At 46.6% G+C, this 144,179-nt stretch overlaps 1 protein-coding gene across 5 annotated transcripts; it reads left to right on the forward strand.

The window, feature by feature from the left end:
- Nucleotides 1–5,515: 5,515 nt before the first annotated feature.
- On the forward strand, nt 5,516–115,841 carry tbkbp1 (TBK1 binding protein 1). Of its 5 annotated transcripts, none has more exons than XM_055656954.1 (10): nt 5,516–5,982; nt 23,466–23,713; nt 32,753–32,872; nt 34,648–34,809; nt 40,461–40,611; nt 42,246–42,451; nt 43,678–43,733; nt 105,207–105,325; nt 109,228–109,655; nt 114,453–115,841. In XM_055656954.1, exons 2-10 carry the CDS (start codon nt 23,486–23,488, stop codon nt 114,579–114,581), a joined length of 1,599 nt encoding a protein of 532 aa, XP_055512929.1. In that variant the 5' UTR covers nt 5,516–5,982; nt 23,466–23,485; the 3' UTR covers nt 114,582–115,841. The 5 variants fall into 5 exon arrangements, with proteins under 5 accessions (XP_055512929.1, XP_055512926.1, XP_055512928.1 ...); XM_055656951.1 differs by having other exon boundaries at nt 5,517–5,982; nt 23,463–23,713; XM_055656953.1 differs by lacking the exon at nt 5,516–5,982 and adding an exon at nt 6,062–6,270.
- The last annotated feature ends 28,338 nt before the right edge of the window (nt 115,842–144,179 follow it).

Genomic DNA, 144,179 nt, shown 5'->3' on the forward strand with positions numbered 1-144,179 from the left:
TTCCCCTTTGCTCTACCTATTGTACTTCAGTATGGCTTGATTGTATTTATGTGTGGTATCATCTGATTTGATTGTCTGGCATCTATATATTACTAAAACTCTCATCTTGTGTGTGTGTGTGCATGTGTGTGATTCATTGGCTGAATTACTCCAAAACCATACACAATAGTGCTACAATTTTTGGACCACCTTACTCACCATTGTCCTGTGGTGTGGTGCATCAAGTTTCCTTCAGATTGATGGTAAATTTTACACGTTATTCACATTTAAAACTTTAAAAAATTTACTTTTCACTTAACTTCTCAGTGTCAAAAATCCAAATCCCTGCTGGCCCAGCCCGCAGCAATGTTGCAATCACAGACACTGAGTCCTGGCTGCAAGTGAAATCCAATTTTCTTCCTGGCAGCATTTTTTTTTAAGTTTAAAATGAGGGAGGGTGAATAAGAGGAAATGAATCGCCCTTGCCCAGTTGGGGCCTATGGGTGAGTGGTGGAATATTGTGTTGGGGAACAGGTTGCGTTGGGGGACCAGGCCTCCCGTGTGTCAGGGACCCAACGGGTCCCACTTGGTCTAGTGTAAAATAAAGCTTTTCATTGTGCCTTGGTACATGTGGCAATAATAAACCTAAACTTTGATTAGTACGGGTGTCGGGGGTTATGGGGAGAAGGCAGGAGAATGGGGTTGAGAGGGAAAGATAGATCAGCCACAATTGAATGGCAGAGTAAACTTATTCTGGTACAAAAGACTTTCGAATTATGAACCTAAAAAATAGAGGCAGCACTGTGGTATAGTGGTAGAGTTGCTGCCTTACTTAAGGAGTGTTTGTGAATAAATTACCAGGAGGTCAGTGCAAGAAGAGGAGAATCTAGGACCAGAACTCATGGCCTCAGAATAAAACGATGTTCCTTTTGGAAGGAGATGAGGAGGAATTTCTTTAATCAGAGGGTGATGAATATGTGGAATTCATTGCCACAGTAGGCGGTGGAGACCATCAACGAATATTTTGAAGACAGAGATAGATAGATTCCTGATTAGTATGGGTGTCAGAGGTGATGGGGAAAGGCAGGAGAATGGGGTTGAGAGGGAGAGATAGATCAGCCACCATTGAATGGCGGAGTAGACTTGATGGGGCAAATGGCCTAATTCTGCTCCTATCACTTATTAATTAATTTGTGTTTAAGAAGGAACTGCAGATGCTGGAAAATCGAAGGTACACAAAAATGCTGGAGAAACTTAGCGGGTGCAGCAGCATCTAGGGAGTGAAGGAAATAGGCAACGCTTCGGTCTGAAGAAGGGTTTTCTTCACTCCATAGATGCTGCTGAACCCGCTGAGTTTCTCCAGCATTTTTGTGTACCACCTATTAATTCATGATGGGATTACACAGAGAACAGCCATGAACTCAATGGGCTGAATGGTCTTCTATGTCAAATGGAAATATGAAATACAAAATGAAATAGGTTAAAAACCATTCTTTCAGCTCACAAACACATTCTTTGATTACCCACCCCTGCAGTGCCTACTGTCTTGTTGACTGGTTGCTAAGGAGATGCAGATTTCAACTGAGTGCAGTATATGTCCCTCGGCCTTTCGAAGTCATTTTTTCTGCGTTTGGTTTTTCACAGCGTTCCTCTCCGCTGCCTCCATTTATGATTTTATTGTCCTGTTTATTGCTCCGGCAGCATTGAAATAGAAAGGAAAATGTAAAAATAGATCAGAGAACAAGAACAGAGGACTGAGAGGGGGGGGGGAGAACAGCGGAGTGGGCAGATAAAGAGGTGTTGCGGGAAAGCACCGCGGTGCAGTGTGAAGCTTTAAAACATATAAGATTATAAAAGGTTTGGACACGCTAGAGGCAGGAAACATGTTCCCGATGTTGGGGGAGTCCAGAACCAGGGGCCACACAATTTAAGAAAAAGGGCTAAGCCATTTAGAACGGAGATGAGGAAACACTTTTTCACACAGAGAGTGGTGAGTCTGTGGAATTCTCTGCCTCAGAGGATGGTGAGGGCAGGTTCTCTGGGATACTTTTAAGAGAGAGCTAGATAGGGCTCTTAAAGATAGCGCAGTCAGGGGATATGGGGAGAAGGCAGGAACGGGGTACTGATTGAGGATGATCAGTCATGATCACATTGAGTACTGGCTCCAAGGGCCGAATGGCCTACTCCTGCACCTATTGTCTATTGTCTCATATCACCGGCGAGCCAAGTTCAATCCTGACTTCTGGTGTTGCCTGCATGGGGCTTGCATGTTTTGGGCTGGGAAGAAACTGTCCCTGAATCTGGTGGTAGGCAAAAAATGCTGGAGAAACTCAGCAGGTGAGGCAGCATCTATGGAGAGAAGGTATAGCCGACTTTTCGGGTCTTTGGAGCGTGGGAGGCAACCATGGATGGATCTTGGATAAAACCTACGTGGTCTCGGGGAGAATGTACCAACTCCTTCCAGACAGCACGCATAGTTGGGATCGAACCCGGTTCTCTGATGCTACAAGCGCTGCAAGGCAGTAACTCTACCGCTGCGCCACCTTGCCACCTTGCCACCCGGTAATGATCTTAACTTTCTGTTTCCGTGCTGTTGGACTGTCAGACTCAATAAATAATTGTGCCAAATCTCGAAAGCAGTAGAAAAGTTATTTGTAATAACTATCTCCAATGCTGTGAAACACAAAGCAACAGAATGTGGTGAGAACAATCAAAGTTATTTTTGAAGCTTTATCTGCTGATTAAAATGTTTTCAATTATAGATTAACTGCTTGTTAGAAAAAAAGCTCAGTCTTTTTTGGTCATAATTTTTAAGCAAGTTGTTAAACATGGCAGATTCCGTTCCGTGAAAAACAAAAACGGCAGCTGCTGGAAATCTGAAATCGAAACGGGAAATACAGGAAATACTCAGAGAAACAGTCATCATAGCCGAAATGGTAGCTGTTTTTTCTTTCCACAGAAGCTGATAGAAAAGTCCCAGCATTTGTTGTTTATATATATTAATATAAACCTGAAGGGTAACTTTTTTTATACAAAGGGTGGTGGGTATATAGAAAGAGCTGCCAGAGGAGCTGGTTGTTGTAGGTGCTGGCTCGAAGGGCTGAATGGCCTCGTTCTGCACCTATTTTCTATGTTTTTTTCTATGTAATAGTGCAACGTTTAAGAAACATTTAGACAGGTACATGGATAGGACAGGTTTAGAAGGATATGGGCCAAAAGCAGGCAGATGGGATTAATATAGATGGGACATGTTGGTCGGTGTGAGAAAGTTGGGCCAAAGGGGGGTTTCCACGCTGTAAGACTCGATGACTATCATAGTAGATACGATGAGAATAGTGGAACTGGGAGATTAGAGTGACATCGCTGCAGGAAGCAGAGCTAGTGGAAGTGTAGTCCACCTAAACAACTTGCCTATGGACAAATATGTTCAAGTGAGGACAAACGGACGGGCAACCTTAGTGATTGAAACATTGCTTTAGATTTTAGATTAGATTAGAGATACAGCGCGGAAACAGGCCCTTCGACCCACCGAGCCCACGCCGACCAGCGATCACCCCATACACTAACTAGCACTATCCTACGCACACCAGGGACAATTTACATTTTTTTTACCGAAGCCTATAAACCTGTACATCTTTGTAGTGTGGGATAGGACAGGAAACAAGAGCACCCTGAGAAATCCTGGGTCACAGGGAGAAAGTACAAACTCCGTACAGACAGCACCTGTGGTCAGGATCGAACCCGGGTCTCTGGCGCTCGCTGTAAGGCAGCAACGCTAGTACTGCGCCACATTTGCTGTCCAAATTGTGGCACCTACCATGCACGTAAAAACGGTTCCTTTTTACCCTTTTAATTTTAAATTACAAATTTCCTTCTACATTTCCTTTCTCTTTCTCACTCCTTGTAATCCCAACTTTCAACATAAAAATTCATTGAATGGGATAAAATTAGGATGTCTAGAAAAATAAGTTCTGCTTATTTCAGTCTACATATCCGTTTAAATACCGCCTGTCGGCTCTCAAGCATTAAAATTAACTGTTACATCACTCCAGCGGCATCTCTTGAGATCTTAATTATCGTTTCAGACGATAAGATGTCAACAGTAAGTTAAAAATGTTCCTTTTTGACATTTCTTTTCAGTTTCTTTTCTCTTTCTCTAAACCCACTGTTTATTAAATTTTCCTTGCTCTCCTAAAGGCACGTGCTTTGATAGGATAAAGTGTAGCAAGGAGCAGCAGATGCTGGATTAAACCGAAGATACCCAAAATACTGGAGTTACTCAGCTGGTCAGGCAGCATCTCTTGAGCAAAGGAACAGGTGATGTTTCGGGTCGAGACCTTTCTTTAGACTGAGAGTCAGGGGAAAGGGAAACGAGAGATATAGATGGTACACAGAACAAATGAATGAGAGATCTGCAAAAAGTAATGATGACCAAGGACAGGTGGAGCCCACAATGGTCCATTGTTGGCTGTGGGCGAGATGAAAACGAGTTATACAGACAATGAAACTCAAAAGCAAAACTAGTACGATGACTAGGGTGGGGGAGGGACGGAGGGAGAGGGGATGCAAGGGTTACTTGAAATTGGAGAAATCAATATTCGTCGTACCACTGGGGTGTAAGCTGCCCATGCGAAATATGAGATGCTGTTCCTCCAATTTGCGTTTGGTCTCACTCTGACAATGGAGGAGACCCACGTCAGGAAGGTCAGTGTGGGAATGGGAGGGGGCGTGAATGCATTTCACTTAGAGTCTGCAAACAGAGGGAGGGGGTGAAGAGAGCGGCTTTTACTTGAAATTGGAGACTTCAATGTTCATGCCTTTGGGTAGCGATTTTTTCAGACCAATTGACGTCATCCACAGCGATTGATTCTGGATCGAAGGGACTTGGCTGCGTTTTGGATATTGACTGCCCAAGGCAGGAACTGGCTCTGGCTCTGGCTCTGGCTGACCGAACCCCCCACCCACCACACACACACACACACACCATACACAAATATCAATGAATATACCCGACGGCTAAAATGGTTCGTTGCTGCTCTCGTTTCCCGAGTTCCCATCTCAGACACCCAGTATTGATTCTACCTTGAATTTCAAACATTTGCAACATTCGCTCTTTCCTCTCCAATTTCAAATCTCCAGCTTTGAAATTACGACAAACAACAAGTGTTTTAACTGCAAATTTCCCACCAGACAAATCACAGGGCGCCGGTAGACTCCCTGAACCCCAATGTGAATGGAACCACTCCGGCGATCAGCAGTGGGCGAGAAGCGAGACTTCGAACCCTGTATCTTAGTGCAGTGAAATCAATCAAACAGCGAGGCGTGTTAGAAATATTTATTTTAACCAACAGTGAAACATTTCGGAAAAAAAATCCAAATCTACCCACTCGTTTTTTTTTGTTAACGCTGCAGTTAAAAAAACCCTAAAACGACAACATCTGAACAGATGATTTTTCTAAATGAACAGGGTTTTTTTTTTAACATTAGTTGTGACGCCCCCTTGTTTTGTTTAAAGGGGCCGCTTTCTTTACCCAGAAACTGGTGAGCTACTATCGGTTGGCAAGTGGACAAGAATTAATATCCTGTCCATAAAATATGCAAAGTACATTGTTATGTACAGTGTGTGAACAGTTTTGAAGAGCGATCTAATCCGGATATTGATGTGGTTTACTGATGTAGTCCTTTTTGTTTTAACAAAAAAAAACCCCACACAATATACTTGGTTGTGGCAAATGGTGATTTGTAAAAGAAAGATATGCATTCTTAAAGACGGAAATGCCTCTTTAAAAGAGGGATTGCTGGCGAGAGCAGCCGCCTTGGAAATCCCTGATGTCAACAAACCTCCCACTTGTATCAGTATGTCGAAGATGGCAGCCCGCTGCCCCAGCGATCTGTTCAAGCCAGGGTTTTTGCCAGAACATTGGCTTGCGAGAAATTCTCACCTGCCCGTCCGAGAAGCCGCCGGGACCGTCGTCAGCAGCGAGGTACAATTGTAAAAGAAAGGTAAATAGCCATGAAAGGGGAGAGGGAAATAGCCCGAGCCGGTGCGGAAGCGGATTGGAAAGGATACAAAGAGAACATGTATCCGTGGATTGATACTGTACTGTAGAGGTTTGCGCCACCACGTGGTGCTTCTGCGGGGAGTGAAATTGCAACATTGTTCAGTTTGGTGTAACTTACAAAGAGGACGAGCCTGGATAGTGTGAGTGAGTGTGTGTGTGAGAGAGAGAGAGAGAGAGAGACAGAGACACTACCACAGCCAAATGGGGTCCCAGGATCAACCACCAACACGTGAGTGCAACCTTTCACCCACACACACCCACCACCAGCGGCTCAGAAACCACAATCAACCTCTCTCTTCCTCATCTTTCGCCCTTCAGATAAGGCACAAACACACACACACACACACAGCCATATTTTTTCCCCTTCTCTCGATTGGACTCCCGATTTAATTCTCCGCTTAAACTGTGCATTCTGACATTTACTTCAATGTTAACACGTGTACTTGACAATCGTCTTATAAAAATCGGCAATGATTTTTTTTTTTTGGTGTGTGTGTGTGATCTTGCCTTGTGTTACTGTTCGAGGCGAGATGCTGGGTTGGATTAGAACAAGTGCGCAGGCGTTTCCATCCGCCGAGAAAATGAGGCTGAATCTACCGTGGCCAACATGAGCAGATGCTGGTTTAAACCGAAGATAGACACAAAAAGCTGGAGTAACTCAGCGGGACAGGCAGCATCTCTGGAAAGAAGGAATGGGTGATGAGACTGAGAGTCAGGGGAAAAGGAGACGAGAGATATAGACGCTGATGTAAAACAATGAATGAACGATATGCAAAAAAAAGTAACGATGATAAAGGAAACAGGCCATTGCTCGCTGTTTGCTGGGTGAAAACGAGAAGCTGGGGTGGGGAGGAATGTAGAGGGAATACTTGAAGTTAGATAAATCAATATTCATACCGCTGGGTTGTATGCTTCCCAAGAACCATGAGATGCTAATATTCAGCTTTAATATTTTCTGAAGTCTGCTTTGGTATCGATTATTCTGTGGGATTTCTCCATATTGCAATAAATCCCCTCTAATAATTCCTAATATTTCAAAGAGCAATTTAGCGGGGTTTCTTTGACACTGCCTGTTAATGCAAACCATTTATTCCGAGCAATGAAGAAACTTTAGATAAATTATACACCATTTTTAAGGTCGCCATGATAAATAGCTTAGCATAAATTTTACTTTTGTGAAAGTTCCCAGGATCGTAAACATAGATGCTCCACTGAATATTATGAATGAGATCCCCACACTAAGATAATCTTGAAGGAAATATTTTCATTTATAGTTGAAGATTATACTCTCCAGATCTTGTATCCAATGGTTGAAAGGAGCGATGGGATACAATGTATTTCATGACATTTCATGCCATAAAGATCAACTGGGCCTGGTGGGGTTTATTCCTGTAGATAGAGTGATACAGTGTGGAAACAGGCCCTTTGGCCCAATTTGCCCACACCGGCCAACATATCCCAGCCTGCGTTTGGTCCATATCCCTCCAACCCTGTCCTATCTATGTACCTGTCTAACTGTTTCTCAAATGTTGGTATAATCCCAGCCTCAACTACCTCCACTGGCAGCTTGTTCCATACACCCACCACCCATTGTGTGAAAAAGTTACCCCTCAGATTCCTATTAAATCTTTTCCCCTTCACCTTAAACCTATGTCCTCTGATCCTCGATTCACCCAGCCTGGGCAAGAGACTCTGTGCATCTACCCGATCTATAGATCTCATGAGTTTATTAACCTCTATAAGATCACCCTTCATCCTCCTGTCCTCCAAGGAATACAGTCCCAACCTACTCAACCTCTCCCTAAAGTTCGGACACTCTAGCCCTGGTAACATCCTTGTAAATCTTATCTGCCCCCTTTCCAGCTTAACAACATCTTTCCTATAACACAGTGCCCAGAACTGGACACAATATTTTAAATGCGGCCTCGCCAATGTCTTGTATGACTGCAACATGACCTCCCAACTTCTATACTCAATACTCTGACTGATGAAGGACAATGTGCCACACACCTTTTTGACCACACTATCTACCTGCGACTCCACCTTCAAGGAACTATGCACCTGCACTCCTAGATCCAATGAGACAGTTCTCGCATCCAACACCATTATAAGGTTTAGGAAGTATTCCTGCTCTCCAGAGATGCTGCCTGTCCCGCTGAATTACTCCAGCATGTTGTGTCTATCTTCACCATTATAAGTTAGAATTTACTACCTGATCTGAAAATTAACCAATGCTCCAGGTTTCAGCTCCGATCTACTATTCGGAAGAATATCTGCATTTGTCTAGCACTCATCATGCCCCAGTCAGGATTGCCAAAGCAATTTACATCCCAAAGTAGTTGTTAGAATGCAGGGAGCACAGCAGTAAAATTGTGAACAGCAAGTTCTTACCAATAACAATGTAATCATTATAATATAATCTGCTTTTCCAGTGATGTTGAAGAACAGATAAACACTTACCAGAAGACCAGACATGTTACCAGACAGAGAGGCACAGCTTCTCCCCCTCTGTCATCAGGCTTCTGAATGCTCTGTCCACTGTCCAGTTTGCCTCTACCCCATTGCGGACATTGGACCTTGTGTGTGGAACCGATGTGCTTCAATGCTGAGAACAATATTCTGTACTCTGTATCTTTCCCTTTGCTCTACCTATTGTGCTTGAGTTTGGCTTTATTGAATTCAGATAGAAGGGTCTCCACCCAAAACATCACCCATTCCTTCTCTCCAGAGATGCTGTCTGTCCCGCTGAGTTACTCCAGCATTTTGTGTCTATCTAGAGTATTATCTGAAGAGAGACACAAAATGCTGGAGTAACTCAGCGGGACAGGCAGCATCTCTGGAGAGGAGGTATGGGTGACATTTCGGGTCGAGACCCTTCTTCAGAGAACGTGTCAAATCTACACAGACAGCACCCCATCATGAGTGCATGGCTGTCTCTGGTGCTACTCGTTTTCATCACGTGGGGGATTTCCAGTCAGAGTTTGAGTTTAGTTTATTGTCACGTGTACTGAGGTACAGTGAAAAGCTTTTGTTGCGTGCTATCCAGTCAGCGGAAACACAATCGAGCCATCCACAGGGCACATGATAAACGGAATAAGGTGACTAACGTTCAGTGCAAGATAAAATCTGATCGAAGATAGTCAGAGGGTCTCTAATGAGGTAGATAGTAGTTCAGGACCGCTCTCTAGTTGTTGGTGGGATGGTTCAGTTGCCTGATAACAGCTGGGAAGAAACTGTCCCTGAATCTGCAAGGTGTGCGTTTTCACACTTTTATACCTCTTGCCCATGGGAGAGGGGAGAAGAGGGAAAGGCCGGGGTGTGACTCTTCCTTGATTATGCTGCTGGCCTTGCCGAGGCAGAGTGAGGTGTAGATGGAGTCAATGGATGGGAGGTTGGATTGTGCAATACATTTAAGCACCTTAAGTGCTCGTGCTCAATGGTCAATTAGGAGTGAGAACATTTACCAATCAATACCTGAGACCAGTGGCGGACTGGCCAGGCTGTCAGCTTGCCCGATGGCAAGTGGGCCCCTGATGAAGTGGGCCCCATTTGTCCCCTGGCAACTAATATTTTTAGACCCAGTCCGTTACTACCTGAGACCTGCGTATGTTTTCCCCGGGATGTCCGGTTTACCCCCACACTCCAATGACATGCAGGTTTGGAGGTCAATTGGCTTGGTATTGTAAATTGTCCCTAGTGTGTGTAGGATAGTGTAGATGGGATCGCTGGTCGGCGCGGACTCGGTGGGCCGAAGGTCCTGTTTCCACGCTGTATCTCTAAACTAAACTAATATTAAAAACATGATAGACACTGATTTATTTGGCATTTCTTCAGGTACCTGACCAGTGATGAATAGCTGCAATGCCAAAGGTGCCACCTTTTTGAACGTAGAAATAATATAGCACAGGAACTGGCCCTTCGGCCCACAGTGTCCATGACGAACATAATGCCAAGACAACTAACCTCGTCTTCCTGTATGTGAACCATGTCCCTCCATTCCATGCATATCCATGTGCTAATTGTGTCTTACACACTACTATCGTATCTGCCTCCACCACCACCACAGCCAGTATGTTCCAGGCACCCATCGGCCTCTGTGTATGAAACAAAAACCTGCCGCTCACAACCCTTTTGATACTGATACTGATACCTTTGGTTTGAAGGACAAAAGTGAGTGTTCTGTCTCCCCTCTGTTAAAAAATAATTCCGCTGATATTCCCTGTACCAAGTACCATGACAGCAGATGATCTGGTCATTTATCTCAATTATGTCCTGGTCTTTTTAATGGGCTGCCAATTTGCCTGCAAAGAATGAACTGCACTTAAAAACACAAACCTTTTACTGGCTGTAACTACTTGGCATGTTGGGGGCTGCGAAAGATTCCAAATGCTATCCATGTACCTGTCTAAATGTTTCTTAAATGTTGTGGTAGTCCCTTACGTCACCTGAGACCACATCATGAAATCCAAAAGAGATATTGTACGTAGACAAAAGTGCTGGAGAAACTCAGTGGGTGCAGCAGCATCTATGGAGCGAAGGAAATAGACAACCTTTTCGTGCCGAAACCCTTCTTCAGACAAATATATTGTACGTTAGTTATAGGTTAACATGCTGGGCGATAATCCCTTTAGATTGGGTAGTTTTAAACTTCACCTGATGCTTATTTTGATATTGAATAATATAATTGAGCAGAATAGAAAATGAACATTAAAACCAAACCTGTTGGATTATGGTGGAAAGATTCAGATTCAGATTCAGATTCAATTTAATTGTCATTGTCAGTGTACAGTACAGAGACAACGAAATGCAACAGAAAGGAACTGCAGATGGTGGTTGACACCGAAGATAGGCACAAAACGCAGAATAAGGGTCTCGACCCGAAACGTCACCCATTCCTTCTCTCCAGAGATGCTGCCTGTCCCGCTGAGTTGCTCCAGCATTTTGTGTCTACTGTTGGATTATCAGTGTGCAAAGTAGGTTAAATGGCTTCAATGTGTGAATGTAACACTTCAGCTGTGGCTCTGCTCACTTTATCTGTTATGTATTTCTCTTCAGTTCCCAGCACCATGCAGTAAGCCCTATATTTGTTGTACAGTGTTTGTTCCTGGATAGATGCCCTAATCCCAATATTGTCAGTTAATGCTGCCACACAACCCTCTTTATGGTGGTCATAGTGGACAGATTTCCATTGCTACAGTTTGAAATGCACAGGGCTTTTAAACAAATCATCTAATCCACTCGGGCTGATTATCAGTCAATGCTGTCATTGTGGTGTCCCAGATTTACTACTTAAAATCTGTTTACATTAAGTTTATGAAGACTTGCGTCACAGTGTGAGTGGTGGAGTTTTCAGGCAGTTGTTTTATACATGTTTGTACACTAGACAACTCCCACACCAATGATGAAAGGCACCAAGTGCTGGGGTAACTCATCGGGTCAGGCAGCATCTCTGGAGAACATGCATAGGCAACATGGGGTAGGGAGGAACTGCAGATGCTGTCTTAAACCGAAGACAGACGCAAAAGGCTGGAGTAACTCAGGCAGGCAGCATCTTTGGATTAAAGGAATAGGTGATGTTTTGGGTTGAGACCCTTTAGTTTAGTTTAGAGATACAGCGCGGAGACAGGCCCTTTCGGCCCACCTGGTCCGCGCCGACCAGCGATCCCCGCACATTAACACCATCCTATTACTCACTAGGGACAATTTTTACATTTACCAAGCCAATTAACCTACAGACCTGTGCGTCTTTGGAGTGTGGGAGGACACCGAAGATCTCGGAGAAAACCCACGCATGTCACATTGGATGGACGTACAAACTCCGTACAGACAGCACCCGTAGTCAGGATCAAACCCGGGACTCTGGCGCTGCATTCGCTGTAAGGCAGTAATGCCACCGTGCCACCCTTCTTCAGACTCTGGGGGGGGGGAAGGGAACGAGAGATATAGACATTACTTAGGAGAAGATACAAGATACAAGATACATTTAATTGTCATTTGGACCCCTTGAGGTCCAAACGAAATGCCGTTTCTGCAGCCATACATTACAAAACACATAGACCAAAGACACAACATAATTTACATAAACATCCATCACATCGCTGTGATGGAAGGCCAAATAAACTTATCTCTCCACTGCACTCTCCCCCCCCCCATGTCAGAGTCAAAGTCAAAGCCCCCGGCTGGCGATGGCGATTGTCCCGCGGCCATTAAAGCCACGCCGGGTGATGCAAGGTCTTACACCGGGTCTTGGTGTTAGAGCCCCCGGCGTGCGCTCGCAGAGTCCCGCGGCCATTCCAAGCCGCGTGGGGCAGAATGAATGGAAGATGCAAAAAGTAACGAAAATGAAGGCACACGAGGCCATTGTTGGCTGTGGGGAAGATGATAAGGAGTTGTACAGACAGATAAACTCAACAGGGCAACAGTAAAAAAACTAGTATAAAGACTAGGGTGGGGGAGGGATGGAGAGAGAGGGGATGTAAGGGTTACTTGATGTTAGAGTAGTCGTTGTTCTTATTGCTGGGGTTGTAAGCTGCCTAAGGGAAATATGAGGTGCTGCTCCTCCAATTTACGTTTGGCCTCGCTCTGTCAGTCGAGGAGGCCCAGGACAGAAAGGTCAGTGTGGGAATGGGAAGGGGAGTTAAAGTGTTTGGCAACCGGGAGATCATGTAGGCTGGGGCAGCATTTTGGGTAAGGACTGTTCTTCAGACTGAATAATTTCTATCCATATTCTCCAGGGATGTTGTCTGACCCGCTGAGTTATTCCAGCACTTTGTGTCTTTTTTTTGTCAGCAAGCATGTGCAGTTCCTTATGTCTAGAGCAGTGAAGGTGGTTTACAGACTGATCTATCATTACAAATATTTGCCACACATTCCTTCGATAAACTCAAATGTATACACAAGGAACTGCAGTTGCTGGAAACTTGAGCAAACCACACAAAGTGCTGGAGGAACTCAGCGGGTCAGACAGCATCTATGGAGGGAAATGGATAGACCATGCTGTCTGTCCATTCCCTCCCCCGATGTTGCCTGGCCCGCTGAGTTCCTCCAGCATTTTGCGTTTCGCTCTTGAACTCCGAGCCTGACACCCAAGAACTTCTTAAGAACTCTGTGGGAAGGAACTGCAGATGCTGGTTAAAACCATAGACACAAAATGCTGGGGTAACTCAGCGGGGCAGGCAGCATCTCTGGAGAGAAGGAATGGGTGACGTTCCAGGGCGAAACCCTTCTACAGAAAGGGAAACGAGGGATATAGACAGTGTTGCCAATTTCCTTTATCATCTTTACTTTTTGCATATCTTTCATTCTTTTCTTCTATATCTCTCTACATCGCTGTCTATATCTCTCGTCTCCCCTTCCCCCAACTAGTCTGAAGAAGGGTCTCGACTCAAAGTCACCCGTTCCTTCTCTCCAGAGATGCTGCCTGTCCCGCTGAGTTACTCCAGCATTTTGTGTCTATCTTCTTAAGAAAACTGATTCTTTTAGAGTCTTCGGCGAGGAACATTGTGAAGCCTTGTATTTTACCAGTGATTCGGCTGTGATTTGGAAAGGGAGGCACAAAAGCACAATGGCAGAGATTTCTGATCCTTCGACTCTACGGACGGCTGTAGTTGGCAGATTTTTAATGACCTGCGTGTAATCTATTCATGGAGATGGCAATGATTTCTGCCACTCAGATTTTCAAACAGAAACCAGGAATTGATCAGTGGGAAGAAATAATCTGGCCATCACGGCTGTGCCTAAGTCTTTGAACCAAGTATCCAATTAGTCTTGCACCCTGCTGTGAGTCCTCAGCGCTACAATATTTTCCTTTTTAAGTATAATGACAAACCTCACATCTCGACCTTAAAGAGATGAATTGCTAAATTATATGTTCAAGAAGGAACTGCAGATGCTGGAAGATCGGAGGTACACAAAAATGCTGGAGAAACTCAGCGGGTGCAGCAGCATCTATGGAGCGAAGAAAATAGGGGACGTTTCGGGCCGAAACCCTTCTTCAGACTGATGGGGGGTGGGAGGGGAGAAGGAAGGAAAAACGGGAGGAAGAGGAGCCCGAGGGCGGGGGGATGGGAGGAGACAGCTCGAGGGTTAAGGAAGGGGAGGAGACAGCAAGGGCTAGCAAAATTGGGAGAATTCAACATTCATGCCATCAGGATGCAAGCTGCCCAGGCGGAATATGAGGTGCTGTTCCTCCAATTTCCGGTGTTGCTCACTCTGGCAATGGAGGAGACCCAGGACAGAGAGGTCGGATTGGGAATGGGAGGGGGAGTTCAAATGCTGAGCCACCGGGAGGTCAGGTTGGTTATTGCGGACAGAGCGGAGGTGTTCGGCGAAACGATCGCCCAACCGCCGCTTAGTCTCCCCGATGTAAATCAGCTGACATCTAGAGCAGCGGATGCAGTAGATGAGGTTGGAGGAGATACAGGTGAACCTTTGTCGCACCTGGAACGACTACTTGGGACCTTGAATGGAGTCGAGGGGGGAGGTGAAGGGACAGGTGTTGCATTTCTTGCGGTTGCAACGGAAAGTGCCCGGGGAGGGGGTGGTACGGGAGGGAAGGGAAGAATTGACAAGGGAGTTGCGGAGGGAGCGGTCTTTGCGGAAGGCAGACATGGGGGGAGATGGGAAGATGTGGCGAGTGGTGGGGTCACGTTGGAGGTGGCGGAAATGGCGGAGGATTATGTGTTGTATTTGCCGGCTGGTGGGGTGAAAGGTGAGGACCAGGGGGACTGTCCTTGTTGCGAGTGCGGGGATGGGGAGGGGGGGGGGGGGGGGGGGTGGCGCAGCGGCACAGTGGTAGAGTTGCTGCCTTACAGCGTCAGAGACCTGGTTTCGATCCTGACCAGGGTGCTGTCTGTATGGAGTTTGTACGTTCTCCCCGTGACCGCGTGGGTTTTCTCCGGGAGCTCGGGTTTCCCACACTCCAAATATGTATAGGTTTGTAGGCTAATTGGCTTTGGTAAAAATTGTAAGTTGTACCTAGTGTGTGTGGGGTAGTGTTAGTGCACGGGCTTCGCTATTCGGCACGGGCTCTGTGGGCCGAAGGGCCTGTTTCCGTGCTGTATCTCTAAACTAAACCATAAGGCCTGTAGATCATTAACATTTTAAATAATTTTCTTATTTTATGATCAATAAAACTAATTATTGAAAATGTTATTAATGAAAAAAACGAACCTAACCCCAGATAGCGAGTAATAACTGAGAATAATTTTGTGTTTGTTTTTTCTTTTCAATGAGATTTCTTATTGCACCAGTTATTGCAAGGTCAGAGCTTCTCCAACTTGGGCCCTTGTAAAATTGTAAAATTGTCCATCATGTGTGTGCGTGTGTGTGTGCGTGCGTGCGTGTGTGTGTGTGTGTGTGTGTGTAGGATTGAGCTAGTGTAATGGGTGATTGATGGACTGGTCGGCATGGACTTGGTGGGCCTGTTAACTTGCTGTATCTCGCAAGTAAATTCTGGTTATAATTCACTGGAAAGTTTTGAATTGTATATGGTTGGTTTTCTTTGCTCACCTTTAAGGATTCAGAGAAAACATTTGCGCTTGTCATTGTTTTGGTGCCTTTAGCTGGTTAATCACCTTGAAGAAAGCCCACAATTATGTGGCATCTGGTCTCGGATGAAATACTAACTTGCTGTAAGGAAGCTAAATCATCTGTCTCCAGCCCTTCATCACACTGTCACATTTCTTTCTCTGGCCACTGTCTCAGGCAGGTTCCGGTTCGATTCTGGCGTCTGTATAAACTCCTATTTCCTTCCCATTAAACCTGGATCATCACAAACATCCGACCAATCGGCCTCAATACAACAAAACAATTAAAATATTTATCTTTGCTTTTGCTACACGTAGACTTGTTTACAGAGTCATAGAGTCTTACAGCGTAGAGACAGGCCCTTCGGCTAACTTGCCCACACCAACCAACATGTCCCATCTAGACTAGCACCACCTACCTGCATTTGGCCCATATCCCTCTAAACCTATCCTCTCCATGTACCCGTCTAAATGCTTTTCAAATGTTGTGATAGCCCCAGCCTCAACTTCCTCCTCCGGCACCTCTTTCTTTATACCCACCACCCTTTGTATAAAAAAAAGTTACCCCACAGGGTTTAAAAGCAAATGCTGGAACTTTTCGATCGTCTTCTGTGGACGGAGAAACCAGTTTACATTTTGGGTCCCAATACATTATCTGGCTTATTTTTCCATGTATGCTACTTAACTATCAAACCCAATGACAAAGTCCAATGTCCACAATGCGGAAGAGATGAATTGGACAGTACCCTCACTTATGGAAGGACCATTCAGAAGCCTGATAGCAGTGGGGAAGAAGCTATTCCTGAGTCTGGTGTTATGTGGTTTCTATGCCAAAATATCTAAACCAATACCGGAAAATCATTTTCGTGTTCGTTTAAAAATAAATAAATACATTTAAAAAAAAAGATATATATATATATATATATATATTTAAATGATTTTTTTTTTTAAATGAACAATTAGATTTCTGGTTTGGCGACCAGTTATACCAACCCCTTTGCCTCTTACTGACCTTGGGCCCTGCCCATTTAGTTTAGTTTAGAGATGCAACATGGAAACATCACCAAGTCCACGCCGACCATCGATCACCCAATCTCATGTTCATAAGTTCTAGCAGCAGAATTAGGCCATTATGTCTACTCTGCCAATCATGGCTGGTCTATCTTTCCCTCTCAACCCCATTCTCTTGCCTTCTCCCCATTACCCCTGACACCCATACTATTGAAGAATCTGTCAAACTCCACCTTTTAAAAATATCCATTGACTTGGCCTCTACAGCCAATGCATTCCACAGATTCGCCACCCTCTGACTAAAGAAATTACTCCTCATCTCCTTTCTAAAGGAACGTTCTATAACTAAGTCTCTGGTCCTGGGCTCTCCCACTATTGGTGACATCCTCTCCACATCCACTCTATCCAGACCTTTCACTATTGGGTACGTTCGAATGAGGTCCCCCCTCATCCCTCTACTTCACTGATCCTTCCTGTACGTCCTTCACTACCTTCCTGTCTGCTTCAGTGTCTGATTTTTTATTTTATTTTTCCTATCCCTTTGCTCGAGGGTCTGCATGGCTCAATTTCCACCCAGATCAGACTGTATATAAGTTTGCTTGCTATGTGCAGTTTCTTCAATATTCTGGAGTTTTGGTTAGTGAGAACCGAGTCACTGTAAATCCGCAACCAGGAAGTGAAAGTGTAAGAGGAATAGCTATGGTGCAACTGAAACCACAATCGGTATCAAACCCTGAGCCTGGCTTTTTGCAGTGAATAACATTGGGTTTGACTAGATGCCTGAAGACATCAAAACCTTTCTTGGAGAATCCCAGATGGGTTGTGGAGAGATGGATGATCAAGAAAGGTTTATGAAACATTTTGTTCACAAATTCATAAGTGATAGGAGCAGAATTAGGCCATTCGGCCCATCAACTCTACTCCGTCATTCAATCACGGCTGATCTATCTTTCCCTCTCCACCCCATTTTCCTGCCTTCTCCCCGTAACCCCTGACTGCCATACTAATCAAGAATCTATCAATCTCTGCTTTAAAATACTTGTGGTGCCAGCAGCCTCCACCTACAGCCCGGTATCTTTTTGTTTTTTTGTTTATTTAGTTATGTTAAAAGTGTATTTTTTTGTGTTTTTTGGTGTTTTTATGTGGGGGAAGAGGGCACTGTGCAGGGGATACCGTCCTTCAGCCGCTTCCTGGTGAGGACGCGACTATTATTCGAGTCGCGTCCTCGCCCCCCCCCCCCTCCCCCCACAGCGGCCTACCTACCTGGATTGGCGCGGCCTTTCCTGCCGGGATCGACTGGAGCTCCAGCAGCGGCGGGACAGCGCTGGAACATCGCGGGGCTGGCGATGCCTTACCGGGGGTCGCCGTCTGGAGCCCGGAGTGCTGGACCTGCTGCACCAACATCATGGAGCTGCGGTTTGCGGAGCTCCCAACGCGGGCGGCGCTGACTAACAACGCGGGGTCCTGCGACTCTGCCCAGCTCGGCCTGTGGACTCAGGAGCTGCAGACTCCGGCAGCGGGAGGCGGCTGATCAGGAGGTCCGGGCCGCTGAGGAGGAAGATGCTCACCGTCGGGGTTCGGCGTCAGCGTTCCACCAGCCCGGCGTGAGGGCCTGAACATCGGGCCGCCCGGGGCGGCGACTGCGGGTGCTCGGAAGGCGCCGACCACGGATGGACACGGAGGGGAGGCTGGCTGGACTATGGTGCCTTCCTCACCTGGGTGCCATTTATGTTATGTTGTGTTGTGGACTTTCTGTGTTTGTGCTTTTGTTAAATTTTTAATTCAATTTCAATTTTATTTTTAATATGTTTTATTATTTATTTATTATTTATTTTTATTATTTTTCTTGTGATTTTTTTTAACGATACTGCTGTACGGGAAATTTATTTCGTTGTCTCAAAGTGAGGCAATGACAATAAAATTTGAATACAAGAATACAATACAAAATATCCATTGACTTGGCCTCCACACCCTTCCGTGGCAATGAATTCCACAGATTCACCACCATGTGACAAAATAAATTCCTCCTCATTTCCTTCCTAAAGGTACGTCCTTTTATTTTGAGGCCATGGCCTCTGGTCCTAGACTCTCCCACTAGTGGAAACATCCTCTCCACATCTACTCTATCCAGGCCTTTCACTATTCAGTAAGTTTCAGTGTGAAACTCACCCTTCTAGACTCCAGTGAATACAGGCCCAATGCTGTTCTTATGCAGATTTTATTCAAACATGCAGGAGAGATGGGTGGTGGCAGGAACCTTGTATGCAAACCTATTGATTTATGGTCACCAAGTTGCAGTACTTGGTATAATGTGTAGAAAGGAACGGCAGATGCTGGTTTAAACCGTGATAGACACAAAATCCTGGAGTAACTCAGCGGGTCAGGCATTTTCACTGGAAAAAAGGAACAGGTGATATTTCGGGTCGAGACCTTTCCTCAGGCTGTGACACACAATGCTGGAGTAACTCTGGTGCATCTCTGGTGAAAAGGAATAGGTGATGTTTTTGGGTCAGACCCCATCTTCAGACCAGATTGAGGAAGGGTCCCGACCTGAAATGTCACCTTTTCTTTTTATCCAGAGATGCTGCCTGACCCACTGAGTTACTCCAGAATTTAGTGTCTATCTTTGGTATAAACTAGCAGTGAATAGTCAAAGGTACACAAAATTGCTGGAGAAACTCAGCGGGTGCAGCAGCATCTATGGAGCGAAGGAAATAGGCGACGTTTGGGGCCAAAACCCTTCTTCAGACTGATGGGGGGTGGGGGGGGGAGAAGGAAGGAAAAAGGGAGGAGGAGGAGCCCGAGGGTGGGGGGATGGGAGGAGACAGCTCGGGGGTTAAGGAAGGGGAGGAGACAGCAAGGGCTAGCAAAATTGGGAGAATTCAACGTTCATGCCATCAGGACGCAAGCTACCCAGGCGGAATATGAGGTGCTGTTCCTCCAATTTCCGGTGTTGCTCACTGGCAATGGAGGAGACCCAGGACAGAGAGGTCGGATTGGGAATGGGAGGGGGAGTTGAAGTGCTGAGCCACCGGGAGTTCGGGTAGGTTATTGCGGACTGAGCGGAGGTGTTCGGCGAAACGATCGCCCAACCTCCGCTTAGTCTCCCTGATGTAAATCAGCTGATATCTAGAGCAGCGGATGCAGTAGATGAGGTTGGAGGAGATACAGGTGAACCTTTGTCGCACCTGTGAATAGTCAAATATTTGTGGATCAGGCAGCATCTGGGGAGGGAATGGACGGATGACTCTTTGGGTGGGGACCCTTCTTCCGACTCCCCTGTAACTCTGAGAAGTTTGAGATTGGTGATTAGGATTTAAAGTTGCAATGGGAAATCAACTTCAAAGGTCTATTTTTAATCATTATATACAGAAAGGAAACCATCAGCAAAGTCAGGAAAAAGCTTGTATCTCTGCCAATTGTGGATAACTCTTTCGTTCCCAAATGAATTTATTTCTAACTTAGGAAGAATTTACCTTGTAGTACAAAATATTAGTTACAGTGGAGAAATAGGGTGGGTGACGTCTGAATTTTAACTTTTAGTAAGTTTTGTTGCGATTAATGGCAGTGACTGGCAGAAGAGTGGGGAGGCTGGAGCAAAGGGGAGTCAAATGTTTAGTTTAGATTAGAGATACAGGGAGGAAACGGGACCTTCGGCCCACCGCGTCTGCGCCAATCAGCGATCCTACACATTCGAGACAATTTTTTTACCCGAAGCTAATTAACCTGCAAATCTGCACGATTTTTGAGTTTGGGAGGAAACCGGAGCACGCGGAGAAAATCCATGTGGTCACGGGGAGAACGTACAAACTCCGTACAGACAGCGCCCGTAGTCAGGAATGAACTCTGGTCTCTGGCGCTGGAAGGCAGCAACTCTACTGCTACGCCACTGTTCTGTCCAAATTGGCAGGTTAAAATACAGTAAGATAATATCAAAGACAACGACGCAAGGCTCACTGGGTGGATATTTAATATCTCCCTGGCTTCATTTGAAGAGTAGACCCGTGAAGATGTAGAGACTCTTTCTCTCTGGGTTGTGTATGGATGGAATGAGACTGATCGAAGTGACGCAGATCTAGTTTCCTTTGTCAGCCCTGGAATGGGAAGAGTTAAAAGCAGCAAACATCATTGTGAGCTTTGCTTTCGGTTTGAATCTAGCGGGATTGCAACGTTACTGAGGGAGAGCTGTACCATCAGGGCTATCAGCCTTGAAACGGGACGTTAAGTGGGCACAGGTTGTATGGCTGTTGTCTCGAAACTCTGAGTGAATGATCCTGATATCCGGTGCTGTCTGTGTGGAGTTTGTACATTCTCCTTGTGGCTGCATGGGTTTCCTTTTAGTTTCCTCCCCCATCGCAAGGACGTATGGATGGGTAGGTCGATAGGCCGCTGTAAATGGCTCCCAGCGTGTAGCTAAGTGGTAGAATGCGGGGGAGATAATGGAACATGGGACTAGTCCACTGGCTGCTTGGTGGCCAGTGATTTCTCAGTGGGTTGAAGAAACTTGTGTAAAACTCTGACTTGAACTTGACTCTGCAGCAGAATGTAATAGCCCTGTCCCACGGTACGAGTTCATTCCAAGAGCTCTCCCGAGTTTAAAAAAAAAATCAAACTCGTGGTAAGCACGGAGAATGAACGTAGCGGGTACGTCGGAGCTCGGGGACGTCTCTTAGCGGCTCGTAACGCTAACGGCAGGCACTCGGGAAGACTCGCTAACTGCAGGTAAGCACGGAAAGACTTGTGAAGATTTTTCAGCATGTTGAAAAATGTCCACGAGAGCCCCGAGTACCGACGAGTGGCTATTACCGTAAATCTCCGAGTTCGAATCAGGGCAAACTCGGGAGAGCTCTTGGAATGAACTCGTACCATGGGGCAGGGCTTTGAAAGTTTAACCTGAGCGTTAATTTTTTTTACACAAAGGGCGGTGGGCGTATAGAACGAGCTGCCAGAGGAGGTAGTTGAGGTAGTTGAAACATCATTATGTTTAAGAGATATGTGGACAGTTACATGGATAGGATGGTTTAGAGGGATATGGGCCAAGCACGGGCAGGGGGGACCAGTGTGGTTGGGACATGTTGGTCGGTGCGAGCTAGTTGGGCCAAGGGGCCTGTTTCCACGTTGTATGACAAAGACTGTATGATTGACCGCCACGGTCAGGCAAACGCCTCCGTTGCCATGCAGTGAGAACGGAGAGGTTGAGAAGGACTTTCCTCCCAGAGGCAATTCGGACTGTAAACGCCTTTCTCACCAGGGACTAACTCTACAGAACGTTTTTCCTTCTATTATTTATTATGTAAAAGAATATGTGTGTTACGATTGTGTTTATAATTTGTTTGGTTGTTTTGTTGTTTGTCTTTTGCACAAAAGTCCGCGAGCATTGCCACTTTCATTTCACTGCACATCTCGTATGTGTATGTGACAAATAAACTTGACTTGACTTGATTCCTATGGGATAAGTTTGTGGAAGTTCTCCAAGTGTTCTGGGCAATCTCCATCCCTCAACAAACATCACGAGCAGAGATGATTTGGCCCTTATCACATTCCCGATTATTAGCGTTTACTGTGCATGTATCATCTGCTGCATCCTGTGTGGAAAGATTGGACAGACTGGGCCTGTATCCATAGTTTAGAGGAGTGAGAGTGAGCGAGAATGAGTGTATGAGATTCTGCGGGATGCATGTGGACTGGACGTCCACTCTTGTGGTCAACTCCACAACCAGCGGTCACTATTTTAGAATAAAGATTTAGAGATACATCATGGAAACAGGCCCTTCCATCCATGGAGTCAGGCTGACCCATATACTAGTTCGGTCCTACACACTAGGGACACTTTTACAGCAGCAGATTAACCGACAAACCTGCTCATCTTTAGAATGGGGGAGGAAGCCGGAGCACCGGAGAAAACCCACTTAGTCCCAGGGAGAAGGTGCAAACTCCACACGGCCAGGATTGAACCCAGTGTCTCTGGTGCTGTCAGGTAGCAACTCTACCGCCGTTTAAGACAAAGTTGAGAATTTGTTTTTCTGGAACTGCCGGTGCTGGTTTATACTGAAGATAGACACAAAATGCTGGGAGTAACTCAACGGGTCAGGCAGCATCTCTGGAGAGAAGGACTCTATCTGAAAGTTTCTGATCTGAAATGTCACCTATTCCTTTTCACCAGAGACGCTGCCTGACCCGCTGAGTTACTTCAGCATTTTGTGTCCATCTAAGAATGTGAATAGTTGCTTTCCGAGAATTATAACTACTATTAATTCTAATTCACACATGCACTGACTTCACTGCCCAACACGGACTTCCATCTGTATATATGTATATATGTATGTAGCGCCGCAGAAATTGTGCACCTATTCCCACCCCCATCCCCCCCCCCCTTCTCCCTTCTGTTTTTTGTTTTTTCTGTTTCTTGTTTTTTGTGCTAAATTGTATGTATGCACTGAGTACGAGCAGCTTTCAGTTTCACTGTACATGTATAGTGACAATAAATGGCATATCTATATCTATCTTGTTTTGTTGATAACAACAGGGAAAGAGGCCCTTCGGCCCACCTAGTCCATGCCGACCAGCGATCACCCCATTCACTAACACTATCCTACACAATAGGGACATTTACAGTTTTTACCAAAGCCAAATTAACCTACAAACGTGTCCGTCTTTGGAATGTGGGAGGAAACTGGAGCACCTGGGGAAAACCACGCGGTCACAGGGAGAGCGTACAAACTCCGTACAGACTGCAAGCACAGTCATGATGGAACCTGGGTCTCTGGCACTGTAAGGCAGCAACTCTACCACTGCGCCACCGTGCCGTCCCAAACTAGAACACAGGATAGGTTTTCTGCTTGAATAAAGGGGAGGCTGATTTGTAATTGTCTCTCACTTGTAGCAGTTTCCCGATGACGGCCTACTATGGATTCTTACAACTTCTTCGAAGAAGATATCAGTATTCTGGAGCAGGAGGGACTCCACGATGAGGAGCTCTGGGTGGAGACGCCCAACACTGACCTTACAGGAGAGGAACACTCCGCGTCCCACTTTGCCCTGATCACCGCCTACAACGATATCAAGCAGAGGTTGATCGGGATGGAACGGGACAACTCCACTTTGAAGAGGAAGCTTCGACAGTACGATCTCAAGGTAAATCTCCTCTCCGCAGCAGATTTTGTGATTTAGAAAAAAACAATTTTTTTTTTTGTTCGTTGCTGTGAAGCCCCACAGATGAGGATGTTTGGTTTTTGTAAAAGTGGGTGGTTTTGCAGATAGTGAAGATGGCTGTGAAAAATTGCAACAGGACCTTGATCGATTGGCCAGGTGGGCTGATGGAATTCAATACAGAGAAATGTGAGGTGTTGCAATTTGAAGGTGTTGCAGTTCTAATCTAAAGTAGGTATGAATGGTAGAGCTCCGGGTAGTGTTGTGGAGCAGAGGGGTCTAGGTGTGCAGGTGCATGGGTCCTTGAAGGTAGATCAGGTAGTCAAAAAGGCACATTGGCCTTCATCAGCCAGAGTATTGAGTATAGAAGTTGGGAAGTTACGTTGCAGTTGTATAAGGCGTTGGTGAGGCCGCATTTAGAGTATTGTTTTCAGATATGGACACTATGTTATAGGAAAGATATAGTCAAGCTGGAAATGGTAGAGAGAAGATTTACGTGGATGTTGCCAGGACTAGAAGGTCTGAGCTATAAGGAGAGGTTGAATCGGCTGGGACTCTATTCCTTGCAGCGCTGGAGGATGAGGGGTGATCTTATAACAGTGTATAAGATCATGAGATGAATACATCGGGTAGATGCACAGCGTCTCTTGCCCAGAGTAGGTGAATCAAGGACTAGAGGACATACAGTAGGTTTAAGGTGAAGGGGAAAAGATTTAATAGGAATCTGAGGGGTAACATTTTCACACAAAGACTGGTGGGTGTATGGAACAAGCTGCCAGAGGAGATAGTTGAGGCTGGGACTATCCTAACTTTTAAGAAACAGTTAGACGGGTACAAGGATAAGACAGGTTTAGAGGGATATGGCGCAAATGCGGGCAGGTGGGACTAGTGTAGCTAGGACACGTTGGCCGGTGTGGGCAAGTAGGGCCGAAGGGCCTGTTTCTACGCTGTATCACTCTATGACATTTTGGCTTTCTTCCCAACCAATTGTTCAAGCGCTTTTGATTGCAACATGCGCCTTAATTTAGTTCAACAAAGAAACTGACAAGTTAATAAAGAACTTATTGCCGTGAAGTGTCCTATCTCAGTTGAATATTCCTCTGTGTATTAAAACATGAGCTGCCCATGTGCTTTTATTTTTGGCAGCACGATCGTGGCAAACCTAAATGCAAGGTTTACAGAGAATGATAAGTTATCTAGGGCGGCGCAGTGGTAGAGTCACTGCCTTACAGCGTCAGAATGATGGGTCTGAAGAAAGGTCTCGACCTGAAACGTCACCCATTCCTTGTCTGCAGAGATGCTGCCTGTCCCGCTGAGATACTCCAGCTATTTGTGTCTATCTTCAGATCACATATACCATACATAGGTACAATTAGTTCAAATTCAAGTACAATCGATAGAGCAAAGGGGAAGACACAGAGTGCAGAATATAGTTCTCAGCATTGTAGTGCATCAGTTCCATAGACAAAATGTGGGGAAGTCCATCAGTTTGATGAAGGGCACTGATCTGAAACGTTACCTGTTCATGATCTCCAGCCTTTATGTATAACCTGCCAGGTACCTAGTCCAGCTATTTGCGTCTTAAATGACATTGAACGGGTTTGATTGAGTTTAGAGATACAATGCGGAAACAGGTCCACCGAGTCTGTACCGACTAGCGATCACCCCATACACTAGTGCTATCCTACACAATAGGGGAAACTTACAATTTTACCAAAGTCAATTAACCTACAAACCTGTGTTTAAGAAGGAACTGCAGATGCTGGAGAATCGAAGGTTACACAAAAAAGCTGGAGAAACTCAGCGGGTGCAGCAGCATCTATGGAGCGAAGGAAATAGGCAACGTTTCGGGCGGCCCGAAACGTTGCCTATTTCCTTCGCTCCATAGATGCTGCTGCACCCGCTGAGTTTCTCCAGCTTTTTTGTGTAACCTACAAACCTGTACTTCTTTGGAATGTGGGAGGAAACCGGAGCACCCGGAGAAAACCCACGCGGTCATGGGGAGAACGTACAAACTCCGCACAGACAGCACATTGTCAAGATCGAACCTGGTTCTCTCCCTATGAGGCACCAATTTTACCACTTGAAAAGAATAATTGAGAAGAAGGCTCTCGAACCGAAACATCACCCATGCCTTCTATCCAGAGACACTGCCTGGCCCGATGAGTTGCTCCAGCATCTTGTGCCTATCGTTGCTGCCCCTGATCGTGATGAGTTGATTTGTTTGAGTTGAAAGTTTGGGCAAAGTCAGTAATATACCAGCAAAATTAATGGACTGAATCACCACTCATATTTAGTCACATTGCTGTCCTCCACATGGAGCTCCATGTCACGCAGGGAGTTTGGCCTCTGCTTCAGCAGAGCGGTCACGGTGGCGCAGCGGTAGAGTTGCTGCCTTACAGCGAATGCAGCGCCGGAGACCGACCGGGCTTCGATCCCGACTACGGGTGCTGTCTGTACGGAGTTTGTATGTTCAGAAACAGCTTTTCCCCACAGCCATCAGGCTATCGAACTCAACTCAAACAAAACTCTGATCATTAATAGCCCATTATCGGTTTATTCGCTGTTTTATTTATTCATGTGTGTTTATACAATGGAATATGGACACACTGATCTGTTCTGTAGTCATGCCTTCTATATTCTGTTGTGCTGAAGCAAAGCAAGAATGTCATTGTCCTATCTGGGACACATGACAATAAACTCTCTTGAATCTTGAATCTTGAATCCCCATGACCTGCATGAGTTTTCTCCAAGATATTCGGTTTCCTCCCACACTCCAAAGACGTGCAGGTTTGTAGGTTAATTGGCTTGGTGTGGGTACAGGATAGCATTAATGTGCGGTGATCGCTGGTCAGCACGGACCCGGTGGGCCGAAGGGCCTGTTTCCGCGCTGTATCTCTACACTAAAGTTAACAAAAAAGCAAGAGGTTCCTTTGTTAGAGTTGAAGCTACAATTGAAGCACTGGGGGCCAGCAGGGGAGCTGGTGCTCAAACCTAAATATAGCACGGTGTATGTGAACGGGATACGCTGTGATCTGTGTGAAAGTGGGTCAGTTTGTGAACTCCTCGATTACCTGAGACATGAGGATCACCCAGCAAACCCGGGCAATCAGCCAGTCAAAATCTTTTTCTCCTGAAGGGGAGTTTTAGCGCGAGGGAATGAGCAAATAGGTGTTTGGGTAAGCAGTAACCGAACTGCACAAGCAAAAAAATTTTTAATTCACAAACACATTCAAAGCCAGAATAGCCAAAGGGCTCAGAAGATCATGGCTCCAGTTCGTGCAGCTTTCGATTGTAGCATTAACATTCTTATTGTCTGATTTCAAACTGTGTCTTATCAATGAATAATGAAACCTTCACCAGCCATCCTCCGATATCTCTATTCTAAAATTCTCACTGCCATTGAAAATGGCTTTGAAAGCTGAGAGTTGAGTTTGTTTTGGTCTATTATGGTCACGTGGACGGAGGTACAGTGAAAAGCTTTTTGTTGCGTGCTATCCAGTCGGCAGACGAACGACACTGGGTACCGAAACTCAGCGGGTGAGGCAGCATCTATGGAGCGAAGGAATAGGTGACGTTTTGGGTCAAGACCCTTCTTCAGACTGATACCTCCCTTCCCTGAGATCTATAAACACAAGGCAAAGGTTTAAGCTGAGAGTTAGGAGATTGATAGGGCATTTGGAGAATAATTTTTTTCATCCACTGGGTAGCTGAAATTTGAAACGCATTGCCCGAGGGGGTGGGGCAGGCAGCAACTTCATAACATCTGATTGGTATTCAGATGTGCACTTGGAAAGCCGTGGCATAAAGGCTGCCATCTGAGTGTGTTTAGTTTAGATATGTTCTTCAAGACTAGTCAAGGGTGTTTCATTTTTCCGTTCCATCCACAGATGCCGCCTGACTCGCTGGTTATCTATATCGCCAGCACTTTGTTTATGCTCAAGATTCTAGTATCGACTGTCCCTTGTGACGATCAGTTTAATTTAGATTAGTTTTATTATTGTCATGCGTACTGAGGTACAGTGACAAGGTTTTTGGTTCTGTGCTGTCCAGTCAGTGAAAAGACTATACATGATTACAGTCAAGCCTCCAACAGTGTACAGATATAGGATAAAGCAAATAACATTTAGTGAAAGGTAAAGTCTGATTAAAGATCGCCCGAAGGCCACCAATGAGGTAGATAGTAGCTCAGGACTATTCTCAAGTTGTAGATAGGATGGTTCAGTTACCTGATCATCTTCTTAAGGGGCTGTCCCACTTGGGCGACCTAATTGGCGAGTTTTAAAGAGTTAAAAAAATGACATGTTGAAGACCTCCTTCGACTATAGAAACATAGAAACATAGAAATTAGGTGCAGGAGTAGGCCATTCGGCCCTTCGAGCCCGCACCGCCATTCAATATGATCATGGCTGATCATCCAACTCAGTATCCCGTACCTGCCTTCTCTCCATACCCCCTGATCCCCTTAGCCACAAGGGCCACATCTAACTCCCTCTTAAATATAGCCAATGAACTGGCCTCAACTACCCTCTGTGGCAGAGAGTTCCAGAGATTCACCGCTCTATGTGTGAAAAAAGTTCTTCTCATCTCGGTTTTAAAGGATTTCCCCCTTATCCTTAAGCTGTGACCCCTTGTCCTGGACTTCCCCAACATCGGGAACAATGTTGAAGACTAGCTTCGACTAACTACGACTAACTTCGGGAAAATTGGATACCGAATGGTGGAGAGTGAAGATGACCTCCTTCGATCTCCCTTCGACTATGATGAAGACTATCTATGACTGCCGACCAACTACGACCTATTACGACTAAACCTACGAGTAAAAATATAATCGATTTTTTTCCATGGCAACCTTATTTTACTCGGGGGCATTTTTTAACATATTGAAAAAAACGCCGCGACTTAGCCAATGCCTCGAGTACGCGGAGACCACTCTCGAGCATGAAGGAGAGTTACGAAGGCCTCCTACGACCTTGTGTCGACCATGCTGTGAGTATGAGTCGAGGGCAAACTCGCCAGAACTTACGGATTAGGTCGCCCAAGTGGGACAGGCCAGGCCCTTATCGAGTCCAAACACAAGATTAGTTGTTGTTCAGCCAGAGCTGCACACACATCTTGGCATCTGCACACAATGGTGTCTGTCTTGTCACTTCTTGTGCTTCTTGTGCGTGCTGGTGGAAAGATTGGTGGAAACAGGGCCGCGACGTGAACGCTCTTTCCTTGACCCCAGTTCCGTGATATTTGCTGGGAAAAAACTATCTGTGAATCTGGAGGAATGCATTTTCAAAGTAGGGTAAACAGTGAAACACATTTCCCTTTGCTGAAGCTAGACAAAAATGCTGGCAAAACTCAGCGGGTGAGGCAGCATCTATGGAGCGAAGGAATAGGTGACGTTTTGGGTCGAGACCCTTCTTCAGACTGATACCTCCCTTCCCTGAGATCCATAAACACAAGGCAAAGGTTTAAGCTGAGAGTTAGGAGATTGATAGGGCATTTGGAGAATAATTTTTTTCACCCACTGGGTAGCTGAAATTTGAAACGCATTGCCCGAGGGGGTGGGGCAGGCAGCGACTTCATAACATCTGATTGGTATTCAGATGTGCACTGGGAAAGCAGTGGCATAAAGGCTGCCATCTGAGTGTGTTTAGTTTAGATATGTTCTTCAAGACTAGTCAAGGGTGTTTCATTATCTCACGCACTGGGACCAGAAAAATGAAATTCCTACGCGCTGCAGTTTTATAGGCATATTAATGCAACAATAGAACAAATGAATATACACAGAGTGCTGGAGTAACTCAGCAGGTTGAGCAGCATCTCTGGAGAATATGGACAGCTGATGTTTTGGGTTGGGACTTGTAACGTCATGTATTCATGTTCTCCAGAGATGCTGCCTAACACGCTAGCACCTTACGTATTTTTCTTTTGTAAACCTGTATCGGCAGTTCCTTATTTCTGCAAACAAATATACAATAAACTATAATAAAACAAATTATACTCATAAAAGTTACCCAGTATAACTTAAAAGTTACATAGAAACATAGAAAATAGGTGCAGGAGTAGGCCATTCGGCCCTTCGAGCCTGCTCCGCCATTCAATATGATCATGGCTGATTATCCAACTCAGTATCCTATACCTGCCTTCTCTCCATACCCCCTGATCCCTTTAGCCACATGGGCCACATCTAACTCCCTCTTAAATATAGCAAATGACTTAAAAGTTATACTACCTATTTTTTGTAAGTATAATGACATAATATAGGTTATACATAGAAACATAGAAATTAGGTGCAGGACTAGGCCATTCGGCCCTTCGAGCCTGCACCGCCATTCAATATGATCATGGCTGATCATCCAACTCAGTATCCCATACCTGCCTTCTCTCCATACCCTCTGAACCCCTTAGCCACAAGGGCCACATCTAACTCCCTCTTAAATATAGCCAATGAACTGGCCTCAACTACCCTCTGTGGCAGAGAGTTCCAGAGATTCACCACTCTCTGTGTGAAAAAGTTCTTCTCATCTCGGTTTTAAAGGATTTCCCCCTTATCCTTAAGCTGTGACCTCTTGTCCTGGACTTCCCCAACATCGGGAACAATCTTCCTGCATACTAACTATGTCAGACTATAATAGTACAGGCCCAAGTAGTTTGAGGTTTTTTTATTTGTCACATGTATCGAGGTGTCGACTATTGACTGCAAAATTAAACAAACTCTATAGTGGTCTGGTGCTGAGGTAGGGTTGTGGTTAGGGATGTACAGGGTGATTCAAGAATGGGAAGAAGCTGGGGGTTAGGGTTCTCGGGCTCCTGAACCTACTTCTCAATGGTTACGGCCAGATGACGCCATGGTCAGGGTGGTGTGGATCTGCCTTCTTGAGGCGGCGATTCCCGCGGAGTTAAGCTGGGATAGACATGTTGGGCCGAAGGGCCTGTTTCCGCAATGTATGACAAAGACATTCAGTGCCTCTTCAAACAGTGCAATGGAAACACACGAGAGGCCGAGACATGTCCCTGGTTGGAGATCTTATCCAAGAAAGATTCCCGTCCAACCTCTTAACCCCCCCTTTGTGCTCGAGTGTCAGTTGGCATATGATGAAAGAACGGGTCGACTGGGCTTATATTCACTAGAATTTCGAAGGATGAGAGGGGATCTTATAGAAACATATAAAATTTTTAAGGGATTGGACAGGCCAGATGCAGGAAAAATGTTCACGATGTTACATAGAAACATAGCAAATAGGTGCAGGAGTAGGCCATTCAGCCCTTCGAGCCTGCTCCGCCATTCAATATGATCATGGCTGATCATCCAACTCAGTATCCTATACCTGCCTTCTCTCCATACCCCCCTGATTCCTTTAGCCACATGGGCCACATCTAACTCCCTCTTAAATATAGCAAATGAATTAACCTCAATTACCTTATGTGGCAGAGAATTCCAGAGACTCACCACTCTCTGTGTGAAAAATGTTTTTCTCATCTCGGTATTAAAAGACTTCCCCCTTATCCTTAAGCTGTGACCCTTTGTTCTGGACTTCCCCAACATCGCGAACAAACTTCCTGCATCTAGCCCGTCCAACCCCTTAAGAATTTTGTAAGTTTCTATAAGATCCCCCCTCAATCTTCTAAATTCTAGGGGGAGTCCAGAACCAGGGGTCATAGTTTAAGAAAAAGGGGTAGGCCATTTAGGACTGAGATGAGGAAAAACTTTTTCATCCAGAGTTATGAATCTATGGAATTCTCTGCCACAGAAGGCAGTGGAGACCAATTTACTGGATGTTTTCAAGAAAGAATTAGATAGTGCTCTTTGGGCTAACGGAATCGAGGTATATGGCGTGAAAGCAGGAACAGGGTACTGATTTTGGATGCTCAGCTATGATCATATTGAATGGCGGTACTGGCTCGAAGGGCCGAATGGCCTACTGCTGCACCTGTTTTCTATGTTTCTATGTTTCCATGAGATGCTTGTTCTGAAATCTCGTAAAGTGTTGCTGCAACCTGCAGCTTCCTTATTGCACTCAGAATTGTTACTAACTAAGCTGCGATTGCTGGAGAGAAATAAAGTTAGTGGGTGGATGGTGTGGGGAGAATTCTCCCGCTCGGATGTCAGTGGATGCTCAATGAACCAACCTGAGGTGTTTGAAACAACCAGACGGCTGGCAATTGTAGCGATCAAAATGTTATTTGGTTTAGATTGTAATTGCCACGTGTGTCGAGGTTGTGAAAAACTGTTTGCTTGGTGCTACCCAGTCAGTGAAAATACAATACATGATTACAATCAAACCTTCCACAGTGTACAGATACAGGCTAAAGGGAATAACATTTTGTGCAAGGTAAAGTCAGATTAAAAGGTACACAAAGAATCTGGAGAAACTCAGCGGGTGCAGCAGCATCTGTGGAGCGAAGGAAATAGGCAACGTTTCGGCCCGAAACGTTGCCTATTTCCTTCGCTCCATAGATGCTGCTGCACCCGCTGAGTTTCTCCAGCTTTTTTGTGTACCTTCGATTCTCCAGCATCTGCAGTTCCTTCTTAAACAAAGCCAGATTAAAGTTAGTTTGAAGGCCTTCACTGAGGTCGATGATAGGCCAAGTGCTCAAATAGGTGATAGGATGGTTCAGTTGCCTGATAACAGCTGGGAAGAAACTGTCCCGGAATCTGTACGCATTTTCAAACTTTTGTACCTCTTGCCTGATGGGAGAGGGGAGAAAAGGGAGCGACTTGGGTGGGACTGGTCCTTGATCAACTGACGAGAGACACAAAAATCTGGAGTAACTCAGCGGCACAGCCAGCATCTCTGGAGAGAAGGAATGGGTGACGTTTTGGGTCGAGTCCCTTCTTCAGACTTGATTGTGCTGGCGGCCTTGCCAAGGCAGTGTGAAGCGTAGATGGAGTCAAGGGAAGAGGGGTCGGATTGCGTGATGGTCTGGGCAGCTTCCCACAGCTCTCGGCATTGTGATTTAACGGGTCGGGTTCAAGGAGCTGAATTGTCTTTGATCTCTGGCGTTCCATCTCTCCTCTTCACTTCCCAGTTTTCCTTCTCCAACGAATGTGCAGATGATCGGAAATCGCCTCAAGGCCTGCTGGATGTCACCTTGCTTCGCAACGAGAACCGGCGTCTGAGGGAACAGCTGGAGCATCTCCGGAATCAGGTTCGAGCTGCGTTTAAAGTCCGTCGCCTCTCCCTCCGAACCTTCCAATCTTTCAGCGCGCTCTTTTAGAAAGGAGGTGAGGAGGAGCTTCTTTAGTCAGAGGGTAGTTAATCTGTGAGAGGAATACTCATTGCCATAGAGGGCTGTGCAGGCCAAGTCAGTGGATATTTTTAAGGTAGTGATGGATAAATTCTTGATTAGGACGGGTGCCAAGGGTTTAGGGGGAGAAGGCAGGAAAATGGGATTAGCCATGATTGAACGGCGGAGTAGACTCAATGGGCCGAATGGCCTAATTCTACTACTATGACTTGTAAATGTGAACCAAAGGGGCGCAGGTTTAATGTGAGGAGGTAGAGATTTACAGGGATCTGAGGAAGAATATGTTCACCAGAGGATGATTAGTGTTTCAGTTCGGTTTTGTATATTGTCACGTGTACCGAGCTACAGTAAAAAACACTTGTCGTGTGCTAACCAGTCAGCGGAAAGACAATAACATGATGACAATCGAGCCATTGTGCAGGGTGTAGATACATGAGTCGTAGAGCGATACAGTGTGGAAAAAGGCCCTTCGGCCCAACTCGCCCACACTGGCCCACAATGTCCCATCTACCCTAGTCCCACTTGCCTGCGCTTGGTCCATGATCCTCCAAATCTGCCCTATCCATGTACCTAGGGTAGGCAAAAGTGCTGGAGAAACTCAGCGGGTGCAGCAGCATCTATGGAGCGAAGGAAATAGGCAACGTTTCGTCCCGAAACGTTGCCTATTTCCTTCGCTCCATAGATGCTGCTGCACCCGCTGAGTTTCTCCAGCACTTTTGTCTACCTTCGATTTTCCAGCATCTGCAGTTCCTTCTTAAACACTATCCATGTACCTGTCCAATTGTTTCTTAAACTATGGGATAGTCCCAGCCTCAACTACCTCCTCTGGCAGCTTGTTCCATACACCCACCACCCTCTGTGTGAAAAAGTTACCCCTCGTATTCTGATTAAGTCAGTGGGTATTTTTAAGGCAGCGATGGACAAATTCTTGATTAGAACGGGGGGGTCAAGCGTTTAGGGGGAGAAGGCACGTCTCGCCCTCTAACATTACATTTTGTAGCTCCTCTTTTTTTACCACGTACTATGTTTATACATTCTGTTACTTTGTTGCGTGTCTTTCATTCATTGTTCTTTATCTCTCTACATCATCGCCTAAATCCCTTTCCCCCGACCAGTCTGAAGAAGGGTCTCGACCCGAAACATCACCCATTCCTTGTCTCCAGAGATGCTACCTGTCCCGCTGAGTTACTCCAGCTATTTGTGTCTATACTTCGCAAGTAAGAACTTCATCGTTCTGTCTGGGACACTCTTGACTCCCCTTATCTGTCGCCCTTTGGTCTTCTTTTCACCTTTTACTCCACCCATCTGCCAAACACCCCCTCCCCCCACCCCCCCACTCAACTGTACCCACCAGGCTTTGCCCCACACTCACCTCTCTTCTGCCACTCCATCAGTCTGAAGAAGTGTCCTGACCCTAAATGTCAACTGTCCATTTTCTCCCCAGATGCTGCCTGACCTGCCGAGTACCTCCAGCACTTCTGTGTTTTGCTGAAGATTCCAACATCTGCAGTTTCCTGCAGCTCATTCCCTCGAAATACAGTAAAAAATATGCATTCAGCTGAGATATATAATAATGAAGGAAATGCAGTACAATGCTTCTGCCCCCTCCCCCTCTGAGAAGATAGACCCCCCCCCTTGCATCTCATCAATCACATGATTTTTCAATTAATTTCCAGCTTCAAGACAGCAAAGAGAGAGAGGACCACCTGGACGAGGTTATTCAAGCTTACGAAAAGATAAGTGTGGAGAAAGAAGACCTCAGTCACCAGCTTGAGGAAATGGTACATCACCTCTCTGACTCTATCAGTGCTGTGACTGATTCATTATTTTGCACCTCAGTGAGTTAACATACCCGTCATTTTCTGATTGGGTCAGCTGGCAGCAATACCTCGGAGAACTGCCACCGACTGCTTAAATAGGGGTGAACCTTTCACAGTTATCCACAAAGGTTGCAATCGGAATAAAGAATAACTGGCGATGTGTTATATTACTGTGCAGAAAGTCCAGTCAATCTATTTGAGAGCTCTTGTGAAGAAGTAACAAGCTGGGGTTAAAGAGGAGCAGGGACTGTAGGGGGGGGGGGGTTAATATGCGGGCGTAGTTAGATTTATGTTTAGTCTTTAGGCTTGGGTTTGTTATTGTCACATGGACCGAGGTACAATGAAATATTTAGCATGTTATCCGAACATATCAGATATACTAAAGATAAACACAAAGTGCTGGAGTAACTCAGCAGGTCAGGCAGCATCTCTGGGGGGAAAATTGGATGGGTGGTGTTTCAGGTTGGGATTCTTCTTCAGACCCTTCACCAGATCCTCCACCCGAAACATCACCCATATATTTTTTCTGAAGAGGGGATCCCGGAAGAAGGCTTTTTCTTCTTCTGAAGAAGAAGGGTCCCAACCCAAAACGTTACCCATCCACTTTCTCCAGAGATGCTGCCTGACCTGCTGAGTTACTCCAGCACTTTGTGTCTGTCTTCGGTATAAAGCAGCATCTGCAGTTCTTTGTTTCTACAAGATCAGATATACCTTACATCAATACAATCAAGCCAAACTCAAAGGCAATAGATGGAGCAACAGGGAAGATACAGAATGCAGAATCTCGTCCTCAGCATTGTTAAGCATCAGTTCCATAATTGCCGCAGAACGCACTTGACATAAATATTTATCTTCTAGTTTTGTAAGATGTAATGACTGCCATGCCCCAGGGAGTACTGTTTGTGCCTCTGCTTTTTACTCTTGATATAAATAACTCAGATGAAGGCATCAAAGGGTACTGTATTTGCTGACAGCACAAGAATAGGATGCAAGTAAAGAAAGGGAACTCAAGGCTAGCATTTATTTTAAGAGGGCTTCTATTCAAAAACAGGGATGTAATATTGAGGCTCTATAAGGCCGCATTTGGAATATTGTGAGCAATTTTGGTCACCATATCTGAGGAAGGATGTGCTGGCACTGGAGAGAGTCCAGAGGAGGTTTACAAGAATGATCCCAGGAATGAGTGGGTTAACCTATGATGAGCGTTTGTCGGCACTGGGCCTGTACTCGCTGGAGTTTAAAAGAATGAGGGGACCTAATTGAAACATACAGAATAATGAAAGGCTTGGATAGAGTGGATGTGGAGAGGATGTTTCCACTAGTAGAAGAGTCTAAGACTAGAGGTCTTAATTAAAGGACATTCTTTTTGGAAGGAGATGAGGAGAAATTTCTTTAGTCAAAGGGTGGCCAATCTGTTTCAGATAAATGTTGGAGGGATGTGATGCTTTAGAGTGGAAATATCAAATACTGGAGGGCATAGCTGTAAAGGGCCTGTCCCACTGTACGAGCTAATTCAAGAGCTCTCCCGAGTTAGAAAAAAAATCAAACTCGTGGTAAGCATGTAGAATGTACGTAGCGGGTACGTCGGAGCTCGGGACGTCTCTCAGTGGCTCGTAACGCTAACGGCAGGTACTCGGGAAACGCGGTAAGCTCATGAAGACTCGTGACAAATTTTCAACATGTTGAAAAATGTCCACGAGAGCCCCGAGTACCTGCGAGAGGCTATTACCGTAATTCTCCGAGTTCGAATCAGGGGAAACTCGGGAGAACTCTTGAATTAGCTCGTACAATGGGACAGCCCCTTTAAGATGAGAGGGCAAAGTCTAAAGTCACTGTGCTGGGCAAATTTTGATTTTTACCAGGAGGGTGGTTGGTGGGTGACTGGAACGCACTGCCAGGGATGGTGGATGAGGCAGATACGATAATGCATTTATGAGCCCTTTAAATAGGCAGGGAATGCAGGATATGGATCACGTGCAGTCAGATTAAATTAGCTTATGGTAGACACAAAATGCTGGAGTAATTCAACTGGTGAGGCAGCGTCTATGGAGAGAAGGAATTGGCGACGTTTCGGAAATTGACGAAACGTCGCCAATTCCTTCTCTCCATAGATGCTGCCTCACCCGCTGAGTTACTCCAGCATTTTGTGTCTACTTTCGATTTTACCAGCATCCTAAGCTTTAAATTAATTTATCCTGGCTTCATGTTCAGCATGGACATTGTGGACCGAAGGGCCTGTTCCTCTGCAGTGCTGTTCTATGTCCTATGTTGTTCTAAACGCCGTTATCACTGCCAAGTTTTTAGTTTCAGAATTTATTTTGCATAAAGCGGAATTGAGTTGATTAAATCAAGCCAAATTTATGGCTTGCATCCCCTGACTGCCGATGCAGCCTTGTGAATTGTTAAAACTGGACTTTCAGTGTCACCATACCCCCCTGAAAAGCTGGTCAACATTTTGAGATAATCTTGGAACAGCTGGAGCTGCTTTTTTTTTTTTTTTTTTTTTTTTTTTTTTTTTTTTCATTTGATTTTTTGCAATATTCATGGCTTGTTCCGTTCCACTGCACAAGAGGCATGCGAGAAATTGTTTTCTCTTTTGCCTGCTGCTTCTATTTTCAGCAGCTGATGCCCCAAGGGGGCTTCTGAGCAAGAGTTTCGAAGCGTTAAGACATGCTTCCTGTGATCTCTGTGTACGCTGGGATTTTGAGCTAACCTGCTTCAAGGGTTCAGCCCGTGTGCTTGACATTGGGGCCCTGTCGAGGTTGTTACACTGAAGCACGCTGACCCTGAGGCTAGAGATGATTGTTTGCAAAAATAATGTAATTCCGATCACAACGTAGCCAGCTTCTCCACTTGCCCGGTTACAGTCTCCATCTAGACCTTTGAACTGATTGTGTTAAGGCCACAATGTACAATGTCCTCTGATTGTCGATTTCCTTTAGAGACGAAGCATCTTAAGGGCAGAGCAGATGTTGTTCCAGCAATCCTGTGGGATATCAATCCTGAGGGGATCTTACAGAAACATATAAAATTCTAAAGGGATTGGACAGGCCAGATGCAGGAAAAATGTTCACGATGTTACATAGAAACGTAGAAAATAGGTGCAGGAGTAGGCCCTTTGAGCCTGCACCGCCATTCAATATGATCATGACTGATCATCCACTCAGTATCCTGTACCTGCCTTCTCTCCATACCCCCTGATCCCTTTAGCCACAAGGGCCACATCTAACTCCCACTTAAATATAACCAATGAACTGGCCTCAACTACCTTCTGTGGCAGAGAATTCCACAGATTCACCAGTCTCTGTGTGAAAAATGTTTTTCTCATCTCGGTCCAAAAAGATTTCCCCCTCATCCTTAAACTATGACCCCTTGTTCTGGACTTCCCCAACATCGGGAACAATCTTCCTGCATCTGGCCTGTCCAGCCCCTTAAGAATTTTAGGGAGGCAGACGTGGATTCTGGACAGTAGTCGACACACTGCGAACAGTAAATTGTTGCTTTTTGACTTGGTTTAGTTTCGAGATACAGCATGGAAACAGGCCCTTCGGCCCACCGGGTCCGCACCGACCAGCGATCCCCGCCACACACACGCACACACACACGCGCACACACACGCACGCACACACACACACACACATGCACACGCACGCATGCACACACACACACGCACGCATATACGCACATACACACACACACGCACGCACACACTACGCACATACACACACACACACACACACGCACGCACGCATATACACACACACACACACACACACACACACACACACACACACACACACACACACACACACACACACACACACACACACACACACACACACACGGGACAATTCACAATTTTACCGAAGCCAATTAACCTGCAAATGCTTTTGGAGTGTGGGAGGAAACGGAAGATCTCGGAGAAAACCCACGCAGGTCGCGGGAAGAATGTGCAGACTCCGTGCAGACAAGTCAAGTCGAGAGAGTTTATTGTCATGTGTCCCAGATAGGACAATGAAATTTTTGCTTTGCATCAGCACAGCAGAATATAGTAGGCACGAATACAGAACATATCATATCAGTGTGTCCATACCCCATTATATAAATATATACATACATCAATAAATAAGCAGATAAAGTGCAAATAAACAGATAATGGTCTATTAGTGTTCAGAGATTTGTTTCAGTTGAGTTTAATAGCCTGATGGCTGTGGGGAAGCAGCTATTCCTGAACCTGGACATTGCAGTCTTCAGGCTCCTGTACCTTCTACCTGAAAGTAGTGGGGAGATGAGTGTGTGGCCAGGATGATGTGGGTCCTTGATGATGCTGCCAGCCTTTTTGAGGCAGCGACTTTTTGAGACAGCACCCATAGTCGGGATCGAACCCGGATCACTTGCGCTATAAGGCAGCAACTCTACCACTGCGGCACCGTGCAGACTTAGTCGATAATGTACATTTTACACAGAGTCCTACAGCATGGAAACGGGACCTTTGGCCCAACTTGTCCATGCCCACCAAGATTTTAGTTTAGTTTATCATTGTCACATGTACTGAGGTACAGTGAAAAGCTTCTGTTTGTGTGCAATTAGTCAAAGAAAATCCTATACATGAATATCATCAAGCGGTCCACAGTGCACAGATAAAGGATCTTTTTGATGTAAGGGTGGCACGGTGGCGCAGCGGTAGAGTTGCTGCCTTGCAGCACCAGAGACCCGGGTTCAAACCTGACTACGAGCGCTGTCTATACGGAGATTGCACATTCTCCCTATGACCAGGTGGGTTTTCTCCGGGCGCTCCGGTTTCCTCCCACACTCTAAAGACGTGCAGGTTTGTAGGTTAATTGACTTCGGTAAAAATTGTAAATTTTCCCCAGTGTGTAGGATAGTCCTAGTGTATCACTGGTCGGTGAGAACTCGGTGGGCCGAAGGGCCTGTTTCCATGCTGTATCTCTAAAACAAAAAATAAAAGTAATCTTAAGGGCATGACAGGTGTTATTCCATAATCCTATGTGATATTAAACGGTTATAGTCTCCAACATATATTCTGTTCCCGGTAAGTATCTGTCGAGAACATTGACAGATGACGTTATTGGTCGAAACCCTTCTTCCGACTGAGAAGGGTCTTCATCATTCTGAAGATGGGTCCCGACCCAAGATGTCGCCCATCCATGTTGCTCCCAGGAATGCTGCCTAATCTGCTGTTACTCCCACACTCTGTGATCTACGAGGAGAACGGGTGACGGAATTTGGACGATAATGCAAACAAACAATGCTTTTATCCAGCCGACTGAAATGTAACTTTGTAAACTGTAACCACCATGGTGGCACGGTGGCGCAGCGGTAGAGTAGCTGCCTTACAGAGCTTGCAGCGCCAGAGACCAGGGTTCCAGACCTGAGACTACGGCTGCTGTCTGTACGAGTCTGTCTGTGACCAGTGTGGGTTTTCTCCGAGATCTTCGGTTTCCTCCCACACTCCAATGACGTACAGGTTTGTAGGTAAATTGGCTTGGTGTATGTGTAAATTGTCCCTAGTGTGTGTGTGTAGGAAAGTGTTAATGTGCGGGCGGGGGGATCGCTGGTCGGCGCGGACTCGGCGGGTGGAAGGGCCAGTTTCCGCGCTGTATGTCTAAACTAAACTAACATTTCCACGGTGGTTTTCTCCCCCACAGACAGTCCTGGTGGAAGATCACGTGTCAACGATTCGGAGGCTGGAGCAGGCTCTGCGGCTGCGGGACAATTCCGTTCAGATACTCAGCGACCAACTGCAGGCGAAGGATGAGCGGATCGTACAGCTGAGCCCGCTGCCGGGAAGTCCGCACGGTAGATTTAGGATTATTATTATCACCTGTACCAAGGTGCAGTGTAACGTTTGGTTTTGCATGCTGTCCATGCAGATCAGATACACCGTACACAAATACAATCAAGTCAAACTCAAGTATAATAGATAGAGCCAGGGGGACGATGCATAGTCGATGCCCGCCAGCAATCCCCGCACATTAGCACTATCTCATTGAAACATAGAAGATTGTTAAGGGCTTGGACACGCTAGAGGCAGGAAACATGTTCCCGATGTTGGGGGAGTCCAGAACCAGGGGCCACACACAGTTTAAGAATAAGGAGTAAGCCATTTAGAATGGAGACGAGGAAACACTTTTTCTCACAGAGAGTGGTGAGTCTGTGGAATTCTCTGCCTCGGAGGGCGGTGGAGGCAGGTTCTCTGGATGCTTTCGAGAGAGAGCTAGATAGGGCTCTTAAAAATAGCAGTCAGGAGATATGGGCAGAAGGCAGGAACGGGGTACTGATTGGGGATGATCAGCCCTGATCACATTGAATAGTGGTGCTGACTTGATGGGCCGAATGGCCTACTCCTACACACACACACACTAGGGACAATTTACAATTTTTACTGGAGCCAATTAACCTACAAACCTGTACATCTTTGGAGTGTGGGAGCAAACCGGAGCTCCCGGAGAAATTCCACGCGATCACGGTGAGAACGTACAAACTCCGTACAGACTGCACCTGGATCGAACCCGGGTCTCTGGCGCTGTAAGCGATGTAAGGCAGCAACTCTACCGCTGCGCGCTGCTGTGCAGCCCACATTGTATTCAGGATTAAAAAGTGTGTTCAAAAGGCTTGCAGTTGTATAAGATGTTGGTGAGGCCGCATTTAGAGTATTGTGTTCAATTTTTGGGCACAGTGTTCTTGGAAAAATGTCAAGCTGGAAAGAGTGCAGAGAAGATTAACAAGGGTGTTGCCAGGACTAGAGGGTGTGAGCTACAGGCAGAGGTCGAGTAGGCTGGGACTCTATTTCTTGGAGCGCAGGAGGATGAGCGGCGATCTTATGGAGGTGTATAAGATCGTGAGAGGAATAGATCGGGTTGGTGCACACAGTAGGTGAATCGAGGATCTGAGGACATAGATTCAAGATGAAGGGGAAAAGATTTAATAGGAATCTGAGGGGTAACTTTTTCACACAGTGTGGGTGATGGGTGTATGGAACAAGCTGCCAGAGGAGGTAGTTGAGGCTGGGACTATCCTAATAATTTAAGAAACAGGTACATGGATAGGACAGGTACACAATGGATAGGAATGGATAGGACAGGTACACAAAAATGCTGGAGAAACTCAGCTAGTGCAACAGCATCTATTGAGCGAAGGAGATAGGCAACGTTTTGGGCCGAAACCTTCGGTTTCGACCCGAAACGTTGCCTATCTCCTTTGCTCCATAGATGCTGCTGCACCCGCTGAGTTTCTCCAGCATTTTTGTGTACCTTCGATTTTCCAGCATCTGCAGTTCCCTCTTTAACAGATGGATAGGACAGGTTTGGAAGGATGTGGACCAAACGCGGGCAGGTGGGGACTAGTCTAGCTGGTGTGGGCAAGTTGGGCTGAAGGGTCAGTAGCTCTACGTGGCTGGGTTTGGGCGCTAACGGTCTGCCTTTCCATTGCAGCGCTGGAGAGCCCGCGCCGGCGGCAGAGTCTGCAGACCCTGGGGCATCAGCTGGACGAGCAGGAGGTGCAGCTGCTGCAGGACCAGGTGGACGAGCTGCAGCGGAAGCTGCGCAACTGCCAGTGGCGGGAGGGGCAGTACAAGGAGGAATGCGACCGTCTGCAGTCGCAGCTGAGCCAACACAGCCTGCAAGAAAGCTGCACACCGGTCAGTGCAGCTCAACTCCCCCATCTCCCCTCCACCCTCCTCCCCCATCTCCTCCCCCATCTCCTCCCCCATCTCCTCCCCCATCTCCTCCCCCATCTCCTCCCCCATCTCCTCCCCCCATCTCCCTCTCCCCCCCTCCTCTCCCCCCCCCTCCTCTCCCCCCCCCTCCTCTCCCCCCCCCTCCTCCCCCCCCTCCTCTCCCCCCTCCTCTCCCCCCCCCCTCCTCTCCCCCCTCCTCTCCCCCCCCTCCTCCCCCCCCCCCCTCCTCTCCCCCCTCCTCTCCCCCCCCCTCCTCTCCCCCCCCTCTCCCTCCCCCATCTCCCCTCCCATCTCCCTCCCCCATCCCTCCCCCCCCATCTCCCCCCCCCATCTCCTCCCCATCTCCTCCCCATCTCCTCTCCCCCCCCCCTCCTCTTCCCCCCCTCCTCCCAGTTCTATCGTATTGTATCGTTATGGGTGGAAACATCCGACCCAAAATGTCACCCATTCTTTATCTCCAGAGATGCTGCCTGACCCGCTGAGGCACTCCAGCACTTTGTGTCTATCTTCGGTATAATCCAGCATCTGCAGTTCCTTCCTACACATATAGCAAACAGTACAGCACAGGATCGGTCCCTTTGACCCACAATGTCTGAGCCAAACACGATGCCAAGTTGAACTGAAATCTAAGATAGACACAAAATGCTGGGGATAATGCATTTCGTTGTCTCTGTACTGTACACTGACAATGACAATTAAAATTGAATCTGAATCTGAATCTGAATAACTCAGCGGGTCAGGCAGCATCTCTGGAGAAAAGGAATCGTTGTTTTCGGAAGTCGCAGCCTCCGGGAAGGGAAGCGGCCGTTCCAGGGTTCCCATGCCGCTGAGAGGATTCTCCCGACACCTCTTTGCGATGTGGGAGGAAACCGGAGCAACCCGGAGGAAACCCATGCAGTCACAGGGAGAGCGTGCAAACTCCACACAGACAGCAGCCGAGGTCAGGAACAAGCCTGGGTCTCTGGCGCCATGAGGCAGCAACTCTACCAGGTGGGGCTGTTGTGGAACCTCGTTATAACCGATTGAAAGCCGATCAGTGGCGATCTTCCTGTTGAGGTCATCACGCCCAGGACGGGAGGGTGGGATTAGATCAGCCAAACAGTGATGTGTTGCCCCGGTTTTACAGCAAACCGCCTATCCATAGTTCTCCCTTAATAGGTGTTTTCCTTAATATCTCTCCCCTCCAGGAGCTGACCTGTGACCCCCATGACATGGAGTGGGTAAAGATCACCGAGGAAGAGCAGTAAGTACTCGATCAGAATGTCTCCGCGACTGGACTGAATGAATCTGCTTTACTTTGTACTATGTTGGTATGGTCCTGCAGTGGGGATAATATCTCTGGCGTTAGAGGTGGCACGGTGGTAGAGATGCTGCCTTACAGCGATGACAGTGCCAGAGACCCGGGTTCGATCCTGACCATGGGTGCTGCCTGTATGGAGTTTGCACGTTCTCCCCGTCACCTGTGCGGGTTTGCTCCCATGCTACAAAGACCTACTAAATTCTTAAGGGGTTGGAAAATTCTTAAGGGGTTGGACAGGCTAGATGCAGGAAGATTGTTCCCGATGTTAGGGAAGTCCAGGACAAGGGGTCACAGCTTAAGGATAAAAGGGGAAATCCTTTAAAACCGAGATGAGAAGAACTTTTTTTCACACAGAGAGTGGTGAATCTCTGGAACTCTCTGCCACAGAGGGTAGTTGAGGCCAGTTCATTGGCTATATTTAAGAGGGAGTTAGATGTGGCCCTTGTGGCTAAGGGGATCAGGGGGTATGGAGAGAAGGCAGGTACGGAATACTGAGTTGGATGATCAGCCATGATCATATTGAATGGCGGTGCAGGCTCGAAGGGCCGAATGGCCTACTGCTGCACCTAATTTCTATGTTTCTATGTTTCTATGTTTGTGGGTTAATTGGCTTGGTATAAATATTATTTGTCCCTAGTGTGTGTTGGACATGCAGGTATCGCTGGTCGGTGTGGGCTTGGTGGGCCGAAGGGCCTGTTTCCCACACTGTATTTCTAAAATCACTAAACCACTTAACCGTGCAAGTGTTGTAGGTTAATTGGCTTCGGTAAAATTGTCCCTGGTGTGTAGGAGGGTGGTGCTAGTGTACGGGGTGATCATTTGTCGGTGTGGACTTGCGACGAGGAACTCAGCCGGTCAGGCAGCATCTGCGGAGGGAATGGGCAGATGATGTTTCGGACCGGCACCCTTCTCCCGGGTGATCAGTTCCTCCAGCACTTTGTGTTTTGTTCTGGATTCCAGCATCTGCAGTTTCTTGTGTCTGGAAGTTGGTGTTAGTGGGGGTGATGTTGGCAGTGTGCTGCTCCACAACTCACCCAGTGCCCCATGGTCTCTCTGGTGACCCCTGGCTAGTCCGCGGGTGAGGAGGTCTTGGGGACCTGCAGATGCTATGGGTCGAAGGGCCTGCTCCTGCACTTTAGTTTAGTGACACCTTTTTTATCTACCTTCGTTGCCATGTCCAATAAATCATTCTGTTGCCTGATGCGATGAGATAACTCAGAATGAGTTGGTCACAGCTCAACAGGAAGACATTTTGTGTTTTAGCCCAGCCATTGGAGCTCGAAGTTGGAAAAACAAGGACCACATTGACACACTAGATGCAGGAAAAATGTTCCTGATGTTGGGGGAGTCCAGAACCAGGGGTCACAGTTTAAGTATAAGGGGTAGGCCATTTAGGACTGAGATGTGGAAAAACTTTTTCACCCAGAGAGTTATGAATGTGTGGAATTCTCTGCCACAGAAGGCACTGGAGGCCAATTCACTGGATGTTTTCAAGAGAGAGTTAGATATAGCTCTCGGGGCTAACGGAATCGAGGGATATCATATGGGGAGTAGGCAGGAACAGGGTACTGATTTTGGATGATCAGCTGTGATCATATTGAATGGCGGTGCTGGCTCGAAGGGCCGAATGGCCTACTCCTGCACCTATTTTCTATGTTTCTCTGTTTCCATGAAAACACACAATGATGATGTGAAGATGTTGGTTTTGGGCAAAGGCACAAGATTCATCCTTGAGAATTATTAAGGATCAGTATCTATCATGCCCAATTTTGCCAATTAATTCATATCTTCAAATCAGGAAACCAGCGAGCAACTACACAAAAGGAAAAGCAAAGAGAAACAGATGATGTTAGAAATGTCAACGTTGGAAAAGAATTGAAGAACACCAAGAAAATGATAATAGCAGTAAGTCGGGCCAGACGGATTTGGAAAAGGGCAGTCATATTTGATTAGTCTGATGGAGTCCTTTGAAGACCTGACAATAGAATTAATCGGAGTAGATTTAAGTTTTTGAAGGCTTCGGATAAGGTCTTATCAGTTTAGTTTACTTTAGAGATACAGTGGGGTAACGGGCCCTTCGGCCCACCGAGCCCGTACCGACCAGCGATCACCCCGTACATCAGCACTATCCTACACATTAGGGACCACTTACAATTTCACAGAAGCCAATGAACCTAGTAGGTATGTGGACGGGAAAGGAATGGAGGGTTATGGTCTGAGTGCAGGTAGATGGGATTAGGTGAGAGTAAGTGTTCGACACGGACGAGCAGGGCCGAGATGGCCTGTTTCCGTGCTGTAGTTGTTATATGGTTATATGGAACCTACAAACCTGCACGTCTTTGGAATGTGCGAGGGAAACCTGAGCACCCGGAGAAAACCCACGCGATCACGGGGAGAACGTTCAAACTCCGTTCTCTCTTTAGATTCTGGAGTCTTTAGAAACTCTTTAGATTCTGGAGTAGTTCCAGAGGATTGGCAGGTAGCAAACGTAACCCCACTTTTTAAGAAGGGAGGGAGAGAGAAAACGGGGAATTACAGACCAGTTAGTCTAACATCGGTAGTGGGGAAACTGCTAGAGTCAGTTATTAAAGATGGGATAGCAGCACATTTGGAAAGTGGTGAAATCATTGGACAAAGTCAGCATGGATTTACGAAAGGTAAATCATGTCTGACGAATCTTATAGAATTTTTCGAGGATGTAACTAGTAGCGTGGATAGGGGAGAACCAGTAGATGTGGTGTATCTGGACTTCCAGAAGGCTTTCGACAAGGTCCCACATAAGAGATTAGTATACAAACTTAAAGCACATGGCATTGGGGGTTCAGTATTGATGTGGATAGAGAACTGGCTGGCAAACAGGAAGCAAAGAGTAGGAGTAAACGGGTCCTTTTCACAATGGCAGGCAGTGACTAGTGGGGTACCGCAAGGCTCAGTACTGGGACCCCAGCTATTTACAATATATATTAATGATCTGGATGAGGGAATTGAAGGCAATATCTCCAAGTTTGCGGATGACACTAAGCTGGGGGGCAGTGTTAGGTGTGAGGAGGATGCTAGGAGACTGCAAGGTGACTTGGATAGGCTGGGTGAGTGGGCAAATGTTTGGCAGATGCAGTATAATGTGGATAAAGGTGAGGTTATCCATTTTGGTGGCAAAAAAAGGAAAGCAGACTATTATCTAAATGGTGGCCGATTGGGAAAGGGGGCGATGCAGCGAGACCTGGGTGTCATGGTACACCAATCATTGAAGGTAGGCATGCAGGTGCAGCAGGCAGTAAAGAAAGCGAATGGTATGTTGGCTTTCATAGCAAGAGGATTTGAGTATAGGAGCAGGGAGGTTCTACTGCAGTTGTACAGGGTCTTGGTGAGACCACACCTGGAGTATTGCATGCAGTTTTGGTCTCCAAATCTGAGGAAGGACATTATTGCCATGGAGGGAGTGCAGAGAAGGTTCACCAGACTGATTCCTGGGATGTCAGGACTGTCTTATGAAGAAAGACTGGATAGACTTGGTTTATACTCTCTAGAATTTAGGAGATTGAGAGGCGATCTTATAGAAACTTACAAAATTCTCAAGGGGTTGGACAGGCTAGATGCAGGAAGATTGTTCCCGATGTTGGGGAAGTCCAGGACAAGGGGTCACAGCTTAAGGATAAGGGGGAAATCCTTTAAAACCGAGATGAGGAGAACTTTTTTCACACAGAGAGTGGTGAATCTCTGGAACTCTCTGCCACAGAAGGTAGTTGAGGCCAGTTTATTGGCTATATTTAAGAGGGAGTTAGATGTGACCCTTGTGGCCAAGGGGATCAGAGGGTATGGAGAGAAGGCAGGTACGGGATACTGAGTTGGATGATCAGCCATGATCATATTGAATGGCGGTGCAGGCTTGAAGGGCCGAATGGCCTACTCCTGCACCTAATTTCTATGTTTCTATGTTTCTATGTTCAGACAGTGCCCGCAGTCTGGATTGAACCTGGGTCTCCAGCGATGGTAAGGCAGCAACTCTACCGCTGCGCCACCATGATGTACCGTTCCGTGTTATATCCGGAGCTGGTGTCAATCTCTGATTATGAGAACAAATCGGCCACATCCCTGTTTAGCGGGATTAATGAGGAGGAATTTCTTTGGCCAGAGGATGATGAATCTGTGGAATCAGTCATTGGGTATTTTAGAAAAAGAGATTGATAGGTTCTTGATTAGTAAGGGTGTCGGGGGGTTATGGGGAGAAGGCAGGAGAATGGGGTTGAGAGGGAAAGATAGATCATCCATGATTGAATGGCGGGGTAGACTTGATGGGCCGAAGTGCCTAATGCCCCTGTCCCACTTAGGAAACCTGAACAGAAACCTCGGGAGACTTTGCGCCCCACCCTAGGTTTCTGTGTGGTTCCATTAGGTTGCAGGTAGTTGCCGGAGGTTGCAGGTAGTGGAAGCAGGTAGGGAGACTGACAGAAACCTCCGGGAACCGCACAGAAACTTTGGGTGGGGCACAAAGTCTCCAGAGGTTTCCGTTCGGGTTTCCTAAGTGGGACAGGGGCGTAATTCTGCTCCTATGTCTTATGGAAGCATACTGGCTGCATCTGCCAGTGAATGGCACCTGCTGACTGCTGTTGGGACACCAGTGCAACACAGGGAACATCAGTCACAGGCAGGATATTACACACAGCGAATGGAAACCAACCATCAGTTTCTGCTGCCCCCTCCTGGTTATCATAATCTATTACAACCCTTCCCGACATGATGCAATCGATTAGTTTAGAGATACAGTGCAGAAACAGGCCATTCGCCCCTTCGAGCCAGCACCGCCATTCAATGTGATCATGGCTGATCATCCGCAATCAATACCCCGTTCCTGCCTTCTCCCCATATCCCTTGACTCTGCTATTTTTAAGAGCTCTATCTAACTCTCTCTTGAAAGCATCCAGAGAATCAGCCTCCACTGCCTTCTGAGGCAGAGAATTCTGCAGATTCACAACTCTCTGGGTGAAAACGTTTTTCCTCATCTCCGTTCTAAATGGCCTATCCCTTATACTTAAACTGTGGCCCCTGGTTCTGGACTCCCCCAACATCGGGAACATGTTTCCTGCCTCTAACGTGTCCAATCCCTTAATATTCTTATATGTTTCAATAAGATATCCTCTCATCCTTCTAAACTCCAGTGTATACGAACTCAGTCGCTCTATTCTTTCAACATATGACCGTCCTGCCATCCCGGGAATTAATCCTATGCTGCACCCCCTCAATAGCAAGAATGTCCTTCCTCAAATTTGGAGGTCAAAACTGCACACAATACTCCAGGTGTGGTCTCACCAGGGAACAATCCAACGAATTCCACTCCCGAGTGGCTGCTGATCTTTTATTTAATGAGTGGCAGCATTTTAATATCTTAAAGAATTATTTATTTATTAACAACTCTTTGCTCCTATACTCAACTCCTCTTGTTATGAAGACCAACATGCCATTAGTTTTCGTCATTCTGGAGTGTGGGAGGAAACAAGAGCTCCCGGATGTCACAGGGAGAACGTACAAACTCCGTACAGACAGTACCTGTATTCGGGGTTGAACCCGGGTCTCTGGCGTTGTAAGATGGTTTCGTACTAATGAAGGGTCTGAAGTAGGGTGTCGACTTCAAATGCCTACTATCCATATTCTCCAGAGATGCTGCCTGACCCGCTGAGTTACTCCAGCACTTTGTGTCCTGTACTGTTGTCACTGGAGCTTGTATCTCCAATTAGGTAGAAGGTAGGTCAGGGCCGCTCTCGAGTTGGTGATGGGATGGCTCATTTTCCCGATGACGTCTGGGAGGAAACTGTCCCTGAATCTGGAGGTGTGCGTTTCCACACTTCTGTACCTCTTGCCCGATGGGAGAAGGGAGAAGAGGGAGTGCCTGGGGCGAGACTGACCCTTGTTTATGCTGGTGGACTTGCCGAGGCAGCGTGAGGTGTAGATGGAGTCAATGGGAGGGAGGGAGGTTGGTTTGCCCGGATGATCAGGGCTGCGTCCACAATTCTTTGCAGTTTCCTGTGGTCTTGTGTGGAGCTGTTGCCAAGCCATGCGGTAACGCATCCCAATAGTCAAGTCAAGTCAAGTCAAGTCAAGTTTATTTGTCACATACACATACGAGATGTGCAGTGAAATGAAAGTGGCAATGCTCGCGGAACAACAAAACAACCAAACAAATTATAAACACAATCATAACACATATTATTTTACATAATAAATAATAGAAGGAAAAACGTTCTGTACAGTTAGTCCCTGGTGAGAAAGGCGTTTACAGTCCAATAGAATCTCTGCTTACCTTAAAGCTGTGTCCTCCAGTCTTTGACACTTCCACCCAGGGAAAAGGTTCTGACAACCACCCTGTCTATACCCCTCATCATTTTATAAACCTCTATCAACACTCTCCTCAACCTCCGAAGCTGCAGAGAAAACAATCCAAGATAGACCAGGCTTCCCTTGTATCTAATGTCAAGTCAAGTCAAGTCAAGTTTACGGGACGAAACGTTGCCTCTTTCCTTCGCTCCATCGATGCTGCTGCACCCGCTGAGTTTCTCCAGCTATTTTGTCTACCTCCGATACTCCAGCATCTGCAGTTCCTTCTTGAACATACACAGACGAGATGTGCAGTGAAATGAAAAGTGGCAATGCTCGCGGACTTTGTGCAAAAGGACAAACAAACAAACAAACAGCCAAACAAACTACAAACAGAATGGAACAGAATCACATATTCTTTTACATATTAAATATTGTGGGCGGAAGGAAAAAGGGAAAAAAAACGGCACTTTTAAAAAAAGCAGCAGAGTGGTTCAGTAGAGTTAGTCCCTGGTGGGCTAGGATTTACAGTCCTAATGGCCTCTGGGAAGAAACTCCTTCTCAACCTCTCCGCTCTCACTGCATGGCAACGGAGGCGTTTGCCTGACCGTGGCAGCTGGAACAGTCCGTTGCAGGGATGGAAGGGGTCTCCCATGATTTTATTGGCTCTGGAGTTGCACCTCCTGATGTATAGTTCCTGCAGGGGGGGCGAGTGAAGTTCCCATAATGCGTTCGGCCGAACGCCCTTGAAAACAGGCACCCATCACCCTCCCTTCACCACCTCCAGTTTAAATTCCATTTGGAATATTTTGGAGGACCAAGAAACCAAGAACCCTGCTGGTAACACCTGAGCTGTGCTCTCTCCAAAGCCTCCACATCCTTCCTATAATGGGGCGACCAGAACTGTGGGCAATGAAGGACTGGTGAGGCGGTTTCAAATCGGGATGGTACCTGACTTCTTCTTATCGAGTCCACATACAAGATTAGAAGGTAGACGAAATTGCTGGAGAAACTCAGCGGGTGCGGCAGCATCTATGGAGCGAAGGAAAGAGGCAACGTTTCGTCCCGTGGGACGAAACGTTGCCTCTTTCCTTCGCTCCATAGATGCTGCCGCACCCACTGAGTTTCTCCAGCAATTTTGTCTACCTCCGCTTCTACAGCATCTGCAGTTCCTTCTTGAACACACGCAAGATTAGAAGCAGTTCAGCCCAGAGCTGAACACACACGTCTCGGCATCTGCATACAATGGTGTCTGCCTTGTGCTGCTTGTGCGTGGCGCTGTAAAGATTGGTGGAAACGGGGTCGCGACGTGAACGCTTTTTCCTTGACCCCGCTACCTAACTCAGAGGGAGCAGTGCCCCATGTGTCTGCTCCCCCAACCTTTGGTGAAACCTGTGACCTGTTTGAAAATAACCACTACGTCTTGTGGTGATGACTGGGCAATGCGGTCACAGAGTGGTAGACTGGAGATTATAGTCATAGAGTGATACAGTGTGCAAACTGGCCCTTCGGCCCAACGTGCCCACACCGGCCAACATGTCCCAGCTACACTAGTTCCACCCATAAGCATTTGATCCATATCCCTCCAAACCTGTCCTATCCATGTAGCTGTCTAATGCCCCTGGTCCCACTTAGGAAACCTGAATGGACTTTGTGCCCCACCCAAGGTTTCCGTGCGGTTCCCGGAGGTTTTTGTCAGTCTCCCGACCTGCTTCCACTACCTGCAACCTCTGGGAACCGCACGGAAACCTTGGTTGGGGCGCAAAGTCTCCAGAGGTTTCCGTTCAGGTTTCCTAAGTGGGACCAGGGGCATAACTGCTTCTTAAATGTTGGGATAGTCCCAGACTCAACTGCCTCCTCTGGCAGCCTGTTCCATACACCCACCACCCTTTGTGTGAAAAAGTTATCCCTCTGATTCCTATTCAATCTTTTCCCCTTCACCTTAAACCTATGTCCTTTGGTCCTCGATTCACCTACTCTGGGCAAGAGACTCTGTGCGTCTACCCGATCAATTCCTCTCATGATCTTATGCACCTCTATGAGATCGCCCCTCATCCTCCTGCGCTCCAAGTCAAGTCAAGTCAAGTCAAGTCAAGTTTATTTGTCACATACACATACGAGATGTGCAGTGAAATGAAAGTGGCAATGCTCGCGGACTTTTGTGCAAAAGACAAACAACAAAACAACCAAACAAATTATAAACACAATCATAACACACATATTCTTTTAAATAATAAATAATGGAAGGAAAAACGTTCTGTAGAGTTAGTCCCTGGTGAGATAGGCGTTTACAGTCCGAATTGCCTCCGGGAAGAAACTCCTTCTCAACCTCTCCGTTCTCACCGCATGGCAACGGAGGCGTTTGCCTGACCGTAGCAGCTGGAACAGTCCGTTGCAGGGGTGGAAGGGGTCTCCCATGATTTTATTTGCTCTGGAGTTGCACCTCCTGTTGTATAGTTCCTGCAGGGGGGCGAGTGAAGTTCCCATAGTGCGTTCGGCTGAACGCACTACTCTCTGCAGAGCCTTCTTGTCCTTGGCAGAGCAATTCCCAAACCAGATGGTAATGTTCCCGGACAAGATGCTTTCCACCGCCGCTGCGTAGAAGCACTGGAGGATCCTCGGAGACACTCTGAATTTCCTCAATTGCCTGAGGTGGTAAAGGCGCTGCCTTGCCTTACTCACGAGTAAGATATCACCAGGGGATCACCAGGGAATAGAGATCCAGCCTACCCAACCTCTCCCTACTTTGACAAAATGAAGCAACTGACAGACAGGAGTTTTCTTGTAAATGAGGAAAACGTATTTTTCTTTCAGCTCCCTGTGATGGAATTTCTTACTCCTCTGGTATAAATATTTTCAAATTGTACTCGGAGAAGGACGTATTTTGTTCACCATTGTGTAGAGCATATCTCAAATACCCTAATACAAGCAATAACTCAACGTTGACAACATTGTCAGTTGCTCTAGACCTGGCGACATCCTCGTGTTGGGATAGTTTCCCTCCTCTTGCTGTGAGACTGGTGGGTGTGTGAGAGAGTCTGGCATGAAATGTGTGACGGGGTCAGATGAGTGAGCACAGGCCTCGAACGGGCCTGAGATCATCATCAGCCCGTCTACTCATACACTTCTTCCTCAGATGAAAACTCTGTGGCTGTTTTCAGGGTTAGTGATTGTTCCCTCAGTAAACTTGACAAAGACTTGGGCCATCAAGGCGTACTTAGTGCACATGACAATAAAACCCCCTCCAGCTTGTCGAGAAAATAGCAAGAATAGTTTGCGATAACGCTGTTTAGAATCTGAAGGGGCAGGAGGAGGGATCTTTGTCAAACTAAAAGAAGAAACAAAGCCTTTCTCAATAGTGTGAGGGGAGAAGGGAGGAGCTGTGATTGTAACGGTTCTGTAAGAACCTGGGCCTAAACTCTCTCTCCTTTCCAGTATTGATCCAAGCCAGCAGCTGCCGGTGCAGGTAGGGCCAATGTGAATTTTAATGCTGTAACTGTGGGCAGTGTAAGGAGGCAGAGAACTGCCCGCTGATATTGGACAGGGTACATTAAGTGGGGTAAACCACACCAACGATTGTCGGCTTATCAACACGTGGTTAACTAGAGCAGTTTGTACAGTGGCTGAACAGTGTTGCAGTTTATGGTTTAGTCTCGAGAGGTACATAGATACATAGAAACATAGAAATTAGGTGCAGGAGTAGGCCATTCGGCCCTTCGAGCCTGCACCGCCATTCAATATGATCATGGCTGATCATCCAACTCAGTATCCCGTACCTGCCTTCTCTCCATACCCCCTGATCCCCTTAGCCACAAGGGCCACATCTAACTCCCTCTTAAATATAGCCAATGAACTGGCCTCAACTACCCTCTGTGGCAGAGAGTTCCAGACATTCACCACTCTCTGTGTGAAAAAAGTTCTTCTCATCTCGGTTTTAAAGGATTTCCCCCTTATCCTTAAGCTGTGCTACCTTGTCCTGGACTTCCCTAACATCGGGGACAATCTTCCTGCATCTAGCCTGTCCAACCCCTTAAGAATTTTGTAAGTTTCTATAAGATCCCCTCTCAATCCCCTCCCAATCTCCAAAACGGCAGGGAAACAGGCCCTTCGACCGACCCAGTCCGTGCCGACCAGCGATCCCCGCGCACCGACACTATCCTGCACACACCAGGACAGTTTTACATTTACACCAAGCCAATTAGCCCACAAACCTGTACGTCTTTGGAACGTGGGAGGCAGCCGGATATCCCAGTGAAAACCCACGCAGGTCACGGGGAGAACGTACAAACTCCGTACGGACAGCACCCGTAGTCGGATTCGAACCCAGGTCTCTGGCGCTGTGAGGCAGCAACTCTACTGCTGCGCCACCGTTGAAGTTCAAGAGAGTTTATTGTCATGTGTCCCTGATAGAACAATAAAATTCTTGCTTTGCTTCAGCACAACAGAACATAGTAGGCATTTACTACAAAACAGATCAGTGTGTCCATATGCCATTATATAAATATATACACACATGAATCAATAAACAGATAAAGTGCAAATAACACATAACCGTTAGCTAAAGAAATATAGTCCTGGCCATCTGATAAGAGTTCATTTTAGCTTATTGTCACGTGTGCTGAGGAACAGCGGAAAGCATTGTGCTGTGTGCTAACCAGTCAGTGGGAAGACAAGACATGATTACATCCATAATGTACAGATACATGATAAAGGGAATAACGCTTAGTGCAGGATAAAGTCATACAGTCCGATTAAAGATAGTCGGAGGGTCTCTTATGAGGTAGATAGTAGCTCGGGACTGCTCTTTAGTTGGTGATAGGATGGTTGAGTTGTTCAGGTTAAGGAGTTCAGGATTGGGTGTGTTTATTGTGTGTTTATGTGTTTATCCGGTCACCACTTTACAGGAAAGATGCGGAGGCTTCGGAGAGAATGTGGAAGAGGTTTACCAGAATGCTGCCGGCGTTGAGGGCATTAGCTACATGGACAAACTTGGATGGTTTAAGTGTTGGATGTTTAGGGGAGACCTGATAGAAGGGCATAAAATTGTGAGACATTAGGTGCAGGAGTAGGCCATTCAGCCCTTCAAGCCAGCACCACCATTCAATGTGATCATGGCTGATCATCTTAGATAGGGGAGATGGTCAGAACCCTCCCCCCCCCCCCCCCCCCCCCCCCCCCCCCCCTCCCTAAGAGTAAAATGTCAGAGACTAGAGGGTAGAGCTTTAATGTCAAAGGGAGAAAGGTTAAAGGAGATGCGTGATACAGCCACACTGGGTGGTGAGTGCCTGGACTGGGCTGCCAGGAGCAGCAGTGAAAGCAGATGGGCAGCACAGTGGCACATCGGTAGAGTTGCTGCCTTGCATTGCTTGCAGCGCCGGAGACGGGGTTTCGATCCCGACTACGGGTGCCATCTGTAGGAAGTTTGTACGTTCTCACTGTGACCATTAGACAAGTACGTGGATAGGACAGGTTTAGAGGGATATGGGCCAAACGCAGGCAGGCGGCACTAGTGTAGATGGGACATGTTGATCAGTGTGGGCAATGTGGGCTGAAGGGCCTGTTTCCACACTGCATAAGTCTGTGACTCTTCAATCCTTTTGTCTCGCGCCTTGTCTTGATGTGTTGACTGTATGTTAATTACAGTTATTGAAGTTTTGTCCCTCGGGAAGCAGGAGACTGGGAAGTGAATGGATGCAAGAGGGAGAATGGGATTGGGGATGGATGAGGGGCTTTTGGTCGGCTTGGGCGCATCAGAAGTAGATAGAAGGCGTACTGAATTCTCCAAGACAGTAAAATGAGCAAAAAAGACTATGCAAAAAACATCCCGTTAGGGCAAAATCACATTAAGAAATTACAAGTCCATAGTCGTGTAAGAAGAGGTGTAAGAATGAACTGCAGATGCTGGCAAAATAGAAGGTAGACACAAAATGTTGGAGTAACTTAGCGGGTGAGGCAGCATCTATGGAGAGAAGGAATGGGCGACGTTTCGGGTCGGGATGTCTGAAGAAGGGTCTCGACCCGAAACGTCGCACATTGCTTCTCTCCATCGTGTAAGAGGTGGACCGTGGTGTTCTGTTGTTGAGGTACCACTAGTTGATAATGAGCACAGAACAATTCTAGGTTTCTTAGTTTTGTTCAGACTGGGGTTTCGAGGCAGTGAGGTGTATAATTTCAAGCAGTTTCTTCACGTGTTGCAATTGCACCCTAGTTCCACTTGGAGGAGCTGGTGAGCTTGAACTGCCTACAGCGGGCAGCTTCGACATCCTGCATCAGCTGATCACGTCCAAGATAGAGCTACCATCTTTCTGGCTAGAAGGATTAGGGCAGCACGGTGGCGCAGCGGTAGAGTTGCTGCCTTACAGCACTTGCAGCGCCGGAGTCCCGGGTTCGATCCCGACTACGGGTGCTGTCCGTACGGAGTTTGTAAGTTCTCCCCGTGACCTGCGTGGGTTTTCACCGGGATCTTCGGTTTCCTCCCACGCTCCAAAGAGTTTGTAGGTTAATTGGCTTGGTAAATGTAAAAATGGACCCTAGTGTGTGTAGGATAGTGTTAAGGTGCGGGGATCGCTGGTCGGCGCGGACTCGGCGGGCTGAAGGGCCTGCTTCCGAGCTGTAGCTCTAAAACTAAAAAAACTAAAGGATGAGGGGGGAACCTCATTGAAACTTACCGAATAGTGAAAGGCCTGGATAGAGTGAATGGTGAAAGGATGTTTCCACTTGGACCAGAGGCCATAGCCTCAGAATAAAAGGCCGTTCCTTTAGAAAGGAGATGAGCCCTCCAGCACAGCTTATCCTTGATGCCCAAGGTGCCACCTCCTAGCTGGTCACATTTGCCCGCTTCTGGTCCATATGCCTCCAAACCTACCCTGTCCATGTAACTATCTGTGAGTGTCTTTTAAATGTAAACTTATTGCAAAGTCGGCACTGAACAATCCAACGCAGAATTCAGAAGAAACTTCTCCACCCAAGGAAGAGTTTGAAGTCATGCGCATGGATGCATATTAGGGGATTGTGGACAAGAATATAAGGAGAAAGGAATAAAGGGCCACTTGGATGATGAAATCCAGCGGCGACCAGAACAAGGTACGACTCTTGGGCGACTACTCACGACCATACAGGCGTCACCCCGCGACATGTCGCCAGGTTGTCGCCTGTACGGTCGTGAGTCATCTCTTCAGTCGGCCAAAGAATCGTAGCGTCTTTCTAATCGCCGCTGAATTTTCAACACGTTGAACATTTTTGGCGACCTGCAGCGACCTATGACGGGTGCCGGCAAGTCGCCGGAAAAAATGGCGTAATTGGGACAGGCCCGTTAGCTTTCTGTGCCCACTTCTTCATTCAACCAGGGCTATTTTTTTTTTACCTCAGGAGCAGGACTGATGGTCCTCACACCATCTAGCTCTGAGATGGATGAGGTCTTTCACATCCATAGCTGAGATAGCTGTATACGTCAGCTACATCCGAGGTAGAGTTGTCACTCTACTCAACAACGGCTGTCTACTCTACTCAACCGGCGGCTGTCACTCTACTCAACAATGTACCTCGGTGACTGCCAATCAGCGCCCGGGTCTCTGGCGCTGAGAGGCAGATGTTCTACTGCTGCACCACAGTGTTGCCCTAAAGTTTTGATATACTTAAGGACTGCCAATCACCACCACCCCCCCCCGGACACTTATTATTATTATTTTTTAATCAAATCGTTTGCTATGTCGCTCTTCAAGGGAGATGCTAAATGCATTTCGTTGTCTCTGTACTGTACACTGACAATGGCAATTAAAATTGAATCTGAATCTGAATCTGAGAGTTCTAGCTACATATTCATTGGTGGGTATCTGGCTTCCGCGAGAAGAGGTTCTGAAAGAGGTGGCTCACAGTTCCCAAGGTCTCATGGAGGGCCAGCGTTGTGCAACTGGAGGATGTTGAAGAGGATCTCAGATATATGGATGAAAAGTGTCAAGACCACCATTTCATGAATGACTCAGCCGTGACTTGGATGTCAGCCTCTGAATAGACACAAACACAAGAGGTGTGTGCACACTGAAGCACAATGCAGAAAGCTAATGTGACCTTAGCTCTGGAAAGGAGACCAAGCAGGTTTTACCAACGACCTATGACGGGTGTCTGCCCTCTTGGGTGGCTGTAAATAAAACAAAACTAGTTACCAATCCAGTAACCACTTCTTCAATCTCGACCCCTTTCTTCTTGCGTATGGCGTGCAAAACCTAAAGTTGTAGGACAACGTGTCCTATTTGATCTATTTGTTTGTGCACGTCGAGTTGATTGCATCCAATAGATCACCCATTCCTTTTCTCTGGAGATGCTGCCTGACCCGCTGAGTTACTCCAGCTTTTTTGTGTCTGTTTTCTGTTTAAACCGGCATCTGCAGTTCCTTTCCTACTCGTTGAGAATACAATCTATTGCAGGCATCCAGTACAATTCTAACGTCCCACCAGTCAGTAATCCCTTCAGTACATGGGTGGCCATGCCCTCTGTAAGTGATGTCAGACTCGCATACACATTGAGCAAGGGACATGGTTCAAAGGTCAGTCAGGGACGGACGCTAAACATCAGAGGCGCTTTCACCTTGGAACAAGCACCTTTGTGCTCAATGTTCTGCTACTGCTTGGAGGCGGAGGTGGCATCTGCTGCGGCAGGTGCGATAGAGACTGCTGGCTGTTGCGAGCTGGGTTGCGTAATGTGTTGTTTGTTGGCCAGTTTCCATGGCTGGCAGCATGAGGACGGGTACTTCATGTGGTCACCCCAACCGCTGGCCACGTCCTTCTGCGCTCTCCGCACCCGAGTCACACTGCGAGCGTCCGGTGGCAGCACAGGCCTGTGGTCAGGTGAGCGTGCGGCGCCTCAGCAGAGGACTAAGGGTCCCGTCAGCTGGCAGCTGTGGCTCTCAGCCTCGTGCTAAGCAAGTATCCGGGCTCAATGAAAATACCAGCTTCAGGTTGACCACAAATGCAACGAAACGCTCTGGGGGGAAAGAGCACACCGTGAGGTGGCCTGGCACCCAATGTAAAGGACTGCTTGCTGCAGTACGTCTCAAACTGATTTACTTCGCACCATAAATTCTAAGCACCATTTTAAATGAGGCAGCGAGCATTTAATAGACACAAAAAGCTGGGGTGGCTCAGTGGGACAGGCAACGTCTCTGGAGAGGAGGAATGGGTGACGTGAGATTGGGCCTGAAGAAGGGTCTCGACCCGAAACGTCGCCCATTCCTTCTCTCCAGAGATACTGCCGGCCCCGCTGAGTTACTCCGGCTTTTTTGTTCTATCTTTGGTTTAACGAGCATCTGTAGTTCCTTCGTATAACGCAAGTAATCAAAATTGGTGCTAGATGATAATAATGGCAATAATGGTTCCTCTGCCTACCTGTGAGTTACTGCCATATTCAATGGGTAGTATAATCTCCTTTCTGAGTCAGTGTATATTAGTGTCACTCATAGTATACATGCTGAGATGAAAGCTCTTTGAGTTACCTCTGCAGAGTTGCTAGTAAAAGACTATGGATTCTAATCACTTTGTGTAAGTCTGATCTCTATCCAACAGTCAGAGAGTGGGGGATTTGTCCCAGTATAAAATGCAGGCTAACTTTCCCAGAGTAGAACCATTGGAGCGCTACGCTGAAAGAGGTGCTCTTATTCCGATCCAATGCACGCTGAGTTATAGAATTATACCGTGTAGAAACAGGTCCTTTCTGCCATCTTGTCCATGCTGACCAACATGCCCCATCTACACTTGTCCCACCTGCCTGCGTTTGGCCCGTATCCCTCTAAATCTCTCCTCGACATGTACCTTTAGATTAGTTTGGAGATACAGAGGACCTTTAGTCCACCGAGTCCACGTTGGCCAGCGATCCCCGCACACCAACACTACCCTGCGCACACACACTTCACCGGGTCCGCCATGTTTCGATGAATGCAATCAGCCCGGCGTGCACAATCAAATAGGATGAAATAGAACAAGTTGTCCTCCAACGTTGGGCTGTGCACGCCATACGCAAGAAGAAGAAGAAGATGTCAAGGGATATGAAGCTAGAACTAATGGTCCTGAGGTAAAGGATCAACGATGGTTGAATGTGTACGAAGGAACTGCAGATGCTGGTTTGTACCAAAGGTAGACACATAATGCTGGAGTAACTCAATGGGACAGGCAGCATCTCGACCTGAAACGTCACCCATTCCTTCTCTCCAGAGATGCTGCCTGTCCTGCTGAGTTACTCCAGCATTTTGTGTCTAACCATGTTTGAATGGCGGAGTGGGCACAGAGAGCCAAGATGTCTTCTCCTATATGTGTTTTTTTTCTTGTGTTTTAAACCAAGGTTGGGTCTGCCCTCTTTGGGGTTTAGTTTAGTATTAGTTTAGCTTAGAGATACAGCGCGGAAACAGGCCCTTCGGCCCACTGGGTCCGCGCAGACCAGCGATCCCCGCACACTAACGCTATCCTACAACCACTAGGGACATTTAACCATATAACCATATAACAATTACAGCATGGAAACAGGCCATCTCGGCCCTACAAGTCCGTGCCGAACAACTTTTTTTTTAACTTAGTCCCACCTGCCTGCACTCATACCATAACCCTCCATTCCCTTCTCATCCATATGCCTATCCAATTTATTTTTAAATGATACCAATGAACCTGCCCACACCACTTCCACTGGAAGCTCATTCCACACCGCTACCACTCTCTGAGTAAAGAAGTTCCCCCTCATGTTACCCCTAAACTTCTGTCCCTTAATTCTGAAGTCATGTCCTCTTGTTTGAATCTTCCCTATTCTCAAAAGGGAAAAGCCTGTCCACATCAACTCTGTCTATCCCTCTCATCATTTTAAAAACCTCTATCAAGTCCCCCCCCCATTTATTACATTTACCAAGCCAATTGACTTACAAACCTGTACGTCTTTGGCATGTGGGAGGTAACCGAAGATCTCGGAGGAAACCCACACAGGTCACGGGGAGAACGTACAGACAGCACCCGTAGTCGGGATCGAACCCGGGTCTCCGGCGCTGCATTCACTGTGAGGCAGCAACTCTACCGCTGCGCCACAGCGACCGCCTATATATAAAAAAAAAACTAGAATTCTCAAGTGATACACAGTGCTGTCCATCTTTGGTGTAAACCAGCATCTGCAGTTCCTTCCTACGCTCCATTGTACAGGGGTGGGATATTCGGGTCCATATTGTGCTCCAGCATCAATGGAACATTCCATTCCAGCATACTTACAGAACAAGCAGCTACAATAGCATTGCACATGAAGTGGTTTGGAGCACTGCTGAGACACCTGAATTAATGCATGACTTTATTTCTAAGTTACACTGTGGTATTTGAATTTAAAAGAAAAACGTTGCAAGTTCCGTAACCTACAGAGGCGGCATGGTGATCCAATAGACAATAGACAATAGGTGCAGGAGTAGGCCATTTGGCCCATCGAGCCAGCACCGCCATTCAATGTGATCATGGCTGATCATCCCCAATCAGTACCCCATTCCTGCCTTCTCCCCATATCCCCTAACTCCGCTATCTTTAAGAACCCTATCTAGCTCTCTCTTGAAAGCATCCAGAGAACCTGCCTCCACCTCCCTCTGAGGCAGAGGATTCCACACTCACAACTCTGTGAGAAAAAGTGTTTCCTCGTCTCCGTTCTAAATGGCTGACCCCTTATTCTTAAACTGTGGCCCCTTGTTCTGGACTCCCCCAACATCGGGAACATGTTTCCTGCCTCTAGTGCGTCCAAGCCCTTAACAATCTTATATGTTTCAATGAGATATCCTCTCATCCTTCTAAACTCCAGAGTGTACAAGCCCAGCTGCTCCATTCTCTCCGCATATGTCAGTCCCGCCATCCCGGGAATTAACCTTGTAAACCTACGCTGCACTCCCTCAATAGCAAGAATGTCCTTCCTCAAATTAGGATCGAGTGGTAGAGTTGTTGCCTCGCAGCCCCAGTGACCCAGGTTCGATCCTGCCTACGGGTGCTGTCTGTATGGAGTTTGCACGTCCTCCCTGTGGGCGCGTGCGTTTTCCCCGGGTGCTCCTTTTTTTTCTCCCACCCGCCAAAGCGTACAGGTTTGTAGGTTAATTGGCTTTGGTAAAATTGTAAATTGCCCCCAGTGTGTGTAGGATGGTGCATGCAAATATTCAAATGTGACTGCTTCTGAAGTGGCGACAAGCATGCAAATAGTGGGTGCAGGCGTGCAGTGCTTAGCATACTTGATGGATATTAGGCGCGGGTGTGGGGAAGACCCTGTGATAGCCAGCGCTCCATTATGAACACAGCTGCCATCTGCAGAGGGTGCTTTGTGTTAGTGTTGCACTTCAAAAACGTGGTTGCACTTGCAGCGCAAAAAACACAGCAGTTGAAGCTCCCAGAAGCTTCCCATTTCTTACCCACATTGACCTTTCTGTCCTGGGTCTCCCACAGAGACAGACTGATACCACACGCAAATTTGAGCAACAGCATCTCGTATTCCTCTTGGGCAGCTTACGACCCAATGGTATAAATATTGAAGATAGACACACAATGCTGGAGTAACTCTGCAGGACAGGCAGCATCTCTGGAAAGAAGGAACGGGTGACGTTTCGGGTCGAGATCCTTCGTCAGACTCTAAGTAACCCTTGCATCCCCTCTCTCTCCATCCCTCCCCCTCCCTGGTTCTCTGACTAGTTTCACTTTCATGAATAATTTTACTGATTGTACCTTGTCACCTTCCCCTCAGCTAACAATGAACCGTTCTATGTTTCCTTATCATTGTCCTTGCTTTCCCTTCCTCTCCGTCCCTTCCCCACCCACGTCATCAAACTAGTTCCACAACCGACCTGCTCGTTTCTATCCCCTTCTCCACAACCAACAATGGACCATTGTGGGCTCCACCATTCCTTGATCATCATTGCTGGCTTTGATTTGCCGACCTTTCATCCATTTGTCCTTTGTACCTCTTCATATCTCTTAGTTTAGTTTCCCTCTCCCCTGGCTCCCAGTCTGAAGAAGGGTCTCGACCCAAAACGTCACCCATTCCTTTTCTCCAGAGGAACTGCCTGACCCGCTGAGATACTCCAGCACTTTGTGTCTATCACAGAAGTAAAGTCGAGGGGGAGGACTCTGACAAAGAGCAATCCAACCAAGACCTCAACGGTGGAACAAGCGGAGGACGATGGCTGACCTTAGTGGACCGTCACAACGGCTGGGAAGGCGGATGAAGGCTGCAGCAGAAAAGGGTCTCCGGTCGTCTTGGACTCCATGCCACTGGATCCTGACCCAGATCTGTCAAGGACCGTGGGGTGTGGTGGCTGTCTGTGCACCAGTCTCCCCACGTTAAACAAAGTCACGCACAGGCATCCTACAACCCTGGAGACACCCATGGTCAGCTCTACCACTGCCATCCGTCATTTTCAGATCTTCCTCTACCACTGCCATCAGAGATGCAAAGTTAGGGCATTCCTCAATTTGATGCTGCAAGCTGGCATTGATTCCTGAGGCCTATATTTTTTATATTTCATAAATAAACAAAAGGCTTTTGACTGTACCTAGGTCTGTACACGTGACAATAAACCAAACTAAAACTAAACTTTATTCATAGTTAAATATACACACAAAAAAAACTCTTAGTACCTTCTTAGTTTAGTTTAGTGTAGGGATATTGCGTGGAAACAGGGCCTTCGGCCTACTGAGTCCACATCGACCAATGATCCCCGCACATTTACTCCACCCTACACACACACTAGGGACAATTTACATTTTTACCAAGTCAATTAACCTACAAGGCTCTACGTCTTTGGAGTGTGGGAGGAAACCGAAGATCTCGGAGAAAACCCACGCAGGTCACGGGGTAAACGTACAAACTCCATACAGACAGCACCCGTAGTTGGGATTGAACCAGGGTCTCGGGTGTTGTAAGTGTGTTCTAGTACAATACTCAGTCGTATTAGCACCTGTCTTTGCACAAAACACCCTTGCCATTCATGTGGCCTCCTGGGGTGATATTATTTCCCTTGTTTGAGGGGTGTCCCCACCAGATTCTGCCCCTCAATGTCCAGCAGCGGAAGGACCCTAGACTGTGGTCCTCATCCCACAGAGCCTTGGCGTTGGCTGCCCCGAGTTTCAGTCGGTCCCTCAACAGATACTTGAACCTTATGGGTGGAAACATAGAAACATAGAAAATAGGTGCAAGAGTAGGCCATTCGGCCCTTCGAGCCTGCACCGCCATTCAATATGATCATGGCTGATCATCCAACTCAGTATCCTGTACCTGCCTTCTCTCCATACCCCCTGATCCCTTTAGCCACAAGGGCCACATCTGACTCCCTCTTAAATATAGCCAATGAACTGTGGCCTCAACTACCTTCTGTGGCAGAGAGTTCCACAGATTCACCACTCTCTGTGTGAAAAATGTTTTTCTCATTTCGGTCCTAAAAGACTTTCCCCCCTTATCCTTAAACGGTGACCCCGTGTTCTGGACTTCCCCAACATCGGGAACAATCTTCCTGCATCTAGCCTGTCCACCATCTAGACTAAAGAGATGCAGAGGGCTATTGACACAGGGGACTCAGGATGGTATCGTGCGGGTTTTATTTATAGCGGGACCAATGTTAGAGCGCAGGCGTTAAGGAATTGACAGGAGGGAGAGGGAGGGAAGCCACTGGCCCTCGCCCCAGGTTCTGGTCTGAAGCTTTACAGGTCTGCTCCAGAGAGCAGCCTTATGGCACAGGCAGTCAAGGTGAGCTTTCACACGTCTCTCAACCACTTTCAACCCTGTCTGGTGAGACTTATCACCTTTTGTGAGTGAGAACGTCAACAACACATGCCCTCGTCTAGAAGGCATCCCAGTCTGTCGATGACAGCCCTTCAGTCCGAGCGGCAACCTCACTGCATATCTGCTGAGATCAACATGTACACTAGACAGGAGGTGGCGGAGAGCACACCACCAGCGTTCTGGAGAACGTCGAGCCTTCCTCAGCAAGGACTGGGTGACTTGGTCTGTATGTTACACCTTTGGCATTTTGCTCAGTGTTAGTTACTGTTCTGTATAACATTTATACCAGGCAGCTGTTGTTGCCCACCACCAGTTGTGTCCATGTACGGCACGGTGGCACAGCGGTAGAGTTGCTGCCTCACAGCGCCAGAGCCCCGGGTGCTGCCTGTACGGAGTTTGCACGTTCTCCCTGTGACCGCGTGGGTTTTCTCCGGGTGCTCCGGTTTCCTCCCGCACTCCAAAGACTTGTAGGTTGGCTTGGGTAGAATTGTAGATTGTCCCTAGTGTGTGCAGGATGGTGCTAGTCTAGGGGGTGATCGCTGGGTCGGCACGGACTCGGTGGGCCGAAGGGCCTGTTTCCGCTCTGTATCTCTAAAATCTAAAGATGGCATTAATCTGTGGTTCATCTCCTGCCTGCGTCATGTGATCGCCAGTAAATGGACCATGAGATGAAATAAAGGGGTGTCATTTAAAAAAAAAACACACAGCTCTGTCCAAAACAGGTGAAATAAGCAAAAAATGTACAGAAGCGAAGCTAAATATAGTCCGGAAATTCCAAACACCTTAGTGACCCCAGCATTTCCTCTGCCACTGTCGCCGATTCTAAACTGCTATCATCAGTTCAGGAGCATTTAGAGATGGACCATCAATGCCAGCGGTGTCTGAATCTCATGAGTTTACAGTGAAATTTAACCCTGAGAGAGTTTTATTGCTGCAAAGTTTCTTTGTTGGTTATGCAAGATAAACCAACACCCCTTTCCGGCTCAAACTAAAACTCCACTGTGCAAAGTTAATTTATCTCACCATAATTCATCCGATGGTTAGATTATTATTATTTTTTTGCACGGGGCAAATTGGCACCCATATTTGGAGCAGGAGTTGTCGTGGGGATAGATAAAGGGTGGTGGGTGGGGGTGTGGTGATATGGGGCACGGAGTGCCTGCCACCGGTTCTGGTGAGATACGATGCTATGCTTGTCGCCGAGCAAGTTTCCGTTTTGCAGTTTCACACAACCTGCTTGTAAAACTGCTCACGGTTCAGGCAAGGTGCGCGGAAATCTCACCGACCGCCTGTGGAATCACAAACCATTTATTAAAAATCAATAAATGGTCACTGGAAACTTGCTCCACACATGGTCCTGTACTTGCTGGAGTTTTAGAAGGATGAGCGGGGGTGGACCTCATTGAAGCTTGCTGAATAGTGAAAGGCCTGGATAGAGCGGTTTGTGGAGAGGATGTTTCCACTCGTGGGAGAGTCCAGGACCAGATGTCGTGGCCTCAGAATTAAAGGACATTCCTTTAGGAGGGAGATGAGGAGGAACTTCTTTAGTCAGAGGGTGGTAAATCTGTGGAATTCATTGCCACAGAAGGCTGTGGAGGCCAAGTCAATGGGTATATTTAAGGCAGAGATAGATAGGTTCTTGATTAGTACGGGTGTCAGGGGTTAAGAGGAGAAGACAGGGGAATGGGGTTAGGAGGGAGAGATAGACCAGCCATGATTGAATGGCGGAGTAGACTTGCTATGCCAAATGGCCCAATTCTGCTCCTATCATTTTTGGCCTCATGACGTGAGTCGCTCTGCTTGTTGGGACTTGCGTTGTCCAGAAGAATGGACAAATGTTTCTCTTTGTGATTTATGTTTCACGTTGCACCTCAGCCGGCTTTACTGACACGGACTGTGCCAAGTCGTACATTGCAATAGGAATCCTGACCTTTACAACTTTACTGTTGTGTGTAGGAAGAAGCTGCAGACGCTGACTCATACTGAAGATAGACACCAAATGCTGGAGTAACTCAGCGGGTCAGGCAGCACCTCTGGATAGCAGGACTGGGTGACGTTTTGGGTCAAGTCCCTTCTTCAGAAGTCTGAATGTCTCGACCCGAAACGTCACCCATTCCTTCTATCCAGAGATGCTGCCTGACCCGCTGAGTTACTGCAGCATTTTTCACACAGAGAGTGGTGAATCTCTGGAACTCTCTGCCACAGAGGGTAGTCGAGGCCAATTCATTGGCTATATTTAAGAGGGAGCTAGATGTGGCCCTTGTGGCCAAGGGGATCAGGGGGTATGGAGAGAAGGCAGGTACGGGATACTGAGTTGGATGATCAGCCATGATCATATTGAATGGCGGTGCAGGCTCGAAGGGCCGAATGGCCCACTCCTGCACCTAATTTCTATGTTTCTATGTTTCTATTCTATTCTATCTTCAGCTTTACTGGCATCTTGTTCAAACTAAAATCCCGTCTCTTTCTCAGCATCTAAAGCCAATTTTCTTGAAAGAACAAATCTATCTGACAGACAGATTCCCTTGCGACAGGAATGTTCTCGAGGCATCCCAATGCACTGCATGCTTGATGATTAGTTGGGTTTGGTGCTGTCACGTGTGCCGAGGTGCAGTAAAACAGCTTGATGTTGTAATGTAGGAAATGCCATGGTCAATTAATTTTTTTATTTTTTAATTTTTTTAATTATTTTTGTTAGAAGTACAATAATGTGGAACCACAGTACCTAATACTTATTGACATATTACATTTCATATACAACTTTTTATTTTTACTTTAATAATAAAACAGTAGGGAAGAAAAGAGTTGAATAAGAGAGATTGTCATAGATTGGTGCATGAGATTGCCTGAGAGAAGAGAGACGTCCACAACAAGAGAGAGAGATAGAAAAGAAGAAGTAAAAAGAAAAAGAGAAAGAAAAGGAGATTGAAAGAGATAAACCTATTTAATGTTGTTGGCCACCCGTCACCTGATTCTGCCATGGTCAATTTATACCCAACAAGCTAGCACAGGCAGCACAGTGTAATTATCTTCAATTTACATGCAGCTTGTTGTGAAATGAATATCCAGCACCATTCCCTGCGCATTGAGACTGTTCTTCAGATGAGGGTGGATCTTGCTTAGCTTAGACAAGACTCCATTTGAAGTTTTGTCTGAAAGATGGCAGCTTTAGCTGTAGCATGTTGCCTCCGTACTGTAGTGGAAGAACTAGGCCAAGTCAATAGACAGAGATAGATAGATTCTTGATTAGTATGGGTGTCGGGGGTTAAGGGGAGAAGGCAGGAGAATGGGGTTAGGAGGTGACGGAGTTTTGCATTTGAGCTGGACCACGAGACATGTTTTTAGGGTCACAGAAAAACAGAAAGCAGATTATTTGTTCCATCAAAGAGAGGAGGAGAAGTTCTTCAAAGTAGGCAAACCTTGAGAACCTTCTCCAGAAGGGTCTCGACCCGAAATGTCACCATTCCTTCTCTCCAGAGATGCTGCCTGTCCTGCTGAGCTACTCCAGCATTTTGTGTCTATCTTCGGTGTAAAACCAGCATCTGCAGTTCCTTCCGACAAACCTGTTCCATCTAGTCCATTGAGAGCAGTTGGTGATCAATAGGATATTTAAGTCAAGTCGTCCAGAGTGTTTAATTGTCGCTATGTTCTGACAACGGAATGATGATATTCGTACTTGCCACAGCTTAATAGGCTTTAGGTTTTTTTAGGTTAGGGATACAGCGTGGAAACAGGCCCTTCGGCCCACCGAGTCCACGCCGATCACTGATCACCCGCGCACTAATTCTGTTATGTCACTTTCGCATCCCACGCACTAAGGGCAATTTACAGAAGGCTATTAACCAACAAACCCGCACGTCTTTGCAGTGTGGGAGGAAAGCTGAGCACCCGGAGAAAACCCACGTGGTTCCGGGGAGAACGTGTAATCACCTCACAGGCGCACATGATGTCAGGGTCGAACACGGGTCTCGGGCGCTGTAAGGCAACAGCTCCAGCACTGTGCCACCGTGCCGCCCATATATACACACATATATTAAATATATATTTTTTAATTGAATAAACACGGGTCTCTGGCTTGGTGAGGCAGTGGCTCGGCCAGTTACACTACTGTGCAATGATGTGGAAATCTAAATCAATGCAAAGCTCAGGGTAACTCCTCCACTGCAGTAACAGTTGGAGCTTCCATTGGCCAGGTGCTTTTAAATGGAAAAAGTCTGACTTCAAGTTCAAGTGAGTATATTGTCATGTGTCCCTGATAGGACAATGAAATTCTTGCTTTGCTTCAGCACACAGAACATAGGAGGCATTTGCTACAAAACAGATCAGTGTGTCCTTATACCATTATATAAATATATACACACATGAATAAATACTGATAAAGTGCAAATACAAGATAATGGGTTATTAATAATCAGAGTCTTGTCCGAGCCAGGTTTAATAGCCTGATGGCTGTGGGGAAGTAGCTATTCCCGAACCTGGTTGTTGCAGTCTTCAGGCTCCTGTACCTTCTACCTGAAGGTAGCGGGGAGATGAGTGTGTGGCCAGGATGGTGTGGGTCTTTGATGATACTGCCAGCCTTTTTGAGGCAGCGACTGCGATAAATTCCAGGATGGCCATAAAGAATCTGGCACCACCTCAATAAAGAGCGCGGTGCAGTACGGTGGCACAGCGGTAGAGTTGCTGCCTTACATCGCTGGAGTCCCGGTTTCGGTCCTGACTACCGGTGCTTGCCTGTACGGAGTTTGTACCTTCTCCCCGTGACCTGCGTGGGTTTTCTCCGAGATCTTCGGTTTCCTCCCACGCTCCAAAGACGTACAGGTTTTTAACTTAATTGGCGTGGTATAAATATATATATTTAAAGCGTCCCTAGTGTGTGTAGGGAAGTTTTAATGTGCTAATGTGCTTTGTGGGATTGGCCATGCACAAGTTGGCCACTGCAATTTCTACAGTTTAACAGAGACTGTATCTCCTTAGCTGTTCAAAACTTTTAAGATATGAATCTGTGGAAGGTTATAGTGAGATACAGCAAGAATACCAGCTCTTTGGACCACTGCGTGTACTGAGGTACAGCGGAAAGCTTTTGTTGAGTGCTGTCCAGTCAGCAGAAAGACGATACATGATTACAATCGAGCCATTTACACTGTGCAGATACATGATAAAGACTGATCCATGCCTTCATCTCCTCCCGACTGGACTATTGCAACTCACTTCTCCTTGGCATCAGCTCCACCTACATCAACCGACTCCAACTGGTCCAGAACGCAGCCGCCCGACTCATCACCCACACCAAATCCTGGCATCACATCACTCCAGTCCTCAAACAACTTCACTGGCTTCCCATCTCCCACCGGATCACCTACAAAATCCTGGTCCTCACCTACTCATCATCTGGCCCCCCCATATCTCACTGACCTCCTCTCCCCCTACCAACCCTCACGGTCCCTCAGATCCACATCAGCCGGTCTCCTCTCCATCCACAAGTCCAACCTCCGTAGTTTTGGGGACAGAGCCTTCTCCAGGGCAGCTCCCAGGCTCTGGAACTCCCTCCCCCAACTGATCCGCAATTCCGTGTCCCTCACCATCTTCCAGTCCCGCCTCAAGACCCATCTCTTCACCTCTGCCTATCCTTAGCCCCACGTCCCCCTCCCTTTTCATCTGTGCATTAATTGCCTCATATTGTGTATTGAATTGAATTATGTCTTTACTTTGTGTACTAGTCATGTCTCTACTATTTATTTAATTCCCCTTACATGTTTTTCCTCTACCTGCTAAATTTTTGTAAGGTGTCCTTGAGACTCTTGAAAGGCGCCCATAAATAAAATGTATTATTATTATTATGATAAGGGAATAAAGTTTAGTGTAAGGTAAAGCCAGTAAAGTCTGATCAAAGATAGTGCGAGGGTCACCAATGAGGTAGATAGTAGTTCAGGACCGCTCTCTGGTTGTGGCAGGATGATTCAGTTGCCTGATAGCAGCTGGGTAGAAACTGTTGCTGAATCTGGAGGCATGTGTTTCACACTTCTGTATCTTTTGCCCTGTGGGAGTGGGGGGGGGAAGAGGGAACGGCCAGGGTGCGACTCACCCATGATTATTTTGCTGGCCTTGCGCAGGCAGCGTGGAATCAGCTGGAGCCTGATGAGGCGTACGTACTCCTGCCTCTCAGTTAAACGTTTCTGGGTCCGAGGGCCTCAGTGAAAACCAGAGAACAAAACAGTACCAGTGGTGGCATCTGAGTGTGGTAATGAGAGACGGCCTCACTGCCTCACCTGCTGTCTTTCACGTTAAGGCAAAGCCCTGCCTTCTCACACAAAATGTAAAGAATTCCCTCAGTAAATTTCAAAGAAAGCAGGAAGGGAAATATCCACAGCGCGCACATTGTTTAACCAGTATTTTTATTTCTACTATCTTGCACTATGACCAGATGCTAAACTGCATTTCGTTGTACTCGTACTCGTATTTGTGCAACAACAATAAAATTGAATTGAATTGAATCTAATAGCCCTGTCCCACTGTACGAGTTCATTCCAAGAGCTCTCTCGAGTTAAAAAAAAAAATCAAACTCGTGGTAATCACGCAGAATGAACGTAGCGGGTACGTCGGAGCTCGGGGACGTCTCTTAGCGGCTTGTATGGCTAACGGCAGGTACTCGGGAAACACTGGTAAGCTCGGGAAGACACGTGAAGATTTTTCAACATGTTTTGAAAAATGTCCACGAGAGCCCCGAGTACCGACGAGCGGCCATTACTATAAATCTCCGAGTTCGAATCAGGGGAAACTTGGGAGAACTCTTTGAGTGAACTCGTACAGTGGGGCAGGGCTTTTAGTGTCCTTTCACCAGGTTAGTGAAAACGAGAACACGAATCGAGAGTTAAAGGAGTCAAGAGTGTTTCATTGTCAGAGGTGCCGACAATGGAACAATGAAACTCTCATTTGCAGCAGCTTAACAGGACCGTAAACACAATGCTCACAGATTATATAATGAATGAAAAAATTAAATAAATTAAAAGCCCCAATTGTAGTGGGAAAAGGCCAAAGTCCTTCGTGCGAGTAAGACAGATCATGGTTCAACATTGCCAGTCAAGTACTTCTACAGAGTGTTCACTGGTGTACAGTTTTAAGAATGATGTTGAACTTGCGATTTAAATGCACTCTTCAATTCAATTAAGAAGCAGGTCGATAATTCACAATAGAACATATAAACCCACCTATCTGCAACTGTAAGAATGACATAGGTGTGAATTACAACTCCCATTGACATCTTGCTTTGGAACTTTATAAATTATGATATTAATTAAACTTTCAAATGTGTTTGGCTTGGTTTAAAAGTTTGTCGCTTAATTATTAAATTCTCCATTTCATGAAAACCAAGTCACAAATATAAAATACTAACAGTCGGATTGGTTGCTCTATTATTGTGCGGCTTTAAGCAACTTAGTGTGGGAGTATTTTTTTAATAAAATGTTCTCGCTGTTATTTTTTTGCAACGAGTGAGCAAACTGCCCCGCTAAAGGTGTTAGTTGGCTCTTCCTGTATCAATGTGTCGGTCTTTGTGGTTATCGAGACCATCTCTGATAATGAGACAGATATCAGAAACATTTCCCTTAATTTACACCATTTCATACAGGATTAGACACTCTCTCTTTCAAACCCAATCATAAGAATTCACCATAAAATATATTTTTGTTTCTAGTCTTTCTTGATTTTATCTGGGCGTGCGTGAATAAACTTCCCGTGCTTCGTGTGCTTGTATCAAGTTGAGTATACAATCTAGGACGCTCCTCTAGTGCCCTCTTAGTGTAAACTTTCCCAGGATTTGATGGCGAATACAATGCTGGCATTTATTTCAAGAGGGCCAGACCTCACTGTGACCATGTGGGTATTCTCCGGGTGCTCCGGTTTCCTCCCACATCACAAAGACATGTGGATTTAACGTGTGTAGGTTAATTGGCTTCTGTAAAATTGCCCCTAATGTGTAGGGAGCGGATGAGAATGTGGGATGACATCGAAGAATTTAGTCCCTAAATCTCTTAAACTGGGCCTCGCAAAATGGTTCTGCTTTAATGCAACTTTTCTAGTCCCTGATACACCACTCGGTGTGAGGTTACTAACTTTTTTATTTTTTTATTTTTTTATTAGAAGTTAATACAGCACAAAACAGTACAGTGGAACCTAATTTTAGGTGCCAACTATGTAATACCGTAATCCATTATATGTACAACCTCTAGTTTTATGTTATGAGAAGGAAGTAAGCAAGACAAGCAAAAGAAAACAATAGAAAGAGGAAAAAGTAGAAAAACAGGTTACTAACTTAATGCCGATTTGTAGCATCTTACACCTATAGGTGCAAAAGTCTCTTTGTTTTTTGTCCTACCTGTAATAGAATAGAATAGAATAGAATAGAATAGTTTCTTTATTGTCATTGTAACATGGGCCATGTACAACGAAATTTAAAATGTCAGCCAGTCAGTGCAGCATTCAAACATTTCTAAAGCTAACGAAACATCCACGGTAAAATAATAAAGGTAAGCAAATAAATAAATATCACAGACAAAGCACGCATACACACCCAACCCTCCATCCTTCTGTCGATTTCACCGTTACCACAGTCCCTTAGTCTGTATCGCCCCTGCGTTCCTTGGCGGCTACATTTAGTGCTTTTATAGCAGTGGGGTAAAAACTGTTTTTTAGTCTATTTGTCCTTGTCCTTGTGGATCTGTACCGTCTGCCTGACGGCAACAGTTCAAACAGGGAGTGTCCGGGGTGGGAGATGTCCTTTATTATATTCTGGGTTTTTTTGGTGCAGCGGGAACTGTGTAGGTCCTCCAAGGTAAGGAGAGGGCAGCCGACAATCCTCTGGGCGTTGTCAATGGCCCTCTGGAGCGCTTTCCTATGAGCCGCAAGGTTTGGTTTCACACCTAGACTTTTTTTTAGTGTGAAAAAAACTTTACAGACTGTGCTGCGCCTTAGCCAAATCTAAAGATGAATGGGGAAATCTACGGGAAAATACCCAATGTGTCAATGAAATTTATTATTGCATTATCTAGTATGTTTGTGTGGGCAACTGCCAGTGAAAATGCAGGCTAATATTTCCACTGGGCAAACGTGAAGGGGATGAAAAATTAGAAGTGAGTCAAGTCAAGTCAAGTCAAGTTTATTTGTCACATACACATACGAGATGTGCAGTGAAATGAAAAGTGGCGATGCTCGCGGACTTTGTGCAAAAAGACAAACAAACAAACTACAAACAGAATGGTACACAATCACATATTCACATATTACATATTTGTGGGAGGGAAGAAAAAGGAAAAAAAACAGCAATTTTAAAAAGACACCACACAACAGTAAAATGGTTCAGTAAAGTTAGTCCCTGGGGAGATAGCAGTTTACAGGTCCTAATGGCCTCTGGGAGGAAACTCCTTCTCATCCTCTCCGTTCTCACAGCATGGCAACGGAGGCGTTTGCCTGACTGTAGCAGCTGGAACAGTCCGTTGCAGGAGTGGAAGGGGTCTCCCATGATCTTGTTGGCTCTGGAGTTGCACGGTAGAGTTGCTGCCCTACAGCGCCAGGGACCCGGGTTCGATCCTGACCAGGGGTGCTGTCTGTACGGAGTTTGTACGTTCTCCCTGTGACCGCGTGGGTTTTCTCCGGGTGCTCCGGTTTCCTCCCACACTTTAAAGATGTGCAGGTTTGTAGGTTTGTAATTGGCTTCTGTAACATTGCCCCACGTGTGTAGGATGCAAAACTCGGATCCAAGAGAAGAATTGGTCTTGGGATCTTGTTTGGCGCAAACATTGAGGACCGAAGGGCCTGTTCATGTGCAGTACTGTTCCATGTTTTATGTTCTCATTTGCTTCCAATAGCAGCTTTATGCTCATGATTCCAGCATCTGGAATTTCTTGTGTCTTTGGTCAACCTTGCAGACCATAAGGCCCATCATCACCAGAGTGTCTAACTTGAAGACTTGTATACTTACACAGCATGGAAGGAAACAAGCCCTGTGGCCTAAGTCATCAATGCTGACACAAAGTGCTGGAGCAACTCAGCAGGTCAGGCAGCATCTGTGGAGAACGTGGATAAGTGACGTTTTTGTACGAGACCCTTCTTCAGACTGACCAAGTTGCAAACCTTAGCCAGTCAGGGAATGGAGGTATATGAATCATTTGCAGACAGCGGTGATTAGTTTACCTGTAGGGTAGCACAGTGGTACAACTGCTACCTCACAGCGTCAGAGACCCGGGTTTGATCCAACCATCTGATGAATCCAACCTTTGTTCAACCATCTGCTTCCTGACCCACTGAGTTACTTCAGCACGTTGTGTCTTTATTGAGGGGTAATTGCTGTTGCAAATGGCAAGTCTTGCCCTTTCAACATGTCATAGATTCATAAAAACGATTGCCTCCATCAATTCCATAGTTTACCTTGTGGGGGGTGATGGGGGTGTTTGGCTTTGGGGGGGTGCCTGTCTCTGGGGGTGAGTCCCCCCCCCCCCGGGCATTGGGGGACACGGCCCAACAGAACAGGTCCCACTTGGTCTAGTAGCTTAATAAAACTCACAAAAACCGATGGGAATGAAGGTACAAAATGTTATAGTGTTGAAGAATTGTAGTATGTATTGGGCATTAATCACAAACCTTGATTGGGCTAGAAAGTCAACATAATCGTTTGCAAGATCACCAGCGCTGATATCCTGCATTCAGTTTGCGGCCCTTTAAGAGTTAATTCCTTTTGCATATTGATATACAACCAGATGCGAAATATGCAAAGAATATAATAATTCAAATGCATTGCAAAGTTATTATCCACTATCAACATCCAACATCACCATCCTACCTTTTCACTATGCTAAGTATGCCCAGGTTAAGCATGACTTCTGTTCACCATCCGGTTCTGTGTAATAGCTGCCAATAAGGTCTGTGGTTTCAATAGATTGTACTCAACTCAGCAGATTTGTTTTCAAGCAGCAATTGCTTTTGACTCTCGAAAGAAATAATATGATAGGTATCCAGTTATATTTCCAACCACTCCTTCCTATGTACAAGCACCGTACAGTAAAAATCAATCTGTTGCCAACTGCGTTCTGTGTAAGGTTATCAGGGGGGCAGAGACTGAGAGATTGGGGACATATTTGTTTGTGGATTGTCACGTACACTAGGACAAGGAAGATCAGGAAGTTTAGTAAAAGATCGGGGTCTTAACAACAGCAAGAAAAGGCAAAGTGCCGGAGCAACTCAGCGGGTCAGGCAGCACCTCTGGAGAACATGGATAGGCGACGTTTCAGGTCTGGACCTCTCTTTGATCTCACCCTGAAAGGTCACCTAGCCATGTTCTCCAGAGATGCTGCCTGACCCGCTGAGTTACTCCAGCACTTTGTGTATTTGTGTTGTTGTAAACCAGCACCTGCAGTTCCTTGTGTCTGCAGTAAAACATAAGTTTATTTAGCACCATTACCCCAATGAAACACTGCAACTGGCCAATCAGAAGAGACGCAAGCACAATTAGATGCTGAGTCACACTTAGTCGTGAATATTTGGATTGATGTCCCAGAGGGATAGTAGCTAAGGAACTAGAGGGGAGGGGGCCAAACGGGGGGGTGGGCAGAGAGGGGAGGGGGGCAGAGAGGGGAGAGAGGGGGGGGGGGGGCAGGGAGGGGAGCAGGGGAGGGGGGCAGGGGGGCCAGGGGCAGGGGGGGGGAGGGGGAGAGGGGGCAGAGAGGGAGGGGGGGGTAGGGTGGGGGAGTGGGGCAGGGTGGGGGAGGGGGGGGGAGGGGGGGCAGGGGGGGAGAGGGGGCAGGTGGGGAGGGGGGCAGGGGGGGAGGGGGGCGGGCGGGGGGCCAGGGCCAGGGTGGGGAGGGGGGCAAGGGGGGGGGCAGGTGGGGAGGGGCAGGGGGGCAGGGTGGGGGAGGGGGGGGGGGGGAGAGGGGATGGGAGGAGGGGGGGGAGGGGGGCGGAGGGGGGCAGAGGGGGGGGGCAGGGGGGGCAGGGTGGGGAGGGGGGCAGAGAGGGGAGGGGGCAGAGGGTGGGGAGGGGGCGGGGGAGAGGGGCAGGGGGGGGGGCAGGGAGGGGAGGGGTCAGGGTGGGGGAGGGGGGCAGGGGGGGAGGGTGGGCAGAGAGGGGGGAGGGGGGCAGGGTGGGGGAGGGGGGGGCAGGGTGGGGAGGTGGGCAGGGAGGGGAGGGGGGCAGGGTAGGGGAGGGGGGCAGGGTGGGGAGGGGGGCAGGGAGGGGAGGGGGGGCAGGGGGGGGGAGGGGGCAGGGCCAGGGGGGGCAGGAGGGAGGGGGGTGCAGGGTGGGGAGGGGGGGGAGGGGGGCAGGGTGGGGAGGGGAGGGGAGGGGGGCAGGGTGGGGAGGTGGAGGGGGGGAGGTGGGCAGAGGGGAGGGGGGCAGGGTGGGGCAGGGTGGGGATGGGGGCAGGAGAGGGGCAGGGGGGGGCAGGGTGGGGGAGGGGGGCAGGGTGGGGAGGGGGGCAGGGTGGGGAGGGGGTGCAGAGAGGGGGGGAGGGGGGCAGGGTGGTGAGGTGGGCAGGGGGGGGGGCAGATGGGGGCAGGGGGGCAGGGAGGGGGGTGGGCAGAGGGGGAGGGGGGGGCAGGGGGGGGAGGGGGGGAGGGTGGGGAGGGGGGCAGGGTGGGGAGGTGGGACAGGGGGGGGGGGGCAGGGGGGCAGGGTGGGGAGAGGTGGGCAGAGAGGGGGAGAGGGGATGGGGCAGGGTGGGGAGGGGGCAGGGGGGGGAGGTGGGCAGGAGGGGGGGGGGGCAGGGGGGGGAGGGGGGCAGGGGGGAGGGGGGGGGCAGGGTGGGGCAGGGTGGGGAGGGGAGGGGGGGGGGGGGGGCAGGGTGGGGAGGGGGGCAGGGAGGGGAGGGGGCAGGGTGGGGGGGGCAGGGTGGGGAGGTGGGCAGGAGGGGAGGGGGGCAGGGTGGGGGAGGGGGGCAGGGTGGGGGGGGGGCCATGGGGAAAAGGCAGAAGAGGGGAAGGGGCAGAGGTGGGGAGGGGGGCAGAGAGGGGAGGGGGGCAGGGTGGGGAGGGGGGCAGGGTGGGGAGGGGGGCAGAGAGGGGAGGGGGGCAGGGTGGGAGGAGGGGGGCAGGGTGGGGGAGGGGGGCAGGGTGGGGATGGGGACAGAGAGGGGAGGGGGGCAGGGTGGGGGGGAGGGGGGCAGGGTGGGGGAGGTGGGCAGGGTGGGGATGGGGACAGAGAGGGGAGGGGGGGCAGAGAGGGGAGGGGGGGGAGGGTGGGGGAGGTGGGCAGGGTGGGGGAGGGGACAGAGAGGGGATGGGGGCAGAGAGGGGGAGCGGGGCAGGGTGGGGGAGGTACAGCCTCGTCACCAATAGTGGATTGAGAAACATCCAGGATATATGAGTGACAACCTGTGTTGTTCAATAGAATTAGGCCATTCGGCCCATCAAGTCTACTCCGCCATTCAATCTTGGCTGATCTATCTTTCTCTCTCAATACTGTTCTCCTGCCTTCTCCCCATAACCCCTGACACCCGTACTAATCAAGAATCTGTCAATCTCCGCCTTAAAAATATCCATTGACTTGGCCTCCACAGCCGTCTGTGGCAATGAATTCCACAGATTCACCACCCTCCGAGTAAAGAAATTCCTCCTCATCTCCTTTCTAAAGGTGTTGTATCTTGTCGGTCTGCTATACTGCATGAGCGATGTCAGGTGTTCTGGATTACCTTTTATTACGGAGCGTTAAAGAAGATGCTGGCTGGATAATAACCAGTCCCTCGATGTTCAACCCAGGTCGGTGGGTCTCAAGGTGCCAGAGGAGTGGGTACAATCATGATATTTAAGAGACACTTGGACAGGTACATGGATCGGAACTATTTGGAGGGATGTGTGCCAGGCATGTGGGACTGGCTCAGATAAACAACTTGGCGGGCATTGGACAATTGGGCCAATGGGCCTGTTTCTGTGCTGTATAGAAATCACAGAGTCTTTAACCGAGAACCAGAGGAATCAACAAAGGAGGGCCCCGTTCTGTGCGATATAGAAACCTGAATTTTTCACAGAGGGTCAGAGGAAGTTTTGAAGCAGGTACTTTGATGTGGCCAAAATTTTTAAGGGGTGTGGCTAGAGGGAAACGGTTTCCCGATCAGAACAAGGGGTCATGGATAAGGGGGAAATCTTTTAGGACCGAGGTGAGAAAAACATTTTTCACACAGTAGTGGTGAATCTCTGGAATTCTCTGCCACAGAATGTAGTTGAGGCCAGTTCATTGGCTATATTTAAGAGGGAGTTAGATGTGGCCCTTGTGGCTAAAGGTATCAGGGGGTATGGAAGAAGGCAGGGATGGGATACTGAGTTGGATGATCAGCCATGAACATGGCGGTGCAGGCTCGAAGGGCCGAATGACCTACTCCTGCACCTATTTTCTATGTTTCTATGTTTCTATGTTTCTATTCAGACAGGGAATGGGTTGTCCCATTAGAGGAAGTATGTGGATGCTTTGGAAAGGTGCAGAGGAGGTTTACCAGAATGCTGCCTGGAATAGAATCAGTTACAAGGAGAGGCACTGGGTAGGTTCATGGATGGGGAAAGTCTTGCAGGTAAATGGCCCAAATGCTGACAGGTGGGACTAGTGTAAATGGGGTATCATGGTCGGAATGTTTCCGTGCTGTATAACTCGATGATTGTAGCTTTATAACTTTTATAATGTCAACTTCATTGCATCAAAGTCATTAAAACCACACAACATACTTGCCGCCACTTGCAGGCACTGCACTTCCAGGAAGTGGAATTTACACCACAGTGGACAAGCCATAATGTCCAGCTGGTCTGGACTGATTTACCCCACTTAAACCATCTCTGAACTTTTCTCTCCCTTCCACCACTTATCTCTGTTTCCTTCTTTGACTTGGGTTAATCTACTGTATCTTGCCCTTAAACATTTCGGTGCCATTTGCAGCCAGCGCGGTGAGTTCTCAATAGTCTCCGGGTCGGGAGATTTGCTCGGCATTTGTTCGTTGATGACTATCTTATTAACTTTGGACTTGCATAGTGCTGAGAACTGTGGCTTGTGGGTTTGATAAGATCATGCTGAGAGAGTGGTGCACTTGCAGAAATGCTCCTCTGCAGGTGAGATGCTAAAGGAAGCCTGGTATTGGAGAGGGTCGCGATTTAATAGGAACCTGAGGAACAACCTTTTCCACGGAGGAGGGGAGAGAATCTATTGAATGAGCTACCAAAATGTTGGAGTAGTTCGGTGGGTCAGGCAGCATCTCAGGAGAACATGGATGGGCCACATTGCACGTCAGGACCCTTCTTCAGACTGATGGAAGGAACAAAGACTGGATAGACTTGGTTTATACTCTCTAGAATTTAGGAGATTGAGAGGGGATCTTATAGAAACTTACAAAATTCTTAAGGGGTTGGGACAGGCTAGATGCAGGAAGATTGCTCCCGATGTTGGGGAAGTCCAGGACAAGGGGTCACAGCTTAAGGATAAGGGGGAAATCCTTTAAAACCGAGATGAGAAGAACTTTTTTCACACAGAGAGTGGTGAATCTCTGGAACTCTCTGCCACAGAGGGTAGTTGAGGCCAGTTCATTGGCTATATTTAAGAGGGAGTTAGATGTGGCCCTTGTGGCCAAGGGGATCAGAGGGTATGGAGAGAAGGCAGGTACGGGATACTGAGTTGGATGATCAGCCATGATCATATTAAATGGCGGTGCAGGCTCGAAGGGCCGAATGGCCTACTCCTGCACCTAATTTCTATGTTTCTAAGACCTGAAACGTCTGAAGATCAAGTCAAGTCAAGTCTATTCGTCACATACACATACCAGATGTGCAGTGAAATGAAAAGTGGCAATGCTCGCGGACTTTGTGCAAAAAGACAAACAAACAAACAACCAAACAAACAGAATGGAACAGATTCACATATTCTTTTCCATGTTAGATTTAAGAGGGTTTCCCTGCCATACTTTGTTAGTGCTAGGGAGTTAGAAATAATTTGAAAAGGAACATGAAAGTTAAAAACGCACACATTTTCCGCGCATCTGCCACAACGGCGACTGGACAGGGCTGGGCCGCACCATATTCTGTATTATTATTTTATTTATTTCTTTGGAATGATGGATACCGACCCAAAATATCACCCATCCATGTTCTCGTGCGATGCTGCCTGACCCGCTGAGCTACTCCAGCACTTTGTGTGTAACATTGAACGATGAATAAAGATTTAAGATCACAAACCTACACTGATCTTCCATCATTGAGAAGTGTTGCATCAAAGACGAATCTGTTTGAAAACTTCAGCTTAAACATGGTTCTATTTAACTGAATGGATGATTCTTGTTTAGGCATAAACACACAAGCGAGGCTTGTGCTCTAATGGTAGATTTATTTATATGGATAAATATTCAGGGTGATTAACAACAGCTGACGCATTTGCAAGAGGCGCAGCCACTAATGTCACCTCGTTTTCATTTATCTTCAGAAGTCGGTGAATTCATGTTTTATTGAGTTTGTTCTGTCAGGTATCTGTGGGTAGCACGGTGGCGCAGCGGGAGAGTTGCCGCCACACAGCGCCAGAGACCTGGGTTCGATCACGACTACGGCTGCTGTCTCTGCGGAGTTTGTACATTTTGCCCGTGACCTGCGTGGGTTTTCTCCACGATCTCCGTTTCCTCCCCCACTCCAAAGATGAGCAGGTTTGTAGGCTAATTGGCTTAGCTAACATTGTAAATTGTCCCGAGTGCGGGGAGGACGATGTTAGTGTGCAGGGAATTGCTGGTCAGCGGGGACGCGATGGGCCGAAGGACCTGTTTTTCTGCGTTGCATCTGTAAACAAAACTGAACTAAACTAAACTAAAAGGCTGGGTCGATTCGTACTGGAATCTAGGAGACCTTAAAGCAATGTCCTCTGGTCTGCTTGCCACACTCCTTCTATGTTATCCCAATATCTCTGCCACACTAGTGGCCATTTTTCGGCGATCAATTCACCTACAAACTGGGATAATAATAATAATAATGGATGGGATTTATATAGCGCCTTTCTTGATACTCAAGGCGCTTTACATCGCATTATTCATTCACTCCTCAGTCACACTCGGTGGTGGTGAGCTACTTCTGTAGCCACAGCTGCCCTGGGGCAGACTGACGGAAGCGTGGATGTTAATCTGCGCCTACGGCCCCTCCGACCACCACCAAACACTCACACACATTCACACACAATCACACGCAGGCAAAGGTGGGTGAAGTGTCTTGCCCAAGGACACAACGACAGTATGCAGGGATGTGGCAGGTAACCAAAGAACCAACAGACGAGGGCATTCGATCCAATTTGTGATCCCAGCTACAAAGACAGACGTGTACAGCAATTCGTTCTTCCCCCGCACAATTAAAGCATGGAAATAATCTCCACCCAACTATAGTTACCCAACCAGATGCAACTAAATTTAAAGTAGCTCTTTCATCCCAATAACCATTTCTGGCTTAATCCCTCCCTCCACCACCTCCAGTTTAAATTCCATTTGGAATATTTTGGAGGACCAAGAAACCAAGAACCAAGAACCTGGAGGAATCCCACACGGTCACAGGGAGAACGTGCAAACTCCACACACACATACACACAACATCTGGCTGTAGAGGACAAGTCAGTGGATATTTTGAAGGCAGAGATAGATAGAATCTTGATTAGGACAGGTGTCAGAGGTTATGGGGAGATGGCAGGAGAATGAATGGGGGTTAGGAGACAGAGATAGATCAGCCATGATTGAATGACGGAGTAGACTTGATGGGCTGAATGGCCAAATTCTACTATTCCTTGTGACCTTCAGACTTATGACCTTGTGACATCCGAGTTCAGGATTGATCCTGGTCTCTAGCGCTGCCGTTCCTTCCTACACATAATTGTATTTGTTTATTGTCTCTATGTTTGGCCTGTGATTGAGGGGGGCATTGTTTGAATTATCCTTAGGTGGCATTATATTGGAGGGAAAGGGAGCAATACTGTATTTTTCAGTTCTGAAGGGGTCGGTGGCAAGCAGGCTTTAATGTTGCGTGGGTACGCGTTTAATCTTCACGAAGGTACTTTGTTTTCCACATCTAAAGGATAAAGAGTCAAACCTGACCCATAACAGAAAGCCACAGTCTGGAGCATGATTAATACCAGTGACAATGACAAGTACAGCGTGGCACAGCCAACCATCAACGGATGACTCACTCGTCATTTCTTCTAAACGTGTTGGCTTCTTTGAAACATTTTCAGAAGCTTGGCACCAACTGTTCCTTGCAGTACTGATTTGTTTTTTTTTTTCATAACAGTGTTTAAATTAACGCAGGGAGCCGCGCAAATTTAACCCCGAGCAGCCTTCGAATGCCAGCGCAGGAACCAATAAAGAGAAGATAGAGACAAAACGCTGGGGCAGCTCAGCGGGACAGGCAGCAGCATCGCTGGAGGGAAGGCATGGGTGACGTTTCGGGTCAAACCCTTCTTATTCGGACTTCAGGAACGCCACCTAATCCTTTTCCCCAGAGTTGCCGTCTGACCCGGCTGAGTTACTCCAGCTTTTTGCGTGTACCTTCGGTTTAAAGCAGCCTCTGTAGTGCCACCTTACACAACAAATAAAGAGAGACGAGAATGGAAACAAGATCGGCAAAGGAAACGAGACCAAAAGAAGAGACTTGCTTCATGAAAAGACTCGTTTGTTTGACTGAATTGCCTTTCGTAGGAAATCACACAAAATCATCTAAAATTAAAGTCAAAATAGCAAAATAATAATAATAATAATAATAATAATAATAATAATAATAATAATTTTAATAATATATTTTATTGTCATTGCACATAGGTGCAACGAGATTTGGTATGCAGCTTCCATCCGATAGTCATAACTTAAATAACTAATAAAATTTAGATACCCCGAGAAACATGATTTATATTAAAAAAAACAGTAAAACAGTAAAAGTCTAAAGTGCACATATGTCTGTGCCGGGTCGATGTGCGTGAGACAGTTCATGGGGATGGGGGGTACTCAGCAGGGCCGGTTCAGAGCAGCTTTAGCTCTGGGGATGAAGTTGTTCCTGAGTCTGGAGGTGCGGGCGTAGAAGGCCTTGTAACGTCTGCCGGAAGGTAGGAGTTCGAACAAACTATTACAAGGGTGTGAGGAGTCTCTGGATGCTGACGACCTTCCTGAGGCACCGTGTGTAGTAGATGCCCTCCAACATAAACCATTTTAAAAAAAAATCAATCTTATAAAATAACATTTAAAGCAATATCGATTTTTTTTTAAAAGAGTGGAAATTGCATCTAAAATGTTAACCTGCAGACAGATCATTGGAGAAAATAAAATAATTGGAATCTTACTGAGAGCATTGCTGCAGCTGTAGTTTAAAGCAGCTCCTACATGCGGGATCAGTATTGGCTCTTGGTTTCTTGGTCCTCCAAAATATTCCAAATGGAATTTAAACTGGAGGCTAATTGGGGGTAGACACAAAATACTGTCACTGCCAGAGACATGGCCCTCAAACCCAATGACGGGAGGTGTCAAGCGAACTTCGGCACAGTGGGGCAGCGGTAGAGTTGCTGCCTCACAGCGCCAGACACCTGGGTTTGATCCCGACTATGGGCGCTGTCTGTACGGAGTTTGCACGTTCTCCCCGTGACCACATAGCTTTTCTCCGAGATCTCCCGTTTCCTCCCACACTCCAAAGACGTACAGGTTGGTAGGTTAATTGGCTTGGTATAAATGTAAATTGTCCCCAGTGTGTGTAGTATAGCGTTAATATGCGGGGATCGCTGGTCGACGCAGACTTGATGGGCCGAAGGGCCTGTTTCCCCGCTGTATCTCTAAACTAAACTAATCATGCACGGTTTCTTTGATAATACGTTACTTTTCCAATTGGTCCCGGGAATCGCTGCCCGATTCCTGTACAGAATGGAGAAGGAGCATTTAGCAAAGAGGCAGAACACATCAGGTCTCTGCAATAAGAGTATGCAGAGGTTGTGTGAACAGTGCAAGGGGCCCATGATATCCAGGCACATCCACCCCATCCACTCCATCTCTGACAGACTGCTTGGATGCCACATGGGTCTATTTAGGTTAGTTTACTTTAGAGGTACAGCGTGCAAACTTGCCCTTCAGCCCACCAAGTCTGCACTGACTAGCGATCCCTGCACACTGACGCTATCCATACACACATTAGGGGCAATTCATACTTACACCTACGAACCTGAACGTCTTTGGAGTGTGGGAGGTGACCGAAGATTTGGTAGAAAATCCTCGCGGTCGGGGGGAGAACGTACAAACTCCGTACAGACGGCACCTGTAGTCAAGATCGAACCTGGGTCCCTGGCGCCGTAAGGCAACAACTCTCCCTCTGCGCCACCGTGCCGCCCTTGAGCTACCTCAGAAACCACAGCAGCGTCAGACTGAGCGTGGAGTAAGTCGTTCCCAGTCCCATGTAACTGTAAGTAGCAGAATCACTGTAGCTGTCGACTCATTTGAAATGACCACTTTGCAAAGCAAGCCCTCGACACATTTGGCACACTACACTACATGTTTCCTTTGCAAAGAGCCCTTGCGATGGTTTGTATTTCCACATCTTGCGGTGTTAAAAGTGAGGATCAAGACAAACCATTTTGCTTTCCTGTTTGGCTACATTTTTGGAAGGACGTTTATTTCCTTCGGAGCTCAACGCTCGATTCTTAGTTAGTGAGAAAAGTCAGACTAGCCTTTGTGTAGGGTCTTTTACAACTACAAAGTACATAGGCAAAAACAGACTTCTGTTGAAGCAAGGGAAGTGTGAGAATCTATCAGTGGTAACTATCGCAAGAGTTACCTGCATCTGCTGCAGGTAAATTGTACACAGCAATTCATCACCAATGGCAGCAATTTATACAGTGAAGGCAGCATTAGTAGACATTGTGCAAATAATCAACTGGTTTTGGTCTTGTTGGGCAAGATATGGATAGGATAGGTTTAGAATGGATAGTATAGGTCCAGACTGGATAGGATAGGTTTAGGTACTTTCCCCCGCAACTGCAGGAGATGTAACAACGGTTCCTTTACCTCCCCCCTCAATTCCATCCAAGGACCCCGACAGTCTTTCCAGGTGAGGCAGAGGTTCACTTGCACCTCCTTCCAACTTCATCTACTGTATCCGCTGTTCCAGGTGTCAACTCCTGTACGTTGGGTGAGACCAAGCGCAGGCTCGGCGATCGTTTCGCTGAACTCCTCCGTTCAGTCCATCTTAACCTGATCTCCCGGTGGCTCAGCACTTCAACTCCCCCTCCCATTCCCAATGAGACCTTTGGGTCCTGGGCCTCCTCCATTGTCAGAGTGAGGCCCAGCGCAAATTGGAGGAACAGCACCTCATATTTTGCTTGGGCAGCTTACACCCCAGTGGTATGAACATTGATTTCTCTAACTTCCAATAGCCCTTGCTTTCCCCCTCTCTCCATCCCCTCCCCCTTCACAGTTCTCCCACCAGTCTTACTGTCTCCGACTACATTCTGTCCCGCCCACTCCCCTGACATCAGCCTGAAGAAGGGTCTCGACCCGAAACGTCACCCTTTCCTTCCCTCCAGAGATGCTGCCTGCCCCGCTGAGTTACTCCAGCATTTTTGTGTGTATCTAGGATAGGTTTAGAATGGATAGACACAAAATGTCGAGGTAACAGCAAGTCAGGCAGCATATCCAGCATTTTGTGTCTAACATTGGTGTCTACCTTTCCGGCATCTGCGGTTCCTTCCTACATACCTAGAAGGGGTAGGATAGGTTTAGAATGGATAGGTTATGTTTAGAATGAGTAGGAGAGATAAAATAGAATAGATAGAGTCATGGGCTAAATGTGGGCAGGTGGGACTAATGTAGATGGGGCATGTTTGTCGGCATACGCTAGTTGGGCTGAAGGGCCTGTTTCCACGTTGCATGGTGCTAAATCTCAATATCATGGAACCCTTCCTGTCCTTGTAATATCTGACTTGATCCAATAAAACATAATGTAACAATGCATCAGTCCCTTAGTTCTCCACTGGACTGAGTCTCCAGGTTAATATTTTAATTGTTCCCCCCCAAAGAATATCATAAAACCAGCCATTGAATTCAATTTTTCATTGATAATTTTAGTGTTTGGAGAATTATGTTTCCTTAAAAATAGAACTCAAACAATTGCTCTGTTTAAGCAGTACTTTGAAAAATGTATTGGCAGACGTATAAATAGTCTTCAGTCTTCTTCTAAATGATTGTAACTAACGACTATAGAATTCACATGGGTTCCAGTGCCAACAAATGTGTGACTACAAATGATAGAGATTTAAAACTAAAAGTAAAACCTAAATCGTGAACCAGTTAAAGCAGTAGTGAGTGTCTCACTCTCTGCCAGTCTGAGAGTTTCCAGCTCAAAAAATCAGTCTCTCAATTTGAGTCGTCTATTTTTGCATTTCTGCATATTCCTCAATATCAGTCTCACGACTCGCTTTCTCACCACACAAAGGGCACCGCAGGGCTTTTAATCTGTCTGAATTTCTGTCTGTCGAAGTCTGAGTGTGATGAAAGAGTCTCGACCCAAAACGTCGCCCATTCCTTCTTCTCTCGAGGTGCTTCCCGTCCCGCTGAGTTACTCTGGCGCTTGGTGTGGGGAGATTGCAACCTTCACGTGGTCTTGTTCTTGGTTTCTTGGTTTCTTGGCCCTCCAAAATATTCCAAATGGAATATTTTGCATTTCGTTGTACTCATACTTGTATTTGAGCGATGACATTAAAGTTGAATTGAATTGAATTGAATTGAATTGAACTGGAGGTGGTGAAGGGAGGGATTAAGCCAGGAAGGGTTATTGGGAAGAAAGTGCTACTTTAAATTTAGTTGCATCTGGTTGGGTAACTATAGTTGGGTGGAGATTATTCCATGCTTTAATTGTGCGGGGGAAGAATGAATTGCTGTACACATCTGTCTTTGTAGCTGGGATCACAAATTGGATCGAATGCCCTCGTCTGCTCCTAATTGGTTTGGGTTTGGTGTAGGTCTTCTAATCTATGTCGAGCTGACCATTTAACATTTTGTAAAAACAGGTCAAACGGTGAGCTTCACGGTCTGTTTGTCTTGGAGAGGGTTCCACCCCAGAGAATTCAGGAGTTTGGTGACACTCGCTTCTCTCTCATAGGTGTTAGTAACAAATCGAGCTGCCTGTCTGTGGACACGTTCGATGGATGAAATGTTTTTATTTGTGTATGGGTCCCATGCTGCAACTGCGTAGTCCAAATGAGGTCTAACGAGGGTTAGACTGGTCCATCCTGTTTCGACGAATGCAATCAATCCGGCGTGCACAGATATAAGATCACACAGAAAAAGTTGTCTTACAGTCTAGCGACACGCCCAAGAAGAAGACTCCAGCACTTTAAGACTATCTTTTGAATTTCTGGGATTTTGCGTGGGCCATTAGCTCATAATTAATGGAAATTAAGATGCTTATACCTCGTTTAGTTTAGTTTAGAAATACAGCACTGAAACAGGCCCTTCGGCCCACCGACTCTGCACTGACCAGCGATCCCCGTGCACTAACACTATCCTACACACAATATCCAGGGACATTTTACATTTCTTACCAAGCCAATTAGCCTACAAACCTGTACATCTTTGCAATGTGGGAGGAAAATGGAAACCGGAGCACCTGGAGAAAACCCACATGGTCACGGGGAGAACGAACAAACTCCATACAGACAGCACCCATAGTCAGGATTGAACCCAGGTTTCTGCCGCTGTCAGGCACCAACTCTACGCCCATAATTCTATTCCAATTCTATTTTTCTTGCAACAGACTTCTTTCCATCCAGGCATTCAGTAGAAACTAAATGCAATTGGCTATGGTGAAGATGGAGGCCATATGAAGAGCTCCTTTATATATATTAATGGCTTTGGAGTTAGTGCAGGAAAGTGGCACTGAGGTTATTCATCGGTCATGCTGTGGAGCATAGGCACAACTATTCCTTTTCTCCACAGATGCTGCCTGACCCACTGAGTTAATCCTGTACGTTGCGTCTATCAGTGGGGAGTTTATGCCACGTGAAGTCTTGGATTAGTGGAGAGCGGAGTCTTCAGGCGAGCGTATACCGCGAAAGCCACAGAGTGCTGGAGTAACTCAGCAGGTCAGGCAGCATCTTTGGAGAACATGGATAGGCGAGGTTTCGGTGTCTCAGAGTATATAATGGCTAGTTGATTGAGGAAGGAATGTAAGGCCAAGCTCCCCATCTCACCCCCCCCCCCCCCTCCCCCTCTCCCCCCTCCCCCTCTCCCCCCCCTCCCCGAGGAACTGGGGAAGAAAAAGGAAAAAACAATCCAACCACCAGACACAAAATTAAATAAAACACTCTGCATGTGTGAAAGTTTCCCATCAGAGGAGCACCTGCTGCCAACCAGCTGCTGGAGTCTGGCATGTGAATTAATTTGGAGAATAATGAAGGTGAGAAAATGCAAATTTGTCAGTGTTTTGTTCTTTACAAGCTAGATGGCACAGACTGGTACTGAGTGAGTCCAGTCTCAAAGTGTGGGCGTCCCAAATCCCACACACTCTCCCCTCACTCCTGCAGTCAGAGGGCTCTCCTTGGGTGAAACATTGCATGACTGGACGTTTTCAAGAGAGAGTTGGATTTAGCTCTTGGGGCTAAAAGAAATCAAGGGATATGAGGGGGAAAAAGCAGGAACGTTGTGAATGATCAGCCATAATCATATTGAATGGCGGTGCAGGCTCGAAGGGCCAACTGGCCTACTCCTGCACCTATTTTCTATACTTCTATGTTTTCCATGATGGTTCAGGGAATAATTGCTGCACAGAAGTTGGAGTGGCTCGGTGGTGCAGTGGTAGAGTTGCTGCCTTACAGCGCCAGAGACCCGGGTTCATTCCTTACTATGGGTGACTGTGTGGGTATTCGCTGGGTGGCCCGGTTTCCTCCCACACTCCAAAGACGTACATGTTATAGGTTACACTTGGTGTAAAGAAGTGCTCTGAAACCCTGAAGCCCATTGACAATAGATGTCCTTTTTTCACATTTAGTGAAATGGGCACTTGGTGCTCTCCTGATCCATGGTCCATTAGATGGTCGTGTTGCAATGCATTTTACAGCTAGAACATAAAACGTGGTTCTAACGCAGTCTGAAAAAGGTTCCTGACCTGAAGCATCACCTGGCCTTTTCCTCCAGAGATGCTGCCGGATCCGCTGAGTTACTCCAGCACTCTGTGTCCATCTTCGGTATAAACCTGCATCTGCAGTTCCTTTCAACACATATGATTCGTGGTATTGGATTACAAATTAGTGTTATGCTTCGCGTAGAAAAGGTCAGACTATGTTCATGTTGGCCTTTATAACAAGAGGAGTCGAGTATAGGAGCAAAGAGGTCCTTCTGCAGTTGTACACGGCCCTAGTGAGACCATACCTGGTGTATTGTGTGCAGCTTTGGTCCCCTAATTTGAGGAAGGACATTCTTGCTATTGAGGGAGTGCAGCGTAGGTTTACAAGGTTAATTCCCAGGATGGCGGGACTGTCATATGCTGAGAGAATGGTGCGGCTGGGCTTGTACACTCTGGAGTTTAGAAGAATGAGAGGATATCTTATTGAGACATATAAGATTGTTAAGGGTTTGGACACGCTAGAGGCATGTTCCCGATGTTGGGGGAGTCCAGAACCAGGGGCTACAGTTTAAGAATAAGGGGTAAGCCATTTAGAATGGAGACAAGGAAACACTTTTTCTCACAGAGTGGTGAGTCTGTGGAATTCTCTGCCTCAGAGGGCGCTGGAGGCCGGTTCTCTGGATACTTTCAAGAGAGAGCTAGATAGGGCTCTCAAAGATAGTGGAGTCAGGGGATATGGGGAGAAGGCTGGAACGGGGTACTGATTGGGGATGATTAGCCATGATCACATTGAATGGCGGTGCTGGCTCGAAGGGCCGAATAGCCTACTCCTGCACCTATTATCTATTGTCTATTGTCACAAGTATCTTGGTTTAAATCAGTGGCGTTGGTGGTTGAGGGGAGGGTTGGAACAACCTATTGTTGCATCTGAGGAAGGAAACTACTGCAGATTTCCATGACTCACCAATGAAGGCCATTGATTTTTTGTTTCAAAAATTGACTTAAGAATGCAGCGCTGTCTTTCACAGACGCAGGCACCTGCACAAAATTACTGAAGGGGAAAGTTGTACGAAGGAGTTTCATTTTTATCCTGCCTGCAGTTTGGAGAGACGCCTATTTTGTGTGGGCCATTAGCACTTAGACAATAGGCAATAGGTGCAGGAGTGGGCCATTCCTGCCCTTCGAGCCAGCACCGCCACTCACTGTGATCATGGCTGATCATCCACAGATTCACAACTCTCTGGGTGAAAAGGTTTTTCCTCATCTCCGTTCTAAATGGCCTACCCCTTATTCTTAAACTGTGGCCCCTGGTTCTTAATTAGAATTACTCTGCACTTGAGTAGCAAAAAACACAGACAATTGGTTTAAAACTGTAATAGCCTTTCTATATTTATGTAGTTCCATGTACAGTTGGATTTAGCTCTTAGGGCCAAGGGAATCAAAGGATATAATAATAATAATAATAATAATGTTTATTTATATAGCACTTTTCAACAAAACCAATATTTGAACCAAAGTGCTTTACAGAGATTGATTAAATTAATTGAACAGATCAAATGTCAATAAATCCATACAAAAAGGAAAAAGAAAAAAAAAAAAAAAAAAGACACAGAACAGTACACTATAGAAATCAACATGAAACGTCCCCCCACAGCAGAATTCACTGTGAGGGAAGGCACTAAAAATATCCAGTTCTCCCCCTCATTGTCCACCCGAGGTCAGGGCCTATATCTGGCCTCCTCAGCCAACCCGGGGAAAAAGCCGGAACGGGGTACTGATTTAGGATGATCAGCCATAAACATATTGAATGGCAGTGCTGGAACGAAGGCATGGCCTACTCCTGCACTTATTTTCTATGTTTCTAATTGACAAAAAGAGAGATACGAAATGTTAAGACGTATCTGTATTTCTCCCGGTAATGGGAGAGTCTAGGACTAGAGGGCACAGCCTCAGAATAAAAGGATGCACCTTTAGAATGGAGATGACGGAGGAATTTTGTTAGCCAGACGGAGGTGAATCTGTTGAATTCATTGCCGCAGACGGCTGTTGAGTTCATGACATTGGGTATTTTTAAAGCGGGAATTAGTAAGGACATCAAAATGACGAAAAGGCCATACACGTTCAAACCTTCCACAGTGTACAGATTCAGGATAAAGGGTATAACGTTTAGTGGGGTCAAGGAAAGAGTGTTCACGTCGCGGCTCTGTGTTCCACCAGTCTTTCCACCACCAAGCACAAGAAGAGCAAGACAGACACCATTGTGCAGATGCCGAGAAGTGTGTTTGAGAAGGGCCGAATGGCCTACTCCTGCACCTATTTTCTATGTTTCAGTTCTGGCTGAACAACTTCTAGTCTTGTGTGTGGACTCGATAAGAAGATAACGTTAGTGCAAGTTAAAGTTCAGTAAAGTTAGATTTAGGATAGTTTGAAGGTTTCCAATGAGTTCGATGCGAGGTGCCTGTCATATGCTGAGAGAATGGAGCAGCTGGGCTTGTACACTCTGGAGGGATCACATTGAATGGCGGTGCTGGCTCGAAGGGCCAAATGGCCTACTCCTGCACCTATTGTCTATTGTCTATTGTCAGGACTGCTCTCTAGTTGGTGATAAGATGGTTCAGTTGCCTGATAACAGCCGGGAAGAAACTGTCCCTGAATCTGGAGGTACAGTATGTGTTTTGAAACTTCTGCACATCTTGCTTGATAGAAGAGGGGGTGGCTGGGGTGAGACTAGTTCTTGATAATACTGGTGGTCTTGCCGAGGCAGCGTGAAGTGTAGATGGAGTCAATGGAAGGGAGGTTGAGGTTGGTGTTGGTGTGTGTGTGATGGTCTGGGCCGCGTCCACAACTCTCTGCAGCCACAATCACACCGTCTATTGCGAACCCCTGCCTTGGAACCATCGTTATAATCAGAATACAACCTTGACTCATGGCAACAAATGGTTCTGGATGCTGGCCAAGCTTCTGGCTAACATGTAATAGGTCACACATCTCACACCTCAGACTCCAGACATGAAGTGCTGCATGTGGTGGCTTAATAGGTCGTGTGAAAATAATTGTAACGTTAAAATAAGAAATGAAACAAAAGCAGGAGCCTAAGAGACGTACAGTAATTTATTGACCCCCCCACCCCCCAGCCAAATCAACACCCAACCTCCCCCCATGGGTAATTGTGAGATTCATCGCAAAATCTAATTTCACCAAAGAGTCTCCTTCATGTGTGCAGAGAGTCACAGGATGTGGGTTAGCTATCCTGAATGACACTTGATCTGAGTGCCTTGATAATCCATCTGAATGAGGATGTTAAGAGTAAAACATATGCTTGTTGGGAGGAGAGGCTTACACGGGCCAGACCAGGGAAAAACGACCAGCGCACAAAATCCATTTAAAATTACTAATCTGCCGAAATAGGATTTGCAAACAAATTGCTATCAATAATGGCAGAGACGCAGCGGGTGGAGCTGCTGCCTCACAGTGCCAGGCACCCAGGTTCGATTCTGAACTTGGTCTGTGAGGAGTTTCTCGTTCCCTCTGTGACCGTGTGGGTTTCTCCCGGGTGTTCCGGTTTCCTCATTCATCCAAAGAGTTGCTGGGTTTGCATGTTAGTTGGCTATAGTCATAGTCATAGAGTCTTACAGCATGGAGCTAGGCTCTTTGGCCCAACTTGCCCACACCCACCATCTACATTAGTCCCACCTGCCTGAGTTTGGGTCGTATCTCCCTATTACCTGTCCTATCCATGTACCTGTGTAAATGTTTCTTAAATGTTCCAGTGGTATATTGCCCCTGGTGTGCAGAGAGATGATGCAAGTGTGGGATAGCATAGAACTAGTGCGAACAGGTGATCAGGTCGGCATGGACTCTATGAGCTGTAGTCTCTGTTTCCATATTGTTCAATCAATTAATTTCCACTACAACGATATTCCCATCTACAGCAATCGATATTCTCTGCCAAATGTAGCATTAAATGTTAATGCGAGGATATCAACTCAAATCACAAGCGGCGCGGTGACACAGCGGTGGAGGTGCCTACCCTACTATCGCTCACAGCGCCAGAGACCCGGGTTCGATCCTGGCCACGGGTGCTGTCTGTACGGAGTTTGTACCTTCTCCCCGTTCTCTGGGATCTCTGATTCCCTCCCACACTCCAAAGACGTATTGGTTTGTACGCTAATGGGCCTGGTATAAATGGAAAAGTTGTCCCTAATGTAGGATAGTGTGAATGTGTGGGGATCGCTGGTCGATGCAGACTCGCTGGTTTCTGTGCTGTATATCTAAACTAAACTAAACTCAACAGCCAGAGGAAGTTAGACGGGGGAATGATTGCATACTCAATGTTTAATTATTTTTCATATATTTTATCGATCTAGGTGTGTAGAGGAAGAAGATATTGTCAGGGGTATTGATTGGACTGAGAAAGGAACAGGGAGATTGGAATTGATTTTACTATGCTTGGCGTGTATTAATTCCCCAAAGGTTCCTTAGTTCAGTTTAGTCTAGACTAGAGATGCAGCATGAAAACAGGCCCCTTGGCCCACCGACTCCATACCAACCGTCAATCAGCCCCATTCACACTAGTTTCTATCTCACCTTCGCATCCACTCCCTACACACTAGGGGCAATTTACAGAAGGTAATTAAACCCACGTGTCTTAGAGATGTGGGAGGAAACCCACGAGGTCACTGGGAGAACGTGCAAACTCCACACAGACAGCACCCAAGGTCAGGATTGGACCCTGGTCTCTAGAGCTGTGAGGCAGCGGCCCCTACCAGCTGCACCACCGTGCCACCCACTGCTTCCCGCATGTGCGTGCCACTTACAGTTTGGATCAGCGGTACAGTTCATTTCTTTCAGCTGTTTCCTAGTAAATCTCCTCTGTACTCTCTCTATTTTGTTGACATCCTTCCTATAATTAGGCGACCAAATTTGTACACCATACTCCAGAATTAGCCTCACCAATGCCTTGTACAATTTTAAACATTACATCCCAGGATTGGACCCCGTTCTCTAGAGCTGTTGGGCAGCGGTACAGTGGAAGTATCACAGGTCTCCCTGGAGCTCTGAAATGATGTAAATCTTATTGAATTAATTTCACGGTTTAGAAATGGACAATGAGATCTCAGGTCAGCTAACTGCGATGCTTCACAGGTATCACCGACTGGCATGAACACAGGAGACTTAGATGCTGAAACCTTGAGCAAAATACAAAATGCTGGAGAAACTCAATGGATCAGGCAGCTTCTGGATAGAGAATTACTGTGTCGGTGTTTCCTGAAACAGGGCCCGGACCCAAAATGTTACCCGTCTATTCCCTCTCCAGATGCTGCCTGTCCCGCTGTGTTCCTTCCTACAGCCCTTTGTGTTTTGCTCAAAGATAAGGTTTCATAGAAACACCTAGAAAATAGGTGCAGGAGTAGGCCATTCGGCCCTTCGAGCCTGCACCGCCATTCAATATGATCATGGCTGATCATCCAACTCAGTATACTGTACCTGCCTTCTCTCCATACCCCCCTGATCCCTTTAGCCACAAGGGCCACATCTAACTCCCTCTTAAATATAGCCAATGAACTGGTCTCAACTACCTTCTGTGGCAGAGAGTTCCAGAGATTCACCACTCTCTGTGTGAAAAATGTTTTCCTCATCTCGGTCCTAAAATATTTCCCCCTTATCCTTAAACTGTGTGACCCCTTGTTCTGGACTTCCCCAACATCGGGAACAATCTTCCTGCATCTAGCCTGTCCAACCCCCTAAGAATTTTGTAAGTTTCTATAAGATCCCCCCTCAATCTTCTAAATTCTAGCGAGGACAAGCCAAGTCTATCCAGTCTTTCTTCATATGAAAGTCCTGACATCCCAGGAATCAGTCTGGTGAACCTTTCAGAATTGTACATGTGGACCAATCTCATTTGGCACATTGGCCTTCATCAGTCAGAACAATGAGTATAGAAGTTGGGAGAACATGTTGCAGTTGTATAAGACATTGGTGAGGCCACATTTATGTTGTCAAGCTGGAAAGGGTGCAGAGAAGAATTCCGAGGATGTTGGCAGGACTCGAGCTGTAGGGGGGAGGTTGTGCAGGCTGGGACTCTATTCCTTGGAGCACAAGGGGCTTATGCGGGTGCGATCTTATAGAGATGTACAAAATCGTGAGAGGAATAGATTGGGTCGACCCTCAGAGCCTCTTGCCCATAGCAGGGGAATCGAAAAGCAGAGGACATGGGCTAAAGGTGAGAAGGGAAAAATTTAGTAGGAATCTGAGGGGTAACATTTTCACGCAAAGGGTGGTTGGGGTATGGAACGAGCTGCCAGAGCAGGTAATTGAGGCAAGTACTATTACAACATTTAAGAAAACATTTAGATAGGACAGATTTAGAGGGATATGGACCAAATGCAGGCAGATGCGAGAAGCGTAGATGGGACGTGTTGGTCGATGTAGGCTAGGTGGGTCGAAGGGCTGGTTCCCACACTGCAGGACTCTATGACTCTTATCACACCCACCACCTCCTTGCAATTTAAGCCGCTATGCGACCACCCTCTCTCCCCCCCCCCCCCCCCCCCCCCTCCCTCCCACCACCACCTACATCAGGACACTGTGGTCACCGTAGTAGGTGTTCAGTTTTTAAGTATTTTGGTAACCAGATCATTTTAATTTCCAATTTCTAAATTTCCAATACCCACACACTTCCTCTTCCCCCGGCCCCCCCGCCTCCTCCCCTTGTAGGCAGCCTAGTTGTGGGGAATCAGTTTTATAAACAGGAAAGGCCTGTGTTAAAATAGTAGAGAGATTGAACGCCCAAATGCCATAAGCATCTGCCGTTCAACATCACCAAATGGACTACGAAAGCTAAGAAATGTGCTGTGGTTTTAGTATTCTGGAGCAATCTCGCCCAAGGATCAAGAAAAAAAAAGTGTCTGGTTCATCAGTCTGACAGTAATCTAGTCACGAGATTCCCAGTCAGTTTAGAACCCAAGAGCATTAAGACAATGGAGCTAGAGAGTGCTCTTAAAGATAGCAGTTGTACAGAGCCCTAGTGAGACTACACCTGGAGTATTGTGTGCAGTTTTGGTCCCCTAATTTGAGGAAGGACATTCTTGCTATTGAGGGAGTGCAGCGTAGGTTAACAAGGTTAATTCCCGGGATGGCGGGACTGTCATATGCTGAGAGAATGGAGCAGCTGGGCTTGTACATTCTGGAGCTAAGAAAGATGAGAGGTAATCTCATTGAGACATATAAGATTGTTAAGGGTTTGGACACTGAAGGTTGGAGGCAGGAAACATGTTCCAGATGTTGGGGGAGTCCAGAACCAGGGGCCACAGTTTAAGAATAAGGGGTAAGCCATTTAGCACGGAGACGAGGATACACCTTTTCTCACAGAGAGTTGTAAGTCTGTGGAATTCTCTGCCTCAGAGGGTGGTTCTCTGGATGCCTCAGAGGCAGGTTCTCTGGATGCTTTCAAGAGAGAACTGGATAAGGCTTTTAAAGATAGCAGAGTCAGGGGATGTCGGGAGAGGCAGGAACGGGGTACTGATTGGGGATGATCAGCCGTGATCACATTGAATGGCGGTGCTGGCTTGAAGGGCTGAATGGCCTACTCCTGCACCTATTGTCTATTGAATAAGCTGCTCAGCGCTTCAAGTGCATCCGCCATTCAACGAGTGGCCTATTCCTGCTCCATTATCTGCATGTCCTTGGGTCCCATGATCATGGCTTATCTCCCTCTGTGTCAGTCCTCCCCATTTCCATTTACTTCCCCATTTCCATTTGGGCCTCTATCCCTCTAAACATTTCCTAACCCTGTACCTCGTTTGAGATTCTCCCACCACTAGAAACATCTAGACTTTGTCCAATCAACCAGTGGACTCATGCTTAGATGTGTTCATCATTTCTCATACAATCTGTTCAGACTTGATATCTGTTTCCAAACAGGTAGATTTCCAGCATTTTCTTTGATATTCTGTGTTATCTTAATTTTCTCGGATCGTTCTAGTTCTCTACTAGAACTCTGAATCTCTTACCCCCCAAAAAGGATGCAAGTAGCTGGAGTAACTTAAAGGGTTAGGCAGCGTCCTTGGACAACATGGATAGGTGACGTTTTGGGTTAGGATCCTTCTTCAGAATCTTTAGAAGATTGAGAGGGGGGATCTTATAGAAACTTACAAAATTCTTAAGGGGTTGGACAGGCTAGATGCAGGAAGATTGTTCCCGATGTTAGGGAAGTCCAGGACAAGGGGTCCAGCTTAAGGATAAAGGGGAAATCCTTTAAAACCGAGATGAGAAGAACGCTTTTCACACAGGGAGAGTGGTGAATCTCTGGAACTCTCTGCCACAGAGGGTAGTTGAGGCCAGTTCATTGGCTATATTAGAGAGGGAGTTAGAATCTGCCCTTGTGGCTAATTTTCTCAGGGGGTATGGAGTTCTCTAGGTACGGGATACTGAGTTGGATGATCAGCCCCAATCATATTGAATGGCGGTGCAGGCTAACTTAAAGGGTTAGGCAGCCTACTCCTGCACCTAATTTCTGATGTTTCTATGGTTAGGATCTATCTTCAGACTCCACAAAGTGATGCCCGCGTCCCACTTGGGCGTTTTTTTACAGGCGACTAGCCTGTCACCACGTGGGTATCGCCTGTATGGTCGTGAGTCGCCTCCTCGGTCGGCCAAAGAATCGTAGCATTTTTTCTGGTCGCCGCTGGGTTTTGAAATGTTTTGGCGGCATTTGGCTCGATGCCAATGAGCGTAGCGTGACTTCTCCCGACGTAGGTGCTGTCGGAGGTTGTCGCCGGTGCGGACTTGGTCTTTTTTTTTTGGTTGTTAAAGTATGATTCTATTTCAAATTTTATCTCGAAGGGGGGGGTCTATCGCCGGTTTTTCAACGACCTGTTACGATCATGACAGTCGCCTAAAAATAGCCTAAGTGGGACAGTCCCATAACTCAGTGTAAGGCGGCAACTCAACCGCTGCGCCACTGCGGCAGAATTAATGAGAGTAACTTACAAGAAGAATGAATGCGGGGGGAATGGGAATGCTCCCTGAGGCAGCGTAGACTGAATGGGTTGAAGGGCCTTCTTCAGGAAACTATATGGATGTGACTGTGAGTCCATTTGGCCACTTGTGGTTCAAGCAGTTTATAAAATCTCTTCTACATAAGTCACAAAGAGCAACATTTTTCCATTGACAACGCAAGTCCCAACAAGCAGTGACCGGACATTCATCAAGTCATAAGGCCATAGGTAATAGGAGCAGAAATAGGCCATTCGGCCCATCAAGTCTATTCCACCATTCAATCATGGCTGATCTGACTCTCCCTCCTAACCTCATTCTCCTGCCTTCTCCCCATAACTCCTGACACCCGTACTAATCAAGAATCTATCCATCCCTGCCTTAAAAATATCCATTGACTCGGCCTCCACAGCCTTCTGCTGCAAAGAATTCCATTGATTCACCATCCTCTGACTAAAGAAATTCCTCCTCGTCTTTCTAAAGGAACATCCTTTCATTCTGAGGCTATGACCTGGTCCCGCGACTCTCCAACTGGTGGAAACATCCTCTCCACATCCACCGTATCCAAGCCTTTCGCTATTCAGTAATTTTCAAGGAGGTAGTATCATATCTTGATGCTGCTATCTCTAGGCACAGCCTATTGGTGTTGCTGCCAACATTACATTTGCAAGTCATAAGTGAATCACAGTAGGTGGCGTCCTTGGTTCAGTGGTGGCGTTCTCTATTCTCAGTCGAAAGATCGCCGGTTTGTGGCTTGATCAAAGTTGAGCAAGTCATCGCGGATGGTGTTTCTGTGCTGAGAAATGTAAAATCATGGTGATTTGCCCAATTGATCCGAGTTTTGTTTGAAGAAGTACTACCGACTTCCAGAAGGCATTTGATAAGGTGCAGAAGAGAAAATCTCACTGCGGGAAGTATGATATTGGCAGAGATGTAACAAAAAAGATTGGCTGACTAATAGGTATCAAAGAGTCAGTCTGAAGAAGGGCCTCGACCTGAAACGTCACCCATTCCTTCTCACCGGAGATGTTGCCTGTCCCGCTGAGTTACTCCAGCATTTCGTGTCTTGTCTTAGGTGTTGAGGTTTGCTTTGTTTCGGGATCTGAGCAACTGGTCCAAATGTGTAGGGAGGAACTGCAGAGGCTGGTTTAAACCAAAAGGCAGAGACACAAAGCTGGAGTAACTCAGCGGATCAGGCTGTATCAGGGTCTCGATCCGAAACGTCACCTATACCTTCTCTCCGGAGATGCTGCCTGTCTCCAGCATTTTGTGCCTATCTTCTGGATGAAAGGATCTGTTCCTGTTGATAAGATTTGCAACAGGGATTGGCGTAAGGACATCAACATCTTACAATTTGTGTCGGTGACTTGGATGATAGCACCAAAGGTGTGGTCGCTAAATCTGCTCATGCCATGAAGCTCAAGAGCAGCCTCCAGGGGTGATTGTATAGTCCCGTTTAGGAAAAGTGTCTTTGGGCAGTCAGTATTTTCATATCGAGCGTCGCAGACCTGGAACGCGATACCATGCGTCATACGGGATCTGCCAACCCTTACCTCATTTACCAAACATCTAAAAACATGGTTACTGCAAAATCAAAACTGCAATCATAATCTACCTTAACATTATCCTATGGTACTCTTTTATTGATACTTTTTCACTTTATTGTTTGTTTTGTTTTGTTTTTGACTTCTGTTTTGACTCTTCTCTTATTGATTGATTGTGCTGTGATGTGTTTACCTTATTTACCAGAGGGACTAAAGATGGAAATTAGATACTGGCTACAATCTTGCGTATTACATGTAAATGTTTATTAATATGCACTGTCCCCAAAATAAATAAATAAATTACAAAATTACAATTACAATGGGAAAGTAAGTTGTGAAGTCTTACTCAAGAGTCAAGAGTGCATTATTGTCATATGTATCGGAATGGAACAATGAAATTCTTACTAATAACCATATAACAATTACAGCACGGAAACAGGCCATCTCGGCCCTACAAGTCCGTGCCGAACAACTTTTTTTCCCCTTAGTCCCACCTGCCTGCATTCATACCATAACCCTCCATTCCCTTCTCATCCATATGCCTATCCAATTTATTTTTAAATGATACCAATGAACCTGCCCCCACCACTTCCACTGGAAGCTCATTCCACACCACTACCACTCTCTGAGTAAAGAAGTTCCCCCTCATATTCCCCCTAAACTTCTGTCCCTTAATTCTGAAGTCATGTCCTCTTGTTGGAATCTTCCCTATTCTCAAAGTGAAAAGCTTGTCCACATCAACTCTGTCTATCCCTCTCATCATTTTAAAAACCTCTATCAAGTCCCCCCTTAACCTTCTGCGCTCCAGAGATTAAAGACCTAACTTATTCAACCTTGCAGCACAATAAGTTTGTAAACACAGAACTCAATAGCTAAGACCACCAAATAAAATTTAATATAAAGAAAAACAATTTAGCGCAAAAATATAACAGACGCAAAGTCTGCAGTTATCAAGGAGGAAGTGTTGTTGCTAATCCTAATGAATTTAAAAAGGAAAGTGGCTTTATTTAGTTTATTGTCACGTGTACTGAGGTACAGTGAAAAGCTTTTGCTGCGTGCTAACCAGTCAGTGGAAAGACTATATATGATTACAATCGAGCCGTCCACAATGTAGAGATACATGATAAAGGGAATGACGTTTACTGCAAAGCTGCCACAGCCAGACATAAAAACAGCTTTTTTTTCCACGATTAGTAGCTCTACGCAATAACCAAAAATCTGTAGCCTCCTTTCGCTCTGGTATTTTATTTAATTCACATGTTTAATCAATAATGTCTTGTTATTAATGTTTAATTTTTTATGTGTCATTCCTAAATGTCACTGTACGTCATGTTGTCACTTGCGGGCGGAGCACCAAGGCAAATTCCTTGTATGTGAATACTTGGCCAATAAACTTATTCATTCATTTATTCAATCATGGTAAAGTCCAGTAAAGTCTATTCCAGCTTTCTCCCACACAAAACGTCGCCTGCCCATTCCTTCCTGACGCTGCCTGACTCGCTGAACTACTCTAGCACTTTGTGTCTATCTTGGGTTAAACCAGCACTTGCAGTTCCTTTCTACACATTAAACGGGAGCCCTCTCGGATAATGTAAGCGATCCCTTGACCGGTTCAAATGATAGCTGTCTCCGGGGTCCTGGCAAGACCAATCTCAGTGATGCCTGTGACAAATAAACTGCAACCTTGTACCTTGAAACAGAGTCCGACAAATTTGATTGTCATTTTAGCCATGGGTGTTTGTGGGAACTTGCTGTGCATTAAATGACCAACATGTTTTTTTTTCCTGTCATACAATGCAGTTCAAAATCATTTCATTGATTGAAACATGCCCTGAGAAAGACTGGAGAAATGCAAGCACTTTCTTTCGAGGAATTTGGCAACCATTTGAGATCTGTTTGCCAAAAGACTCTACACAATGCGTTAGCTGGCATCAAAGCGTTTCATTACAGGGCAGAAATTACCACTGTCACTCTCATATGAACATTTAATCTGTTTTACACCAAAACCCCGACTGTGCTATTTTGACACGGGCTCTGACATTTTAACTCTGTGCCTCAGTAGCGAGCAGGAGTTAAATGATTTTACCAAGTACAACAGATCAGATTGTGGGTCAATGCAATATTGTCCCTCGCATCAGAGAAATTAAAGTTGTAAATTATAGTTATTGATGTTACACGAATAATATTTGTAACTGTTCTGCAGTAGACACTTGAACTGGGTACCATTAAATTAATGGGGGAAGAACCTGTTATGTGTGGACTATTCTCATCCTAATGGCCCTGTCCCACTGTACAAGTTCATTCATTAAAAAAATCAAACTCGTATTGAACGTAGTGGGTACGTCGGAGCTCATGGACGTCTCTTAGTGGCTCGTAACACTAACAGGCAGGTACTCGGGAAATGCGGTAAGCTCGGGAAGACTCGTGAAGATTTTTGCAACATGTTGAAAAATGTCCACGAGAGCCCCGAGTACCGACGAGCGACTGTTACCGTAAATCTCCGAGTTCGAATCAGGGCAAACTCGGGAGAACTCTTTGAATGAACTTGCACAGTGGGACAGGGCTTTTACACCATTGCCACGCTTTCTTTGGTTTAGTTTAGAGATACAGGCCCTTCGGCCCAGCAAGTCCGCACCACCCAGCGATCTCCAGGCACTAGCACTGCCTCGAGCACGAGGGACAGTTTATAATTTTAGTGAAGCCAATTAACCCGCAAAACCTGTACGTCTTTGGAGTGCGGGAGGAAACCGGAGCTCCCGGAGAAAACCCACGCAGGTCACGGGGAGAAGGTACAAACTCCGTACAGACAGCACCTGAGGTCAGGATCGAACCTGGGTCCCCGGCGCTTTAAGGCAGCAAGTCTACAGCTGCGCCATCGTGCCGCCCACATGCCATCCACTGAACGGCACAGGCACAAGCATTTCATGGCGGCACGGTGGCGCAACGGTAGAGTTACTGCCTTACAGCGAACGCAGCATTGGAGACCCGGGTTCGATCCCGACTGCGGGTGCTGTCTGTACGGAGTTTGTACGTTCTCCCCGTGACCGCGTGGGTTTTCTCCGAGATCTTCGGTTTCCTTCCACACTACAAAGACGTGCAGGAATGTAGATTAACTGGCTTGGTAAATGTAAAAAATGTCCCTAGTGGGTGTAGGATAGTGTTAATGTGCGGGGATCGCTGGTCGGCGCGGACCCGGTGGGCCGAAGGGCCTGTTTCCGCGCTGTATCTCTCTAAACTAAACTAAGGGTGGTCCCCAACAGCAAGTGGATGTGATGAATTATTCATTCAATACACATTTGATGTGAATAAGAGTCAAGACTTTTATTGTAATCACCATTTATGATTATTGGAAGTGGTGGTGATAGCGATCAGAAAATCTGAAAACAGTTGTAACAAAAATAACCTGTGGGTGGTCTGTGTGTGTTGTGAGTGGTTGAATGAGACCTATTTAATCTAAAGGAAGAAAAGCACCCAGCTTTCTTATAAATCTCACCACAAGAGCTTATCTTTTATCATTTTTATTTTCTCCCTACAATCTCATTTCCTTGCGGCGTTAGTTGGTGCAGGGTTTATTTCCACATGCTCCCCCACTGGCAGATACACCACATCCACATGATCATATTGAATGGCGGTGCTGGCTCGAAGGGCTGAATGGCCTACTCCTGCACCTATTTTCTATGTCTATGCTTCTATTCCTTTTCTCCAGAGATGCTGCCTGACCCGCTGATCTACTCCAGTATTTTGTGTCTATCTTCGGTGTAAACTAGCACCTGCAGTTGCTTCTTACACAAGGCCATCGATGTTGTTCGGTGGTTCAAGTTTAAGTTCAAGATTCAAGTGAGTTTATTGTCATGTCTCCCTGATAGGACAATGAAATTCTTGCTTTGCTTCAGCACACAGAACATAGTAGGCATTTACTACAGAACAGATCAGTGTGTCCATATACCATAATATAAATAGATACACACATGAATAAATAAACTGATAAAGTGCAAATAACAGATAATGGGTTATTAATAATCAGAGTTTTGTCCGAGTCAGGTTTGATGGCTGTGGGGAAGTAGCTATTCCTGAACCTGGTTGTTGCAGTCTTCAGGCTCCTGTACCTTCTACCTGAAAGTAGCAGGGAGATGAGTGTGTGGTCAGGATGGTGTGGGTCTTTGATGATACTGCCAGCCTTTTTGAGGCAGCGACTGCGATAAATCCCCTCGATGGAAGGAAGGTCAGAGCCAATGATGGACTGAAATGTGCACGCCCAGGAATTTGAAGCTCTTGACCCTTTCAACCATCGACCCGTTGATATAAACGGGGCTGTGGGTCCCCATCCTACTCCTTCCAAAGTCCACAATCAGTTCCTTGGTTTTGCTGGTGTTGAGGGCCAGGTTATTGCGCTGGCACCATATGGACAGTTGCTCGATCTCTCTTCTATACTCCGACTCATCCCCATCAGTGATACGTCCCACAACAGTGGTGTCGTCAGCGAACTTGATGATGGAGTTCGCACCGTGACTGGCTACGCAGTCATGAGTATAGAGTGAGTACAGCAGGGGGCTGAGCACGCAGCCTTGAGGTGCCCCCGTGCTGATTTGTTATCGCGTCTGACACATTTCCACCAATATGAACAGACTGTGGTCTGTGGTCTGGTTGCCCAAAGGCCCCCTTAATACCTCGTTTACATGGACCTGGTTGTTGAGAGTCTCCAGCCCTTTGCTCACTGACTTCTCTTCACTTTCTCCTTTCAGGCAAAGGCTGTTGCTGGCCTACAGCAAGTTGGCCCAGGAGTTCTGCCGTTTGCGTAGCCTGACAGAAGCGCAGACCGAGATCCTCACACGACTCTCTGAGGAACAGTCAACGAATAACGGTAAATAACAAATTAAACGACAGGCAGACCTGGGCACTGGTGGAGGCGCGGATGGTGTGAGTGCTGGTGGAAGATGCAGAATGCAACATACATACCTTGACGGGTGTAGGAAGCAACCGCAGGTGCAGGTTTAAAGCGAAGATAGACCAGGATGTGCTAGAATTTAGAAGATTGAGGGGGGGATCTTATAGAAACTTACTAAATTCTTAAGGGGTTGGACAGGCTAGATGCAGGAAGATTGTTCCCGATGTTGGGGGAAGTCCAGAACAAAGGGTCACAGTTTAAGGATAAGGGGGAAATCTTTTAGGACCGAGATGAGAAAAACATTTTTCACACAGAGAGTGGTGAATCTGTGGAATTCTCTGCCACAGAATGTAGTTGAGGCCAGTTCATTGGCTATATTTAAGAGGGAGTTAGACGTGGCCCTTGTGGCTAAAGGGATCAGGGGGAATGGAGAGAAGGGAGGTACAGGATACTGAGTTGGATGATCAGCCATGATCATATTGAATGGCGGTGCAGGCTCAAAGGGACGAATGGCCTACTCCTGCACCAATTTTCTATGTTTCTATGTAAAAAAAAAGCTGGAGTAACTCAGCGGGTCAGACAGCATCTCTGGAGAGAAGGAATGGGAGACGTTTCAGGTCTGAAGAAGGGTCTCGGCCCAAAACGTCACCCATTCCTTCTCTCCAGAGATGCTGCCTGTCCCGCTGAGTTACTCCAGAATTTTGTGTCTATCTAAGTTTTAAACCAGCATCTGCAGTTCCTTGCCACACAGAGATATTGACTGTCCATTCTCTCTACAGATGCTGCCCAATCCACAGAGTTCCTCCAGCACGTTGTCTATTGCTCGAGATTTCAACAACGGCAGTTCCTTGTGTCTACACTATTCATATAAATATCCAATTCGTTAAGTGTTTAAGAAGGAACTGCAGATGCTGGAAAATCGAAGGTACACAAAAATACTGGAGAAACTGAGCGGGTGCTAGCAGCATCTATGGAGCGAAGGAAATAGGCAACGTTTCGGGCCGAAACCCAAAGGGTTTTGGCCCGAAACGTTGCCTGTTTCTTTTGTTTCCAATTCCTTCGCTCCATAGATGCTGCTGCACCTCCTGAGTTTCTCCAGTATTTTTGTGTACCTTCGATTCCTTAAGTCTTGCTTCTGCTATTCTATATAATATAGTATAGTTTAGTTTATTGCCATGTGTACCAAAGTACAGTGAAAAGCTTTTTGTTGCGTGCTATCCAGTCCGTGGAAAGACTATACATGTTTGCGATCACGCCGTGCGCAGAGTACAGATACAGGATGAAGGGAATAGCGGTTAGTGCACAATAAAGTCTGATGAAAGATAATCTGAATGACTCCAATGAGATAGATGGTAGCTCAGGGCCGCTCTCTAGTTGGTGGTAGGATGGTTCGGTTGCCAGATAACAGCTGGGAAGAAAGTGTCCCCGAAGTGGGATTGTGTTGTCGTTGGCATGGACCCGGTGCGGGCATTTTCATGCTGGATCTTGGATAGACATGAAGTGGTGGAGTAATGCCCCTGTCCCACTTAGGAAACCTGAACGGAAACCAATGGAGACTTTGCTCCCCACCCAAGGTTTCCGTGCGGTTCCCGGAGGTTGCAGGTGGTTGCCGGAGGTTGCAGGCAGTGAGTGGAAGCAGGTAGGGAGACTGACAAAAACTTCCGGGAACCTTGGGTGGGGCGCAAAGTCTCCAGAGGTTTCCTTTCAGGTTTCCTAAGTGGGACAGGCAGCATCTCTGGAGAAAAAGGATGGGTGACGTTTTGGGTTCGGAACCCATTCTCCAATCATGGCTGATCCTTTATCTCAACATCTATGTACGTTAAAATGTTCAGTGATTTAACCATTGTGGCCTCCATGATAGAGGATTCAATCCGTCATCCCTGTTGAACTTACCAACCAGAAACCATTGCATCTTTTGCACCATCTATCTATCCCTTACTCCATTGCCTCCTGCACCATAAAGATTGCCCCATCTTCAACTCAACTCTGGCACGATTCCCCCCCCCCCCCCCCCCCCCCCTTATCATTTTTGGTCCCACAGATGTAAATGTCCTGTTTGGATGATATATTAAAAAGACCAACGTGCTTGAGTAATTCAGCACCCAAGGCAGCATCTCTGAAGAATATGGACAAGTGACATTTAGGGTTGGAACCCTTCTTCAGACTGAAAGTAAAAGGGGGAGGAGCGGGGGGGGGAGAGAATTTGGGGGAGAGGCATAAACTGGACTCCTTGCCCACTACTCAATGGCTTTACAGTTTAGTTTATTGTCACGTGTACTGAGTTTTTGTTGCGTGCTATCCTGTCGGTGGAAAGACAATACAAGATCAGTACTCAGTGCCGGATTTACGTATAAGTTAAACAAGCTATAGCTTAGGGCCCCCACTTTCTAGGGGGCCCCCCGAAAAAATTGATGGGCCTCGAGGTCTAGGGGGGCCCCCGGCCAAGGCAGAACACCTACCGTTCAACTCTGGGCGGCCCCCCTCTCTATCTCTCTCTCTCTCCATCTCCCCCCGCTATCCGTGTCCGGGCCGCCGGGCTCCGCTCGCTCCTCATCCGCCGGCACGGCACGGCCGCCTTGCACATGCGCACAACCACGGCCAGCACATCATCGGCCGCTCTGCGCATGCGCACTGCAACGGCAACTGGTCGGCGCGCTGGGCACTTTCTCCCTCGCTTTGAATTGTGGGAGATTTGGCCGCCATGGCTGTCCGGTCGTTGGGGGCTTCACAAGTGGAACAGCTTAGGGCCTCTCTTCATCTAAATCCGGCACTGTCAGTATTGGCCATCGGGCCATTTACAGTGTATGATACATGATAAGGGAATGATGTTTAGTGCAAGGTAGAGACAGCAAAGCCCGGTCATGGATAGTCCGGGGGGCGCTCACCAATGAGGTGCATGGTAGTTCAGCACTGCTCTCTGGTTGTGGTGGGATGAATCAGATGCCTGATAGCAGCTGGGAAGAAACTGCCCCTGAATCTGGAGGTGTGTGTTTTCACACTTCCATACTTCGTACCTAATGGGAGAGGGGAGAGGGGAGAGGGGAGAAGAGGGAGTAGCCGGGGGGGGAAGATTTGTCCCCGATTATGCTGGTGGACTTGCCGAGACAGCGTGAAGTGTAGATGGTGTCAAATGGTCTGAGCTACGTCCATCAGGCAAACCAACCTCCCTTCGTGACCAGTCACTGGCCAGTGTAATCTTTTTTTTTTTTAATCAAAAAATTTATTCAATTATTAAAAAATAATATTTACACTACAATAAAACAAGCCAGAACCCACCACCATAATACAATACAAACATATATCCATAATAAACTATTATACAATTATGATACAATCCTTATTGAGGATACATTCAACACCCTGCGGAGCCCAGCAGTCCCGGAACTCCCTCAGGGTGCCCACAGACAGGGCGTATTCCCTTTTCTAATCCCACCCGGGCACGGACGTAACCCCGGAAAAGGGGCGGGCAACTGGCCCGGGTAGAGCCCTCCGCCGCCTGGCGCCGTGACTCGCGGATGGCCAGCTTGGCCAGGCCCAGGAGCAAGTGTAATCTTCTTGTCGAGACCACACTCGAGATTAGAAGTTGTTCAGCCAGAGCTGAACACACTTCCGGCATCTGTACACAATGGTGTCTGTCTCGTGCTTCTTGTGCTTCTTGTGTGTGGTGGTGGAAACAGGGCACGCGACGTGAACGCTCTTTCCTTGACCCCAGCCATTGCAATGATACACCTTGTAGTTGCCCCAGTACTGCAGAATTTCACCTGAATAGACCTGAAGAAGGGTCGCGCCCCTATTCCTTTTCTTCAGAGTTACGCCTGTATTTTGTGTCTGTCACCGTAACCAACGTACGCCTTAAATGTGATGTTTTACTCTTGCAGCCCACCCCCAATCCTCAGCTTACATGAAGCAAGAAGCCTACTCCAGCTACCCCAGGAGCTCAAGGCATCTTCTCCGAAGCAGCTTCCGGGGCCGTCGGAGTTATTCCGAGATCAGCGATGCGAGCGTGTACCGCCACACGATGCCGGCGGGGCAGCAGGAGGAGGAGGAGACCTCGTCCAGACTTGGGCAGTACCACCCCAGCGATTACCTCAAGGTGCCGGACAGCACGGACGATGGGCCGTACAACGACGGGCAGCTGGAGTCGGACGAGGAGGACTGGATGACCCACAGCCCGCCCGGCACGTTGGACAGGGGAATGAGGAGCACCTCGTCCTGCACCGCGCTCCCCATCCCCGACAGTTCCAGCGGCAGGAATTCCACCGAATACTCCAAGTCGGAGCACGCTCAGTCCTGGCCTTCCATCAACGTAAGTCCACACTTTACCACCCCCTGTCACCCACAACGTACGTTCTTCCTGAGTTCCAGGAGCAGGATGCGGCCATTCGGCCCATCAAGTCTACTCCGCCAATCATTCACGGCTGATCTAGCCCTCCCTCCTAACCCCATTCCCCTGCCTTCTCCTCATAACCCCTGACACCCGTACTAGATTCAAGATTCAAGATTCAAGAGAATTTATTGTCATGTGTCCCTGATAGGACAATGACATTCTTGCTTTGCTTCAGCACAACAGAATATAGAAGGCATGAATACTAATCTAGACTAACACTAATACTAATCAAAGAATTTGACAATCTCCACTTTAAAACTGGGGGCCACAGTTTAAGAATAAGGGGTAGGCCATTTAGAACGGAGATGAGGAAACAGTTTTTCACACAGAGAGTTGTGAGTCTGTGGAACTCTCTGCCTCAGAGGGCGGTGGAGGCCGGTTCTCTGGATACTTTCAAGAGAGAGCTAGATAGGGCTCTTAAAGATAGCGGAGTCGGGGGATATGGGAAGAAGGCAGGAAAGGGGGACTGATTGGGGACGATCAGCCATGATCGTATTGAATGGCGGCGCTGGCCCGAAGGGCCGAATGGCCCACTCCTGCACCTATTGTCTATTGTCTAAAACATCCATTGACTTGGTCTCCACAGCAGTCTGTGGCAAAGAATTCCACAGATTACAGCCCTCTGACTAAAGAAATTCCTCTTTTTCCTTCTTCACTGGGTTTTAGTGAAGGCAACGTGGCAGTTCTAGCATTCACTTCTGCACGCTTCATTCTTATACAGCGCAGAGAATTGCAATACAAATTGTGGGTATTTAGAATCAGAGAACATTGAACAAATGTTACAGGGAGAATGTGTAGGAAAGAACTGCAGATGCTGGTTTAAATCGAAGGTAGACACATTCAGACCGTTCTGAAGAAGGGTCTCGACCCGGAACGTCACCCTTTCCTTCTCTCCAGGACTGAGCTTGTTCCTGCCTTCTTCCCATATCCCCTGACTCCGCTACCTTTAAGAGCTCTATCTAGCTCTCCCTTGAAAGTATCCAGAGAACCGGCCTCCACCGCCCTCGGAGGCAGAGAATTCCCGCCGAGTTACTCCAGCATTTTGTGTCTATCTTTGGTTACGGGGAAAAGGGCAGGAGAATAAGGCAGAGTGGGGAAAAATGGATCAGCCATGATCGAATGGTGGAGTAGACGCGATGGATCGAATGGCCTATTTCTGCTCCTATACCTTGTGATCTAACAGTACAGCATTGGAGCAGGCGCTTTGGCCCTTACTGCCTTTGCTGAACATAGTGCCGTGATAAACTACACATCTGCCTACATATGATTCGCACCCCTCCCTTGATTATTAAGGGCGTCCAAGGTTACGGGGAGGAGGGGAGGAGAATGGGGTTGAGAAGTTTAGCTTAGTTGAGTTTTAGAGATACAGGGGGGGGGGAAATAGACAAAAATGCTGGAGAAACTCAGTGGGTGAGGCAGCATCTATGGAGCGAAGGAATAGGTGACGTTTCGTCCCGAAACGTCACCTATTCCTTCGCTCCATAGATGCTGCCTCACCCGCTGAGTTTCTCCAGCATTTTTGTCTACCTTCGATTTCTCCGGCATCTGCAGTTCTTTCTTAAACAGGGGGAAAAAAATAGGTCACCCATGATCGAATGGCAGAGCTGACTCGATGGGCTGAATGGCCCTATATCTTATGGTCATTCCCCGCTATTCACGGCTTCTCCATGTGCCTACAGTATCTAAACAACACTTCCATGCCGAGTAAGGGGTCACCGGTCTCTTGTTGATTCAAAATGAAACAGTTAACTTATCTGACAGAAGTTCAAGTTCATGTTCACATTTGTTGTCACGTGCCCCAATTCAATTCAATTCAAGGTACAGTGATACAGGATCAACTACAAAATCCTGGTCCTCACCTACAAAGCCCTCCACCATCTGGCCCCCCCATATCTCACTGACCTCCTCTCCCCCTACCAACTCTCACGGTCCCTCAGATCCACATCAGCCGGTCTCCTCTCCATCCACAAGTTCAACCTCCGCAGTTTTTGGGACAGAGCCTTCTCCAGGGCAGCTCCCAGGCTCTGGAACTCCCTCCCCCAACTGACCCGCAATTCCGTGTCCCTCACCATCTTCCAGTCCCGCCTCAAGACCCATCTCTTCACCTCTGCCTATCCTTAGCCCCACGTCCCCCTCCCTTTCCATCTGTGCTTGAATTGCCTCATATTGTGTTTTGAATTGAATTCTGTCTCTAATTTGTGTACTAGTCATGTCTCTACTATTTATTTCATTCCACTTACATGTTTTTCCTCTACTTGCTAAATTTTTTTTAAGGTGTCCTTGAGACTCTTAAAAGGCGCCCATAAATAAAATTTATCATTATTATTATTATTATTATTATTTGAGTTGCCATACAGCCATACTAATTGAAAAGAACACAATACACATATAAAATAAAATTTAACATAAACATCCACCACAGTGGAATAAACATTCCCCCCTGTGATGGAAGGCAATAAAGTTCAGTCATGTTCCTCCTTTGTTCGTCCGTGGCCGGGGCCTCGAACCCATCGCACTTGTCGTTGCCGACGGTCCGATGTCCGATGCCCTCTCGTCGGGATGATCAAAACTCCGGCGTCGGGACGGACTGCAACACTCCGCGGCGTGGAAGATCATTTCCATTGTTGAGTGTAATTGGATTTGATTTGAAGACTGGAGGGTCACCAATGGCCAAATTGAATTGGGAAGCCAGGGTGGACGGAATGGACATTCGACAAGAGATTTGCTATTTTCGTGACTCAGGGTGTGACGAAACCCTGAAGGAAATAGGCAACGTTTCGGGACGAAACCCGGAAGGGTTTCGGCCCAAAACGTTGCCTATTTCCTTCGCTCCATAGATGCTGCCTCACCCGCTGAGTTTCCCCAGCATTTCTGTCCACGTTCAATGCAAATTGGGTTTTACATCAAGTTCACTAGACCTATTGTCATTTCATCACAACAGTCATTTTTTAAAAATCCCACTTATGTTAATTTGCATAGCTTCAATGTGACTATAAAATAATAAACTTTCTTTAGGTGCATAGAGATTAATGTGCACATTTTAAGAGGTTACTAAATGGGAGTTGACCAGAGGGCTGAGAGTACGGTGGAAGATACGAGGGGATGAGACTAGCCCTTATAGCACAGGGCGGCACGGTGGTGCAGTGGTAGAGTATATTGCATTACAGGGTAATGACCTAGGTTCGATCCTGACTACGGGTGCAGTCTGTATGGAGTTTGTACGTTCTCCTTGTGACCGCGTGGGTTTTCTCCAGGTGCTCCGGTTTCCTCCCACACTCCAAAGACGTCCAGGTTTGAAGGTTAATTGGCTTTGGTAGAAGTTGTAAAATTGTCCCTAGGATACTATTAGTGTGCGGGGTGATTGCTGGTTGGCGCGGACTCTGTAATATTGGCCTTCGGTGCTAATATCATTTTATTCTCCATCATTGCATTAAACTCACAATATATAGGAGCTGAGAATTGAATACCTGATGTTCAGTTCCAGAGAACTTTCAGCAGAGCATGATAATGTAATATATCGTGGGATTCACACGAGAGGTTTTCATCCCTTATTAGTAACGTGAAAATAATTCAATGTGATAAAAAATAATTCAATCGCAGGAGGATGAGGGGTGATCTTATAGAGGTGTACAAAATCAAGAGAGGACTAGATCGGGTGGATGCTCTTGCCCAGAGTAGGGGAATCGAGAACCAGCGAACATAGGTTTAAGGTGAGTGGGGAAAAATTTAATAGGAACCTGAGGGGTCACTTTTTCACACAAAGGGCGGTGGGTGCATGGAACGAGCTGCCGGTGGAGGTAGTTGTGGCAGGTGCTATCGCAGCTTTTAAAAAACAATTAGACAGGTACATGGATGGGATAGGTTTAGAGAGATATGGGCCAAAGCAGGTGGGACCAGTGTCGATGGGACATGTTGGTTGGTGTGGGCAAGTTGGGCAGGAGGGCCATTTTCCATGCTCTATGACTCTATGAAAAGCATTATAAAGTTATTATCCACTGTCAACATCGAACCTTATCACCATGCTAAATATGCCCAGGTTAAGTATAACTTCTTTTCACAACCTATTAATGTGTAATAGCTTCCAGTAAGGTTCAAGTTCAAGTTCAAGTGAGTTTATTGTCATGTATCCCTGATAGGACAATGAAATTCTGGCTTTGCTTCAGCACACAGAACATAGTAGGCATTTACTACAAAACAGATCAGTGTGTCCATATGTTATAATATAAATATATACACACAATAATAAATAAAATGATAAAGTGCAAATAACAGATAATTGGTTATTAATAATAATCGGAGTTTTGTCCGAGCCAGGTTTAATAGCCTGATGGCTGTGGGGAAGTAGCTATTCCTGAACCTGGTTGTTGCAGTCTTCAGGCTCCTGTACCTTCTACCTAAAGGTAGCAGGGAGATGAGTGTGTGGCCAGGATGGTGTGGGTCTTTGATGATACTTCCAGCCTTTTTGAGGCAGCGACTACGATAAATCCCCTCGATGGAAGGAAGGTCAGAGCCGATGATGGACGGGGCAGTGTTTACTACTTTTTGTAGTTTTTTCCTCTCCAGGGCGGTCTGTGGTTTCAAATGATTGTACGTAGCACTCGGGCAAGTGGGACTAGTGTAGATGGGGCATGTTGGCTGTCTTGGGTAGGTTGGGCCAAAGGGCCATGAGTCTATGACGCTGAGCTCGTTACTGATTTGTTTCTTTCCTTTGGCCAGCTCTGGATGGAGACGGGAGACTCGGACATGAGGAGCTGTCCACTGTGCCAGTTGGCCTTCCCCATCAATTATCCAGATGATGCCCTGATAAAACACATCGACACCCACCTGGAAAACAGCAAGATCTGACTGATACTCTCCACGCTGAACCGCAGGACTGAAGCACGCTAGGCAGCAAAGCAAAGGCTCTCGAAAGATGACCCAAGGCAACCAACGTCACCCAAACCAAAGCACCATCTAATTCTCTTCCTGGCTGATGTCTTTTGTTACAGCTGCGGGGGGCAGCAGCCTGGGTAGGACCGGTGGTGGAGCAAGAGATTGAGGAATGCAGGTTAATGATCAATGAACATAACGTTGAGTGATTGGGAGGAGGATTGCAAGTTATTGATCGGCAAGAGTTCAGTAGGACAAACGATATGTCTTCCAGTAGAATCAGTTTACTTCCAAAAGCTAAATACTTGAACATTGGTAGGCGGGGAACTTAGCTGTGCTGAATGGGAGATCACACAATGGGAAGGGTTAGGAAAACGGATGTTAAACTGTCAACCCGTTCTTTAATGGAATAAACTGAGTTAGTAGAACACACCATGAGATCCCGTGGAGATAACCACATCAATATTGTGTAAGAAAGAACTGCAGATACTGGTTGAAACCGAAGATAGACACAAAAACAAGTTGGAGTAAGCTTTTTTTGTGTCTACCGCATCAGTGTGGTTAGCTCCCAGTTGGAGAAGATAACTAACTACTTTTGGTGAGTAGTGAGATGCAGAAACTGATCCCTGGCATGGCATTCAAAGGATGAAGGTTGAGCTGGGCTCTCGACCAATGTAAATTTAGAGCCCATTGATCATCTCATTGCAAATTCTATTTACTGTAAGATATTACACATCTTAATGTAGCACAGTAGAAGAAGAAAACTAATTTGACATTAATATCGGCAGTCACTTGAACCTGGGTCATGTAGCATCATTGCACGCATGCCTTCCATTCACATTTCGTCGTACTTAAAACATTTATGCTGGCCAGTGTATTTTGAGTGTTGTGCGTTACCTCAGCCCTGCTCAATGCAACGGATATTCCACATATCCCGAGTTTACACTAGTACACGGCCGCATACTCATATGCACCCATGCACCCATGCACAAGGGCATTCTCACACACAATACACTCACACACACACACACGCAGGCAAACTCACTGATAATGAATTGTTCTAATAGGTTATCACTTGCAGTATATTGATTACCCATTGATCCAAAGATCCTAGTGATTGACTACAGGGAAGGAGATTCTAATACTAGGATTTGTACTGGGCGCGATCTCAAAGAGATCATGAAATTTTATATTCTCTGTGTATGTGTGTATATGAAATAAAAATCTAACACGTGCTATTGTTTCTATCACCATGTTTCACATTCACATTTAGAATGGGAATTGGCTTTGGAAAATTGCCAGACTGTGCTGGTCAGAATCTGGCGACACTGTGGCACAGCTGGTAGCAACACTGTGCTGCCTCACAGCTCCAGAGACCCGGGTTCACTCCTGACCTCATCTGCGCTGCCTGTGTGGAGTTTGCACGTTCTCCTTGTGACCGCATGGGTTTCCTCCGAGTGCTCCGGTTTCCTCCCACATCCCAAAGATGTGCAGGTTTGCAGATTAACTAGCAAGCTAGTGTGCAAGGGAGTGGATGAGGAAAGTGGGATAAAATGAAATTAAGTGTGAACAGGTGATCGATCGATGGTTGGTGCGAACTCGGTGGATAGGAGGGTCTATTCCATGCGACATCTCTTAACTCTAAACTCCAGTTCAACCACTGTGATAATGCAATTACAACTTAACTTTAACACAGGAAGCTAACATTAAAAATGTGGTATAAGGAACTTATATTAGAAAGCAAAATGTGAATTGATTTTTGTCTGTGTGCCCTGATGCAAATAATGCCCAGCTTCCTCCAGACCGTCTCCCCTGGGACATATATATTTACAAAGCTTGCCCAAATTAACAGTATAATGATTAGCCTCTTATTTCTAGGCTCATAATGCAATGTCTAACAGAGCTCTGCATAGGTGGAAGTGGCATCTTTCAGATGAGATATTACACTGGCAACCCATCTATGCTCTTGGTCAGTGTAAAAAATCTTATGGGAACAAAAGCAGAAATATTTTACTCTAGTCGACATTCATCCTTAAACCAACATCTATAAAATAAGAATTAAAAGCAAGGAACTATGTATGCCAGTTAATACCCAAAATGACACAAAGTGCTTGAGGAGGTTAATGGGTTAGGTAGCATCTCCAGAGAACATAGATAGATGCCTTCTTCAGATAGACAAGATATCAAGACAATGTCTTAACTTCTATATTCAATTCCTTGACTGATGACGGTTAGGCTGCCAAAAACCTACCTCGTCACCATAACTCCTTGATCCTTCTGCTCTACAACACTCCCAGGGTCTTACTGACCACTGCAAAGTTCCAGTCCCGGTTTGACTTCCTAAAATGCAACGCTTACCTGAAATAAACGCCATTAGCCATTCCTCAGCTCGCTTACCAAGCTGATTGAGATTTATTATGTGTAGGAAGGAGCTGCAGATCCTGGCTTAAACCGAGATAGACACAAAATGCTGGAGTAACTCAGCGAGACAGGCAGTATCTTTGGATAGAAGGAATGGGTGACATTTCGGGTCGAGACCCTTCTTCTGTTAGGGATTAGGGAATCGAGAGCTATATCAGTCTGAAAAGAAGGGTCTCGACCTGAAACGTCAGCCATTCCTTCTCTCCAGAGATGCTGCCTGTCCCGCTGAGTTACTCCACCATTTTGTGTGTCTATCTTTAAGATTTATTCTATTCAATTCCTTGATTGATGAAGGGCAGCATTGTTCACCAACCTACCTCCCTGCGATGGGGAGAGCTGGCAAGGATTTTGATAAAGCAATGTGATGGAATAGTGCAAGGTAATGAATAAGATTGGTACCCAGGAAAGACAGCAAGGTGTTTGGCTGATAGCAAGGTGGAGAACCTGCAATCAATATCAAGAGACTCCAGTGTGATCGCTGAGCATGAGGATGGCTTTATGTGATGGCTAGGTTCCTGAGATTACATTGGAGTCAGCATCATGCCCGCAGCCAACTGTTGTTTCCTGTAATATATGCAAGAGTGTGAGAGGGTTTAAATTTGAACAGTTGGCTGCCTTAGCATTTCTCATCTTCCGCTCAGCCACCAAATGTTGCTGTTAGGGTTTCCGTGCCCCCTGGGGAATTTTACCATTCGCTTTGCATCTCACACTCTGCCAGCAACTTTTTTCACTGTCCATTTTGTACTTCCGCTGATTGCATCTTAATCTTCTGCTGAGAAGCGGATTGGCATCACTTGTTGAGATAATAGACGTGATGCACGACTCGGGTACAACGTGAGGAGTTAGGGTCTGGTGATAGAGAGTACTTTGACCACAACACGATGCGACTGTTTATGTTTGTGCATCTCATATTGACATCGATGTCTTCAGTTGAAGTAAAGTAACAACATGGCGATCACCGACATGAGACCGACAGACACTTTAATAACTGGTGTGGTCTCACCATTACTAAATGCAGAGAGCAGCTGAAGAAAAGCACCACGCAGGTCAGATTCTCCCAAATTGCAACCTGGGCGTCCAGGAGCGGAAAAGGCTGCAAAAAGTTGTAAACACTGCCCAGTCCATCATCGGCTCTGACCTCCCTACCATCGATTGCAGGCGGTGCCTCAAAAAGGCTGCCAGCATCATCAAGGTCCCACACCATCCTGGCCACACACCCATCTCCCCGCTGCCTTCAGGTAGAAGGAACAGGAGCCTGAAATCTGCAACATCCAGGTTCAGGAACAGCCACTTCCCCACAGCCATCAGACTATTAAACACAACTTCAAACAGACTATGAACTATAACAGCCTATTTCACTTTATCTGTTTATTTATGTATGTATATATATATTCTATAGTATATGGTCACACTGATCTGATCTGATCTGTATTTATGCCTAAAACATTCTGTCGTGCTGCAGCAAGCAAGAATTTCATTGTCCTATCTGGGACGCATGACAATAAGCTCTCTTGACTTGACTCAACCACTGGCCTTTGTTAAATAAACTAAATTCACTCAAGGAGGCAGCTAATTCACTTTGGATTGGCAACTGGATTAAGTACCTGATATCATGCGGAACTGGCATGCAGGCCACGTGTTGTCCATTTTCCTAACGTTAGTCATAACTTTTTTTTTGACAATTGCCCTTAGGGTCATTATTTGTTTTCTGATTATCACCCACCACCCACCACCCTCTGTGTAACAAACTCACACCTTGCATGGACTTTAAACTTTGCCCCTCTTACCGTAAACCTATGTCCTCTAGTCTTAGACATCGGGGGGGGGAGGGGAAAGGTTCTGACTGTCTACCCTATCTATGCTACTCATAGTTTTTGTAGACTTCCACCAGGTCTCCACTCAACCTTTGGAGGTCTTGAGAAAACTTCCAAGTTAGTCCAAACTTCCACCCAAATACCACCCAAAGTTGATGTTTTTTCAATTTCTCCTTCCAAGGGCTTGTGCAGTTAGTGCAGACCTTGTGAGCCTGGTTTCATTAATGACATCATTAACAACTTTAGATAGCCCACGCCTACAGTTTCCAGTTTCCATTTCCTCTGACCAACTGTGTTCATATTCTTTTAAGATGCATCGTATTGCTCTTATTAAAGCAACTTCTGTTCTGATGAGAAGAAGTTGGATGCAAGGTTGTCTAAATACAATATCTCACTTGCTAATTGACAACATACTTTTATGAATATAAAACTGTAACCTTGGTTCCTAGGCCAAGTGTTCGGCGTTTCTGCGATGGGATGTAATAAACGGGGCCTACTCTGGATTTCACAATGAGCCTTCACCAGTCACTGTAACAGGGTGCCCTGCTAAATGTATTCTTCAGTCAATATAGGTGGCAATGACTATACTGCTGGGGACATTTACAATGAAAGGCATCATTGTTGATCAGGAGCCTCTTATAAAAATTGGTTCTTCAAACCTTGAGAAATTCTTTGGAAATGGTTTTGTATAAGCAGGAAGGTGACTGCTTAGTTCCATGAGTCATGTCCCACCATTCAATTCAATTACGCCCAAACTGTGCCTGGCTTTTATGGTTGATATTCTTGGTGCCCAACAAACATCTATTAATTTCCATCTTCTAAGTGTCACACCTTACTGTCCTTTGCGTGAGAGACCTCAGATTGCAACAACTTCTGATATATGAGAGTTGTGTTTAAGAGGCTTTTAGATGGACGCATGAAAATGCTGGGAATGGATCATATGTAGGCAGATGAGATTAGTTTATCCTGGCAGTGTGTTCGGTTTACACATTGTAGCTGAAGGGCATGTTCCTGTGCTATACTTTTATGTTTGTTATGTTGTATATACTTTATATACACAGGGCTGCCAACTTTGGGTGAGAGTTGAGAATGAGAAATCAGGGCCCACTCTATGACAATGTCTACAACAGGCCAAGTCGACGTCAAGCTACGACAAGCGACGTCGACCGGCGACACAATTCCTCGCGAATTGGGACGTCCACCTACGACCACACCCACGCCAACCGACAGCCACGCCTACGACAACCTACGACCACACAGGCGACAACCTACGAAAACCGAAGTCAACTTGCGTCCACTCGTGACAAGAAACGACAAGCTACGACCCTGTTTCGGCGGCAACTGAAGACGTCAAATTCTGTGATCAGCGTGAGAATTGCGTGAAATGCGTGAGTCTCACGCTCAATCCGTGAGAGTTGCCAACGTTGGATAGAGATAGGCGGGCACACAGTGGCGCAGCGGTTGCTGACTCTGCCAGTTTGGTCTGATCCTGACCACGGGTGCTATCTATATGGAGTTTGTACGTTCTCCCTGTGTGTCCGCATGGCGACCAGCGATCCCCGTACACTTACGCTATCCTACACACTAGCAACAATTTACACTTCTTATGTCAATTTTCTCCTGGTGATCCGCTTTCCTCCCACATTCCAAAGACGTACGGGTTTGTGGGTCCAGTGACTTTAGTAAGAATTGTAAATTGTCCCTAGTGTGTAGGATAGTGTTAGTGTACGGGGACCGCTGGTCGCCACGGACTCTGTGGGCTGAAGGACCTGTTTATACACTGTAACTCTGAACTAAACTAAGCTGAAAGGACTGTGCCTGTACTGCATTATTTTACACCCTATGGAGTTTATATACAGATGTACACAACGAGGCTCAGTGTTATTAACAAAATGAGGCGGGGCGAAGCTTATTTTTAAATACCCAACCGCATGTGGAACAAAGGCCAATAACAATATACATGAAGATCTTGAAATCAACTTGGATTAAAATGTCCATTATTTCCTCAATTCCTTGTTTTGCAGTTATACATTTTTATTCTCGAAGAGAAAATGATAATATAATCTAAGGATAATAATTATAAAATATATGTCCTTTAATCATTGGTTTCCTCTGACAACATAAATAGCATCAGATTTGTACATTTTTACAAGTTGTATTCAGGGCTCATGTTCATTTCTGCTGACATTTAAGGAACATGTTCCTTAAGGAACAATGTTGGACAGGGAGCTTCTAAGCGGTGTTTCAGCGCCAAAAAGTCAAAGTATAATTAGGTACTAAGTATAAATAGGTATTAAATGTACATTGTAAAAATGATTAAGGAGAGGAAGGGTCCAAATAGCCCAAAAGTTTGATGTGAGTTTCTTTTCCCTTCAATTTGTTCTTGATATTGGCATTTACCCAGTCAATGGTTCAATCAGGAGTTCAATGGTTCTTTATTGCCTCGAATGCACTACACAGTGACATTAGAGTCAAAGACTCACACAGTGTGGAAACAGGCCCTTCAGCCCAACTTGCCCACATTGGCCAACGTCCCAGCTACACTAGTCCCACCTGCCTGTGTTTGGTCCATATCCCTCCAAACCTGTCCCATCTATGTATCTGTCTAACTGTTTCTCAAATGTTGGGATAGTCCCAGCCTCAACTACCCCCTCTCTCTCGGCTTGTTCCAGACATCCACCACCCTTTCTGTGAAAAAGTTACCCCTCAGATTCCAATTAAATCATTTCCCCTTCACCTTAAATGTAAATCCTCTGGTCCTCGATTCACCTACTCTGGGCAAGAGACTCTGTGCATCTACCCCATCTTTTCCTCTCGTGATTTTATACAATTAGTTCTTTTGCACACCCACAATTGCACAATGGCCGTTTTACAAGCCAGTTCATTTTCATTGTGGAGAAATCTGATTCATTACCTCTTACTCTTTGGATAGAAAAATCTCGGTCTGACTCTCTGATTACTTTCCAAAGTCCCAGGGTCAGATTGTCTGTGCTGAGAGCCGATGTCTCATCAGATGTTGACTCAGACAGGACAAGGTCCTCCGACATTCTGCTTCATTCTCAGTAAGAGTTCTATGAGTTGCAGATGCTGGGACTCCTCAGTAGAGCTCACACATCACAGCGACACGAGTTTTGTTAAATTTGTGACACGATTCTGACTCAGGGCAACATGCGAAAGGAAAAAAAGAAAAAAAAGACTTTTCATCAGTCTCCTGCCCTTCAAATTGTGCATCAGGATGTAACGAGGTGCAGTGTAGTTTCTTGTCATGTCTACAGAGGTACAGCAAAAAGCTTTTGTTGCGTGCTATCCAGTCAGCGGAAAGACAATACATGATTACAAATGATCCATTTACAGTGTATAGATACATGACAAAGTGAATAATGTTTAGTGCAAGGTAGAGCTAGCAAAGTCTGAATAAGGATAGTCCGAGGAGTTTCTTTTGACGGTCAATATGAATGGTAATTCTTGACTGTTCTTTGGATTGTTGTTAAGCAGAAATTGTGACAATTTGAAGAAGGGTCCCTTCCAGACAGGAAGCAATTTGGATTTGAGTATAGGAGCAGAGAGGTTCTACTGCAGTTGTACAGGGTCTTGGTGAGACCATACCTGGAGTATTGCGTACAGTTTTGGTCTCCAAATCTGAGGAAGGACATTATTGCCATAGAGGGAGTGCAGAGACGGTTCACCAGGCTGATTCCTGGGATGTCAGGACTGTCTTATGAAGAAAGACTGGATAGACTTGGTTTATACGCTCTAGAATTTAGAAGATTGAGAGGGGATCTTATAGAAACTTACAAAATTCTTAAGGGGTGGGACAGGCTAGATGCAGGAAGATTGTTCCCGATGTTGGGGAAGTCCAGAACAAGGGGTCACAGTTTAAGGATAAGGGGGAAATCCTTTAGGACCGAGATGAGAAAAAAAATTTTCACACAGAGAGTGGTGAATCTCTGGAACTCTCTGCCACAGAGGGTAGTTGAGGCCAGTTCATTGGCTATATTTTAGAGGGAGTTAGATGTGGCCCTTGTGGCTAAGGGGATCAGGGGGTATGGAGAGAAGGCAGGTACGGGATACTGAGTTGGATGATCAGCCATGATCATATTGAATGGCGGTGCAGGCTCGAAGGGCCGAATGGCCTACTCCTGCACCTAATTTCTATGTTTCTATGTTTCTATGTTTCAAAGAGGAGGAGTGAACAGGTCCTTTTCAGAATGGCAGGCAGTGGCGAGTGGAGTGCCGCAAGGCTCAGTGTTGGGGCCGCAACTGTTTACCATATATATTAATGATTTGGAAGAGGAAATTAGGAGCAACACTAGCAAGTTTGCGGATGACACAAAGCTGGGTGGCAGTGTGAACTGTGAGGAGGATGTTAGGAGGTTGCAGCGTGACCTGGACAGGTTGAGTGAGTGGGCAGATGCGTGGCAGATGCAGTCTAATATAGATAAATGTGAGGTTATCCACTTGGGCGGCAAAAACAAGGGGGCAGATTATTATCTCAATGGGGTTAGGTTAGGTAAGGGGGAGGTGCAGCGAGACCTGGGCGTCCTTGTACACCGGTCACTGAAAGTTGGCTTACAAGTACAGCAGGCAGTGAAGAAAGCTAATGGAATGTTGGCCTTCATAACAGGAGGATTTCAGTATAGGAGTAAAGAGGTTCTTCTGCAGTTGTATAGGGCTCTGGGGAGACCACATCTAGAGTATTGTGTACAGTTTTGATCTCCTAATTTGAGGTTCACGAGATTGATCCCTGGGATGGCGGAACTGTCATATGAGGAAAGATTGAAAAGACTAGTATTCACTGGAGTTTAGAAGGATGAGGGGGCATCTTATAGAAACATATAAAATTATAAAAGGACTGGACAAGCTAGATGCAGGAAAAATGTTCCCAATGTTGGGCAAGTCCAGAACCAGGGGCCACAGCCTTAGAATAAAGGGGAGGTCATTTAAGACTGAGGTGAAAACAAAACTTTTTCACCCAGAGAGTTGTGAATTTATGGAATTCCCTGCCACAGAGGGCAGTGGAGGCCAAGTCACTGGATGGATTTAAGAGAGAGTTAGATAGAGCTCTAGGGGCTAGTGGAGTCAAGGGATATGGGGAGAAGGCAGGCACGGGTTATTGATAGGGGACGATCAGCCTTGATCACAATGAATGGCGGTGCAGGCTCGAAGGGTCTCCTGCACCTATTTTCTATGTTTCTACGTAAAGAAGCTCATAAAAATCTGCACACATTTTTAACTTATCTCTTCCGTTTTCAACACGGTGGGCATTAGGCAATTGACGCCTTGACCTTAGAAATGTCATCATTAACATCCAGCTCACAGCCCAGCACACATTTCCTACCTGTGACGAAAGATAGAGGAAGATAGAGTTCTCTCCATGAATTATACATTGTGAAGCCCCGGTCTCCGGTAGGAAGCGGCTGATTCGGGAACTCCAAGCGTCCGTCCGTCCCGACGTCGGAGTTTCGAGCATCCTGACGAGAGGGCCTGTACATCGGGATATCCGTAGCAGCGACTGCGGAGGGTTCATGGCTCTGACCACGGATGAACAAAGGAGGAGGACTGACAATGTTTTTAAGAAGGAACTGCAGTGGCTGGAAAATCGAAGGTAGACAAAAGTGCTGGAGAAACTCAGCGGGTGAGGCAGCATCTATGGAGCAAAGTTTCGGGGACAAAACCCTTCTTCAGACTGATCAAAGTTATTGCCTTCCACCACACTGTGGTGGATGTTCATGTTATATTCTATTGTGTATTGTGCTGTTTTGTTTGTATAGTTGCATGGTAAGTCAAATTCCACTGTACCTTAATTGGTGCATGTGGCAATAGATGTAAGCTTGCACTTGAACTTGAATCTGTTTTTGAAGGCAGGCAGATGGTATCTACAAGTGACTGCGATTATTCACTAAACAAAGGCAATGTACATTGACCCCATTGCGGCCTGGGGCTCGGCTGGACCTAAGAGGCCGAGCACGTGGACCGCACGCGGCCTACAGCGGTGGAGCAGCGGTGGAGGACTCCGCGGCCACCCTTGGCCAGGCCGACCCTGCAACATCGCCATGACAACGGGCCTTCATGGTCAGATGAAGATCAAGGCACTTACAACAACTGGGGCCTGGAAATGGCGACCCTGTTTTCTATTTGTGTACCACTGCTGTACGCATGTACTGTATCTGAGATGCTTATCTAATATGTATCTAAGTACTTATGTATAGTGATAGGGTCTGAAGAAGGATCTCGATCCGAAACGTCACCCATTCCTTCTCTCCAGAGCTGCTGCCGGTCCCGCTGAGTTACTCCAGCATTTTGTGTCTACCGATGTATAATGTTAGTTATACTGAACTGTACAGAAAAATGAATTTCCCTGTACCTCAGTACACGTGACAAATAAAGTGCCACACCATAGTGTAATCATTGCACGCAGAGATCATTGCTGTCCAGAGATCCTGCCTGACCCGTATATCACATGGACACGTGATGTTTCGTGTTGGGACTCTTCTCAGTTGGCCGACAATGCACCGTCTCAGTAAAACACAACGTGCTGGAGTAATTCAGCAGGTCAAGCAGCATCTCTGGAGAACATGGAGAGGTGACGGCTTGGATCAAGATCCTTCTGACTGACTCAATCTCCACCTGAAAAGTCACCTATGCAGGTTTTCTCCAGAGATGCTGCTTGACCCGCCGAGTTACTCCAGCTCTAGGTGTCCTAGTGCAAAAAAACCAGCATCTGCAGTCCGGAAAAGGGTCTCGACCCGAAACGCCACCTATTCCTTTTCTCCAGGGATGCTGTCTCACCTGCTGAGTTACTCCAGCTATTTGTGTCTATCTTCGAATGAAACCGGCATTTGCAGTTCCATCCTACACACTCCGTCTGCAGTTTCTTGTTTCTGGATGTGAACTGAAGATGCTGACTGGCGAATTGGAGCCCCAAAGATTCAGAAATCTGTTCGAATTTTCTTGCAATGATGATTTTGCTTCTGGTTCTTTGGCAAGCACTTGTGCCTGCGTGTTGGGTCTCTGTGTGGATACTGGTGCCGGGCCCGTGTATTTAATCCCTCTGCTTCCATGTGGCCATTCAGCTCATATTATTACACTTCCTGATGAGTTGACACAAACTCCGTCGCAGCTGGTGCCGACTTCTCACGTCTTTGGGTGTGACTGCTATTACAGCAGTACCTGTGAGCGCGGAGATGCAGGGCCGTGTCAGATGGGGTGCTAATGGGAATCATTTCAATAGGATCATTATCACAAGCAAGTGTCACATTCCTCCTTGGCGGCTCGGCTGCAGAGCTGCCTGTTCCATATGGAACACCTGACTGGCCTCATTTCCCAAAACTCTAAAGATGAAAGTAGATTAATTAATTAACCATGTAGAAACGGGGAGCTGCGGATGCTGCTTTACACAAAAAGACGCAGATTGCTGTCTCCATCGTGGTCTGGTTTGGCTCAGCCACCAAGCACGGCACCTGGAGGCTGCAGCGAATCGTCCGATCAGCAGAGAAGGATATTGGCTGCAACCTTCCCTCCATTGATGAACTGTACACTGCAAGGGCCAGGAAGCGAGCGGGCAAGATCATCCCTGACCCCTCTCACCCTGGCCACAAACTCTTTGAATCACTCCCCTCTGGAAGGCGACTCCGGACTGTCAAAGCTGCCACAGCCAGACATTAAAACAGTTTTTATCCACCAGTAGTTGCTCTACTCAACAGCCAAAAATCTGTAGCCTCCCTTTGATCTGGTATTTTGTTGGTTCACATGGTTGATCAATGGTGTTTTATAATTAATGTTTTATTATTATTAATGTTTAGTGTTTTCTGAGTCATTCGTAACTGTCACTGTATGTCATGTTGTTACTTGTGGGCGGAGCACCAAGGCAAATTCCTTGTATGTGAATACTTGGCCAATAAACTTACTTACTTACTTACTTGCAGCACCAGAGACCCAGGTTCGATCCTGAATATGAGTGCTCTCTGTACGGAGTTTGCACGCTCTCCCTGTGACCGCGTGGGTTTTCTCTGGATGCACCGGCTTCCTTCCACATTTCAAAGACATACAGGTTTGTCAGCTAATTGGCTTGGTATAATTGTAAATTGTCCCCAGTGTGTGTAGGGTAGTGTTAGTGTGCGGGCATCGCAGGTCGGCATGGACTCGGCGGGCCGAAGGGCCTGTTTCCCTGCTGTATCTCTAAACTAAACTAAACTAATAGCGTTACACAACCGACAGACTCGAAGTGCTGGAGTAACTCAGTGGATCAGGCAGCCTCTCAGCATCTCTGGAGAAAGAGGATTGGTGACGTTTCAGGTCGGGACCTTTCTTCAGACTGGAGAGAGGAGAACTTCTTAAAATTAGTTTTACCCGCTGAGTTTCTCCAGCATTTTTGTCTACCTTCGATTTTCCAGCATCTGCAGTTCCTTCTTAAACTTTTAAAAATTAGGCATACCTTGAGGAGATTTTGCAGTGGAGCAGACAAAATGTGTAGAAAGGAACTGCAGATGCGTGTTTATACTGAAGATAGACACAAGGTGTTTGAGTAACTCAGCAGGTCAGGCAGTATCTCTGGAGAAAAAGGATGGGTGATGTTTCAGGTCGGGACCCTTTTTCAGACTCTGCATCTAAAGAAGGGTCTTGCCCCAACAGGCAACATCTCTGGAGAACATGGATAGGTGACGTTTTGGGTCGAGACCATTCTTCCCGAACGGTAAAGTATGTAAACTTTCTTTCACTTTCTTTACAGTTCATGAAGAAAGGTCTCACAAACAGTACATGAGTACCTGGGTACTGTATAGGTACCTGGAAATAGACACAAAATGCTGGAGTAAATCAACGGGACAGGCAGCATCTCCGGAGGGAAGGAATGGGTGACCTTTCAGGTCGAGACCCTTCTTCAGTAGCTGAGCTGGACTTAACGAGATTATGGAATCAGTTATATTCCCCAGGAACTACTGACAGCCACCAAAAGACAAGTTTTCATTTCAGGATTGTACACATGAAACAAGAACTCCCACCCACAGTTAAATCCCCCTAAGTCAGAACTCAGCAGCCACTGAAGTGGGTGTTCAACTGCTGTTAAAAATCTATTAATTGCTCTTTTTTAAAGAAAGTATTTAGAAAATTAGTTCGTTAGTAACCAGAAAATTTAAATGTACATGTGGCACGGTGGCGCAGTGGTAGAGTTGCTGCCTTACAGTGCTTGCAACGCCGGAGACCCGGGTTCGATCCTGACCACGGGTGCTGTCAGTACGGAGTTTGTACCTTCTCCCCGTGACCTGCGTAGGTTTTCTCCGAGATCTTCAGTTTCCTCCCACATTCAAAGAGATGAATAGGTTTGTGGGTTCATTGGCTGGGTATCAATGTAAATTGTCCACAGTGTGGACTTGATAGAGGTCTTTAAAATGATGAGAGGGATGGACAGAGTTGATGTGGACAAGCTTTTCCCTTTGAGAATAGGGAAGATTCAAACAAGAGGACATGACTTCAGAATTAAGGGACAGAAGTTTAGGGGTAGCATGAGGGGGAACTTCTTTACTCAGAGAGTGGTGGCGGTGTGGAATGAGCTTCCAGTGGAAGTGGCGGAGGCAGGTTCGTTGGTATCATTTAAAAATAAATTGGATAGGCATATGGATGAGAAGGGAATGGAGGGTTATGGTATGAGTGCAGGCAGGTGGGACTAAGGGAAAAAAGTTGTTCGGCACGGACTTGTAGGGCCGAGATGGCCTGTTTCCGTGCTGTAATTGTTATATGGTTATATGGTTATATAGTGTGTGTAGGATGGTGTTAATGTGCGGGGATCGGTCGGTCGGTGCAGACATGGTGGGCTGTTTCCGCACTGTATCTCTACACTAAACTAAATAACCAAATTTCCAATGCGTACATACCTCCTCTCTCTCAGCCCACCCAACCTCCCCTGATGCATAAGTGAGGGGGCAGCTTAATAAACAGGAAAGACCAGCATTAAGACAGTGGGGAGATTAACATTGCATACAATTTTAAACATCACCAAATGGACAACGAATGCTCAGAAATGTCCCGTTGTGAAGCATTCTGGAGCAATCTAGTGCAGGATTCAAGAAGGGTCTCGACCCGAAGTGACACCTGTCCATGTTCTCCAGAGATGCTGCCTGACCCACTGAGTTTGGGTTAGTTTAGTTAAGTTTAGAGATACAACGCAGAAACAGGCCCTTCGGCCCACCAAGTCCATGCCGACCCGCACATTAACACTACCCTACACACACTGCATTTTACATTTACACCAAGGCAGTTAACCTACCAACCGATACGACTTTGGAGTTAGTCTTGTGCACTTTGTGGCATTTAGTAGACACTTGGACAGGCTCGTGGATCGGAAAGGATTAGAGGCATACGGCGCGAAATGGGACAAGCTTAGATGGTGTATCTTGGTTGTTGTGGGCAAGTTGGGCCGAATGGTCCTGTTTGCATGCTGCATGACTCCCGGACTTGAAACTGCCTCAAATTGGAATAACTAAGCCTTGTACAGACTTACCGGTACATTTTTCCATTCTGAAATACCATACACTTAATCAAAATGCATTGAGTTATGGAGCACCTGAAATAGTTTAATTGATTTATGCAGCCCTCATTGTTCCTGGTTTATTTAATTAACTCAATGTAAATGTAACGGTTGTCACACTGGGAATTTGAATTAATTGACTCTGACATCTGTATTTCTAGGCCAGTAATTTAACCGTGATGCCACCAGTTAGTTTTTTTTCTTTCCTTGTCAGGGTAAGACAAAATGCTTGAAAAAACCTCCATACATAGGCCAGAGGCCGACTCATTGTTGTGTCTGTACTGGGTGCTGTTATTTCAGCTTGACGTTTGTGCTGCTTATGCTGGGCGGCACGGTGGCTCAACGGTAGAGACCTGTCTTCAATCCTGACGATGGGCGCTGTCTGCACGGAGCTTGTGCGTTCTCCCCGTGACCTTCACGGGATTTCTCCAGGATCTCTGGTTTCCTTCCACACTCCAAAGACGTACAGGTTTGTAGGTTAATTGGCTTTGGTAAACTAGTAAATTGTCCCGAATGTGTAGGATTGTGTTAGTGTTCGGAGATCGGGGGTCGTCGGTCGGTGCGGGCTCGGTGGGCCGAAGGGCCTGTATCGGCAGTGTATTTCTAAAGTCTCTACTTTTGGGGAAGCAATTGGCCTCTTTCTATCCTCTGATGCCTTTAATGTTGCACCGTTGCAAGCCAGCCACCAGGAGGCATGCACGAGCAAGCTGCTGATTACAAGTAGGAATTGGAAAAGCAAGATGGCAGCACATCATTCTGCTGTCACCCAGCACGTATGTTAGTTTGCTTTAGTTTAGAGAGGCAGCGCAGAAACAGGCCCTTCGGTCCACCGAGTCCGTGCCGACTAGCGATCCCCGCATACAAACACTATCCCACACACACACACGCTGACTCGTGGACATTTTACAATTTTACCAAGCCAATTGGCCTACTAACCTGTACATCTTTGGAGAGTTTTTGTGATGAAACCAGAGCACCCAGAGAAAACCCACGCAGGTCGGGGAGAACGTGCAATCTTCATACAGGCAGCACCTGTAGTCAGGATTGAACCAGGGTCTCTGGCGGTGTAAGGCAGCAACTCTACCGCTGTGCCACCCCATGCTGTGTGATGATACAGGACTTAACGGACCCTGATAAGATTAACTCCCTACTCATTACCTAGCTCACTGTCCCTCTGCTGGTGGAAGGACAACGGGGCGGGGGGGTGGGGCAGGGGGCAGGGAGGCTGTGGGTAAGATCGGACAGGATGGGTGGAACAATTTCACACATCGATCTCAGTTTGATGCGGCATTCAGCATTAACACGGCGAGCATTGGTTTCATCTCATTTCAAAACCAAACAGTGAGATAAATGTCCCTGAGACTCGGCGGACTGTGGAAACCCCCCCCCTAACCCCCATCCCAACAAGCCTCCTTGACTTCAACCAACGTCAACCAGCTAGCGGAGTCAGCTTTAGAGAGTTCCAAGTACTCTGTGGAACAGTGGTAGAAAAACCTATAGATATTTGATAGATACTTTTTTTTCAAAATTGACCGGCGCTCACATTATCTGCAAGGTGTACCTTAGGCATTTTGAGCTGAAAGTGACTTTGATGTGAACCTTCCCCCAATCTTCCCCCAATCTTCCCCCAACTAAAGGAACGCAAGATTTAAGCATGCAACAACCATGTGAGTTGGCACACCAGTACATCTGTTAGAGTTTCTGCCTCACAGCACCAGGGACCCGAGTTCGATCCTGACCTCGGGTGCTGTCTGCGACGAGTTTGCATTAAGGAAATTCTCCACGTGCTCTGGTTTCCTCCCACATCCCAAAGACATGCAGGTATGTTGGTTAATTGGCCTCTTGGACAATTTGTCCCTATGGTTTCGGGACTGGATGAGAAAGTGGGACAACATAGAAATAATGTGAACGGGTGATCGATGGCTGTACAGTCGTGGAGTCATAGAAACATAGAAACATAGACAATAGGTGCAGGAGGAGGCTATTCGGCCCTTAGAGCCAGCACCGCCATTCATTGTGACCATGGCTGATCGTCCTAAATCAATAACCCGTGCCTGCCTTCTCCCCATATCCCTTGATTCCACTAGCCCCCTAGAGCTCTATCCAACTCTCTCTTAAATCCATCCAGTGATTTGGCCTCCACTGCCCTCTGTGGCAGGGTATTCCACAAATTCACAACTCTCTGGGTGAAAAAGTTTTTTCTCACCTCAGTCTGAAATGGCCTCCCCTTTATTCTTAGACTGTGGCCCCTGGTTCTGGACTCACCCAACATTGGGACCATTTTTCCTGCATCTAGCTTGTCCAGTCCTTTCGTAACTTTATATGTTTCTATAAGACCCCCCCCCATCCTTCTAAACTCCAGTGAATACAAGCCTAGTCTTTTCAATCTTTCCTGCTGTGACAGTCCCGCCATCCCAGTCATAGCAGGACACAAAGTGCTGGAGTAATTTAGGAGGCCAGGCAGCATTCCTGGAGAACATGGATAGGTTCAGCGGTGCAGTGGTAGAGTTGCTGTCTTTCAGCTCCAGAGATCCGGGTTCGATTCTGACTGCGGGTGCTGTCCATACGGAGTATGTACCTGCTCCCCGTGACGGCGTGGGTTTTCCCCGGGTTCCCAGGTTTCCTCCCACACAACAAAGATGTGCAGGTTATGTAGGTTAATCAGCTTTGGTAAAATTGTAAACAGTCTCTAGTGTGTAGGATAGTGTAATGGGCGATCCCCAGACACTAATGGACCTGTCCCACTTACGCAACTTTTTCGGGGACTTGCCGGCACCCGACATAGATCGTTGCAGGTCTCCGAAAATGGTCAACATGTTGAAAATCCAGCGGCGACCAGAACAAGGTACGACTCTTTAGGCGACTACTCACAACTATACAGGCTTCACCCCGCCACATGTCGCCTGTACGGTCGTGAGTCGTCTCTGCAGTCGCCCGTGAGTCGTAGCGTCTTTCTGGTCGCTGCTGAATTTTCAAGCATGGTGAAAATTTCCAGCGACCTGCACCGACCTACAACAGGTGCCGGCAGTCGCCGAAAAAGTTGCGTAAGTGGGACAGGCCCAGTAGTGTCTGGGGGTCGCTCATCGGCGCGGACTCGGTGGGCGCAAGGCTCTGTATCTCTAAACTAAAGGTGAAGTTTCAGGTCGAGATCCTTTGTCTGAAGAAACATCAGCGAACAGAGTGAACATTTCCTGAGCTCAGAGTGTGGTTGGTGTCTACTCTTTTGATGAGTGAGTGGACATTGGTCCTCGTGGGATACGTTGCTGTTTCTGACATGGTCTTGAACCCTGCAGTGGTTAACCACAGTGAATGAAGCCCCAATTCCTATCCAATGGGTCTGCCAGGACAGCCCTGTCTGTGGATTTTTTTGGAAGGAGATAGAAGTGGGTTGTGCGGGGCTGGGGAACGATAGGGTTGGAGGCTGTGGAGGACAGATCGCCAGAGGAGATGAGATCAGTAACGCTCTGGGAGATGATGGTCTGGTGCTCGTTTGTGGGGTCGTGGTTCTAGGGGTAGATATGAGGGGGTGTCCCTGAGCTGGTGCCTGACCTCAGCATGGTTAAGGTTGGTCGGCCTGCCAGATGACAATGGCAGGAAAGAAATGCAGATGCTGGTTTACACAAAAATGCTGGAGTAACTCAGTGGGTCAGGCAGCATCTCTGGAGAGAAGGAGTAGGTGATGTCTCAGGTCAAGACTGAAGACAGTACTTGAGTCTGAAGAAGGGTCTCGATCCAAAACGTCACCTATTCCTTTTCTCCAGGGTTGCTGCCTGACCCGCTGAGTTACTCCAGCATTTGGTGTTTATCTTCGGACAACAATGGCACCTCCCGTGTCGGCGGGTTTGATAAACAATGTTGGGATTGTTTTTTGAGTCAATCACAGAAATCAATACACAGCCATTGCTTCATCTTGTTTACAATCAAACAATACCCCGATGTGTTTAAGAAGGAACTGCTGGAAAATCGAAGGTACACAAGAATGCTGGAGAAACTCAGCGGGTGCGGCAGCATCTATGGAGCAAAGGAAATAGGCAACGTTTCGGCAGAAATCCTTCTTCAGACTGATACCCTGATATGAATAATACCCCGATATGAATTCAGGATTGGTGAGAAGACTAAATGTGTTAAATGCAATCTGAACTTGTAAACCACCGCCCACTGCCAGCTAACACTCTGCTCTACCAATGTCTCATTCGACTAGTAATGCAAAGTTTGTCTGTCACTGCTAGAAAGAGATGTGAGGCCCAACGCAAATTGGAGGAACAGGACCTCATATTTCGCTTGGGCAGCTTACACCCCAGCAGTATGAACATTGACTTCGCCAACTTCAAGTAACGCTTGCTTTCCCTCTTTTTCCATCCCCTTCCCCTTCCCAGTTCCCCAAGCTGCCCAAGCAAAATATGAGGTGCTGTTCCTCCAATTTGCATCCTGCTGTCTCCGACTACGTTTTATCTCTGCTTACTTTGTCGTTACCTTCTCCCAGCTAACAATGATCTGTTCTACATTTTCCTTGCTCACCATTCCCTTTGACCTGTTTTCACACCTCACACTCCCTTATCAATGTTTTCTACCCTTCCCCTGACGTCATTCTTAAGGAGGGTCTCGACCCTAAATGTCACCCATTCCTTCTCTCCAGAGATGCTGCCTGTCCCGCTGAGTTCCTCGAGCTTTTTCTGTCTATCTTCAATTCTTTTAGCAGCTTAGAAGCCTACAATGTCACAGGTAGAATAGGCAAACTCCACACAGACAGCACTGGAGGTCAGGATTGAACCCAGATCTACTAGATGCGCCACTGATGATGAAATAAAAACATAGGTATGACCATATTAAGGAGTGTTTTGCTTGCAGATATAACAGCGTTCTTCCTGGGTAAGATGTTTAGCAGGACGTGTGTGCAGTAGTGCAGAACTGGCAAAGTTGAAATGGTTTTACATAACTAGACTTGAAACTAACAGGATTGTAAAGTCAACAGCGCAGACCAGATAATGATCTCAGAAATGGGGTCGATCAATAACATGATGAAAAGGAGCAAACAATCTTATCAGCCTGACCCCAGATCACAAGGTGGGTGGGGGCTTTTAAATTTCATAACATGAAGTTCTTTACGAAATTCAGCCAGGCATTCTTATCAGCTGTCAAATGTTCTAGAGGCTGTCTCAGCAACATTGTTAGACCTGATGACAAGAGTTTAGAATTTGCCAGCCATCAGCCCATTCCTGAAGGTACGCAAAAATGCTGGAGAAACTCAGCGGGTGCAGCAGCATCTATGGAGCGAAGGAAATAGGCAACGTTTCATGCCGAATGTCCTTCCTCAAATTAGGGGACCTAAACTGCACACAATACTCCAGGTGTGGTCCCACTAGGGCTCTGTACAACTGCACACAAAACTACACACAATACTCCAGGGTACTCCAATGTCAGACTCCATGGTCCTGACATTGCAACATCCTATCATCGATGAAAGTCATCTTTTGGTAGCCAACTCCCCCAGATGCCAGGTTTGTGGACTCGGTGATTTCAACCAGAGATAGGTTTGTAATTGAACAACCTTAGAACAGTTAAACCTGTACAGCACAGGGACTGATGCCAAGTTAGATAGGTCTTTACCCTTGAACTATCTTCAATCAGACGTTATACTATCTTTAATAGGACTTTACTGGACTTTATCTGGCACCAAATGTTATACATCTTTACACTGTGGATGGCTTGATTGTAATCTTATATATGGTCAGTTCGCTGACTGGAAAGCACGCAACAAAAGAACTCGGTACAGTGGTAATAATAAATAAACTAGTTCACGTTAGACAGAGTGGGAAAGTACTGAGAATAAGAATCCTAGCATCCAAGGTTGGAGAATGATTCATACCCGCTCACTAACATTGACTAGCCAGTACCAGAACTCCAGGACTAGCAGGAACTGAACCATTGAAAAGTACAGCATGGAACCAGGCCCTTCAGCCCACCGAGTCCATGCCACAATCGATCTCCTTTTCACAAGAGTTCTATCTTTTACAGAGGCCAGTCAACTTCCAAGCCTGCTCTACTTTGGGATCTGGGAGGAAACCTTAGCATCCGGAGAAAACACAGGTGGTCACAGTGAGAAACGTGCTAACTCCCCACAGACAGCACCCGAGATCAGGATTGATCCCGGGTCTCTGGCGCTGTGAGGCAGCAGCTCTACCAGCTGCGCTAGTGTCCCAACTCAAACCACAGAGTTGTTAGATGTATAAAACTTGCATTCCTTTAGTTTGTGGAAGATTGATTCACATCCAAGTCACTTTCAGTTCAAAATTACTATGTTACCCCCTGCTGGACTCTGAGACAGGTATTGTGATTTAATTGTGTAGGAAGGAACTGCAGATGCTGGTTTAAACCGAAGATAGACCAAACATGTTGGAGTAACTCAGCGGGTCAGACTGCATCTCCGGAGAAAAGGAACAGGTAACATTTTGGGTCTCTTTGCACCAGAGATGCTGTCTGACCCGTTGAGTTTGTCTAGCCAAATAATTTGTTTGGTTGTTTTGTTGTTTGTCTTTTGCACAAAAGTCCGCGAGCATTGCCACTTTCATTTCACTGCACATCTCGTATGTGTATGTGACAAATAAACTTGACTTGACTTGACTTGACTTGAGTTACTCCAGCTTTTTGTGTCTATCTATTTCGAATTAAATCTTTTATTAGTAATCTCTTTACTGACTTTCCCTGCTGATAGTTTATGTTCGTGTCAATTTTCTAATAAAAGACAATGATGAATGACAAAGACAGGTAGACAAAAATGCTGGAGAAACTCAGCGGGTGAGGCAGCATCTATGGAGCGAAGGAAATAGGTGACATTTCGGGTCGAAAAAGGGTCTTTCAGTCTTGAAGAAAGGTCTTGACCCAAAACGTCACCCACTCCTTCTATCCAGAGAGGCTGCCTATCCCGCTGAGTTACTCCAGCATTTTGTGTCTATATTCTAACCATATAACCATATAACCATATAACAATTACAGCACGGAAACAGGCCATCTCGGCCCTACAAGTCCGTGCCGAACAATTTTTTTTTTCTTTTTTTTTCCCCTTAGTCCCACCTGCCTGCACTCATACCATAACCCTCCATTCCCTTCTCATCCATATGCCTATCCAATTTATTTTTAAATGATACTAATGAACCTGCCTCCACCACTTCCACTGGAAGCTCATTCCACACCGCTACCACTCTCTGAGTAAAGAAGTTCCCCCTCATATTACCCCTAAACTTCTGTCCCTTAATTCTGAAGTCATGCCCTCTTGTTTGAATCTTCCCTATTCTCAAAGGGAAAAGCTTGTCCACGTCAACTCTGTCTATCCCTCTCATCATTTTAAAGACCTCTATCAAGTCCCCCCTTAACCTTCTGCGCTCCAGAGAATAAAGACCTAACTTATTCAACCTATCTCTGTAATTTAGTTGTTGAAACCCAGGCAACATTCTGGATGAGCAAGGTCGAGAAGTCTGATGTACTTCTTCAGACTGATGTACTGACGTGGGTGGGGGGTGGGCGGGAAGATTTTCTTCAGGTTGCCAAAGTAACTTTGATACTAATATTTATTTTCACAGCAGAATCAACGTGTATATGTCGTAAGCCTTGGGCTAACACCTTTTTAAATGTCACACATTAAGAGTAAAGACCAATGATAGATATTCGGTAACCACAAAGTAAAAAAAAATATTATCATGTGTCCAATTATTACCACACGGTATTATTGTTATTCTCTCTTCGTCTCTGCTCCTCTGATAACACATTGTTGTCTTACTGGGATGGTCAGTGGTTGTCATTCTGTGTAACTTGCTAATCTTTTTATTCATCTGGGCTGTTTGAATGTGGACAGCCTCACAGATAGAAACATGGTCACATAGACAATAGGTGCAGGAGTAGGCCATTCGACCCTTTGAGCCAGCACCGCCATTCAATATGATCCGACAGCTTTGGTTTCCTCCCGCACTCCAAAGGTGTAGGTTAGTGTTTGAGAAGGAACTGCAGATGCTGGAAAATCGAAGGTAGATAAAAGTGCTGGAGAAACTCAGCGGGTGCAGCAGCATTTATGGAGCGAAGGAAATAGGTGACGTTTCGGGCCGAAACCCTTCTCCAGTTGGTAAATGTACAATTGTCCCTGGTGTGTGTAGGGTAGTGTTAATGTGCGGGGATCGTGGGTTGGTGCGGACTCGGTGGGCTGAAGGGCCTGTTTCCGTGCTGTATCTCTAAACTAAACTAAACTAAACTAAACTAAACTCTAAACTCAACTAAACTAAAACTAAAAAATAGATGTTGCTTCTGACTTTATTTGGAATTGTATATCATGGTTATTAAAGTGGCGCAGCTGGTAGAACTGCTGCCTCACAGCGCCAGAGACCACGGATCGATCCTGACCTCGGCTGCTGTCTGCGTGGAGTTTGCGTGGTCACGTGGGTTTCCGCTGGGTGCTCTGGTTGCCTGAGATGGCATGACTTGTTTTGAATTCTACTGCCATAGGCCCCTGGGGGGGAGAATGCTAACACGTGACTTGAATGTTGTGGCTGTTAACTACCTTGGAGGGGGTGAGGGAAGAAGGGTGTTGGGGCAGGTTGACAAACCTTCAAACTCCTGCTTGAGGCAGGAGCCCACCCTCACCATCTCTAGACGACCAGAATCGAACCGCATTCCACAGGACCCATGGAATTAAAAATAAAGCAAATTCTTGCTTAAAAGCAAAATTACTTCCTAATTAATAGAAATGTAATTAACAAGTTTTACATAAATAGAATATGTAATGGGGACGTGTGAAATACAAGTCCCGCTTGACTAATGAGCTCATCTTCACCTGTGCAATATAAATAGATTGTGCTGCGATTACTTTGCCTCCTATTTTTGTGTCTAATTTCAGTTTAGTTTAGTTTAGTTTAGAGATAGAGCCCAGAATCAGGCCCTTCGGCCCATCGAGTCCGCGCCGACCAGCGATCCCCGCACATTAACACCATCTCTTACCATAATCCAGGGACAATTTACAATTTTACCAAGCCAATTAGCCTGCAGACCTGTACGTCTTCGGAGTGTGGGAGGAAGCCGGAACACCCGGAGAATACCCATACGGTCACTGGGAGAACATACAAACTCCGTACAGGGAACACCCTTAGTCAGGATCGAACCTGAGGCTCTGGCATTGTAAGGCAGCAACTCTACCACTGTGCCACCATGCTGCCCAAAATTGCACATCTCGATCCACAAATTCACCTATCCATGTTCTCCAGAGATGTGCAGGAATGAACTGCGGATGAAATGTGTAGGAAGGAACTGCAGATGCTGGTTTACGCTGAAGATAGACCCAAAAAGCTGGAGTAACTCAGCAGGGCAGGCAACACCTCTGGATCAAAGGAATATGAGACATTTTGGGTCGAGTCCGCTCATCGGCCAAACTTGCCGAGTTACTCTTGCACTTGGTGTCCTTTAGTGTATTAACCAGCATCTGCAGTTCTTGTGCAGGAAGGAACTGAAGACGTTGGTTTACTCCGAAGATAGATGCAAAATGCTGGAGTTACTCAGCAGGACAGACGGCTTCTCTGGATAGAAGGAACGGGTGACGTTTCGGGTCGAGATCTTTCTTCAGACTCAGACCCATTCCTTCTATCCGGAGAAGCTGCCTGTCCCGCTGAGTTACTCCAGCATTTTGTATCTGTCTGCAGGTCTTTGTCTCTACCAAGAGAATAGAGACCTTGACTTTTGTTTCCTCTCTGTAGCCTGGGGATATTCGAGTCAATTGCCATTCCCCTATTTACCTTCCTGGCTGAGATCATTAACTCAGCACCGACCAGGGGTCCAGCATCCAACATATGGCGCAGTGTCGCATCAACACAGCGTGATTTATCCACCAAGCCATGACTTACTTAACCTTTCCGAGAAGCTGCAATGTATTTATTCTCTTTTTCCCAAGGCTTCCGCAGTCGTTCGAATCACCAGCTTCTCATGCTGGGCTTGCAATGGTTTGTTAAATGCTACCTGATTCACACCTGATATCGAGGTGTGAATTTCTGAATTATTCACACAGAGAATGATACGCACAGTTCTTGCAGGCATTGAGTTATTGTCGCACGGAGGAGTTGCATTGGTTTGCAGTTCCCTCCTGAAAAATGTTCTTCTTTATCTTGATGGAGGTGCAGACCTAACACACCTAACAATTAAGACGGACGCGCAATGCTGGAGTAAGTAAGTAAGTAAGTTTATTGGCCAAGTATTGACATACAAGGAATTTGCCTTGGTGCTCCGCCCACAAGTAGCAACATGACATACAGTGGCAGTTACGAATGACTCAGAAAACACTAAACATTAATAATAATAAAACATTAATGATAAAACACCAGTGATCAAGCATGTGAACCAACAAAATACCAGAGTAGAGCAACTACTCGTGGATAAAAACAGTTTTTATGTCTGGCTGTGGCAGCTTTGACAATCTGGAGTCGCCTTCCAGAGCAAAGTGATTCAAAGAGTTTGTGGCCAGGGTGAGAGGGGTCAGAGATGATCTTGCCCACTCGCTTCCTGGCCCTTGCAGTGTACAGTTCATCAATGGAGGGAAGGTTGCAGCCAATAACCTTCTCTGCTGATCGGACGGTTCGCTGCAGCCTCCAGGTGTCGTGCTTGGTGGCTGAGCCAAACCAGACCATGTTGGAGAAGGTGAGAACAGACTCTACGATGGCCGTGTAGAATTGGACCATCATTGCCTGTGGCAGATTGTGTTTCCTCAGCTGCCGCAGGAAGTACATCCTCTGTTGTGCCTTTTTGACTGCGGAGTCGATGGTAGTCCCCCCGCTTAAGGTCCTTGGAGATGATGGTTCCCAGAAACTTAAAAGACTCCACTGTCACAGTAACTGGAGGAATCGGTGGTGATTCGGGTCGAGACCCTTCTTCAGACTTACTGTTCTCTCCAGAGAAGCTGCCCGTCCCGCTGAGCTACTGCAGCATTTTGTGTCTATCTTTGATGTAAACCAGCATCTGCAGTTCCTTCTTACACATGTACCTAATAGTAAAAGGTCTGTAGTAAGGAACTGCAGTTTCTTGTTCACACCGAAGATAGACACAAAATGCTGGAGTAACTCGTGGGTCGGGCAGCATCTATGGAGAGAAGATGCTTTTCTCCAGTAAAATGTCTGTGGTGTGAATGTGCAAATATGTTTTTGATACCAACAAACTGGTCAACAATCACTAATGATAAAGTGGAAGCTGATCAGGAATGTTGATTACGCTGTACTCTAACGAAAGACTCTTTAGTAACCTGTACAACCACAAACATTACAACAAGCTGAGCAGCAGATTTGTGCTCAGCAGACTCCTACAGACAGAACAGCAAAACACAAAAGATCGTATCATTTCTTTTAAGTTTGGTTTGGTTTAAAGGAAAGTAGAATTTTCATGCCCTTGTTCACACCTTGATGAGAGACATCATTTATCCAGTGAGGATCTCGTTCAACGCAAAGCAACTGCAAGAGCATATCAGCACGAGTAAGTCAGCCTAGAGGGTACAAGTTCTATGACTGGACTTTAACTCTTGTAACATGTAGGAAGAAGGGTCCCGATCCGAAACCCGGTTCCCAGAGGTTTCCGGGGGTTTTTGTCAGTCCCCCTACCTGCTTCCACTACCTGCAACCTCCAGGCAACCACCTGCAACCTCCGGGAACCGCACGGAAACCTTGGGAGGGGCGCAAAGTCTCCAGGGGTTTCCGTTCAGGTTTCCTAAGTGGGACAGGGGCTTAACACACACACACATTACGCACAGACAACTAACACACACACAACTAACACACACACACACACACACAACTAAGTAAGGATGGGGGTAGAAGCTAGTGCCTCCCCAGCCATTGCCTTCACCGCACGTCACTGTCCGAAACGTCACTTTATCCATGTTCTCCAGACATGCTGCCCGACCCACTGAGTTACTCCAGCACTTTGTATCATTGTGATAGAGCCATAGAGTGATACAGTGTGGAAACAGGCCCTTTGGCCCAACTGGCCCAACTTGCCCAACATGCCCCAGCTACACGAGTCCTTTTGTATGAACCGGCATTTGCAGTTCCTTGTTTCCACATCACTCTTGTCCCATCTGATTCAGAGGGTCTGAAGAAGGGTCTCGACCGGAAACGTCACCCATTCCTTCTAAGTAAGTAAGTAAGTAAGTTTATTGGCCAAGTATTCACACGCAAGGAATTTGCCTTGGTGCTCCGCCCACAAGTAACAAGATGACATACAGTGGCAGTGACAGTTCTATCCAGAGATGCTGCCTGTCCCACTGAGTTACTCCAGCATTTCGTGTTTGATTTAGAGACAAATGTCTTAACCATAATCACTGCTGTCACGATTACAATAAGAGGACAAACCGGCAAATATTTACACATGGGGACACAAGGAACTGCAGATGCTGGTTTACAAAGATAAAATGTTGCAGTAACTCAGCGGATCAGGTAGCATCTCTGGAAATCATGGATAGGCTTTCCACAGACACTGTTTCAGACAATATTTATACATCGAAGGAATTAACATTTTTTTGTGGGAGATCTTATAATTCTGATTAAAAATGAAAAGATAAATCAAATTAACACCTTAATTGGAATAAAAGTTTATTGGTGAATTTATTTCCACTTTATTAAAGAGTGTTTTCAAAAGTAAGATTATTTGTGCTGCATTTCCTCCGTTTGACAATACACAGATCCTCATGGGTATAAAAGATATCACCACATTTCTATGTGTTCATCAGTACCAAAGGAAATATTTACGCATGGGGACACAAGGTCCTGCAGATGCTGGTTTACAAAGTACCGTAGTAACTCAGGCATCTCTGGAGAATATGTACAGGTCTGAAGAAGGGTCTCGGCCCAAAACGTCCAGAGATCCTGCCTGAGTTACTCCAGCATTTTGTGTCTATCTTCTGGTTAAACCAGCATCTGCAGTTCCTTCCTACACAAAGGAAATAAACACACTATCACCTCAACCTTTAATCCTATCACGTCAATAAAACACTGCATGACCAGATAATTAATTCTGTGGTACCCATCTATGTACTCAACTAAAATAAGTAAATAAATGGCCATGGGATAGTGTCGTGTGAAGGTACCATTTGAATACATCAAAACTGGTCTGTTACACTTGCTAAGCTAAAGGAGGTATCTCTGAAGAGAAGGAATGGGTGACGATTCAGGTCGAGACCCTTCTTCAGACTAGAGTCAGGGGAAAGGGAAATGAGAGATAAGGATGGTGATGTAGATCCAATAGAATAAATGAATTAAAGATATGCAGAAAGGTTACAACGATAACGGAAACAGGCCATTGTTAAACCCCTGTCCCACGGTACGAGTTCATTCCAAGAGTTCTCCCGAGTTTGCCCTGATTCGAACTCGGAGATTTACGGTAATGGCCGCTCGTCGGTACTCGGGGCTCTCGTGGACATTTTTCATCATGTTGAAAAATCTTCACGAGTCTTCCCATGCTTACCTGCCGTTAGCGAGTCTTCCCGAGTACCTGCCGTTAGCGCTGGGAGACGTCCCCGAGCTCCGACGTACCCGCTACATTCATTCTCCGTGCTTACCACAAATTTGATTTTTTTTGAAACTCGGGAGAGCTCTTGGAATGAACTCGCACCGTGGGACAGGGCTATTAGCTGCTCGTTACTTTTCTGCATATCGTTTGTTCATTTGTTCTATATCTCTCTACATCAGCGTCTTTACCTCTCGTTTCCCATTCCCCTGACTAGTCTGAAGAAGGGTCTCCACCCGAAACGTCACCCATTCCTTCTTTCCAGAGATGCTGCCTGTCCCGCTGAGTTACTCCAGCATTTGGGAGCAGCATCTGCGGTCACTTCCTACATGTGCCAGAGGAGGTGTTACCCTGTTAAAATGAGGTGATACATCTGTTGGAGGAACAAAGGAATGTCAGCACAAAATGGTCCAGCGATGTGTTCACCAATAACGGCAGCATTCCTTTCTAAACTTCAGGAATAATGGATACATGGAACAAGGAATAATCACATCCCTCCAGATTCAGGGACAATATCTTCCCAGCTGTTATTACGCAATCGATCATCCTCTCAACAACTAGAGAGCAGTCCTGACCTCCCATCTACCGCATTGGAGCCTTCCACATATCTTTAATTAGAATAGAATAGAATAGAATATGTTTATTGTCATTGCACAAAACTGAGCAATGAAATTCCATTTGCTTCTCCTCCGTTAAAAGAAATACAACACTACACCAATGCACATATGTACAGTTAATAGTAGAATATAAATACATTTTTAAAAGAGTTTAAAAGAATTTAGCGGTATTCCTCGAAGTTACTACTTAATTAGGATTACTGGACTTTATCTGCATTAAACATGATAGCCTTTATCCTGTATCTGTACACTGTGGATGAATTGATTGTAATCATGTATAGTCTTTTCACAACAACAAGCTTTTCACTGTATCTCGGTACCATTGAAAATAATAAACTATAATACGTCGGAGCTCGTGGATGTTACGTAGCGACTCATAATGCTAACGGCAGGTACTCGGGAAACGCGGTAAATCGTGACGTTTTTTCAACAGTGTGAAAAATGTCCAAGAGTAAAGAAATACTCGTGATGAAGTGCCACGAGTTTTTTTTTTTTTTTTAACTCGGGAGAGTTAACTCTTGGGTAAATTCGCATCGTGGGACAGGGGCTTAAGAAGGAACTGCAGATGCTGGAAAATCGAAGGTAGACAAAACTGCTGGAGAAACTCAGCGGGTGAGGCAGCATCTACGGAGCGAAGGAAATGGGCGACGTTTTGGGTCGAGACCCCTTCTTCAGACTAGTT

The sequence above is a fragment of the Leucoraja erinacea genome, chromosome 27 (assembly GCF_028641065.1).
Source record: "Leucoraja erinacea ecotype New England chromosome 27, Leri_hhj_1, whole genome shotgun sequence".
Lineage (NCBI taxonomy): Eukaryota > Metazoa > Chordata > Chondrichthyes > Rajiformes > Rajidae > Leucoraja > Leucoraja erinaceus.

Bases quoted from the DNA above. Each gene is read 5' to 3' on its own strand.
- tbkbp1 (XM_055656954.1), top strand. From the start codon at position 23,486: ATGGATTCTTACAACTTCTTCGAAGAAGATATCAGTATTCTGGAGCAG. The intron at 23,714-32,752 runs GTAAATCTCCTC...TTCACTTCCCAG, and splicing joins TTCGACAGTACGATCTCAAG to TTTTCCTTCTCCAACGAATG. The intron at 109,656-114,452 runs GTAAGTCCACAC...TCCTTTGGCCAG, and splicing joins AGTCCTGGCCTTCCATCAAC to CTCTGGATGGAGACGGGAGA.